General features: G+C 41.8%; 1 protein-coding gene across 1 annotated transcript; it reads left to right on the plus strand.

Annotated features, from left to right (window-relative positions):
- Window positions 1–2515: 2515 nt before the first annotated feature.
- mdfi (MyoD family inhibitor) lies at window positions 2516–116756 on the plus strand. The gene is made up of 4 exons (XM_073030527.1): window positions 2516–3230; window positions 55742–55861; window positions 104998–105324; window positions 109509–116756. Exons 1-4 carry the CDS (start codon window positions 3143–3145, stop codon window positions 109757–109759), a joined length of 786 nt encoding a protein of 261 aa, XP_072886628.1. The 5' UTR covers window positions 2516–3142; the 3' UTR covers window positions 109760–116756.
- The last annotated feature ends 27423 nt before the right edge of the window (window positions 116757–144179 follow it).

The following is a 144179-nucleotide window of genomic DNA, read 5'->3' on the forward strand; positions in this document are numbered from 1 at the left end:
CAGAAGCGGGGCAAGTTGCCGCAGAAGTGTGTGAAGCAGAGAGAACAAAAAATGCTCCTGAGATTATGTGGCGGGCAAATCAGACTGAATGACCTGAGTGTTGATGGGGCTGGCTGGCAAAGGCAAATTACAGGCTTCCAGGCTCCACAGAGAGGTCAGCAAATTTTCACAGCTCTCCAATCCTCCATCTCAGATTGCCAGCATTTAGTTTGTTCCCTCCTTTCTCTTCCGGCAATTTCTGATTTCTACTCTTCTTCAATTCACTCACTCTGAATTTATTATCTCAATGCATTAACAAATTATCACTGTGCTGCTAATTAAAATTTGCTTATTAGTCCATACACTATGCTGCCTTGCAAAGAATTTCATTGGTTTCAGATTGAGGAGAGGAAAGAAACTCTATAAATAGAAAGTTTCCTCTTTTCCTGTTGTAGTGATAGAACATAGAACAGAGGAGAGTACAGCATAGGAAAAGGCCATTCAGCCCACTATGTCTCTGCTGATAATAATGCCAATCTAAACTCATCTGGTCATCCTACACATGGTCAATATCCTTCCATTCCCTGCCAGCTAATTTTTCTCTCGAAATGCCTTAGAAATGCTGCTTATTGTATCTGTCTCCACCAGCAACTTGGGCACCTAGAACTCTCTGAGTCCAAATAATTGCCTCATAAACCTTCATTAAACTTTTGTCTACTCACCCTTAAAACGATGCCCTCTAATTATTCAATATTTTCAGCTCGGGTAAAAGACTCCGAATCTGCCAGAGTCTGTGACTCTGTCGGCCTAATCTTTGCTCTCGTAATGCTGCCGACTGGCACGTTCCAGGCTGCAGGAGTACGTGTTAAGAGACGCACTGAATCTTCATTCAGCCACTGCAAGGGCTCAGTGGGGCAGGACTGCAGTAGAGGATTCTTCAGCTACTGGACAGGGAGCGGCTGGGTTGGATCAGGAAGCCCTTTAATTACAGTATTGCACATTGGTTGTTTGTCAATCTTCGTGAGCAGTTTAGCATTGATTCCATTGTATTTATTTGTTCCACTGCACATGCCTGCAAGAAAATGAATCTCAGGGTAGTGTATGGTGATATATATATATTTTGATAATAAATTCACTTTGAATTTTGAACTTTGTATCACCCCCCAGTGGGTGAGTGGCAACAATCTTACTGGTTTTAAAGAATGTAATGGAACACAACTATGAATTTAATATGAAAAGACATTGCATGGTTCATTCTTGTAAATAATTTTGAATTATGAATAAAATTTGTTCCAATATAAAAAAGTTGTTCCCATTATTTTATATATTTTACTCAGCCCTCAGCCTCTGATTCTGCAGAGAAAATAATCCATAGTTGACCAAACTCTCTTTGTCGTGAGCACTCTATCATCCAGACGGTATCTACTTCTGCACCCTCTCTAAAATCACCAATCCTTCCTGATCCTTCCTGTAAGGCACCCAATACTTCAACTGGCCCGGCCAAAGTTTGACCTGACTTCCCAAAATTTCTTACTCAACACCTGGACACTTTATAAATCTTGCAGCGTCATAAACTCTAGTTAGGCTGCACCTGGAGTATCACCTACAGGTCTGCTTGCCCTATTATAGGAAGGATGAGGAGAGGGTGCAGAATAGATTTACCAAGATGCTGCCTGGATTAGTGGGCTTGTGCTATAATGAGAGGTTTGACAAACTTGGGTTGTGTTCCCTGGAGCAGCAGAAGCTGAGGGACAACCTGATAGAGGTTGATAAGATTGCAAGAGGCATAGATAGTGTAGACAGAGAGTACCTTTCTGTCTGGGTTGAAATGTCTATAAGGTAAATATATGTCTATAAATATAAGGTGAGATGGAATAATTTCAAAGAAGAAGTGAGGGGAAAACTTTTTACATGAGTGCTGGGTGCCTGGAATGCACTGCTTGGGATGGTGCTAGAAGCAAACACATTTAAGGACTTTTAAGAGGCATTTGGATAGGCAAATGTATGTAAGGAAAATGGAAGCATATGGGCTTTGTGTAGGCAGAAGAGTTTAGTTGGTTTAGTTGGCCATTTTATTACAAATTTCATTGGTTCAGCCCAACATTGTGGGCTGAAGGGCCTTTTTCTGAACTGGTCAATGGACCTAGAAAGGGATTAATATATTACAGAGGGGAGAGCCGCCGCTGAGACCAGTTCCTGACCAGAGACTTACAGACTGAAGGAGTCCATTTGAGTGCCAGGGTAGGTGTGATCTGCTTGCAATGTGCCTTCGGGAAACCCATAGTACCTTTGGAACATAAATGTGATTCAGTTTCAAATGAGATATTAGAAGACATTTTCTCCTACATTTCCCCTTCCCTTTCTCCATAAATCATGCAGAGGTAACTGCGAGTCTTAGGATGTTCATTGTTACCCCCCCCCCCCCCAAACTAAAAGGAAACAACAAATAAATAATGTTAGCTTTCTCCCAATGTCAGATGATTCATCCTGACAACACCCGGGTTTCCAGCCACGCCGCAGATTGGCTCGTAGGTTTACTCGCGATCCTGTTCTCTCCCAGAGGCTGGGTAAACTTCGATCGAGTTGCAGCTCTCTTCTGGAAGCAGGAGGAAACTGAGAAATCCCGAAATCCAGGCGATTTCCGCCTCTCGCTTCAGGAGGAGAGAGAAAGGGGGAGCGAGGCGGAATGTGGATGGTTTTAGTGGAGTCACTGGGGAAGCGAATCTGAGTCACAAGAAGCCACAAGCTGGGCGACCCAGAGGAGTTCAGAGGGAACCAAAAAGAAACTTCCCGAGACAGTGAAGTTTGAAAAGAAAATAGTTACAGATTTTTAAAACAAGTTTGAAAGTTGAAAATTCCGAGCTTCTGAATTAAAACTTTTTTTTTGGCCTCAGTGAAATCGATAAGGTTTGCAAAGTTTGCTTTAAAAAAAAACCCAGAAAGAACTCTGCATGATTCATTCGGAAGAAGACAGAACTTGGACCGTGAAAGTTTGTACAGTGAACCACCTCTGAACCCCATACCAGGCGATGTTTCGCGCTTGGGCAAGTTGTTCATCTTTCAGTAAAGTGGCTCTAGAACATATTTAAAGGGACGGTTTAACGAGTGGCTGTCGCTTTTATTCGTTCACCGAGCTCCGTTTTCAGCCGCAACCGATGTCTCAATGTCTCAAGGTAACAAGGGCTGCAATCGCGCACAGCAGGGAGCAGCAGCGGCGACAGCGCAAGGAACCCGACCATCCCGGGACAGAGGTAAGGAGGCCCAGTCAATGGGAGGGTGAGAGAGAGAAATATTCCGAGTAGACAGATACGAACAGAGAGAGGCGCACGCACGAACTCACACTCACACTCACACTCACACTCTCACACTCACACACACACACACACACACACACACACACACACACACACACACACACACACACACACACACACACACACACACACACACACACACACACACACACACACACACACACACACACACACACACTCACACCAGTGAAAGAGATGGAACCATTCAACGGAGATGAATGCAAGATTGCAGTTAGGGAAACAAAAAGTAAACGGTATATAAGCAGACACAAGCAGAAAACCTAATCTGATAAAATATATAAATGCATACACACACGTATACTTAAAACAGACGCAAATGTTTTTAGAATTCCAAAAAAGACTTGGGATAAGTCACACTCACAGATAGAAGCATTGACCCAGTGAGGAACATGAATGTTACATCAGATACTGTTAACATGCACACAAAAAAATATGGCACCTTACATGTAACATGCAAGCCTACCGAAATCTTATGTGGTAAATCAATACACAGACTGAGCCACACAGGGAAGGATAACATACAATGAGAGTATACTCATTAACATGACTGTTGAGTACTGTATTGCAAATACTTTTAGTATCAAAGAATTTCAATCACATTTACTGATAGAACTATCGGTTGCACACTATTGGGCGCCTCAGCAAACAGAAAAGTACAAATAAACAGGGAATCAAGACAGTGAGGGATGGGTACATAGATTAGGATATATTAACAAATACAAAGGCCCAGGGGAAAGCTTCACACAGAAACCCAAACGTAAGGCACACCCAGATACACACACATCTCAAGCCATGATCTGATATAAACACAGCGCACACAGACATAGTCAAGGCTGAACCTGATAAACGCTGAGAAACAGACATCCACCCAGATACTCATGCCCAGATACGTTGAGGCTCACATCCAGATGCACACATAGGACTCCATCCTGTTTCGTCTGTAGTCTAGTGGAGTTTTTTTTCTGTGTTGTTTTCACCTAGTTCACTGTAGTTATTGTACTGTTTCATGTAGCACCATGGTCCTGAAAAACACTGTCGCATTTTTACTGTGTACTGTACCAGCAGTTATGGTCGAAATGACAATAAAAGGTGACTTGACTTAATACCGATGTTGGGTTGTTGAAAGCAAACACTGTTCAACATTTCCTTTACATTGAAAGGAACATTGGACATTTTGTTCACGAACCTCAAAGTCGAATATGGTGCGCGAATTGTGACGATTCATATGGCTCCGAATATTTATAATTTAATTGGTGCGGGTGTAGACTGTGTTAGAAGATTGTGGGTTTGAGACCCTGTAGATTAATTATGTAATCTAGGCTGCCACTTTGGTGGGTACTGAATGGATGCAGCACCGTCTTTCATATTCAGTGTTAAGCCAAGGTCCCATTTATTCTCATGTGTTATTTTAATGGAGGTCACTACAATCTCAGTGTTCTTTGCAGGAACTTGGATTTAAGAGTATCTGTTGCACTGCTTCAGATATTCAGCTGCAATCTATGCACCATTCTGCTGTTTCCTTTGCTTTTTGTATTTATTGTTTATTATCATCATGTATGCTGCTTACTTTGTGAGCTTCAAAGAATTTTATTGCTCTCTGGTGTATATGACAACAGATTAATTTAATCTAATTGAGTCTGATTTCCTGCCTGACAAGTATTCAGAAGTGCTTCATTGAATTTTTGAAGTTGTGGAAGAAACTGCAGACTTTTCTTTATTAAAGTTCTAAAACTGAGTGGTATGCAGTCCAATCTTATTGCTAAGTATATAAATATATACGAGCAAGAATGATGTGAACACGTTCTCCACTGACTTTTGATAGAAATTATTTTATCACCAGTTGACGGATAACTGCTTTCATTTCTGTTTAAGAAATGTCAATTTGCCTCAGGCTGGGCAGATTTGTTCTGCTTTTCCAGCATTCGATTACTATATTTTAACAACATGTAAAATGACTTCTTGTATCTTAGTACTGAGGTGAGTTAGCAGCAAATCAGATGCATCCAAAAGATTGCTGAACTCACCAAGAATCTCCATCCTGCCCTATGTATCTATAAGTCACAGGGTTATTTAACTCATTGATCCAGGCTTCTGTTCTCTCCAACCAGGTCATGTAACTAGCACCCAGATCATAAGATATCGAAGCAGAATTTTGTCCGTCGAGTCTGCTCCACCATTTCATCATGGTCGATCCATCTTCCTTCTCAGCCCCAGTCTCCTGCCTTCTCCCCACATCCCTTCATGCCCTGATCAATCAAGAATTTATCAACGTTTGCCTTAAATACACATAAAGACTCCACAGTCACATGTGGCAACGAATTCCACAGATTCACCACTCTGTAGCTTAAGAGATTCCTCCACATCTCCATTCTAAAAGGACACCCATCTATTCTGAGGCTGGGTCCTCTGGTCCTAGACTGTCCCACCATAGGAAGTATCCTCTTTGTATCCACTCTATCAAGGCCTTTCAACATTCAATAAGTTTCATTTAGGTCGCCCCTCCTTCTGAATTCTAGCAATTAGAGGCTCAAAATGTTCATGCACTTAGCCCCTTTGCAAATCTGCCCTCTTTCATATCTCCCAAAACCTCTCTGTTTTCTAGAAAAACTCTTAGAAAGATCCTCTTTGGCTAAGTTTTGTTCAGTAATATCTTCTAATACGGAAGGTTGTTGTAGGTTACAACAGGACACTGATAGGGTCCAAAGCTGGACAACCCAACTCCATCCAGACAAGGGTGAACTGTTAAAACACTTTGGAAATTTGAACTTGAAAGTAGAGTACAGGTTTAATGGTAGGATTCTTAGCAGTGTGGAGGGACAGAAGGACCCTATAGTCAACATCCATAGATCACTTAAAGTTGCTGCACAAGTTCATTGAGTGGTTAAGAAGGTGTATGGTGTGTTATTATTGATTTTTATGCATTTTCTGCATCACTAAAGATAAAAAAAACCCAAACCAAAATGAAGAAAATTAATACAGTGCAAAAATAAACATACAGTAATAATATAATACAAAAAAGATAATTGAAAAAGCACCTAAATTGAAGTCATGTAAAGGGTGTGTTAGTCTTCATTAGTTGGGGATTGAGTTCAAGAGCCCTAATGTTGCAGTTCTATTAAACTTTGGTTATACTACACTTGAAATATTGTGTTTAGTTCTGATTGTCTAGTTCTTAGAAGGATGTGCAAGTTTTAGAGAGGGTGCAGAGGAGATTTACCAGGATGTTGCCTGAATTAGAGAACGTCTCTCATCAGGGAAGATTGAGTGAACTAAGGCTTTTCTCATTGGAGTGAAGGAGAATGAGAGGTGATTTGATAGAGGTGTACAAAATGATAAGAGGCAAGGAGTAGTGGACTGCCAGCATCTTTTTCTCAGGGTAGAGGAGGCTAATACAGGAGGGCATAGTTTTACGGTAATTGGGGGAAAGTCTAGGGGGGATGCCAGGTAGTATTGAATGCAGAGAGAATGGTGGGGGTGTGGACTGCGCTGCCAGGGTAGAGGCAGATACATTTGAGAAACTTAAGAGACTCTACAAATAGCCACAAGAGAAATGGAGGGCTATGCAGGAGGGAGGCATTAGATTGATCGTGGAGTGGGTTAAAATAATGGCATAACATTGTGGGCTGAAGAGCTGTACTGTTGTTCTAATGTGGCTCAGTGTTAAATTTTGTTTCATGAAGGTTTTATAAGATACCTTGGAAAATATTGCTGCGCCATGTAGGTACAAATTATTATTGTGGAAGGTGAATTAAAATATAAATATTACAATAAAATGTGCCATTTGTGAGAGATTTACAATGGGACATTATGATCATATTGCCACAGCGAGATTTAAGATCCATTCAGTAAGCAATTCTCGCTGTGGTTTAGAAGAATGAGAGGGGATCTCCTTGAAACCTTTAGACTGTTGGAAGGCTAGATAGGATGCATATGGAGAAGATGTTTCCTCTAGGCATGGAGTTTAAGACCAGAGGGCACAGCCTCAGAATAGAAGTACATCCCTGTAGAACAGAGTTGAGGAGGAAGTTCTTTAGCTAGATGGTGAGGAATCTGTGGAATTCACAGACAGCAGTGGAGGCCAAATTATTGAGTATATTTAAAGCAGAAGATAATAGGGTCTTCATTAGTAAAGGCATCAAAGATTACGGGGAGTGGACAGGAGAATGGGGCTGAGCGGGATAATAAATCGGCCATTATGGAATGGCAGAGCAGACTCGATGGGCCAAATAGCCTAATTCTGCTCCTATGTCTTATGGTCTGATGGTGATAAATGAAATTTGAAGGAGACTAGCACCAAGCATGGTGGTCATGTATATACAAATTTCAAATATTCATAGACTTGCATGCTCGACTTCAGCTGATGCATTTCCTCTAATTCTGGACGGACAGCACAGAACCAATTATTAACCCATTGTGGATTCAATTATGTGGAGAGAACATAATTGCTTTCCATAGAGAAAGGAGATTTAATAATGATGTTAAGGGATTTAATATTGCGATTCTGATTGAGTGTTCTTGTCACTGCCCTATAGGAATGATGTTTTCCAGTGGAGATAGGGCAGAGAGAATGCACCAGGATGTTGCTTGGGATGGAATGTTCCAATTTTGAGGAAAGAATTGATAAACTGGTCTTACTTTCCTTAGAGAAGGAGGAGTCTGAAAGGGTAACCTGACAGATATTCAAAATTAGGAGAGACAAAAATGCAACATCCAGGAAGAAACTTTTCCCAGGGCAGAAGTGTCTATGAGCAGAGTGTGCATGAGTATGAGGTGAAGAGGTTTAGAATGAATTTTCTTGCTTGCTTATTTATCTATCAGTTGTTTTGTATTTGTGGTTTGTCCTCTTTTGCAGGTCGGCTGCTTGTCAATCTTTGTGTATAACTTTTCATTGATTCTACTGTATTTCTCTGTTCTACTGTGAATGCCCACAAGAAAATGAATCTCAGGGTAGTATATGATGACGTAGACGTACTTTGAATATAAATTTGCTTTGAACTTAGGGAAATAATATTTTTACCTAGACGATTGTAGTCTGTCATGATTAAGAGTCAAAGGCGATGAAACAGGCAGTGTCTCAATCCATTTAAGAAACATTTGGATAACTATTAGAAGTTCCAAGGCATTGTTGGCAACAACCAAATGCTACTAAATAAGATTACTACAAATGGGTTGGCATAGATATGATGGGCAGAAGGGCCTATTTCTGTGCATTTGACTCTTAATTAGAGAGAAACTGTTTCATGCAACAGGGACATTAATAATTGAAAGCACAGATTTAAGTAAATTGACAAAAATACCAAGGGAGAAATTGGGAAATGTGCTTTTTATTCAGGACGTTGTTCAGATCTAAAATTTATTGTTTGAGGGAGTGGAAGTGGATTTAATATCGATTTTCAAAAGCAAATTAGATAAATATTTGAAAGGGAGTTTTTTTACAACACTGTACTGAAAAGGCATAAGAGTGAGATTAATCGAATCATTCGTTCAAAGAGCCAAGAAAAGCACGATTGTCCAAATAACTTCTTCAGAAGCAAGTTAGAACATGTCATCTCTGATGAATAACAAGGAAGGACCAAGGAGAATGTATCTTTTCATTCCAGGAAAAGAGCTAAGTAGTGGAGGCTTTAAAGTGCATACAGGATATTAAATGGAATATCTAAAGTTACATTGAACGTTGGTTTAAAATTTGACTGAATATTTAAACAACGGGGTGCAGTTTAGAGTTGGGAAAGGGGAAATAGTCAGCAGAGATTTCTAGCACCTATAAAGAAAAGAGCCATCCCATGAAATTCCATGGAGCATTGATAGTGAGCCACATAATAATATATTAAGACAGTGTACCAAAAGCTTGAATTGAGAGCTGGGTTATAGACACACAGATAACAGTTTTTAGATTGAAATATTCCCAGTTGGAAGCATTTCAATAAGCAGCTAATGTAGGCCAAGGGTGAAGGATGAATAGGGCTGGGAGTGAGTGAGAATACTGGCTGCAGAGTTTAAAATGAACTCTCGTTTATAGTGCGTTGGAGGTTGGCCAAGATAGCAGTGGAATCATAAATAAGCATGAAATGCAGAAAAGGGCACTTACACACTGAGAGCTACCATTTAACCACCTACCCAGACACATCAATTCATCAAAGATCACTCTGAAAGGTCTCTCACCAAAATTAAATCAGATTATGATTCAACCCTCACCTTCTTTTGTATTTATAAACTTATCTTGCTTGATGGGCCATTACGACGCACTTCATAGTCCACCAGTGACTTTTCAAAGCTTCTTTTTAAAGCAGTTGACCAACAAAAGAAGGGTCCTGAAGAAGGGTCTCGGACTGAAACGCTGACTGTTCATGCATTTCCATAGATGCTGCCTGGCCTGCTGAGTTCCTCCAGCGTTTTGTGTCTGTTGCTTTAGATTTCCATGATCTGCAGACTTTATGTTTGTGATCAACAAAATGCTGGGTCAAAGGTGAGCGTCACGGTAGCGTAGTGGTTAGCATAATGCTATTACGAAGCCAACGGCCCAGGTTCAATTCCACTGCTGTCTGTAAGGAGTTTGTGCTCCGGTTTCCTCCCACAATCCGAAGACATATGGGTTAATTGGGCGGTATGGACTCGTAGGGCCGGAAGGGCCTGTAATGTCCTGTTTCTCTAAATAAATAAAAGTAAAATGTTGATTTTTTTTCCTGGCCATATCTTCCACTTACTAATCATCAATGTGAATGGTTTGACCCAGCAATGAGCGTGTTTACATGTTACAAGAAAGCAGCACCCATCATCAAGGACTTCCACCATTCAAGCATTACTACCGTTGGACTGGATGTTCAGGAGTGTCGGATCCCATATCACCAGGTTCAGGAACAACCATCAGGTTCCAGAGCCAGTGGACAGCTTTACTCACCCCAACTCTGAACTGAATCCTCAACCTACAGACTCACTTTCAAGGACCCTACAACTCATGTTCTCAGTATTATTTATTTGCACAATTTGTCTTCTTTTGCACATTTGTTTATCAATATTTACTTATGTTCAGTTTTTCATAAAAGCTATGGTATTTCTTTATTTTCCTGTAAGTGCCTGCAAAAATGACTCAAGGTAACATATAGTGACATATACTTACTTTGATAATAAATTGACTTTGATGTGAGGGAGATAAGTGTGTGTGTGGGCATGGGGAAGGAATAGGATTGATGGGCTTGCTCTGAGGACCATGAGGACCATCATGGTCTAGATGAGCTGTGTGGTTTCCTTGGAACCTTTCCATTCTTTGGTTCTGTTGTTACTTTTCCAAATTAGTTGCCATTTCCTGCCCAATCCAATTCCTTCAGTATTTCAAATACTTACAAACATCCGAAAATTCTTTGATAATTTAAGAAACAAATTATTCAGTTGGTTTCTTCACATGATTCCCATGAGGCAACGCGGCACGGCAGCAGCTGCCTTTCAGACCTGGTGTTACTTTCATTTTCTATTTTAAGTTTGACACACAATTTTCGATTAGGGCACATGGGTAACAGAGCGGCTATCTACCATCGCCAGATAGTACTACAATACAGAGATCGCCCAAAAACAACTCTTCACAAAGGTCTGCTGGCTGAATTATGCGACGTTGGCTTGCTCAGGGGAATGGGCCTACATTCCTCGGACTTGCCTGATGCTGGTAGACGGAGATGGAGACGTCGAAAGTGATGTGCGAGGAAGCAGAAGCAAGGCAAATGGGCAGGGGTCCATGCCAGGCTAAAAGCAAACCCTAGCCGGCCGGCTCTCCCGTCCATCCTGCTGTCCAATGTCCGCTCCCTGGACAATAAAATGGACTACATCCGACTCCAATGTAATACTCGGCGGGAGTACAGAGTTTGCTCCGTGTATGTCTTCACAGAAACATGGCTCACTGATGGGATTTCGGACACTGCCATCCAGCTAGACGGGCTAGCTTTGTTTCGTTCGGACAGGGATGCAGCTGTTTCCGGTAAGGCTCACGGTGGTGGCTTGTGTGTTTACATCAACACGGAATGGTGTAAGAACTCTGTGCTGGTTTCCAGACACTGCTCATCGCTAGTGGAGTTTGTGGCAGTTGAATGCAGACCATTTTATTTGCCACGGGAATTCACCTCTGTTCTTATACTCGGTGTGTACATTCCCCCCAGCGCTAATGCTAAGGAGGTGCTCTGTGAACTGTACGGGGCTATTAGCAAACTGATTTTAACCACGCGAACCTTAAGTCAGTGCTCCCCAAATTCCATCAGTATGTGGACTTTGCAACGAGGGGGGAGAACGTGTTGGATCTGGTTTACACAAACATCCCCGACACGTACCGGGCAGAGCCCCACCCCCACCTCGGATACTCAGACCACATCTCTGTTATGCTAATCCCAGCATACAGACCGCTCGCCAGACGCTCCAGACCAGTTCAGAAGCAGGTGAAAACCTGGCCAGCAGGAACCATCTCTGCTCTTCAAGACTGCTTTGAGCACACTGACTGGCACATGTTCAGGGAGGCTGCAACCGATGGCGACTCTACCAACTTAGAGGAGTACACAGCATCAGTGACCAGCTACATCAGCAAGTGCATTGATGATGTTACTCTGTCCAAGACCATCACTACACGTGCCAACCAGAAGCCATGGATGACCACAGAGGTGCCTGCGCTGCTGAGGTCCCGCGACTCCGCCTTCAGAGCAGGCGACAAGGCAGCTTTAACAACAGCAAGGGCCAAACTGTCCCGAGCCATCAGAGGGGCAAAGTGTGCACATGCCCAGCTAATCCACAGCCACTTCCAGGACAGCGGCGACACGAGGCGCATGTGGAAGGGCATCCAGGACATCACCAATTACAAGACAACATCACCTGACTGTGCAGGTGATGCCTCCCTCCCAAATGCGCTGAATAACTTCCACACCCAGTTTGAGGCAGAAAATGACGTGGTGGCGAGGAAGTCCACCCCTCCTGCGAATGACCAGGTGCTGTGTCTCTCCGTGGCTGACGTGAGAAGAACCCTGTGCAGGGTCAACCCACTGAAGGCTGCTGGACCAGACAACATCCCTGGTAGTGTGCTCAGAGGATATGCAGACCAGCTAGCAGATGTTCTCACTGACATCTTCAACATCTCCCTGAGCAGCGCCACCATTCCAACCTGCTTCAAGGCTGCCACCATCATCCCCATGCCAAAGAAGTCTTCAGTGTCCTGCCTAAATGACTACCGTCCCATTGCACTCACATCCATCATCGTGAAGTGTTTCGAGAGGCTCGTCATGAGGCATATCAAGACCCTGCTGCCCCCCTCACTGGACCCCCTGCAGTTTGCGTACCGTCCCAACCGCTCAACAGATGATGCCATTGCCACCACCCTCCACCTGGACAAAAAAGACATATACGTTCAGATGCTGTTCATAGACTTTAGTTCAGCATTCAACACAATCATCCCTCAGAAACTGATTGGAAAGCTGAGCCTATTGGGCCTGAACACCTCCCTCTGCAACTGGATCCTAGACTTCCTGACTGGGAGACCTCAGTCAGTCCCGATCGGGAGCAACATCTCCAACACCATCGCAGTGAGCACGGGGGCTCCCCAGGGTTGTGTGCTCAGCCCACTGCTGTTCACTCTGCTGACCCACGACTGTGCTGCAACACACAGCTCGAACCATATCATCAAGTTCGCCAATGACACGACCGTGGTGGGTCTCATCAGCAAGAATGACAAGTCAGCTTACAGAGAGAAGGTGCAGCGGCTTACGGACTGGTGCAGAGCCAACAACCTGTCTCTGAATGTGAACAAAACAAAAGAGATGGTTGTTGACTTCAGGAGGGCACGGAGCGACCACTCCCCACTGAACATCGACGGCTCCTCGGTAGAGATCGTAAAGAGCACCAAATTTCTTGGTGTTCACCTGAAGGAGAATCTCACCTGGTCCCTCAACACCAGCTCCATAGCAAAGAAAGTGCAGCAGCGTCTCTACATTTTGCGAAGGCTGAGGAAAGTCCATCTCCCACCCCCCATCCTCATCACATTCTCCGGGGGTTGTATTGAGAGCATCCTGAGCAGCTGCATCACCGCCTGGTTCGGAAATTGCACCATCTCAGATCGCAAGACCCTGCAGTGGAGAGTGAGGTCAGATGAGAAGATCATCGGGGTCTGTCTTCCTGCTGTAACGGACATTTACACTACACGCTGCATCCGCAAAGGAAACAGCATTATGAAGGACCCCATGCACCCCTCATACAATCTCTTCTCCCTCCTGCCATCTGGGAAAAGACACCGAAGCATTCGGGCTCTCACGACCAGACTATGTAACAGTTTCTTCCCTCAAGCTATCAGACTCCTCAATACCCGAAGCCTGGACTGACACCTTGCCCTACTGTCCTGTTTATTATTTATTGTAATTCCTGCACTGTTTTTGTGCACTTTATGCAGTCCAGTGTAGGTCTGTAGTCTAGTATAGCTTTCTCTATGTTTTTTTAAATTACGTAGTTCAGTCTAGTTTTTTGTACTGTGTCATGTAACACCATGGTCCTGAAAAACATTGTCTCATTTTTACTATGCACTGTACCAGCAGTTATGATCGAAATGACAATAAAAGTTGACTTGACTTGACTTGATGATTCTGTTAATGAAAACGATGCAGAGATCCAGGTCCTTTAGAATTTGTACCTAACCCATTGTTCTGACTGTGTGGTGTTGCTTGTTTTTCCTGTCACCTTGTGGCTTTCCTCCCAGTACTCCCGTTTCCTCCTATATCGCAAAGATATGTTGATAATTGACCAGTCTAAATTAGCTCTGGTCCTATAGTGTTAAACAGCATGGAAGTAGGCCTTTTGGTCTAAATTATCCATGCTGACCTAAGTACCTGCCAGAAGACAGTCCCACGAGTGCACAGTTGGCCTGTATCCCTCTAAACCAGGGTTCTACGGTTAATGATAGGGGTCCATGGCATAAAGGAGGTTTGAAATCCTTGCTCTAAATGTTTCCTGGGCATATACTTACCCAAATGTATTTTTAAAAGTAGTTATCGCATCCACCTCAACTACTTTCCCTGACAGTTCATTCTCTTACATTAAACCTACATCCTCTAGTTTTTGTTTCCCCTTTTCCTTGAAAATAAAATGTGTTCACTCACCCTACCCCTGCCCAATGTGGTTGTTTACCCCTCTATAACGTCATCTCCCTGTATCTTATGCTCCAGGAAATTAAATCCCAGCCTGCTCAAACTCTCCCTGTAACTCAGGTTCTTGAGGCCTGGCAACATTCTCGTCAATCTTTGCACTCTCTCCAGCTTAATGACATCTTTTATATAACAGGGTGGCCAAACCTGTACATGATTCTCCAACTGTGACCTCACCAGGCTCTTGTTTAGCACAACATAACATCCGAACTCTCATACTCAATACCCTGACTGGTGAAGGCCAGTTAAATGTAGCTGGTACGCAGCAGGAGAATTAGGACTGACTAAGAGAATAGGTTCTGTGGAAGGAAGCAGAAAATGGGATTTCTGAGATCCCTCTGAGAACTGGCATAGTCTACTATGACATAACCAAAGTCGAGAATCAGAATCAGATATATTATCACTGGCATATGTCGTCAAATTTGTTTTGTGACAGATAGGATATAGGAGTAGAATTAAGCCTTTGGCCCATCAACTCTTCTTCCCCATTCAATCATGGGTGATTTATTTTCCCGCTCAATCCCTTTCTCTTATCTTTTCCTGGAACATTTAACACTCTTATCAACCTCTGTTTTAAATATACTGGCCTCCACAGTCACCTGTGGCAATGAATTCCACAGATTCACCACCCTTTAGTCAGAGTGACCTTACTCCCCGTTTCTGAAACATACCAGAATTGATTGTGGTTCGATGCCAAGCATAAAACAGAGAACAATAGCAAAACAGACAACACAATAGCAACCAACAGTTTAGAATACAATAGTGTGAAGAGCCATGAGCAATCAACAATTAGCAGAACAGTCACATGTGCAAACATCAATAACCAAACTTAAATAAATGTGCACATGTGAACAGACTAAATATTTATCAACAGAACTAGAAGGGCAGGAAAGACCATTTAATGAATGTTGTGCAGGGGCAGTTAGGGTATTACACCTGAGTGAGTTTTGCTCAGAAGCTAGGCAGAGACAGGGAAGAAGCTTCAGAGATGATGTGCAGTCCTGGTGGTGATGGACTTGTAGCAGCTCCCTGATGGCAATTTGGTGAATAGGTGACTGCTAGGGTGGGTGGTGTCAGCAGTCATGGTTTCAGCTCTTTTCTTTGCTCCAGCAATGAACGGGACTTTAAATGGCAGCCAGCGATCTTCTCTGCTGAGTGAACCACTCACAGCAACCTGGACTTGGAGAGGGAGGAGGAAGTGGTAAACCAAACGGTGACAGAGGCGATGGGGGTCAGCCGTGGATGTTGTTCCCATCTGTCTACATGATACACAACCTGCGGCAGTACAACATGGAGAGCAACCTGCTGCCCATGAAGCAGGCTCGGCCCTCTCCACGCAGCTGATGAATGCAAGTGAACGGCGGAGACCGATACAGTTTGGCATCAGCACTGTTGCAGGAGATGTCAGTCAGCATTGAACTCAATGTAGGACGCCTTAGGGACCCCAGCTTCAGTCTTCCTTGGAGTTTACTCCCGAAGAACTTCCCCATGAGTGGGTATAGCTGCAAGGCCAAGGAGGTTTGGGATCAGAGTTTTCCTTCACCTAGATGAGCTGCCAACCACGGCCGATGAGCTCCAACTGCTCATAATCAATTCCTTGATCTTGCTGATGTTGAGTGCAAGTTTGTTGTTGTGACACCACTCAATCAGCCAATCTACCTCACTTCTGAACAACTCCCCGCTGCCATCAACAGTGCCAGCTACAGTGGTGTCATCGGTAAATGTATGGATGGCAATTGAGCTTTGCCTAGCCACGCAGTGATGAGTGTAGAGAGGATAGAGCTGTGAACTAAACATGAACCGTGGAGGTGCACTTGCGTTGCTTGTCAGCGAGGAGGAGAAGTTAGCGTCAATCCACACTGACTGTGCTATCCTGATAGGAGATTGAGGATCCAGTTGCAGCGGGGCGGGGCTGGATGGGTAGAGAGGCCCAGGTCTTGAAGCTTGTGGATAAGGACTGTTGGGATGATGGTGTTGAACACTGTGCTGTTATCGATAAATGGCAGCCTGATATATGGTTTGCTGTTGTTTAGGTAACTCAAAGCCGAGTCGAGAGCTATTGATATGTACTGTATGTGGAAAGATGTGAATGGCGGGGAATGAAAAAATACAGCTAAAGTAGGTGTGGTGAACTACATATACCTGTCTGGACTGCTCCTGTGGCTCCTCCCACAGACCCCTGCTGACTGCCCCTGTGGCTCCTCCCACAGACCCCTGTATAAAGGCGACTGAGGCCTGTTGCCCAGCCTCATTCCCCAGGATGTAGTGTTGTTCATTCTTCCAGTCAATAAAAGCCGATACCTCGCTTCCGACGTCTCAGCGTGAGTTATTGATGGTGCATCAATAGGTCAGTTGTGGACCTTTGAATTACGCATTACACGTTAACTGGAGTCCTAGTCCCTTCCACCAACATTCGTACCTTCAAGAACTTGGTACAAGTCAGTGTTCTTAGTATTATTTTTATTTGCAGTTTCTCTTCTTTTGTACCTTGGTGTTTGTCAGTCATTATCTCTATTTGTATATAGATTTTCACAAAATTCTGTTGTATTACTTATTTCCTGTAACTGACTATGAGAAAATGGTGCCCCTCCTCCTTCCCTTTCTCCCATTGTCCATTCTCATCTCCTATCAGATTCCTTCTTCTTCAGCCCTTGATTTGTTCCAATTATCACCTCTCAGCTTCTCATTCCCCCCCTCGCAATACCTTTCTCCCTTCCCCTCCCCCACCTTCTTATTCTGGTTTCCTCCCCCTTCCATTCCAGTCCTGATGAAGTTTTTCAGCCTAAAACATTAATTCCTTACCCCTTTCCATAGATGCTGTCTGACCTGCTGAGTTCCTCCAGCATTTTGTGTGTGTTACTCTGGATTTACAGCATCTACAGAATCTCCTTTGTGTTTACAAGAAAACAAATCTAAAGTTGGTATATGGTAACATATGCATACTTTGATAATAAATTTACTTTGAATGTTGATCCCCCCACTTTAGGAGGGGAATGTTGGGGCCTTGTGAGGATGCAGAGGGGATCAAGGATGATGGACCTGCTTTCTTGAAGAAGAAAAGAATTGGGCAGGGGTTTCAAAAGAGTGAACAGTTTTGACAGAATAGTTGGAGAAAAACCTTTTCACTCTAACAGGGTCGTCGAAAAATGGGAGGGCATAGATTTCTGACAAGAGCGGTAGAAAGTAACTTCAAAAAAAGACAAACATGAATATATGTTAAACTTTTGTGTGTATAATTTCAGAAAAGAAACTGTTTTACACAGTGAACTGCTGACGATCTGAAAGGCACTGTCATAAGATAGTGGAAGTAGATCCAAAACTAGTTTAAACAAATAATTGAATAAATGCCTGAGGGAAAGACATTTGCAGGACTTTGTAGAAAGAAAAGGGAGTCGGCTAATTGTATCACATATACAAGAAAATCTGCAGGTGGTGGAAATCAGCATGTCTTGATTAAGGGTCTCGGCCGGAAACCTTGACTTTTACTCTTGGCCTGCTGAGTTCTTCCAGCATTTTGTGTGTGTTGCTTCAGCTAACTGGATTGTTGTCACAATGGAGCAGGCCAGGCATGATGGGCAGAATAGCCTCCCTCTGTGATATAGGTTACAAAGATTCGAGATCTCTATAACCTAAGCTTAAAGTTACTAATTGTTCTTACTAATCTTTCTGTGACACCTCAAGGCTGGAGATTGGCCTGTGCCAGATACCTTGATGGAATGTGATGGCATAGAAGGACAATTATATTATACATTATCCTCATCTGATGTGCATCTTACAGTTTCAAAAGTAATCGTAGTTTTTCCAACCAATCAAATAAAACAGTCTTCAGACACTTTATATGAGAGAATGCAGGCCTGCTTTAGACCCGCTTCTCAAACTGAGGCAATGGCTGGACTACCTTCCCTCCCACTCTTCATCAACAACCCTACACTTAGCACCATTTCAACATTCCGGTTCCTGGGCATTATTATTTCACAGGACCTCGTGGGAGAATTGTATCTCCTTCATTACAAAAGGTTCTTTAGAAGATGTATTTCTAGCAGCAGTTGGTGAAATTCAATTTCCCTGGAACATCCTCACACCAGCCATTTCTGTCTGGTTTGGTGCAGCATCCTCTCACAATGTACTATAGTGACCCATCAGGTCAGCAGAAAAGGCCAGGCTGCCGTCTACCATCACTGCAGGACTCGTATGTGTCCAGGGCAAAGAAGCAGGCAAGAAAAATCATTGCAGACATTAGCCACCCAGCAAATTGCCTTTCCCAAAAGCCAGCTTCAATAAAGCGCTATTGGTCTAATTAAACAAAAGCTTCGCACCATCTTGAAAATTTCTTCCTTCAGACAATTAATCTGATCAACCATTCTAGTTAGATCCCCCCCCCCATCTATTACCCCATCAATGCACTGCAGTGTAAATACTTGAAACCGATTTTTAAAATGTTCCTTACATTGGAAATACATGATTGTATTATGTAATTATGCATATTTTATTCCATAGCATTACTTTAACCTCCAACTTTTTTTGTATCTTTTATAATTGTTGAATGTTGTTGTTTCCTTATTGCATGTCAATCCGTGACCAACACACCACAGCAAATTTCTAATACGTGTAAATGAATGAAGTTGATCCTTGAACCCTGATCTTTCACCCTGGATGGTCAAAGATTCTTTATAACTACAGGGCAGTAGTCTCTATTTATTGCTTTGAAATAGCAAAGAACATGAACTCTGTCCAATATCAGACCCGTAACTTGAATATATAGAGAACATTTAGATATTTCATAAGAGTAACATGTGACAACATCGCACATAGAAATACTAAAGTGAATAAGACAGAAAAAACTGCTTGTTTAAGGAGGAGAATGCGTTATAATGGTGGAGAGGGGAATTTGCAGAATTTAATTTGCTCATGTCTGAAGATTTGATCACCAGTCATGCACTGACTAGCACCTCATTGTGGCCCACCCCTCCCATATCAATGTCTTTGCTCTCTCAGTTCTGAGGACTTTACATTAGGTACCGCTGCTAAGGATGATTATGGAAATGGTAGGCCGAATAAAGAGAAATTAATTTGTTTGCCGAGGAGTGTCCAGTACAAGGAGGAATAATGTAAATTGAAGATAGTGTATTCTAGCATGGTGTCAATAAATCTTTTAACAGTGGTAGAAACCTGGAACTGTGCTTCACAAAAAGCTGTTGAGGTAGGAAGTTAGTTAGACATCTTAAAACTGAATCTGATAGATTTTGTTATTATTATTATTAAGATAAGTTGATGGAGTTTTAAAACAGATCACAGCAAACCAATTAAGTGGAATCTAAAGAGGCAGAGCAGGTATGTTCCTTTGAAAATTGTATGTTTAAAAATAATGGACAGTATTTCAAATATGAGTTTCAAAATATTGAAATCACTAATTTTGACACTTGACCAGCATCATTCTAGTTAGCTTTGCTTAAGTTTGCCTCTTTTAACTTTGTCTAATAGGAATCCAAGATCAGAGACAAACCTCATGTTCTTTAGGCATCCCACATTGTAACATCATAGTGTAATTTAGGGAAGAAATAGCCTCAAAACAGTATTAATGCAACCTATTATGAGTTGGATGAAGGATGATTTTAGCTAGTGTACCAGGAATAATTCACTTGCTTAATGTTTGAGAGAGTGCTCTTGTTTATTTCTCACATCCTCTGATGGGTCAGATAGAGTCTTGGTGTGATATTTCACTCAAAATGCAGTACCTTCATAGGAAATGTTGCGTTTGATTTTGTGGCCAAGCATCTGGAGTAGGGTTGAGCCAAATCTTCTTAACTTGAGACAAAAGTGCTTCCAACCAACCCTCTAAGGAAAGTAATGAAAGGACTTTATTCCAGATGTTTGTGAGGGCTTGAGTGCAAGTACAATATAGGTGACAGAGAGAGTTGAATATCCAGTCTTCAGAAAGGATAACCTGTGGGCACAGTTGCAGGAGCAGGGATAATGCTAGTAAAGAGGGAGGGAGAGAGTAGAAGAGAAAATATGGAACCTCTTGTAATTATTTGTACAGATATCCACTTATAGATTGGGTCAGATTGAGCTTATTAAATGTGGGTTCTAAGGTATTTGACATGCTGTAGAGGGTATTTTTCACAACATACTTACATTGAGGAAATATGATGGCGTTTGTCTTGTTCTGAAACTATCCCGGTTAAATGACTTGGCAGACTCAGAAGCAGTGGGAACACTGGAGATCTAACATCAGCGCTTTGCCTTTGCCTTTCTCGTTTGCAACATTAGCGTATGTATGTGCCAGAAAAAAAACGCATTGCAGTTTAAATGCTTTGAGTGGTAATTCTGGAACAACAGATGGTGTCCCGAAAGACAAATAGAATCCTCTTCAGCACATACCATCTTCACTGCTTCAATTCCTCTGTAGGATAGAAAGACTTGATCTCATTCGATAGTGTTCAAAGTCTTGGAAGGCAGCATTCTTATAGAAATGGTGAGAACTAAGAGCCATGTTGATGTAATGTAATTACTCCTGATATAACAGTTCAAGAGTTTGTAGTTACTTTACTAAATTGGATGCAGATTCTCTGCCACCTGCACTTGAATAGATAACCTTGTGTGAAAAAAAAGCAGGCTATTAAGATTTCTCTGAATATTTTTAAAAGGTAAAGAAAAATCAATAAGATTTCTTGAAGTTTGACACAGAAGAAGTTAAGTAGCGGAAATAAGTGAATCACAGAGAAATTAGATAAAAATGTGTATGTCTACCTTCAAGGAGAAAGAAACAAGTAGGGAGCAGCAGGTCAAGAGAGAATAATGAGCTGAAAGAAACTGCTGTTAAGTGGAATCTATAGTTTTGAAGTAAGTAATGAGATTGGACACCAATGATTCCTCAATATCAGTTGACCCTGCTTCCCAAAGTTTTGAAAGAGTTGACTTTGAAGATACTGCTGGAGTCACTTTCCAAAATTCCATAGATCCCAGAAAGATTTGAAGATATGAAAAGTGATCTTATTTAAAACTGGAGAGAGAGAGAAAATAGGAAACTACAGATCTGTATTACAGAAGATACAAGAGTACATGCTAATAGAGAATAATAGAACGTAATAATAGGATTTGCAGGGTCAGCATGGATTTATAAAGGGAAATAATTTTCAAAATCTGTTAGTTTGTTGAGGTTATCTCCAAAGAATATAATTCAGAAAAGATTTTTTAAAACTGGATTGGGAGTCAGAGTGATGTGACTTGAGGTTTGGTTAATAGATAGAAAACAAAAAAGAAGGATCTTCTTCAGATCAGGAGGTAGTATAGAGGGTGAAGCAAAACCAGTGTTCAAGCTCCAGCCATCAATATTTACATTAGTGATCTGATGAAACAACTGAATGGACGTTGTCAGGTTTGTTAATGATACACAACTGGGTGGCAGTGTGAGGAGGGTGTAGAGAGGATTCAAAGGAATGTAGACGGGCTCAGTGAGATTACCTGAAGACACGTCAATTGGAATATAATGTCAAAAAATGTGAAATCATCTACGTTTGAGAAAGTTAGAAAAGAGACATGTTTAAATGATGAGAGAAGAAGAAGTATTCATGCTCAGATGGACCTGAGAGTCATCTGTCTGACACAGTGGTGTCAAGAAAACAACCTCTCCCTCGATGTCGCAAAAACAAAGGAGCTGGTTGTGGATTACAGGCGGAATGGAGACGGGCTAACCCCTATTGACATCAATGGATCTGTGGTTGAGAGGGTAAACAGTTTCAAGTTCCTCGGCATCCACATCACCGAGGACCTCACGTGGTCTGTACGCACCAGCTGTGTGGTGAAAAAGGCACAACAGTGCCTCTTTCACCTTAGACGGTTGAGGAAGTTTGGTATGGGCCCCCAAATCCTAAGAACTTTCTACAGGGGCACAATTGAGAGCATCCTGACTGGCTGCATCACTGCCTGATATGGGAACTGTACCTCCCTCAATCATAGGACTCTGCAGAGTATGGTGTGGACAGCCCAGCTCATCTGTAGTTGTGAACTTCCCATGATTCAGGACATTTACAAGGACAGGTGTAGAAAAAAGGCCCGTAGGATCATTGGGGATCTGAGTCACACCAACCACAATCTATTCCAGCTGCTACCATCCAAGAAACAGTACTGCAGCATAAAAGCCAGGACCAACAGGCTCCGGGACAGCTTCTTCCACCAGGCCATCAGACTGATGAACTCACGCTGATTTGAGTGTACTCTATGTTACACTGACTGTTCTATTTATTATAAATTACTATGATTGCATATTGCACATTTGGACGGAGACGTAACATAAAGATTTTTACTCCTGTTGAATGTGAAGGATGTAAAGAACAAAGTCAGTTCAATTCAATTATATAAAAATGACCAAAAATTAACATCCAGCAATACAACAAGAAGGTAACAATGTATTGGTCTTTATTGCAAGAGGATTAAAGATGAAGAATTAAGACATTTTATTGCAGCTTAATGGAGCTATGTGGTGAGACTACTCCTAAAAAAACAGTGCAGCTGCAATCTCAGCTCAGATTTTATCTCCCTACCAAAGGGAGGATATTTTTCTCAAAAAGGGAGAACCATGAAGGTTCAGCAAAGTGATTGTTACGACAGAAGAATTGCCCTTTGAGTATGGATGAAGCACACTGGACCAATGCTATCGAGAGGTTATGAAAAAAAGAAGAAACCTTTTGCCTCCACAGAAGCTGCTTGACCCACTGAGCTCTCCCAGAATTAGTTTGATTGTGTATGAAATGGAGGAGTAGATGCAGAGATGTTGTTTTGTCTGGCTGAGGGCTAAAACCAGGCATCACTGTTTCAAAATAAGGGATTAGTTGTTGGGGGCTGAGATGAGAAGAAATTTATTCACCCAGAAGTAATGTCTGTCTTAGTCACTGATCACATTCAAGGCAAAGACTGATAAAATTAAGGGAAGCTAGGAATTTAGGATTAATACATGAAAGTGTTGCTAATGTACAGTAAAAGATCAGATGCAACCATATTGAATGCTGGAACAGTCACGAAGGGGCAAATGGATGACACCTTTTTTCCTTATTTTTCTAAACCACTGCAGCTGGCTTGTATGCACATAAATAGATATTTCTAATTTTTTGTACTAATTATTTAATTTAACCATTTAGTATATATTTCATACTGTAAATCGCAATTTTTTTTGTACTGCCGCCACAAGGTCAATAAATTTCACGACGTATGCTGGGGATTCTGGTTCTGATTCTGGTTCACTTTTCCGTTTCAGAGCTAATGTAAAATTTTAAAATGTTTTAACCAATCTAAGTGGACCAAATAATTTATGCACGGCAAGCCCCGATATCAGAAACATATTAATTGCCCAATGACCTGTCTCTCTATTGTTTGCAGGGAATATAAATGTTAGCTGTGGTAATGAGGAGAATGCCTTTGCTTTTTGTAAGCTGCAATAAGTTTTTTGTCTATATCTTCCTCAGAGGAAAGGTGGAGCCCTAAATGTATTTTTTTAAAATCTGGCAACATCAAAGGGTTTGAGTCCCCAAGAGCAGATTTTGAAAGCTGGAGTACGACAAGTGTTGAAGTCAGGGGAGTTTCAGACTTCTATATCTATTGGGGAATGACTCTGGAATATAGATAGGGTTACTGGTTTGTCCAAGATACTAACTTAAAAACCAGTATGGAATTCCTCTGTAACTTATTTCTTGATGGATGTTTGTGCAGTATGTTAGATCGAAAGATATTCTGTATTCCTTCCACTGGCAGAAGCTTCAATTTAAGAGTGCTGATATTGCACAACCAGGTTGGTTTAATTTTGAGCATTCATTCTCAACTGGAGATTGCAGCACTCAGACATGTAATGGAGATGTTCCTGGTTGTAATTGTAGAAGAACTGTATTATTGGAAGTATCAACTTTTAGATTGGTTGATAACTGCTAAAGATGACAAGAGACTTTTATTTAAAGCAGTGAGTGAAGCCTTCTTGGCCAACATTTGTACCTCAAGGCAACATTATTGGTGAATAGATCAATGGTTTGATTACCTCAGTCCTGTTTCTAGGTATTATTCCATCTAACTTGGCTTCTGTATCTGCCTATTTAATTTCATTAACTATACTAAAAATAATCCATTGTTTACATGGTGTTATAGAACTATAAAACCATAGAACATTACAGCACAGTACAGGCCCTTCGGCCCTCCATGTTATGCCGACCCATATAATCCTTAAAAAAATGTACTAAACCCACACTACCCCATAACAACACACACAAAATGCTGGTGGAACACAGCAGGCCAGGCAGCATCTATAAGGAGAAGCACTTTTGATGTTTCGGGCCAAGACCCTTCGTCAGGACTAGTTAGTCTCGGCCCGAAACGTCGACAGTGCTTCTCCTTATAGATGCTGCCTGGCCTGCTGTGTTCCACCAGCATTTTGTGTGTGTTGCTTGAATTTCCAGCATCAGCAGATTTCCTTGTGTTTGCTACCCCATAACCCTCTATTTTTCTTTCATCCATGTGCCTGTCCAAGAGGCTCTTAAATACCCCTAATGTCTTGTGTGGTTTATTTTAGGCAGTGTGTTGAATAGCCTTGCAGTGCCTAGCTAAAAGAGAAAAGTGGAGGTGGGGGTGATTTTGGTAAGTTTATGTGTGACTCCAATGCTGGAAGATGTTTCAGTGTAATCAGGGGCCACTTTCCTGTGTTTCTTACCTGCTAGTTATTGGGGAAGACTTGGAACAGAAAGGCTATCCTTCATCCTCAGAGTAAAATGAGCCAGTTGTAGTTGTATTTCTTTGTTTTGTATGGGAAGCAGTGTCCCTTCCCACTGCTCAGCTCAATCTGATGTGTTCAAAGTAAATTTAATATCAAAGTATGTTTATGTCAGCATATACTAGCCTGAGATTCATTTTCCTGTAGGCATTGGCAGTAGACCAAAGAAATATGATAAAATCAATTAAAAACTACACATAAAAACGGACAGGCAACCAATGTGCAAAAGTAGACCAGCTGTGCAAATACAAAAATAAATCAATAAATAAATAATACGGAGAAAGTGAGTTGTGGAGTCCTTGAAAGTGGGTCCTTAAGCTTTATTCAGTATTGAGGTGAGTGAAGTTACCTGCACTGGTTCAGGAGCCTTATGGTTGAAGGATGATAAATGGCTCGTGTCCCTCCTTCCCAATGGTAGCAGCAAGAAGAGCATGTGGTCTAGATGGTGAGGTCCTTGAAGATGGATGCTAATTTCTCATGGCAGCACTCCTTGTAGATGATCAAAGGTGGGGAGGGATTTTCCTGTGTTGGACTGAGCTGTATCCACTACTTCTTGTAGGCTTTTCCATTCTTGGGCATTGGTGTTTCAATACTAGACCATGATACCAAGGTGTGAGGAATGTCAGCTGTTGTAGTCAGGAAGTGTTTCACCATCAGCTAACTTGGTTATATTGTACATAACTCCTAGTGTGACTAAAAACTTAAATAGGCAATCCTCCAGATTCAGAACTAAGCTGATTTGTCATTTTAATTTTTTGTTCACAAGATGGTGGCAGTAGATAGATAGATACTTTATTCATCCCCATGGGGAAATTCAACTTTTTTTCCAATGTCCCATACACTTGTTGTAGCAAAACTAATTACATACAATACTTAACTCAGTAAAAAATATGATATGCATCTAAATCACTATCTCAAAAAGCATTAATAATAGCTTTTAAAAAGTTCTTAAGTCCTGGCGGTTGAATTGTAAAGCCTAATGGCATTGGGGAGTATTGACCTCTTCATCCTGTCTGAGGAGCATTGCATCGATAGTAACCTGTCGCTGAAACTGCTTCTCTGTCTCTGGATGGTGCTATGTAGAGGATGTTCAGAGTTTTCCATAATTGACCGTAGCCTACTCAGCGCCCTTCGCTCAGCTACCGATGTTAAACTCTCCAGTACTTTGCCCACGACAGAGCCCGCCTTCCTTACCAGCTTATTAAGACGTGAGGCGTCCCTCTTCTTAATGCTTCCTCCCCAACACGCCACCACGAAGAAGAGGGCGCTCTCCACAACTGACCTATAGAACATCTTCAGCATCTCACTACAGACATTGAATGACGCCAACCTTCTAAGGAAGTACAGTCGACTCTGTGCCTTCCTGCACAAGGCATCTGTGTTGGCAGTCCAGTCTAGCTTCTCGTCTAACTGTACTCCCAGATACTTGTAGGTCTTAACCTGCTCCACACATTCTCCATTAATGATCACTGGCTCCATATGAGGCCTAGATCTCCTAAAGTCCACCACCATCTCCTTGGTCTTGGTGATATTGAGACGCAGGTAGTTTGAGTTGCACCATATCACAAAGTCCTGTATCAGTTTCCTATACTCCTCCTCCTGTCCATTCCTGACACACCCCACTATGGCCGTGTCATCAGCGAACTTCTGCATATGGCAGGACTCCGAGTTATATTGGAAGTCCGATGTGTACAGGGTGAACAGGACCGGAGAGAGCACGGTCCCCTGCGGTGCCCCTGTGCTGCTGACCACCGTGTCAGACCTACAGTCTCCCAACCGCACATACTGAGGTCTATCTGTCAAGTAGTCCACTATCCAATCCACCATGTGAGAGTCTACTCCCATCTCCGTTAGTTTGTGCCTTAAGATCTTGGGCTGGATGGTGTTAAAGGCACTAGAGAAGTCCAGGTATTGGCAATGCAAGTGTTTATTGCCCACTCACTAAAATACCCAAAGTTGAGGAGCTGGTTAAGTTTCAACTGGTGGATCCTGAAGTCACATAAGTCGTCAGGTACAGTAAGGAAAGCACACTTCCATCCCAGAAGAACATTCATGGACTAAATAGGTTTAGTGATAATACATTTGTCTCATGGTCTCTACTTCTATTCAGTGAGTCCTGAAGAAAGGTCTCGGCCTAAAACATCGACTATTTATTCCTCCTGCAGTGTGTGTGTGTTGCTTCAGATTTCCAGCATCTGCAGATTTCGTTGTGTTTGTGATTACTATTTTTTTAAATCCAAATGAGGTGTACTATATAGCTTATGCTCCTAGAAAAATTAGCAAGGGATTCTGCTATTGTTTGCTAGCTTGTGACTTCATGCTGAAAGTATGGATGGCAGATGAAGGGAGAATTAACTGGGTGCTTTCCACTGTAGAAAGGTTTGTAGCCAGTAATTGTTTAGAAGCTTCCATGTTGACAGTAGTGGAAATATACCAAAGGATGTCTTTGAGAAGGAGAATTCTTCTCCTAAGTGATCCCACGTCATTTTAATTCTCCCTTTTTTATCCTTTTGGCGTTAGTTCCAAAAAATCATTAGAGGAATAAATGGCAGATATTTCTAAACAGATCAAAATCTGTGTTTCCATGTGCGTTCAGTATTTGGCTTTGGGTGTTACAGGCAAATAAATATTTTTCCAAAATGCTTTTACACCCAGTCAGCATTGCCTCCAGTGAGCTGCTGTGTTTGGGTGTTTAAAGAAATCAGGTGACTCCATGCTTGTTGACACTCTTGCTGCCAAGAAAACCTCTGACTCAGATATTTCCTGTTTCTTTGGCATAAGTGGGACTGGACTGCAGAACCTAGTTTTCTTCTGGTGGGATTCATAGTCATCTGGATGAAAGATGGGAGTGCAGGAACAGGGAGAATTCTACTTTTAACATCGGCTTTGGACTGTGCACAGCTTTGGTTAGATACAGAAACCACTAACCCCCACCAGGGCAGTTTGGAAACTGTGAAGCACCATCAATAGCCTGTCCAGCAAGGACTCTCTGAGGCAGTAATGTCCTGGAGATTCATGAGAAACTGGACGGACATTGTCTACAAAACACATAATAGGCAGCACATGGCCAGTTTTACTCCCAGCAGTCTGGGCTAAGTTCCAACAGGATTTAACGATACTGAATTTCTAATAAGTTTTGGCACTGCACGCATTGAGGTGTAGCTGACCACAATAATCTTGCACGTACTCAGAATAAAAGCAGGCATGATTTTTTGTGTCATTCAGAAACATGAGAAGTGACTTTGACATTGTGTGGCAGCTAATTGTCAGCTGATGGCTTTATTAAAGAATTTAATAGAAAGGCGTAATCTGCTGCCAAATTGTGTTTTACAAGTGTAGAGGATCAAAGTGAAAAAGGACAGTTTTTCCATAAAAGACCTCACTTTTGATCCCACCAAATCCTCATGGTCAGGACAGGCTTGTCTGTTAACTGTATTGCGCAGTCTTTATGGGGATAAGAGAGGCAGAGGGGAGAAAGTTAGATAATCAAACACTTTCAAAATGCTGGTGGAATGCAGCAGGCCAGGCAGCTGATGCACCATCAATAACTCTCTCTGAGATGTGAAGGCGAGATATCGGCTTTTATTGACTGGAAGAAAGAACAAGCAGTAGTTGACCACCATGCTACATCCTGGAGACTGAGGGTCGGGCTCAGGCCTCAATCGCCTTTATACCGGGGTCTGTGGGAGGATCCACGGTCAGTGGGAGGAGCCACAGGAGCAGTCAGCAGGGGGGGGCGTGTCCAGACAGGTATGTAATTCACCACAGCAGCATCTATAGAAAGAAATACAGTTGACGTTTCGGGCCAAGACCCTTCATCAGGGCTAACTAAAGAAGAGATAGTAAGAGATTTGAAAGTGGGAGGGGGAGATCCAAAATGATAGGAGAAGACCGGAGGGGCTGTGGTGAAGCTAAGAGCTCGAAAATTGATTGGCAAAAGGAATACAGAGCTGGAGAAGGGAAAGGATCATGGGACAGGAGGCCTAGGGAGAAAAAAAGGGGGAGGGGAGCACCAGAGGGAGATGGAGAGCAGGCAAGGAGTGATTGTGAGATGGACAGAGAGAAAAGAAAAAAAAGGTGGGGGAAATAATAAATAAATAAGGGATGGGGTTAGAAGGGGAGGAGGGGCATTAAAAGAAGTTAGAGAAAACAAAGTTGAATCAATTATGAAGCCACACTCAGGTTGGAGTAACAACACCTTATATTCCGTCTGGGTAGCCTCCAACCTGATGGCATGAACATTGATCAACTTTTGAGCTCTTAGCTTCACCCCTCCCCCTCCTGTCTTCTCCTATCATTTCAGATCTCCCCCTCCCCCTCCCACTTTCAAATCTCTTACTATCTTTCCTTTCAGTTAGTTCTGACGAAGGGTCTCGGCCCGAACCGTCGACTGTGCTTCTTCCTATAGATGCTGCCTGGCCTGGTGCGTTCCACCAGCATTTTGTGTGTGTTGCTTGAATTTCCAGCATCTGCAGATTTCCTCGTGTTTGTGTAGTCAAACACTTTACTAGGAATATTCTTGGGGGAACTCTCTTTCAATCTGGAATAATTGTAGACTATCGCTCTCATTTCAGATGACCAGTCACAAAAAGGTAGTGACCATTGGTGCTGGGGTGGAATCTTTATTTATCTTATCTTTAATATCTTCTTGGAGTTCAACCCTTCCTTGGATTTTCTGGGACACCAGATTGATTCCTGGGATGGCAGGACTTTCATATGAATAAAGACTGGATCGACTAGGTTTATAGTCACTGGAATTTAGAAGATTGAGGGGGGATCTTATTGAAACATATAAAATTCTAAAGGGATTGGACAGGCTAGATGCAGGAAGATTGTTTCCAATGTTGGGGAAGTCCAGAACGAGGGGTCACGGTTTAAGGATAAAGGGGAAGCCTTTTAGGACCGAGATGAGGAAAAACTTCTTCACACAGAGAGTGGTGAATCTGTGGAATTCTCTGCCACAGGAAACAGTTGAGGCTGGTTCATTGGCTATATTTAAGAGGAAGTTAGATATGGCCCTTGTGGCTAAAGGGATCATGGGGTATGGAGAGAAAGCAGGTACAGGGTTCTGAGTTGGATGATCAGCCATGATCATACTGAATGGCGTTGCAGGTTCGAAGGGCCGAATGGCCTACTCCTGCACCCATTTTCTATGTTTCTATGTATCTAACAGGTTCTCACATTCTTCAGATTGATAGGTGGACAGAGCCAGACGCTTAGACTTTCAATTGGTCAATACTGTCCTGCCTTCAACAGAAACTTGCATGACTTTTACATGAGAAATACAGCAAGTAATATTAGTCCCTGACAAATGTGTCTTTTGGATGTTTGTCAGGGAGATTAGAACACTTTGTTCTGAGGAACAACCATCATTGCTCCCTCCTGGAACAGCTAAATTTTGTTAGCAATGTAGAGTACTGAGATGCCAGTGAGGGAACTCCATTCACTTAGTTTCTATCTAAACCTTCCTGTCTTTGTATAACCCTCACACATCGATTTCATTCCCTAATCAAAAACACTTTGAATGCACCTGGTTCCAACATTGAAATGGCTCCAGCTCCAATGCTGTTTATCTTTGCTAGCCCAAATCCTTCAATTTGCACAATCACCCCTAGCGCTGTATTCTCCAGTGATGACCCCAATCTCCACTTCCCACCCTCCGTGAACCACAAGGTGTCAATACCAAAGCAAACATCCCAAGCCGGCTGCCTCCAATGGTCAATCTAAAATCTTTATCCGAATTCCCCCAGCCCCTGTTGGCCTTTTTCTCACTCTGGACCAAAGTTGGTCTATGATGGCAGAAAGGAAGAGGTATAATGTTAATTTTTAAGCCCATTGGCATGAACCGATTGGGGCTAAAGAAACAAAATGCTGGAGGAACTCAGCAGATCAGGCAGCATTTATAGAGGGAAACAGACATTTGGCCATCTTGTGTCTCCAGGAACCAATTGGACAATTTGCAGCCTCTTAAGATGTAATCTATTATGTATCTACATATTTTGACCATCAATGCATCTTAATACTTTTTATCTTCCATTGCAGTCTTTCTGGTCTTTAACTATGAGAATCAGCCTTCTCTGCAGCTTTCTTTCTTGTGCCTGCTTAGCTCCAAATGTGCATTCCTACAATATCGCATCACAACTTGCTTCTTAACTAAGTCGTTCTCAGGACTAAAGCTCATTTATAGCATCAGTACAGCTTTTGAAACAGTACGATCCCTGTCACCTAACTGCTTTTTCCCAATTGGTTTTGTTCCTTTCAACTAAAACTCTGAGGCCTTGATGTCATCTGAGGGTTTGCAATTAAAAAAAATAATGAAAGCTTAATTTTTTTCCCCAACTGACACTAAGACTGGCAGGCAATGGAACCTACAAACAAAATCACTGAAATTAAGAATTTCAAAAAAAATGTGCATTGCTACTTTTAGATATTCAGATTGCAAAATTACTCATAATTATCCTTGATTCACACTCAAGAAAATACATAGTGAGATGTGTGGTCCCTTATAAAATTGCAGTCTGATATTACCGTTAAGCACAGCTGCAATTGAAATGACAAACATATTTAGACATAAAAATCCATTTGAGCAGAAAGTGTTTTTTGTTTTCAGCTTGGTAGTGTTTGTCTCACAGAACTAAAAGTGGAGTTGTAATAAACATGTTCGATAAATGTTGAAATTGCTGCTTTATTAAGGAATGAAAATGGAAACTTCCAAAATACTGCAAAAATAGTACCACAAGACCTTATCTTTTTGTAACTCAGGATTGCAAATGACTTGCTTCCATTCCAGTTTTGTGGATTCTGAGGTGATTCATGAGGCCAGTGTTGGAAACACGGGTTCTTCCCTCCATAGGACTGGTGGAGCCGCTGGGATTTGGAGTAAAGAGTGGGTAGTTTGTGAGGTACTTTACTCCCTCCGTCAGTTACACGCAGCTTTTGAATGCTCTCAGGGCATGGACTTCAGTGCCGACCTGAATGCTCGTTCTGCACTTTGAACCTCTAGGACGTGTCCTCTTCTCACTTGTCCCATCAAGGAGGAGTTTCAGGAGCCAGATGGCACAGTGTCAGTGATTCAGAAACAGCTTCTTCCCCTCCACCATGAGATTTCAGAATGGTCCGTAAATCCATGAGCACTCATTATTCCTGCTTTGCGCTATTTATTTGTTTAGTAATTTTATGTCTTTGTACTGTACAGAGACAACACATTTCACATCATAAAAAGACTGATAATGAACCTGATTCTGATTCCCAGCAATCAATGGAGATGTTGCAATACTTCAAGGAAGTTTGGAGTGAATCCTTGAACCTCTTCTAGTGACTGAGCACAAGATAGAAGTTTGCTTCAGGAGCCTGATATTGGACATTCAAATAGCACGTTTTGCCCAATGGAGCTTAGCAAATGCAAGTAGCATCTCACTGCAGGGACTGGTGACATTTTAATCATTTTTAGAGTTGTCTATGTATATAGTCTAAGTTGCAGAATCGTGTTGGAGGAAAGCTTCATTACTGCCGGTAAAATCATGAGTTTTGTATCTGGCCTGAGGTTCTCAATCAACGAAAGACAGTGTTGTCGAATAGCAGGGCAATGACTGATTTTATCCAGTGGATTTTATTAAATTCAAGGCTGTTTATTTCTCTCCTATCAAATTTTGTTCTATAATGAATGATAACCATCCATCAAATGTCCTTCCACACACCATTGTGAACAGTTTTGGGCCCCTTATCTAAGAAAGGATGTGCTGACATTGCAGAGAGCTCAAAGGAGGTTCCTGAAAATGATTCCAGGATTGAAAGGCTTGTCGTATGAGGAGCGTTTGATGGCTCTGAGCCTCAGTTCACTGGAATTCAGAAGAATGAGGTGTGACCTCATTAAAACCTATCAAATGTTGAAAGACCTCAATAGAGTGGATGTGAAAAGGATGTTTCCTATGGTGCGGGGTCTATTACCAGAGGACACAGCCTCAGAATGGAGGGAAGTCTTGTTAGACTAGAGATGAGGAGGAATTTCTTTATTCAGAGAGTGGTGCATCTGTGGAACTCGTTGCAACAGCTGGCTGTGGAGGCCAAATCATTGGGTATATTTAAAGCAGAAGTTGATAGATTCTTGATTAGTCAGAGCATGAAAGAATACTGGGAGAAGTCAGGAGATTGGGCTGAGAGGAAAAATGGATCAGCTATAATGAAATGGAGCAGCAGATTCAATGGGCCAAATGGCCTAATTCTGCTCCTCTGTCTTATGGTCTTTATCAAATCTATCCAATCATTTTCCCTACTTCCATGTGTAGGATTTGTCCATTTGTGAGTTCTTCCCACTGCTGATATTAATCGTAATTTTATCCACTAATGCTGTGGAAGATTTTCGGGAAACTCATGTTAAATCGGCAATGCGTGGCATAGCAGGAATGGTTTCATGAGGACTTGTTGTACAATGCTGCCCTGCAGAATACCCATGATCTTATTTGTTATAGAATCGGTCTTGCTTGCTTACTCTGGGAGCCTTTCCTATAGGCATCCCAGCATTGCAGTTTTGGTGGGCATGCAGGGTAGGCAGATGAGGGAATTTCTTTGTGGCGAGGGCTGAAACATCAAATAGTCGAGTTAAGTAGGGCTCCAAAAGGTCAGATCACGATATTGTGTGGGTTGCTGGTGACTGGCTGTCGAGATGGTAATGGGCGACGTGATTGAACTAGGCAGGGCAAAGATAAGACCATAAGACATAGGAGCAGAATTGGGCCATTTGGCCCATCGAGTCTGCTCCGCCATTCAATCACGGCTCATCCTTTTCTTCCCCTTCTCAACCCCATTCCCCAGTCTTCTCCCCATAACCTTTGATGCTGTGTCCAATCAAAAACCTATCAAACTCTGCCTTAAATACACCTAACGACCTGGCCTCCGTAGCTGCCTGTGGTAAAAAAAAAATTCCACGAATTCACCAACCTCTGGCAAAAGAAATTTGTACACTTCTCTATTTTAAAATCCCTCTATCCTGATGCTGTGCCCTCTTGTTCTAGACTCCACCACCATGGGAAACATACTTTCCACATCTACTCTGTCTAGGTGTTTCAACATTTGAAAGGTTTCATTGAGATAGCCCCCCTCATCCTTCTAAATTCCAGCTAGTACAGACCCAGAGCCATCAAACATTCCTTGTATGATGATCATTTCATTCCCAGAATCATCCTTGTGAACTGCCTCTGGACCTTTGCCAATGCCAGCACATCTTTTCTTAGATGAGGAGCCCGAAACTGTTCACAATACTTAAGGTGAGGCCTCACCAGTGCCTTATAAATCATCAGCATACCCTGCTCTTCTATCGAAGACCTCTCGAAATGAATGCTAAAATTGCATTTGCCTTCTTCACCACCAACTCAATCTGCAAGTTAATCTTTAGGATGTTCTGTACGAGGACTCCCAAGTCCCTTTGCATCTAAAATTTTTGGATTTTCTCCGCATTTAGAAAATAGTCTGTTCATTTATGTCTACTACGAAAATGCATGACCATGCATTTTCCAACATTGTATTTCATTTGCCACTTTCTTGTCCATTCTCCTAATCTGTCTAAATCCTTCTGCAGTCTTCCTGCTTCCTCAACACTACCTGCCCTTCCACCAATCTGCATATCATCTGTAAACTTGGCAACAAAACCATCCATTCCAGCATCTAAATCATTGATATACAGCATAAAAAGTGGTCCCAAAACCCACCCCTACGGAACACCACTAGTCACTGTCAGCCAACCAGACAAGGAGCATTTTATTTCCACTTGTTGCCTCCTACCAATTATTCAATGCTCTGACCATGTTAGTAACTTTCCTGTAATACCATGGACTCTTAACTTGGTAAGCAGACTCATGTGTGGCACCTTGTCAAAGGCCTTCTGAAAGTCCAAATATACAGCACCAATGCATCCCCTTTATCTATCCTACTTGTAATCTTCGCAAAGAATTCCAACAGGGTCGTCAGACAAGATTTTCCCTTAAGGAAACCATGCTGACTTTGTCCTATCTCATCCTGTGTCACCAAGCACACTATAACCTTACCCTTAACAATCAGCTCAAACATCTTCCCAACCAGAGGTCAGGCTAACTGGTCTATAATTTCCTTTCTGCAGCCTTCTTCCTTTCTTAAAGAGGGAAGTGACATTTGCAATTTTCCAGTCCTCTGGCACCATGCCAGAATCCAATGATTTTTGAAAGATCATTGCTAATGCTTCCACAATCTCTAACATTACTTCTTTCAGAACCCTAGGGTGCAGTTCATCTGGTCCGGGTGACTTATGTACCCTCAGGCCTTTCAGCTTTTTGAGCACCTTCTCCCTTGTAATAGTAACTGCACCCACTTCTCCTCCCTCACACACTACAACATCTGGCACACTGCTAGTTGTCTTCCACAGTGAAGACTGATGCAAAATATTCATTAAGTTCATCTGCCATCCCCTTATCTCCCATTGTTATTTCTCCTGCCTCATTTTCTAGCAGTCCTAAATTCACTTTTATCTCTTTATTTTTTTACATACTTGATAAAGGTTTTACTCTCTACTTTGATATTGTTTGCTAGCTTGCTTTCATATTTCACCCTTCCCCTTCTAATGATTCTTTTAGTTGCTCTCTGTAGGTTTTTAAAAGTTTCCAAATCCTCTATCTTCCCACTAATTCTTGCTTTGTTGTATGTCCTCTCTTTTGTCTTTACGTTAGCTTTGACTTCCCTTGGCAGCCACGGTTGTACTATTTTGCTATTTGAGTGTTAGAGGTGATTGTTTTGCGGGGTAGAGATTGCGGGGAGCAGAATTAGGCCACTTGGCCCATTGAGTATGCTCCGCATTTCATCATGGCTGATCTATTTTCCCTCTCAGTCCCAGTCTCCAGCCTTTTCCCCGTATCCCTTCATGCCCTGACCAATCAAGAATCTAGCAACCTCCACCTTAAGTATTCCCAATGACGTGGCCTAAACACTCGCCTGTGACAACAAGTTCCACAGATTCACCAGTTTCTGGCTAAAGGTATTCCTCCTCAACTCCATTCTAAAAGGACACCCCTCTATTCTGAGGCTGTGTCCTCTGTTCCTCGTCTCTCCCACCATTGGAAACCTCCTCTTCACATCCACTCGATTGAAGTCTTTCAACATTTGATAGGTTTCAATGAGGTCACACCTCATTCTTCTGAATTCTGGTGAATACAGGCCCAGAGCCATTAAATGCTCTTCATATGACAAGCTGTTCAATCCTAGAGTCAGTTCAGTGAACCTCATTTGAACCCTCTGCAATATCAGCGCATGCTTTCTTAGGTAAGGGGCCCAAAACTGCTCACAATATTTAAAGTGAGGCCTCATCAGTGCTTTGTAAAATCTCAATGCTACATCCTTGCTTTTGTATTTCTAACATCGCTTTTGCCTTCCTCACCACCGACTCAATCCTTTAGGGACCTTTAGGGAAACCTGCACAAGGACTCCCAAGATCCTTTGCACCTCAAATTCGTTAATTTTCTCTCCATTTAGAAAATAAACAACCCTTTTATTTCTACTAAAGTGCATTACCATACACTTCCCGACATTTTATCCCATCTGCCACTTCTTAGCCCATTCTCCTCTAAGTCCTTTCTAATTGCTGAAAACTACCTGCCCCTCCACCTAACTTAAGTATCGTCAGCAAATTTTGGAACAATGCCATCAATTCTGTCATCCAAGTCATTGACATATAACATAAAAATAAGCAGTCCCAACACAGACCCCTGTGGAACACCAATAATCACTGGCAGCCAACCAAAAAGAGCTCCCTTTATTTCCCATCTTTGCCTCCTGCCAACCAGCCACTGCTTTATCCATGCTCATATCTTTCCTGTAATACCATGATAATTGAAGACATTGGAAGGTCTGAGAAGAATTGGTAGGAAGGGTTAAAATTTCTAATTACAATAATATATTTATTCACAGTCTGTGTGGTAAATAAAAAAAAAATTAAAGCACCTTTACATTTATTATACTAACATTCTGAGAGGAGGAGGTTTACGCAGTCTTGAGAAAAATTAGGGTGAGATAATCCTCCGGGCCTGACAAGGTGGCCCCTCAGACCCTGTGGGAGGCAAGTGCAGAAATAAAAACATTTGTAGTTAAAATATCTTTAGCCTCAGGTGAGGTGCCAGAGGATTGGAGGATTGGTAATGTTGTTCCATTGTTTCAGAAAGGCCCTAAAAATAAGCCAGGAAATTATAGGCTGGTTAGCCTGTCATCAGTTGTGGGAAAGTTATTGAAGGTATTCTAAGGGACTGGATATATAATTATTTGGATAGACAGGGACTGATTAGGAATAGTCAACATGGCTTTGTGCATTGGAGATCATATCTAACCAATCTTATCAAGTTTTTTGAGGAAGTTACCAGGAAAGTTGATGAAGGCGGTGCATGTTGTCTACATGGACTTCTACAAAGCCTTTGACAAGATCCCACATGGAAGGTTGATCAAGAAGATGCACTCTCTTGGCATTCAAGATGAGGTAGTAAATTGAATTAGACATTGGCTTCACTGTAGAAGCCAGAGAGTATTTATAGATGGTTGACTGTCTGACTGGAGGCCTGTGAATAATGGTGTGCCACAGGGACTGGTGTTGGGTTTTTTCTTGTTTATTGTTTATAATGATCTGGATGATAATGTGGTAAACTGGATCAGCAAATTTGTTGATGACATGAAAATTGGAGTTGTAGTGGACAAAGAGGAAGATTATCAAAGCTTACAGTGGGATCTGGACCAGCTGGTGAAACCAGATGAATAAGGGCAGATTGAATTTAATACGACAAGTGTAAGATGTTGCACTTTGGGAGGAACCACCAAGGTAGGTCTTACACAGTGAATGGTAGGGCACCAAGGGGTGTGGTAGAACAGAGCAATCTGGGAATACAGACCCATCATTCTTTAAAAGTGGCACCTCAGGTATATAGGGTTGTAAGGAAATCTTTTCACACATTGGCTTTCATAAATCAATGTTTTGGGTGCAGAAGTCAGGATATTATGTTGTAATGTATAATATGATGGTGAGGTCCAATTTTGGTCACCTACCTACAGGAAAGATGTGAGTTAGATCGAAAGAGTACAGAGAAAATTTACAAGGATCTTGCTGGGACTTGAAGATCTGAGTTAGAGGGAAAGGTTGCATGGGTTAGGACTTTATACCCTAGAATGTAGAAGATTGAGGGGAGGTTTGATAGTGGTATACAGAATTTTGAAGGGTATAGATAGGGTAAATGCAAGCAGGCTTTTTCCACTGAGGTTGGTGGGACTAACAACTAGAGGTCATGGGTTGAGGGTGAACAGTGAAATGTATAAGGAGAACATGAAGGGGAACTTCTTCACTCAGAGGTTTGTAAGAGAGTGGAATGAGCTGCCAACAGAAGTGGTGGATGTGGGGTCAATTTCAGCAAAATTTGGAAAGGTACATGGATGGGAGGGGTATGGAGGGCAAAGTTCCGGATACAGTTGATGGACTAGATGGGCTGAAGGGCCTTTTTCTGTGGTGTTGTGTTCTATGACTCTGTGAACCTATGACTATTCTCATACAAAGCATCAATGCCGCTCATAGTTCCTCAACAAATGCACCAATGAAACATTTGAACGAGTGTTACACAGCACCTATGGGTTAAGTTTTCACCTCGGGATCACCTTGCTGAGGCAGTTTCTGAGCTTGTCTGTCAGATACTGCTCATACAGTTCATCTCCATGTAATAATGAAATAGGCCTTGTGCTCCTGCATGAGTGGCCCACATAAAGACTAACGAGGCGAAAGCAAATGTAGAGAAGTGGTGCCCAGGCATATCCTTACTTGTTATTGCAATGTTCATGTTCATGTGCCTCTCTGTTTTGCTACAGGATCCAGAAGGGATGAAGCAGGCTTCTCTCTCCAGACCATTATTCTTTAGTTTGGGTTTAGAAAGGTGCCTTCTTCCTCTTAAGCTTGTGGAACAAACTTTTATTTTAGAAAACATGAAATGAAACTTAGTAGTTCGAATGTCTGATTTTAGGAAATGTGTGTGTAATTGCTGAGTTCAATTACTGAACTGGAAGAATTGGAGATTAGAAGCAATGTGGGTCAGTGGTGTGTGAAACTTCCACCCACCCATTTCCACTAACAATGCAGTTTAGTGTAACTGGATATCTTGGTAACTAAGGGAAAAGCTGCAGACGATCTTGGTGATTTGGTGGAGGATATCCAGAGGAATATTCCCCTGCCCCTCTCTCTCCTATGGCTGCTGGCACTGCTCTGTTTGTCTTTTATTCCAGTACTCCACAGTCTCAAGAGGGATCTCCAGCATGGTCTCCTCCTTCAAGCATTATCTTTCTTTTGACCTCTCCTATGAAGCTTGAGTAGCACAATGCTCACACTTTTTTGAGTGAAACCCTCAAAATCCAAACCGAAGATTTAGAGTGTTGGTGAAATCTTGGCCAAGAGGCCCAGTTTATCTCAAAGTGCTCTTCAAGCATTGTGCAACTGCAGCAACAGGTGAGCATTGAAAGCCGGGTTCACCTTGAGGAGCCTTAGAACATATGACTCACTTTCAAGGGCTCTACAAACCATGTTCTCATTATTATTTGTTTTTGTTCATATTTGCTTTATTTTTCATATTGTCCATTGTATTTCTTTGTTCTACTGTGAATTCCTGCTAGAAAATGAATCTCATGGCATTGTATGGTGACATATACAGTACATACTTTGATAATAGATTTAAATTGACATTTAAAATCATTACCAATGTTTTCCCTTACCCTCTTGTTCAGCTGGTTGTGGTTGGGGAAGGACATTAAGTGAACAACCAACATAGCAAACAGCTTCATTAATAACCAACAGCAGACTTCTAAATTGTCAATCAGAGGCTCAGAAGAATCCCCCTGATGAAGGGTTTTGGCCCAAAGCATTAAATGTTTATTCCCATCCATAGTTGCTACCTGAGGTGCTGAGTCCTCCATAATTGTGCCTAAGACCCTCAGTAGCCATCTCCGCAGCTGCTTTATCTCAAGATTCAAGATTGTTTGTTGTCCTCCTTCAGTCCACAAGTGTAAAGGGGAATGAAATAAGACCATAAGACAAAGGAGCAGAAGTCAGCCATTCGGCCCATCGAGTCTGCTCTGCCATTTTATCATGAGCTGATCCATTCTCCCATTTAGTCCCACTCCCCCACCTTCTCACCATAACCTTTGATGCCCTGGCTACTCAGATACCTATCAATCTCTGCCTTAAATACATCCAATGACTTGGCCTCCACTGCCATCCGTGGCAACAAATTCCACAGATTCACCACCCTCTGGCTAAAAGAATTTCTTCATAGCTCTGTTCTGAATGGGTGCCCTTCAATCCTTAAGTCATGCCCTCTCGTGCTAGACTCCCCCACCATGGGAAACAACTTTGCCACATCCACTCTGTCCATGCCTTTCAACATTAAATTAAATTAAATCAGTAACAAATAATTGTTACTCCAGATCTGATGCAGCTTAAAAATCATACAATAAACAGAAAGAACACAATTAATATAAATACATAAGGATAGTTTATTTACATAGACTTATTGTAGTATATAGAGTGATGCTAGGTACAGGAGTATCTGTACATAAGGTGACTGACAGGAAACGATCAAGTAGTGATGGTGCTTAGTGGGCTGGGATGGGTTAATAAGTGGAAGTGTTGATCAGCCTGACAGCGTGGAGGATGTAACTGCTCTTGAACCTGGTGCTCCCAGTGTGGATGCTGCATAGCCTCTTCCCTGACCAAGTGGGGCAAACAGTCTGCTCCTTTACTAAAGTGGGGTCTTGCCCTCAAGACCTGAACTTGCCCACCTCAGAGTCGTAGTTTTGCCCAAAGTGCAATGTGAAAATTACAGTGAGAATCATACAACATGCTTATTATGCCTGCTATGGCTATTTGAAAGACCAATCAAATGAGTAATATTTCCTTGTTTTTGTTTCCTTCTCCATAATCCAGCAATCCCTACTTCTTTCAAGTTTTACATCTAATCTTCTCTTTGAGTGTTACAATTAGACCTTCTTCCATTTCTCTTTCAGTTGTGTATTCTAATTCATGACTTTTGCATAAAAAATCCTAATATCTCCTGTTTTGTCAATCCATAACCACAAGTTTTCTTCTCCCTTTTGAATAACTCCGTTAACTCTCTCATTAACTTCATCTGCCCTAACGAGAACAATCTTGTTTTTATAATCTCAAGCAGTTTCTTTCAGTACACGCTATTAAAGTATATTTGTTTTGAATATAGTGTTTAAAATTGTACTTCCAAAATTATTCACTTATAGACAGGCTAATATTAGTGATATTCATAAGCAAGAAGTTGCAGTGCTTGGTTGCGTACTCTGGAGGACGGGAGGACGAGATACTTTGTGCAATTTATGAAATATGGATTAATGCACATTATTTTGTCAGACATTGAGAAAGATGTATCCAATGACCTTACATTTGCAATGTGCATGTTCACAGTAAAATTGCTAATATTGCAAAAATGTTGCCAAAATTTAAATCAACTCAGTAATTTTGGGCGGATGAACTAGATAAATGATAAACTTGGGATATGCCAGGGTCAGACGAACACACTTGTGATGTTTCTGACCCAGACAAGGCTCAAGGCCAGTTCAGACAGCAGAAGTAGATAAATAACTCAACTTGGTGAGCAGAAAGATATAGGAGTCATAATATTGATGTCAATGAGAGAATCAGGCACAAAAGCAATTTTATCTGGGCCATGGACTGAAATAATAAAGTGCTGCTCTGCTCTGTTTTACTGTGTATTGATTTCAACACCTAACGTTAGAATTACACTCAACAAGTTTAAAGATTTGGAAAAGCATTCACCAAATGAGATCATGAGCTTTATAAATGCAGGTTAATAGTGCAAAAGCAAGGAGCAGATTGGTTTGAATTTTGAGGCCTAGTTGTTACACAGTATGAGATTTTTCTTGGGGGAGTGGACATTGAGAAGTCATAATCTTGCAACTAGTGGCAATCTCTCCATGAATTGAAGAATCGTGCTTTGGAGATTTTGCTGTAAAACATCAACATAAGTGCAAGCTGGCTTTTTCCACTGATGTAGGATGAGACTAGAACTAGAGGTCATGGCTTAAGGGTGAAAGGTGAAATGTTGAAGGGGAACATGAGGGGGACCTTCTTCACTCAGAGGGTGAAGAGAGTATGCAATGAGCTGCCAGCATAAGTGATGGGTGTGAGTTCAATTCAACATTTAAGAGAAAGGTACATGGAAGGGAGGGGTATGGAGGTCTCTGATCCTGGTGCGGTTGATGAGGCTGGCCAGATTTTTAGTTTACTACAGACTAGATGGGCCAAAGTGCCTGTTTCTATGGTGTAGTGTTCTATGACTCTTTGACGTTCCTGGCAAGTTGCCTTTCTTTTGACTAACTGCTCTGGTCCCCAAGAACTGTAAATTCAGTAGATTTCATACCACATCAATCCAACCAACCATTCCGACTCCTCTACATCCCCTAACCATACCACAACAATCCAACGAACCATGACTACACCCCTCTCTATCTCTCTTAAATTTCTTAAACACTAATTTCAATATAGCAAAGGATAGATGGGTGAGAGGGATTGTGACTTTTAGGCAAAGCGAGAAAGCTAAGAATACTGACCACTGTATCAGAAATACAGGGAGATAATAAAAGGGACGAAAGGGAGCGAGAAGGAGCGAGGGAGACAGTTTCAGATAAGACTGGGATTGCCTGAATTGTAGATATTTCCGTAACTCATCACTAATCACCAGGAGAAGCAGTGGAATGGGACTCATAAATCAAGGGGAGAGGTGCCTCCGGTCACAAGGCGTTGACTGAATCTCTTAATTATAAAGAATTTCTTGCTATTGAAGCACTCTATAAAGTGTGCAGCTTTTATTAATTGTCTGTGTCCATGCGGAACGTTGATGAGGGTCAAATGAACGTCTACGATTTGAAAACGTAAGGATGAGCAAGCTCCTTTTTTTAAAACTAATTTTATTTAAAACAATAATGTAAAGCAGTTCACCATTCATTTGAAAATAAGATCCAAGTTCATTAGTGATTTATCTTTTCAAGCCACAGTCACATGAAACATCAAGTTAATGTTGCATGTTGGCTTGCCATTTATTAATAACTGCTACACCTTGGTGGAAGGAGACCCTGACTGGAAACAAACTCCAAGTTACAATGAGCAGGAGTGCCATTTTGAGCTGAGTCTTTTTCCTTCACTCAGAGAGAATTACAGGATTTGGATCTTCAGTGTTGATCATTTTGGGAAGAAATCCTGAAATAATCTTAAAAGGAGGATGGAAATTCACCAAACATGAGAGAGATGAGAGAGGGCCATAACTCTCAGAATAAGCAAGGTACACTCAGTGACCATTTTATTAGGTTCAGGAGTGAAACCCAGTGAGGTCTTTTGCTGCTGTAGCCCATCCATTTTAAGGGTAAACATGTGTATTCAGAAATGTTCTCTGCACTCCGGAAGGGCATTTCTGAGTCCATCTGTTGTAATGTGTGGTTAGTTGAGTTACTGTTTCCTTCCTGTCAGCTTGAACCAGTCTGGCCATTCTCCTCTGACCTCTCTCATCAACACAGCCTCTTCACCCACAGAACTGGCACTCACTGGATGTGTTTTGAAACATTTCCTGTAAGCTGCAGAGGCTTGTGTGTGAACATACCAGGAGACCAACAGTTTCTGAGATACCCAAGCCACCCCATCTGGCACCAACAACAACTCCATTGTCAGAGTCACTTAGATCACATTTTTTCCCAATATGATGTTTGATCTGAGCAACAATTGAAGCTCTTGACTATGCCTGCATGCTTTTATGCATTGAGTTACTGCCACAGCATTGGCTGATTAGATATTTGCATTAACGAGTATATATGAAACACAAAATGTCAAGGCAGTTCAAAAGAGATTTGCCAAACAAGATTTTATAGTAACTAGTGCAAGGGCAAATCAGAGCGGAGCAGATGGCCAGGAGCTTAATTAAAGAGCTATAGTTTAAGAGATAAATTAAGATAAGAAAGAAAGGCAGTGAATCCCAGAGTTTAGCATCCAGTTTGTTGAAGAATGGTGCGTATGGTGGAACAATTGATAGTGGGCATAATTAAGAGGACGAATTACAAAGTGTGCAGCAGGTCCAAGAGAATTAGAGAGCTGAAAGTGATTACACAAGTAGAGAAGGTTGAGGCCATAAAGGAATTTGAAAACAAGTGTGAGGATTTAAAACTTATCATTGTTTAACAGAGGTCTGACAACCAAAAAGCATAACGTGATGTGTAAACAGGCGTGGGTGGAGAAGAGGAGACAGGCACTGGAGGTTTGACAAATCTAAGCTTTTGGAGGCTGGAATGAAAGAGGAATTTGCTGGACCAGGAAAGTCAAAAAGATAGCGAAGACTTTTCAGCAGCAGGTTGAATGAGGCAGGGGCAGAATCAGCAGATATTACATTGGATAGTGTTATTGGAGCCATCAATGTGTAGTCTGATGCTCACTTCAAGGCCATTTAACACACACCCAGATCCAAGATTAAAAATTCAGGATTGTTTGTTGTCATTCTTTAGTAGATGAGTGTAAAGGAGTAATAATTTTTGTTACATTGGTAACACTGAGAGTCATAGGAAGTCATTCCTGCCTGTGGCCATCGAACTTTACAACTCCTCCCTCGAAGTGGCAGACACCCTGAGCCAATAGGCTGGTCCTGGGACTTATTTCCACTTGGAATAATTTACTTATTATTATTTAACTATTTGTGGTTTTATATTGCTATATTTCTACACTATTCTTGGTTGGTGCGACTGTAACGAAACCCAATTTCCCTCGGGATCAATAAAGTATGTCTGTCTGTCTGTCTGTACTCTGGATTAGATGCAGCATTAAGAAAACAGAATGCACACAAGAAACACAATAAAAGAACAGAAAAACCAACAATAAATGTGAATATAAAAGCAACCATATAAAACACAAGGTACTGGTTAATGTTATATACATAGACTGCTTGTATGTACATAACGTGATGTGTATGTAGGTGTGGTGGGGTGGGTTAACGGGTGGAGGTGTTGATCAGCCAGACACTTGGGAGAAGTACCTGTTTTGGAGTCCACTATTCCTGGCATGAATGCGGCGTAGCCTCTTCCCTGATGGGAGTGGGGCAAACAACCCATTTAGAGACTATGGATGGTGAAAGCTTGGGAATAAATAAACTGCTGGAGGAATTCATAAATGCAAAAATCTGCAGGTGCTGAAGATCTTGAGCAACTCGTACAGATTGCTGGAGGGATTCCGCAACTCGGGCATCACATACGGAGGGAAATAAACTGTCGACGTTTTGGGTCTAGACCCTTCAGCAGCACACCATCAGGCATGTAATAACGGCAGTAACATTGACTTTTCTATTTCCCGCTTAAATTTATATCCAACATCCTGGCTACTGTTCGTGGCCTGTTCATAACTCCCAGCACGGTCTTCTTACCCTTTCAGTTTCTTAACTCTACCCACAAGAATTCTACATCTTCCCATACGACATCATCTCTTTCTAAGGATTTGATGTCATTACTTAGCAACAGAGCCACCCCTACTGCCTACCTGTCTGTCCTTCGAAACCCTTCAACAGATTGAGATAATGGGCAAAGAAGTGGCAGGTGGAGTATAGTGTAGGGAAGTGTGCGATTGTGCACTTTGGTAGAAGGAATAAAGGCATAGACTATTCTCTAAATGGGGAGAAAGTTCACAAATCTGAGGTGCAAGGGACTTGGGAGTCCTTGTGCAGGATTCACTATAAAAGTTAACTTGTAGGTTGAGTCAGTGGTAAGGAAGGAAAATATAAAGTTAGCATTCATTTCAAGAGGACCAGAATATACGAGCAAGGCTGTGATGCTAAGGTTTTATAAGGAAATGGTCTGACTGCACTTGGAGTATTGTGAGCTATTCTGGGACCCTTATCTAAGAGAAGATGTGTTGGCATGGGAGAAGGTCCAGAGGCAGGTTCACAAGAATTATTCTGGGAATGAAAGGGTTAACAGATGAGGACCGTTTAATAGCTCCAGCCTGTACTCGAATGAGCTTCGAAGAATGAGAGGGAAATCTCATTAAAACCTGTGGAATTTTGGAAGGCTGAGATAGAGTGGATCTTGGGTACATGTGTCCTATAGTGGGTGAGTGAAGGACTAGAGAGCACAGCCTCAGAAGAGAGGGATGTCCATTTAGAAGAGGGAAGAGAAGGAATTTCTTCAGAATCAGAATCAGTTTTAATATCACTGGCATAGGTCATGAAATTTGTTGCTCAGTGACAGCAGTACATTGCAATAGAATGTATGAAAACCATAAATTACAAGAAGTGTATATAAAAATAAATTAAATAAGTAGTGCAGAAAGAGAGGGAAAATACTGAGGTAGTGATCATGCGTTCTTTGTCCATTCAGAAATCTGATAGTGGAGGGAAAGATGCTGTTCCTGAAACGTTGAGTGTGTGTCTTCAGGCTCCTATACCTCCTCCTCGATGGTCGCAATGAGAAGAGGGCATGTCTTGGGTGATGGGGATTCTTGATGATGGATGCATCACTTTTTGAAGGTGTCATGAATGCTGTGGAGTCTAGTACCGATGATGGAGCTGGCTGAGTTTACAAGTTTCTGCAGCTTTTTCCAATCCTGTGCCGTGGCCCCTCCAGTTAGAATGCTCTCCATGGTAATCTGCAGAAGTTAGCAAGTGTCTTGGGTGACTTACCAAATCTCCTCAAACTCCTAATAAAATACATCTGCAGCCATGCCTTGTTTGTAATTGTATCAATATGTTGGGACCAGGATAGTTCCTCAGAGATGTTGATGCCCAGGAAGTTGAAACTGTTGACCTTTTCCACTTCTGATCCCTCAATGAGGACTGCTGTGTGTTCCCTCAACTTCCCCTTCCTGAAGTCCACAATCAATTCCTTGGTCTTACTGATGTTGAGTACAGGTTATTATTACAACACCACTCAACCAGCTGAGCTACCTCATTCCTGTACACCCCTTCATGACCATCTGAAATCCTGTCAACTATAGTTGTCAGCAAATTTAAAGATGACATTTGAGCTGTGCTTTGCCACACATTCATGAGTGGAAAGAGAGAAGAACAGTGAGCTAAGCAAGCATCCTTGAGGTGCACCAGTGTTAATGATCAGCGAAGAGCAGATGTTCCTTCCAATCCACATTGATTATGGTCTCCCAGTAAGGAAGTCAAGGATCCAATTGCAGAGGGAGGTACAGAGGCCCATGTTTTGGAGTATTTTGATTAGAACCAAGGGTATGATTGTGCTGAATGCTGCGCTGTAGTCAATAAAAAGCAGCCTGATGAAAGTGTTACTATTGTCCAGGTTTTCCAAGGCTGAGTGGAGAGCCAGTGATCTTATATCTGCTGTAGACCTATTGGGGCATTAGGCAAATTGCAGCGAGTCCAGGTCGTTGCTTAGCTAAGAATGAATTCTAGCCATGACCATCCTCTCAAAGCACTTCATCACAGTAGATGTGGGTCCCACTGAGCGATAATCATTGAGACAGCTCGCCTTGCTCTTCTTGGGCACTGATTTTCACCCTTTTGAAGCAGAAAGGCATCTCTGACTGCAAAAGAGAGATTTGAAGGTGTCCTTGAACCCTCCCAGTAGATGTTCGGCACAAGTTTTCAGAGCCCTACCAGGTACGCCATCAGGGCCTGAAGCAAGCGAGGATTCGCCTTCTTCAAAGATGGTCCAACATTGGCCTTCGAGGCAAGATCACAGTGCAGTCTTCAGCCAGAGGGTAGTGAATCTGTGGAATTTATTCCAATGGCCAAGCCATTGAGTATTTTAAAAACAGAGGTTGATATGTTCTTGGTTAGTCGAGGCATCAAAGGTTACAGGAAGAGGGCAGGAGAATGGGGTTAAGAGGGATAATAAATTAGCCATGGTGGAATGGTGGAGCAGATTGGCTGAGTGGCCCAATTCGACTCTTACATCTTATGGGAACCTTACTGTTGTACAGTGAGAGCTGTTGCTTCCAAAAGTACTAGCCATTCACACACTTGGTGCTCACACTATCTGCATGGATAGGTATTTGCAGATGGACTAACTTCAGACTAACTTTAAAGCAAAAACTCCGTTCCTTTCCTTGTTCTTCTACTATCAGCAAATAGGGATTGCTTAGCCTTTGAGTTGTAGAGGACAGTGGCTATCCAGACACTGGGTGCATAATATATATGTTACTTGTTTACTTCATAGCAGCCTGGTCCAATCTGCCAAAGTACACATTTTCTTACTGCAGCAGCTGCACAATGAGAAGGTGCAATAACTGGCTGATCCTGTTCTATCCAGATACACTTGTAAAATCAGGGTTGCAGTTTTAGAATCACTCAGCCTTAAAGAAGAATATTTAACCCAGTATGCCAGTGTTACTACTTCAAAAGAACAATCTGTTAGTTCCCCTATCTTTAAAACAAGAGATTCTGCAGATGCTGGAAATCCAGAGTAACACACTTAAAAGGCTAGAGGAACCCAGCAAGTTGGCAACACCTATGGAGGGGAATAAAGAGTCAATGTTTTGTGCCGCGACCCTTCATCAGGACTCGACGGGAAAAGGGAAAAGAAGCCTAATAGAATAAGTTCCCCTATCTTGTTCTTTGCTCATAGCTGTGCAATATCTTTTGTCTGACAAATACTTTTCTAGTTATCTTTTTCTGGAATACTGAATCTAAGATTGGACATTGAGTATGCCCTTTGTATTTTGATGACATTGAATAAGCAGTGTTGTTCTTGCTCTTTGTCAATGGACAGAGAGTAAGAGGCTTTATGTACATTCTTCTGAAAGACTTGTACATTTGCCCTGAAAATGAACAGGATTAATCTTGAGGACCAGTGATGTGGAATGAATTTTACGGAGAAGAAATGCCCTTGAAGCCTAGTTTCTTCTCTCTTATTTTGAGCAGGTGAGGAGGTGAATGGTTGGGGGAGGGAAGAGAGAGAAGAGTGGGCGGAGAGCAGGAAAGAGAAGAGTGAGACGAGAAGGGAAAGATATGCCACACAAAGGAAGGTGTGTAGTGTGAGTTTCATGCTCCTATTTTCACCCTACTCCCTCTGTTCAAATTTGAAAGCCTCAAGGGAGAAGAAAGCAGTAAAAATGAGTGATTTGGGGATATTAAGAAGGAGGCAGTTTGCAAGATAGAGATGACAGCATGAAACCCATAATACAAACCTTTCCTTGTGTTCTGTCTGGGAGCATGAGTGAGAGCAGAGTGCCAAGGGATCAAATGCTATGTTCTTCATGTTTTTGTGCATTTCTTGATTTAATTTTATCAATTCATTTAAGATTATTCAAAAATATGTTGATTGGAATGCTGCCCTTCCCATCTATATTAGCTCCATATGCCTGCTGCAACGCTTTAAATAACTCCTCTGTAACTTTGTTTGTTAAGTTGGAGCTCTAGACCTTCATTCCCATTCCCTTAGGAGCTCTAGTTCAATGGCACTTTGTAGATGTTAAGAGCACTGTGTACTAACACAGTTGTTCTCATGTGAACCTACACTGAGACCCATTGCATTGTTAAAAAGTCTCCAAGTCAAACTCGCTCACAGTGAGATTTTGCTTGTCTTCTAGGGAGTGCTCATTTTATTGACTGAATCAAGCCCAGTCTATCTCAGTTTAGAAGTTTCAGTTATATTTTTGGAAGAAGAGGGTTAAGAAGCCCCCTTGTATACCAGGGAATAATGGAGACACAATTCAGCAGAAGCAACAATTGATCAGCTGGAGGAATTCAGGTGAGGCAAGCAGCATCCATGGCAGGAAAGGAATTGTCAATGCTTCAGGTTGAAACCTGATGCAGAGTTCCAATTTGAAGTTTTGCAATTCCTTTCCTCACACAGATACTGCTCGAGTACCTCCAGCAGATTGTTATACCAGAGAATAATGTGAGTTTAACTAGATAAAACTACCAGGTTATTAGCAAAACTTTTTTTTAAGCTTCTTGCTGTTTGTCTGACTGCTGCTACCCTTCTGCTTAAAGCATTATGTTAAAAGATCAGTTGAGCGCAATTTGTAGGTCCTGTATCGATGCAACAATTTCTTCAGCGGAAAACTTGGTTGCCAATTTATAACAAGCATAGTATTTGGTCACCAACTCTACTTAGATTTAAACACAACTGCTGGATTATTTCCTTAGGAAGGATGAAATAGTCGATAATTCAACATTGACAACTATAGATTTTTTTAAAGGTGCAATAATTTTTCAACGCCTGGCAATGACTTTGTTACCCATCCCTAATTACCCTTGAGAAGAGGGTAGTGAGCAAGTTTCTTGAATTACAGCAAGCCACGTTATTCTGAATTGGAAATATATCACCAGCGTCTCAACGTTAGAACTTCCTATTCAACAGCACTAAGGAGTACCTTTACCAGTAGGACGGTAGCTAGGTTGAAGAAGGCTGTTCACTGGATGGGCAATAATTCCTGGCCTTGACAGTGATACCCAAATCATGTAAAGTAATTAAAGTGTGATCCATCATCAGTGAATGGAGGAGCTTTCTTGTTCCATGTTTGATCTATTGCTTTGATGCTTCAGGATATGCAATATCAGCAACAATATCTCCTGAGACCACTTCCAATTGTTAACTACCATGCTACCCTCTCTGGTGGGACTGGGCTTTGTCAATTCCAACTGCTTACCACCATGCTGCCCCCTCTGGTGGGTCTGTGTTATGTCACTCCCATCTGCTTACCACCGTGCTGCCCCCTCTGGTGGGTCTGTCTTGTTTCTGAGTATGACAGGCTGTGATGACTCGTGTACGGCAGCTTGCCCAGATTAGGCACCAATCCTCAGATGTTTGCAAGATGACTTTGCAAGGTTTACTGTGCCGGAAGCAACACTGCCTCTCCTAAATTCAGGTTGGAGTTAATGAAAAATGATCGGATCAGATTTGTTCTAGAACACAAGAAATTCAGCGGGTGCTGGAAATCCAGAGCAACGCAGAAAAAGTGCTGGAGGAACTCAGCAGGTCAGGCAACCTCCATGGAGAGTAATAAAGAGCCAACATTTCTGTCCGAATGGTTGGGGGAGGGAAGAGAGAGAAGAGCGGGCGGAGAGCAGGAAAGAGAAGAGTGAGACGAGAAGGGAGTTTTAATTTAGCAGTAACAGTACAGCTCAGTAGATTGCAAATTAATTTCACAGGGCAATTAGGAGTCAACTTCATTGGTTGGTTTAGGATCATCAAGAACGAATGACAGGTTATTTCCCCTTCGGCCTACCCACATGCGTTATTAAAACAACTAGGTAGTTGTGCAATGGTGTTTTAAAAAAAAATTCCACATTACTAAGTGAATGTAAATTTCACAGCTGGAGTGTTAGGTGGGTCTTTGAACTGTTGATCCATACCACTGGATCAGTAACTGGTCTGGTTGTAAAACTGCTATACCATGACCGTACCCGATGGACAGTGCTGAGACAAGCAGCAGACCGTCAAAGGTTCATTTACTATCAAAATATGCATCCATATACATCTCTGAGATTCATCTTCTCCAGATAGCCATGAAACAAAGAAAGAACATGAAAGTAATTCAGAGAGAAACATCAAACCCACTCCCAACTGCAAAAAAAACAACAGCATCCCGACCATCAACCCCCAAAACCCCTCCCTTCACACAAAACAGAGCAAGAACATTGGCTCCCAAGCAATCCCTCCCCCACACAAGAAAACTAACAGAAGTCAACAGAACATCAACTCCCAAACCCTTCATGTCACACAACGAAACAGAAAAGGAAAAGACAATTAAAAATCACAGGATATAAAAGCCGTGTCTAACAAAGTCCAGATTCCGTAAATGCAGTCGCCCAATCCATAAGTGCAGAGCCACGATATCGTCGTCCGATATCACCGACACTCGTCGAAAGAGAGGGACACCACACGAGGCAGAGGCCTACCCGTCTGCCACTGAGAGCCACACAGTGATCGGCTGCTCACAGGCTCCTTCTCAGCAGTGATCAAAAGGCACGCAGTCAGCGCTGAACTCTCACTCACCTTCCGTATCTGCCTCGATGTCTCAATTTTCCTTAATGCTTTAATCGGTGATTAACGGATGCTTTATTCAATGAAATGGAGTCGAATGTCGGCTCAAAGTTTCTTCACACACCTATATTAGCGTTGTCATGTAGTTTAGAAATTGCACACTAGGCTAGAAGCCTAGGGATTACAAACGAGTGCAATTGTTGTCTGAATAATTTCAATTCACTGTTAATTTGTGGGTCAATGCAAGAAACAGTGTATAAATCCAGCATTCATGAGTGATAAATTGGTCATTGCCTATCCCACCTACTCCCGAAAGCCCCTGATCCCACATAAATCTTACCATAAACCTTGACCTTAGCCAGACATCGCAGTCTCACAACTCTACCGTTACCACAGCGCCCACTTCCCCTCTTCTCACCATGTTCCTCAGTTCTCATTTCCACCACATCAACCCACCTACCTTCCTCCTCTACACGTCTATCAATCCCACCTACCTACCTCAACCCCACCTTCTCTATTTTTCCCCTTCTCCTTTTTCAAACAAACACAAGCCTTTTAATACAATCGACATCAGTACTCTTTCCTAATTCGTAAGTCATTCTCTCAGAAAGTGTCCCTTGCTAATAGAGTTCCCATCCTTCCATACGTATTCTATTTTATTTCACCTTTTACTATTTTGTAGACTTTTCTGCCCTTGGAAGTTTTCCCAACAGCCAAGCACTTCCCTTAGGAGTGAAAGTAAATTAGAGAAAGTCAGTGAAGCATAAATTGTACTCGTCTCATCAGTGAAGATAGCTGAATGGGTCAGAATGCCCTTTTCAATTCCCTTGCCAGAGTTTTTGTTGTATTGCTATCCTTCTGGTAAAATAGTTCAGTTTAAACCCTGAATCTGTTTGCTGTGCTATTAATGTCATCCTCCAGCATCTGGGTTAATAGCAAACAGCAATGTGCATATTTATACTTGGAGATTGGATTCAGACAGCTTCATGGTGAGGCTCCTGTTTGAGGTTACGTGACTCATTACTCACACACAACACTCATATTTGCACAGGTTTATTTACGCTTTTGTCACATTTCCACAAATGAACACTGGAACAGAAAACAGATAAATAGCAGGAGCACAAATATCAGACTGTGTTGCTTCAGCCTACAGACCGTTTTTACTGCTGATGGAGGTTTGGTCTGCAGAAAGCTGTGGAGAGATAAATGGTTGCATAGAATTACACAGAATCCACAGCACAGACACATCCCACTGAACTGAAACAGTATACACCACATAAACCTCTCTCCACTCCAATCAAGTCTTTTACTGAAGTGATGAGAAAGCTGTGTGCATTGGGCTTCTTTAAGGATTAGTTCCAGGCCTGTAGCTTTGTGTGAGGTATCAGTGCTTTAGATACTTGTGGAGATCATCATTAAATCATTTGCAGATAATACCAAAAATGGCCTTGTAGATAATAGACCCCAAGAAAGCTTTAAGCTCTGAGGAGATGTTTAACTGGAAACAGAAAAAAAGAATCCAAACAGAAAATTACTCAAATTAGAAAATCTATTTGGGGATGGCAGAGGAAAGTAGGTGGTGGGGGGACCAATTAAAAGGTAGGAAACTGAATAGGTCAGAGAAATTGAAAAATCTGTAGGCATTTTCCACAGATCCCTGAAAGTTGCATGAGACAGATAAGCTGTACACAAAGCATATGTAATGCTTACTCTTAGCAGCTGAAGCATATGAGAACAGGAAATTCATATCAGCTTCATATGAATAGTAGCTGGATGACAAGACTATCACATATGGTTCTGGTCACCAAACCATGGGAATGAGGCATGAGAGAGAAAATGTTGCCATTTCCAGAGAAGTTGAACCTTGTGGTGATATTGACTCTGGTAGGATTGTTCTCTTTGGAATACTGGAAGCTGAGGAGCGTTCAATTGAGATGTGTTATTGAATGAGGGGCCCAGACAGAATAATCAGAAAGCAACTTCCATTGGCTGTAAGGTCATAATAAAGACACACAAGTTCAAGTAACTGGTAGAAAGAGAGAAGCTGAGGGAAGAGTTTTTATCCAAAGACATATTTGGAGTCTGAAATTTACTGCCTGAAAAGTGAATTTCAAATTGCCTGGATAAACTTGTAGTATATCATAATCAGCAACCCCAGCTTGGAGACTGGGATGTGGGAACTGCTTGTGTGTCTCTTTCTTTCCTGACATCAACACAGAGAGCCAAATGGTCTCCTTTAGTCTTTGTGTGCTCTTCTTTCCAACTTCCCCTGTTTCACTGTTTCTTTCTCCTTCGGAGTTACGTCATGACATGATTTAATGCTATCTGTGGTCTCTGTTTCAACTAGTGTATGTAGCTCTAGGTTTCATGTACTTACCTCTCTCTGTGTGAAGAAGTTGCTCCCAAATTCGAATTATCTGTCAATGTGTAGAAACCTCAAACTGTCAACCAAGCACAGCTTCTTCAGAATTTGTTCAGCCTTCTCCTCCTTCTGTGCTTGAAAACCTAGGGTTCAGTGGGCACTAATGGACCAATGGTACAAATATTAGGAAGGATCAGCAGTGCCAGAATTTCTAGCCTATTGTCTCACATAACAGATCTACTAGTTGTGGTAGAGCCTGACGTGGACATATTGTGATCCAGTAACTGTGAAGGAAATTATTCATTTGACAAGCCATCCAACAATGCTGGGTACAGGGAATTCTCTTGTGTCCCCAGCAACCATTTGTGGCAAAGAGCCGTTAGGAATGATTTGGAAAGATTGCTCTTACTGTGTAAGCAATTATAGTCTGCAAAATTCTGACATGCTCCTAATTTAGGTTGAGTGCAAGCTTAAGATAAAATAGTTTTAAAATAAACAAGAGTCTTTGAGAGCCACAGGAATGTTTATTTACTGTTGCCCTCAAATAACCTACAACAAGTAAATAAACCATTTTTAGATTTTTTTTGTTATTTATTTGGAATGAACTTAATGGTGGTTCTTGGCATTGTCTAGTGTGGGTTTCTTCATCCTTCTCCTTCGGAACAAGGATGATTTTCAACCTAAATATGTTCATTGGTTAATGAAGTTGTATCTGTGTTTTTGCAAAATTGCCAGGGGTTGAAAAATAAATAAGATTAATGATGTGTTTAAATTAATCTAAAAACTCACATTAAAATTTCTCATGTTTTGATTTTGTGGATCATGAGGACAGAATAATCTTTGCTCACAATTCTGCCTCCCTTAAAGTCCAGTTCATACTGTGTGTGGGCTGTGATATCATAAATATTTACCCAGATAGGGGTCATTTCATCTCTCGTTTCACTCACAGGGTGACCTGAACATAATTCAAAGAAGGAATGTGAACTATGTGACACCATTCATAACCTCAGGATGTCCTAATATACTTTGCAGCTAATTACTTACTTTTGAAGTGTTGTTGCTTTTGTAGAGGAAAGCTATAGTCAATAGTACAAAAGCACCATTGTGAAAGTGACTCAATCTCTTTTTAAAATAATACACTCAAATCTTGTTGCAGGGAATGAAAATGAAGATGGAGAAGACCACGCGTTGTTGAGAGAGGATACTGCACCCTTCAATGAGCGGGAAGAAGAGAACGAGACCGGAGGTCACAGTTCATCAGTAGATACTATAACGTGTAAGTCGAACTGCTTATTAAATTCAGGAAGGCTAGAATGATTTCTCCTCTTCTGTTTGCCTCTCCAGATGTAGCTATTCAGAAACTCACATCAGTATCCTGATTTACACTGATAATCCTCAGCTAAAATGCACCGCCATGTCCCTTGAACCTGCCACTCTCTGTAAATTGTAAACACGAGGAAATCTGCAGATGCTGGAGTTTCAAGCAACACACACAAAATGCTGGTGGAACACAGCAGGCCAGGCAGCATCTATAGGGCGAAGCACTGTCGATGATTCGGGCCGAGACCCTTCGTCAGGACTAACTGAAGGGAAAGATAGTAAGAGATTTGAAAGTAGGAGAGGGAGGGGGAAATACGAAATGATAGGTGTGGGGTGAAGCTGAGAGCTGTATCCCTTTTGCCAATCACCTTTCCAGCTCTCAACTTCACCTCACCCCCTCCGGTCTTCTCCTATCATTTTGCATTCCTCCCCCCTTTCAAATCTCTTACTATCTTTCCTTTCAGTTAGTCCTGATGAAGGGACTCGGCCCGAAACGTCGACAGTGCTTCTCCCTATAGATGCTGCCTGGCCTGCTGTGTTCCACCAGCATTTTGTGTGTGTTACTCTCTGTAAATTGGTAGGTTTCTTGCTGAACGCTCACGCTGCTTTTGTAAAAATTTCCTCCCATAATCTCTTTAGAAGTGGCAGGACATGTAAAGAGAGTAGTTACATACCTGAAGATCCATGATTACTTGCTTACAGTACAATAGCTTTGATGTTCTTGTACGTTTATAAAAAAGACTGCTTGGACTATATTTCATCAAATTCTTTCCTAATTTCTGGAAGGAAGTCATGCCTTTGAAAGAAGTTAGAGAAAAGATTTATATTCTAAGAAAGGAAAATTTCATCTACCACATTAGACAGAGTTTTTTCTCAGAGCAAAGACTCTTAACAGATTTGATGGGGCCTGTAACACTTGGTGGTTACTCAAATGAGTGAGGTTAGACCATGATGGTTAAAAAGGAAAACAGTGACTTCAGAATAAGTTGGAATCAACCCTTACCTATTTTCCACAGATGACCCTCCCTAAGGCCAAAAATTCACGGAGACCAATTTTGATAACTCGCCTCTACTGAACTAAATCAATACAGGCCACCGAGCAATTCTGATTTGAGTGTCTCAGTACCTCACTGGACAACCTGGAACTGCTGTTGTTTCTCTTTCTGCTTTTTGTCAATACTGGGCAATTAAAAAAGCAGCACCATTTCAGTATATGGCACAAATCCTCAACTTGTACAGTCGGCCCTCCTTATCCACAAGGGATTGGTTCCGGGACCCCTCGCGGATACCAAAATTCACAGATGCTCAAGTCCCTTATTCAACCTGTCTCAATGCGGTGGACCTTAGGACACAGCGGAACCCAGACCTTATTTAACCTGTCTCAGTGCGGTGGACATTAGGACCCGGCGGCAGAGCTCTGAATCCGCACTGTTACTGTTCATGAAAATAATCACGATCATGATTGAAAATAAAGTGGAAATAATAAAGCGATCAGAAAGAGGTGAAACACCATCAGTCATTGTAAAAGCATTAGGCTACGTTGGTCAATGATCGGAACAATGGTAAAGGATAAGGTGAGAAAGGCTCTGCCCCGATGAAAGCTACACTTATTACTAAGCAACGCAGTTGTTTAATAATTGGGTTTTGGGGTTTTGGGTTTTTGATCCTCCACATCAACCCGGCATGGTGGAGAGCGCACTTGGGAGTGGTCTGTCACTGGATCGAACCCGGGAACGGAAGTTCCCGAGCCCAGTGCTGAAATATACGTCCTTAAGTGTTTTATATGCATAGAAATGTAAAATATATACTATATACTAAGCCAAACTTTTGACTAACTGATGCTAAATAAAACCGGATGTACCTGTTCTGAGTTACTTAGTAAGAGAACTTATGATTTTTTTCGATCCCAATCCACGCTAATCCACGCACATCCTCCCGTATACTTTAAATCATCTCTAGATTACTTATAATACCTAATACAATGTAAATGCTATGTAAAATAGTTGTTGTACTGCACTGTTTAGGGAATAATGACAAGAAAAAGACTCTGTACATGCTCGAACAACAAGTGCTGGAAGAACACTTCCGGGTTTTCGCGATTCGCGGTTGGTTGAATTCGCGCATAAGGAGGGCCAGCTGTATTATGTTGCTGTGCAAGATGTAAGGAGAAATTTTGAAAGGAAATGGAAAAATAAGGAAAGGAGAAAAGGAGTGAATGTGTAAGGGATAGGTTGGATGTGAGTAGGAGAGAGAGAGAGAAATAAGTATTGTGGGTAGCTTTACTTATGCCCTCACGCAAGCTTTCAGTCTGTCTTTCATGGGGACTTAAGAGCAACATGGAGCCTTGTGTCTTAGTTGAGTAAATTGTTTGATAGTTGAGTTTGGAATCAGGACTGAAAAGGGAAGAAAGATCAAAGCAACTACTTCATTCTCAAAACAATTTTGGGCTCCTTGCTGCCAAAGCCTGACTCCTTTTGCTAAATATAAATACCGTGAATTGTGAGAGTGTTAACTGAAAGCTGCAGAGACTGTCATCAATCAAGCATGTTATGAAAACACAAGATCTTTGCAAGGAAGAAGGAATCTTTCAGGAGAATTATTGCAAATGACAACAGAATTAAAAATATTATGCCTTGAGCTTCACATTGAGATTGTGAATGTCCTTCAGTGTGTAGTAGAAGGGGCAATTCATGATGTGAATGGGAACCAGAGTGCCAGAACAGATAGTGGAGAGGTTGTGCAGACAGATGTTGTTAAGACCTCAGACAAATTCAGGAATCAACAGGTTGAGCATGGTGCGACTAACGTCCTGAGCTGTATGTATTTCAATGCAAGAAGTATTGCAGGAAAGGCAGATGAACTCGGGGCATGGTTCAAGACATGGAATTATGATATTGGAGCCATTAGTGAAATTTGCTTGAAGGAGGGGCAGGCCTAGCAGCTCAATATTCCAGGGTCCCTTTGTTTTAGACATGATAAACTAGAGGGATTATAGAGGGGAAGAGTGGTGATACTAGTCAGGGAAAATGTCACAGCAGTGCCCAGTCAAGCCAGACTAGAGAACTTATCTAGTGAGGCTTTATAGGTGGAACTGTGGAATAAGAAAGATATGACCACATTAATGGGGCTATGTTATAGACCATCCAACAGTCTGCAGGATTTAGAGGAACAAATTTTTGGAGAGATCCATAGACTGTTGGAAGAAACATAAGTCTGTGATAGTAGGAGATTTTAACTTTCCACACATTGACTGGAACTCCCATACTATAAAAGGACTAGATGGGATAGAGTTTGTCAGATATGTTCAGGAAAGTTTCCTTAATCAATACATAGAAGTCTTAATGAGAGAGTGTGGAATACTTGATTTCCTATTAGAGAATGAGAGGGCAGGTGACAGCAGTTTGTGTATGGCAACACTTTGCATCTAGTTATCACAATGTCATTAGTTTCAAGGTAATTATGGAAAAGGGTAGGTCTGGTCCTCAGGCTGAGATTCTAAGTTGGAGAAAGGCCAATTTTGGTGTTATCTGAAAGGATCTGGCAAGTGTGGATTGGGACAAGCTGTTTTCTGGCAAAGGAGTACTTGAGAAGTGGGAGGCCTTTGGAAGTGAAATTTTGAGGCTACAAAGCTTGCATGTATGTGCCAGAATAAAAAGTAAGGATAAATCGTTAGGAAACCTTGGTTTTCAAGAGATATTAGGCCCTGGTTTTTTTAAAAAGGGATGTGCATAGCAGGTAAAGACAGGTAGGAACAAATGAGGTGCTTGTGGAGTATAAGAAATGCAAGAGAACACTTGAGAAAGAAATCAGGAGGGCGAAAAGAAGGCACGAGGTTGATCTAGCAGACATGGTGAAAGTGATTCCAAAGGGCTTCTACAGATATGTTAAGAGCAAAAGGATTGCAGCGGACAAAACTGGTCCTCTGGAAGATCAGAATGGTAATCTATACATGGAGCTAAAAGAGATGGGAGTGATCTTAAATGGATTATTTGCATCTGTACTTATTTGGGAAATAGTCTATAGAAGTGAAGCAAAGCAGCAGCAAGGTCAGGAACCGTCTAAACTAGAGATCACCGAAGAGAAGGTGTTTGCTATCCTGAGGACATATCCCCAGAACCTGACAGGATGTTCCCTCGGATGCTATACAAGGCAAGAGCAGAAATTGCAGGGGCCCTAGCAGAGATATTTAAATCATCCTTTGTGACAGCTGAGGTACCGGAGGATTGGAAGATAGCTAATGTTGTTACGCTGTTTAAGAAAGACTCTAAGAATAAACCAGGAAGTTAAAGGCTGGTGAGCCTGACATCAGTAGTGGGAAATTATTGGAGGGTATTCTAAGGGACCAGATATATGAGCATTTGATAGATAGGAACGGATTAGGGATAGTCAGCGTGAACTTGTGCATAGTAGGTTGTCTCTAACCAACCTTATAGAGATTTTCAAAGAAGATACCAGGAAAGTCGATGAAGGCAAGTCTGTGGATGTTGTCTACGTGGACTTCAGCAAGGCATTTGACAAAGGGAGGTTGGTCAAGAAGGTTCAGTTGATTGGCATTCAAGATAAGGTAGTAAATTGGAATAGACATTGGCTTTAGTGGGAGAAGCCAGAGAGTTGTAGTAGATGGCAGCCCCTCTGACTGGAGGCCTGTGACTAATGGAGTGCTGCAGGGATCAGCGGTGATGTAGCGGACAGTGAGGAAGACTAAAAGCTTGCAGTGGAATCTGGATCAGCTGTAAAAACAGGCTGAAAAATGACAGATGGAATTTTGTGCAGGCGTTTGAGATGTTGCACTTTGAGGGGACCATCCAGGGTGGGTCTTGCACAGTGAGCGGTAGGGCACTGAGGAGTGCGGGGGAAGAAAGCGATTTGGGAATTCAGGTCCGTTATTCATTGAAAGTGGCATACACTGGTAGATAGGGTCGGAAAGAAAGATTTTGGCGCATTGGCCTTCATAGATCAAAGTACTGAGTACAGAAGTTAGGATGTTATGTTGAAGTTGTGTAAGACCTTCGTGAGCCCTAATTTGAAGCATTGTGTGCAGTTTTGGTCACCTACCTACAGGAAGGATAAAAATGGGATCAAAAGACCACAGAGAAAATTTACAAGGATGTTGCCAGGACTGGAGGACCTGAGTGATAAGAAAAGATTGAATGAGTTAGAACTTTATTCCCTTGAACGTAGAAGATTGAGGGGAGATTTTATAGAGTTATACAAAGTGATCAGGGGTATAGACAGGGTAAATGCAAGCAGACTTTTTCCACTGAGTTTGGGTGAGACTATGACTAGAGGTCATAGGTTAAGAGTGAAAGATGAAATGTTTAGAGGGGAAACTTCTTCACTCAGAGGGTGCTGAGAATGTGGAACAAGATGCCAGCGCAGGTGGTGGATGCAGTTTTACTTTCCATGTTGAAGAGAAGTTTCAATAGGTACATGGATGGAAGGGGTATGGCAGGCTATGGTTGGGACTAGGCAGTATGATAGCTCGGCATGGACTAGATGGGCCGAGAGGCCTTTTCAGTTCTGTAGTTTTTGATGACTCAATGGCTCTTAAACAATAGAAACAATTCGACATACTCATTTTCCATCCCTCAGAAGTCTGAAAGCGATCAAGTCAATGTGACCTTGGATACAATGCATGGAAATTTTGTGGAGGGAAATTTAATACTAACTTTCAAAATGGAATTCGTAAGCCCTTGAAGTAGAAAATGTTCATGGTAACAGATAAAAGCAGAGGAAATCGACAGAATACCAATGCTGTGCTCCAGCTGGTCACTACTCGCAGGAGTTAATACTGGACCTGCTGACAATCATTGAACTAGCCAAAGTGATGCCCCAGCTGACTAATCATAACCTAATGTGGTGAGAAAATTGGAGTCCTTTCTGCATGCTTGAAAATTGGTTTGGACAGCCCAGCAATAAAAAGTTATACTGTCCATTTCAAACTTGCAGTGTTGGCAATTTTACCTCTTTGTCACTGTTTGTCAAACAGTGACACATGTTGATGCTTAGAAAATCCTACTGTAGAGCATGGCTCTGATTAATAGTCCTTTGAATTGCATTCATTCTTTCATACCAATCTCCATGAAAGTAGCCATTTGCCAAAATATCCTTTTCAATGTGGCTGCATTTGGCAGGAAACTTGAATTGCTCCAGGTTCTTGAATATTATTATACCTCCCGGCAAGTGGCAAAAAATGGCTTGCCTGTCTGCAGGCAAACGCAGTGTGCACCACAGAGGGAATGTCTTGACGCTCTCCTGGGTAGCTAGCAGGACGCAATGCAAAGAACAAGACTTAAAAAATAGACTTAGTTTTAAAGCATGGCAAGTGATGCAATCAACTTTGATTAGCTGTTACCTTTGACAGCTGGAAGGATTATGTATGTATGCGATAAAATTCACTTTGAAAATCTTTAAAATGTGATAGATATTATAGCAGTAATCTGCCCAGAGTAAATGCCTGCAGGTCCAAAGGATTTTTCTAACTGATGTACACTGATAACTTATTCTGGATATTTTTGTAGTTAAACAGGATGTCTGATATAAATCTATTCGTTAGTATGCTGCTTGGGTTTCTGGCTGAAAATCTGGGTGGCATGGCAGTTAGGATAATGCTGTACAGCACCAGCGATCGAGGTTCAGTTCACACCACTGTCTGTGAGGAGTTTATACATGCTCCCCGTGACTGTGAGGCTTTCCTCTGGGTGCTCCGGTTCCGAAGATATATGGGTTAGGGTTAGTACATTATGGGCATGCTACGTTGACGCCGTGTGTACAGTATGCTCAGTCACAAACAAGAGAAACTCTGCAGATGCTGGAAATCCAAGCAACACACAGAAGGTGCTGGAGGAACTCAGCAGGCCAGGCAGCATCTATGGGAAAGAGTGCAGTCGAGATTGCGGGCCAAGACCCTTCATCAGGACTGTGTTGGTCATTGACGCAACAATGCATTTCACTGTATGTTTCGCTGTATACACAACATGTAACGCTAATTTTTAATTGAAAGTCTGTTCTCCATGTCATGACCATACCTGAGTAAATGTCAGTTTGGAGGAAGGGGTGCTGTGTGGGAATAATGGCGGGTCACTGTTAGGGATAGAGATAAAGGGAAAGATTGTTGATGGACGGAATGTGCCTGCTAGGGCCACTTTAACTGAAAGTTTCCCGTTAGTGTTAAACTAAAGTCATATAAAGACTGTGGAGTGTGGTGAGAATATGTTCCCTCCTCCAAAGGACATTAAGAAACCACGTGTATTTTTATGATAATCTAATTGCTTCATGATCATTTTTCTTTAAATTAAATTCAAGCTGTCAAACTGTCATGGTATGATTGAAGATCTCATTGTCTAGTTTATTAATCCAAAGCCCCTGGAATACTGGTCCCATGGTAGAAGCTGTAAAGCATCAGACAGCATCCTGTTAGCGCACACGCTGAGAAAGCTGGATAGCCTGGTGACTCGGCACACTCTACCCGTTGTCGGCAGAAACTTCTGGAATCTAACATGGTGATGGGTCTTCTGTTCATCACAGTGAGGCTCACCTGTAGGAATAAAGAGGAACTTCTGTTAGAACTAGGGACATGGCTGCCCCAGCATCCAAAGTCAGCTCCGGCGGACTAGGCGGATGAGATCTACAATGAGATCCAACAGCCAGGAAGGTGGTACTGCAGGGCACCATGGAGAGCGAAGGGCGGGGCAAGGTACAGAAGATGTCATCCACTGCAATCAAATAAGACCAGTTTGTGTTGCGTGGTCATACCACTGGACATGGGCTTCTGAGGTCAAGGGAGAGGAACTGCCCAGTGAAACGGCTTTACCACTTTAAAATCTCTCCTGCACAGGTTCTGCCATCATTGGACATGATGGACAACTTCAGAACTACTAAAAGATAATTTGTCCGAGTTACTCAACCCCAAGGTAGATAGGTAGACTTCCTCAGGTACAGAAGAGAGTAATAAAACATGTTTCATGTTTTACTATCTCCTGTGAAAAGGAAACTGCAGGAGGAACCCAGCATGTTGAGCACAATCTGTGGAAGAAAATGGACACTCGACATTTCTCCTTGAGCCTCTTCCTTTGAACACCTCCTCGTACCTTGTCCACGACCCCACCAAAGACGATCAGGCCACAGGTTTTTCATACCATAACTGATTTCATCACTTACAAGATTTCATCCACTGCACAGCTTCCAATCTTATAGTTCCCCAATACCTATCTCCACCCAGACACTCTACCATCCTTTATCACAATTTGTCATTGATTCTTGGATAATAAAATTGTCCTGAACTGAAAACTACCACTGAAATGCTTCATGGTGTGAGAATGATTTAGGCAAGTACCTTAGGCAAGATAGCTTAGTACCATTTTAGACAAAAGCAAAATCTATCATTTGAAGTAAGTACAAGCACTTAAGAGTTAATGATTAAATCAAGTCAGGCAGCATGAATTTACTAAAGGAGACACAAGAGTTTCACCTCCCCATTTTCAGGATTTCAACTCAAAATATCAACAATTTCAGTCAAGATGGTGCTAGTGAACAACGATTTCTTAGTTGACAATTTCCACATAGCCAATCGCTTCAATTATTTCACTTTCTCTACATCTTCTGCTTATTCTCTTTGTCTTGATTGTGTGACACCAACTGGTGGAGCCTGTGAGGTGCAGTTTGGAATTTGATTGAATGATCTGGCGCTCTGCTGTGTCCGGAGAGATGCCTCCTGGAGAAGAGCGGAGATGGTGACCAAAGAGGACCAAGAACATGAGCTGACTTGTGGAAAAGACCAGAGACGTGCCACAGGGTCATGAGTGACTCCATTTTGAAGCGTCGAGGGAGATTGAAGATTCAAGGTGAATGCAGAGGAGGTCAGCAATTGCTCTCAATGGAGGCCACGGGGTTGGTAGCCAAGTCGGCAGCATTCACATTCAGACCTGACATGGCGGTCACTCTTCATGACCAAGTTCATACAACCTCGAAAGCTGACAGAAAAATGGTTTCATATTCTGAGATTTATGTGATTATTGGACTGTACGTTCTAATGGTCTCATTCAGATTTTGGTGTTTTCTTTCTTGTTGCCGACTGGCGGTTGGCGACACGTTACTTTTTATGTGAAAAGTTGGGGATTTGGGGTCTGATGTTGGTGTTTGTTGGCGCTTTTCTGCGTGGGCAAATCTGATAGGTTTTGTGTGTGAAAGAAGGGTTTGGCATTTGATGTTATTGTTGCTGGTTTTTTTCTGTGAGGGAGGCGTTTGGGATTTGATGTTATCATCACTGTTTTACTGTGGGGGATGGGACTGGAGATTTGATGTTATCGCTGTTTTTTTTCTGTGAGGGAGGCGGCTGGGGATTTGATGTCATCGTTATTTTCTCTGTGAGGGAGGGGACTGGGGATTTGATGTCATCGTTGTTATTTTCTCTGTGAGGGAGGGGACTGGGGATTTGATGTCATCGTCGCTTTTTTTCTGTGAGGGAGGGGGCTGGGGATTTGATGTTACCGTCGCTTTTTTTTCAGGTTTGGGGGTTTGAGGTTTGTGGACAATTTGTTAGTTTTTTCATGTTGGGGGACAATTTGTTAGTTTTTTCATGTTGCGGGGGCGTGTTCAGGGTTTGTGAGTTCCGTTTCTTTTTCTTTATTGTGTCCGTGAGGGGGGAAGTGATGGCTTTTAAACAACTCCCCTGGTTTTTCTATATTTCTTGGCTATCTGGAGAAGACAAAGATCAGAAAACAAAATGAACCTTTGAATTCTTCCCTCAAAACTGATCCTGCTCAACTTGATGAGTTCCTCGAACAGACTGTTTGTGGCTCATAAATTTATTGAAGCCAAGCTTTGTTTGCTAGAGTAGTGAAATTTATGAAGGAGTGACTAATTGTTTGGATAAAAGTGAATTAATCCATGTGAAAGGCCAAATTAATTTTGAATGGAAAAATAATACAGAAGTAAATCAGTTGTGATAAATTTTTACATGACATTTTCTCAGCCACAGTTAAAGTATTGTGTGCAGGGGGTGTTTTTTTGCCCCATTTAGAAAGGCTGTAAAAGACTTTGGATGCACCAGAGAGATGCCGGGGGGAAAAAAAATACTGTAATCACGAGAAACTTGTGATGCTTAAACTGTACCCATTTGAGTAGGTGAGGTGAAAAAACACATAGATTCATAGATTTAAAGAGAATTTGGAGAGAGTTTAGGAGATTTTTTTCTTTTCTTACATACTGGCTTTTTTAGACCAGAATGTTTTGTAAGAGCACAAGAAATAAAATCAGGAACCATCTAAAACCTCCTCTGGCCTGCTCTGTCAGGCAATAAGATCATGTCTGATCCTGTACCTCGTCTGTTTGATTCTGTCCAAAAATGAGATCACCTTCCTTTCTCCAGTGAGACCTGCTGAACCTCTCCTAGTCATTCTATGTCAAATTGTTTCTGAGAGGAGTTCTTTATGTAAGGAAGCTAAAACTGCTTAGATGGATATCATTGCATCTTTAAAAGGAAAATTACTAATTGTTTTAAAACCAAGGAAAGTGCAGGCATTCAAGAAGCTTGGATTAATACAGGACTGGAACGGAACAGGACACAATCTGATAGGTTCCTGTTGATATGTGGAAATGGAAGATGGAACAGTAGGATCAATCAGAATTTTCGCAGAACATTTTGAGGGAAGTTGTAATGTGATATTTTGGATTGGTTAAAAATAGAACCTGAATGGTTTCCTTCTACAGTTGAAGGTTTAATGGTTTGATGAAGTGAAATTGTCTGTATTGGCACAGTTCTAGGGCACATCAGCACATGAAATTACTTATAATTAGACACAAATCATCACAGGTTGATTGCTTCACGCATTGACATCACAGGAGTAAGGGTGTCAAAGGTTACGGAGAGAATGGGGTTGAGAGGGATAATGAATCAGCCATGATGGAATGGTAGAACAGGCTCAATTAGCCAAAGAGGCTAATTCCTCTCCTATGTCTTATGGTATCATGGAGGGCTGGCGAGAAATGGAAATGTCACCGTGTTAGGATTGGAGTTACTGTTTGAGGGTGTAAGATCGGGGAAGCATTACCATGCTTTGAAAATACGCCGCATTTATGTAGAGACATAACTTTTGAAGTAAGGTGTCCTTGATCTGACATCAAACTTCCCTAATGATGATGAAATAAGGTAAGTTCTATGTTCATAGTGAGGATCAGACACCGGTTATGGAAATGTAACAGTTTTGCACCCTCACCTGACCTATCATTCTCTTCTGGCATGTAAATAGCAAGACTCCCGTTCAAAATTCAGACGTCAAAGTATTCCACGTAGCATCTTCTCAAAAGTGCATTGCACTGCAATTTCACCTTCCCTAACCACCATTTGAAAGTTACTTTGGCGTCAAGTAAGTGAAATCCTGATTTAATACGCCATCTTAAAAGTGAGCACTCCTCCATCCAGTCCTGTTGCCAGAGGCCAGTGATGACATATCCAAAAGTATCACAATCTTAATCAGTGGCTTCATCCTGGAAGTGAAAATCCCAGGGGAAGAGAACAGGGGCAGGAGAGACAGTGAACTTAAAAACCTGCTTATGTTGAAGGCATGGGCACATTGCCAGAGTTCAGGCTGTGTTGAGATTGACTTGCTTGAAGCATGAGACACAGTAACAAAGAGCAGTTTCATGGTTTGTGCTTATTAAACAACAGGAAATATCTCAATTACAGTATCTACAATCACTGATTCCTGCTGTGGCCCCCAAGGTACTTGCTTTGACAAGTCTGGTTTGGGGAAACAACTGTTCTCTCTGTTCTTTTTGGGCTGAGATTTGCTAAGATGATTTTGCCATAATGAGTTTGTCATGATTTCCTTTGTTTTTTTTGTGGTGTCTTAGCAGGAGAAAAGCAGTTAGATCCTAATTTAATAAATGGAGAAGCAGCACAGTCGATATAGGCAAATTTGGTACAGTTTCAAAAGGGGACAGATACAGAGACAAATGTCAAGTTGTGTTTATAATCATGTGCACAAGTATGGTGAGGTGGTTGTACAATTAGAAGTCTGTTTGCAGCAGCCTCACTGGAACATAGGTCCAGACAGCACTCACTAGAAGTTATACGTAAATTACATAAAACAGTAAAGAAATAAAAGTTCAAAACAAGACCTTAATGCAAAAAAGAACACAGACAGAGACAAATCTGAGGTAGTGCAAGAGACTGTTGCATTACTGAGGTAGAATTGAAGTAGTGTAGTTCGATTCAAGAACCTAGTCATTGTAGGAAAGTAGATGTTCCTGAACCTGGTGTTGTGGAACCTCATCCTGTTGTATCTCCTACCTGAAGGCAGCAGCAGAAAGGTATGACCTGGATAGTGGGAATGGAAGGTTTTGCATACAAATACCTCTAATTGTGGCAGGTCAGTTCAGAAGGTTATTAAATAAAACTGCAGGAGTCTGGGGTTAAATAACTAGTTGCACTCCGTACAAAAGCAAGGAAATATTTAGAAATAAAGAGTGACATCTTGGATGGAGTATATTGTCCAATTCTTGATGTCTTTCAAGGCCTTGATGAGTATGTTAGGGGATTACTAGATATATATTTGGATTGTGGATATGCAGTAAGACTGAAGAAATTGTGATTGATTTCCTTAAAGTTGAAAAGGGTTAAGGGAGGATTATTCAACATGTTCACAATTAAGCAAGTTTTGATAGAGAGAATGAGCAATTTCACTTACTAAAAGATTAGTTATCTGTGGACAGTTCAGAAAATTGACAAATGAAACTGAGCTGAGTTTAGAGAAAGTTTTTTTTTTGAGAAAACACTGTGTTATTGGCATCTGAAAAGTCCTTGCTGGAAACGATGATGAAAGAAAATTCAACAGTACAGAACTGACTCATACAGCCTCAAGTCCTGCAGCTGATGCCCATTTTGTGCTCCTTTACAAATGACTTATAACTGTTAGGGTGGATGAAAGACTCAAGTAGCTCCCAAAACAGGAGAGAGAAACGGAGGGAAAGCTTAGATCGATCTTAGGATAGGTTAAGAAGTTGGCACAAGATTGTCAGCTGAAGGGTCTGTACTGTGCTGTACTCTTCTACATTCTAAAACATTTGAGTTTATTGAAACAAGGACCATTTTCCCCTGTCATTGTTCTCATCAGTAATTCAGCAGTTTATAGAAAAAGGCAGTAATCTCTAACCAATATCCAAACTGTAAAAGTAAAAGCAAAATACTGCAGATGCTGGGCATTTGAAATAACGCAAACAAAAAACACTTGGAGAGATAGAGCAGTGAAACTGTTGAAGTTTAAACTCAATGTCCCATCGTCAAAACTGGATAAAGTTCGGGGTTTTGAAATTCAGAGAAGAAAAGAACAAAATCACAATCGTGCTCAAAAGCAGGGGAGGCTAAATGTCAAAGGGACGATTATACGAGACAAAAAAAGTTAGTACTGTCATTACAAAAGTTGTTAAAAAATCTTTGTGGAGTGGGTATTAAAGGGTTAATTTACAAGAATATATTTTAAAATGCTGGTGGTATTCTCGTGAGGGTAGTGGTTGAATAGCAATCTTGATCCAGGTGTTCAAGACATTAAAGGGTGTTGGTTGAGTAAATGCAGAGGAATGGTTTTCTCTGCTGCGAGGGAATCCCAAACAAAGGCAGCACTATCCGAAAAGTAGAATCGAGCCACTTAGATGAAATGAGGAAGCACTTTTCCATAGCAGGATTAATGGAGATCTGGAGCTATATCTCCCAAAGGCTCGATGATATGTAGGAGCAATTCAAATCAAACCAGACATCAAAACATTAAGTTGGGTGAATGGATTAAAGGATATGGAGGAAAGGCAGTTAAGTACAGTGCGGTGCAGGTTTAATTAAGTGAAGCAGACTCAATGGGATGAATGGCCACCTTGTGTTCTTATGTTTTTATAGTCCTTAAATCCATTTTACAAGAAACGTTTCTTCACTTTTAAAACATTCCATGCTCTTTACCACAAACAGATCTGTTTGGCGTTCTCGTCTCCAGATCACAAGGCTGCCGGTTAAAGCTGGTGTTGGGGCTGGCATGTTTCATCCAGGCTGACCCTGCAGGGGTCCCCCATTATCAGAGCTATCAGAGTTCGGACTTTGCATTAGGGTGAGGTTTGGTTGGGATGGATTTTTAAAACCCCATGACGATGCTGAAGAAAATCAGAGAGCTCCTCAATGCCTCAGCCAATCTTTCTCACCCACCAGGAAAAGGTGTGCCAACCAATCACATTATTGAAGTGTATATTTCATCTAGACAAAAGCATGAATATGCATTTAGTTTTCTATTCAACTGGATAACTGATAATATTTTCCTATGATATAGGAGGCTGTTGGACCCATTGAGTCTATGTTAGCCCACAGAATACACCCATCAGTTTCATTCCTCAATCAATAATACATAGTAAGAAGAATAAGTTTGCTTTGAACTTTGATCTCTCTCCCACCCCGATTCTCATACCGCACACCTGCGGCGAGGGTCCACTGGCCCACCTACATGTCTGTGGATTATAGGAGGAAACTGCAGCACTGATAAACTTGTGCGTGCCATGAAAACTACAGAGATTAGTTTCAAAAGTGGGTTCTGTAACTGGATGGGGGTGAGAGCAGTACTAACTGCTGTAAAGCTGCGCCACTCGTGATCTATGGCACTGCTGAGAAGTGGGCTGTTTGTAACGAATGTAGATTATACTTTGGATTTAAAGCCCTCCAAATCCATTCCTTCAGAATATCCAGCAATACCAAGCAACCAACTCCTGAATCTTTGAAGTGGCCCTTTGCAACCACCTAGAGATAGATGAAAATCCTAAAATCTACAGGTGAAGATCTGAAGAATTGAAACAGAAAATGCTGAAAGCACTCCACAGATCAAACAGTATATGTGGAAAGAAAAACAGAATTGATGTTTCAAATCTGATGAAGGATCTTTGACCTGAAAGTTATTTCTAGTTCTCTTTTCATAACTGCTGTCTGACCTGCTGAGGGTTTACAACATTTTCTGCTTCAATCACCTAAAGATAGATATTTCACTCTCTTTAGGAGGAACTACAAGCTTTGCAAAAGTTTAGACTCATTAAAACTAGTTAGAGGAAACATGTCAATTGCTATCTTGACAGCACATTTTAATGAAGTAGATATTTCTGCCATGATTGTTTTTGGAGATTTTTGAAATTCAGTCTCACAAACTCTGATTGCTGAACTACAGTCTCCAGGTGACCTATTGGTTTTGTTTTTACAGAGGCCCTTAAGTTTTTTTTTTACGTAGGTCAGAAAATATCCAAAAATTATTCAATAGGGTCAAAATACCTCCACAGTACTGCAGTGAATGACACCAGTCTGATAAAAAGGAACATTTACTAAAAGTGAGAAAGGAAACTCATTCTGCCATCGTTGGTTAGTCCGTATATTTGGAGGATTGTGTGTAGTCTGATCACTCTTTTGCAGGAAGGATGTGGATATTTTGGAGGAGGTTCACCAGGAAGTTGCCTAGATTATAGAGTATCAGCTCCAAGAACAGGTCAGCCAAACGTGGATTGTTTTCTCTGGTGGATCAGAGGCTGAGAATTGGCCTGACAGAGGCTTAAAAGTTACGAAAGGTATAGACAGGGTAGGTAGTCTGAATCTTTTTAACTGGCTAGAAAATGTAAATACTTGAGGACATAACTTTCCTCTTCTCATAGCAAAGCTTACAGGAGATGTGAGAGGACGAGTTTATTTTACCCAGAGAGTGTAGATGCTTGGCATGCACTGTCAGGAGTGATGATGGACATGAACACAATAGTGGTGTTTAAGAGGCACTCAAAGGCACATGAGCAGGCAGGGAATGGAGAGAGCCATGGACCTATCAACTACCTCGCTTACCAACCAACCACCATCTCGCACTATTTCTTTATTTATAGTGATTTTACTTTTTTGCACTATACTGCTACTGCAAAACAACAAATTTGCTGTGACATAGGAAAGTGATAATAACCTGATTCTGATGGGGATCACGTGCAGGCAGGTAGGCTCAGATTAATCCAACATCATAGTCAGCACAAGTATTGTGAGCCGAGTGCTGTGTTTCCATGTTCTATGTTGTAAATGGATGTATGCATGTCTGTCAGAGCTTTGAATTTAATATGATTATAGGAGCTTGTATGAGATGTTCATAAACCAGGCACTTGTAACTTAGGACAGTCTGATTGTTTGGCGAGTATCAGATGAACCAGGAACACTGTGGATTCCATTTCAAAAATTGAGCAATGCATTTATTTCTCCTGAGCAGGGCAAACAAGATGCTGGAGGAACTCAGCAGGCCAGGCAGCATCTGTGGAAATTATTAAACAGTTGACATTTCAGGCCAAGACCCTTCATCAGGACTGGAAAGGAAGGGGGAAGATGCCCGGAGTAAAAAGCTGGGGGGAGGAGTAGGAGGCTAGCTGGAAGCCCGGTGGGGTAGGAAAGGTCAAGGGCTGGAGAAAAAGGATCCTTTCCTGCATCCTTCTCTGCAAATTGCCCTCTAATATGTGTGTGTTAGGTTCTGCAGCTATTAATATTATACACTTTGAACAGGATTTGTGCACGAAGAATTAGACTGTATGTACTTCCTGGGAGTAATAATTTAGAAGGGCTGAATATCTTTCCTTATTTCTTCTCTCTTAAATCACAGATATGTTGTACCACAGGTGAAGGCTGTTCAGCCCATCTTGCACATGTTAGCACCAAATAGAATGATTTAGTTTACTCCCATTTCAGATTATATCTCTCCAAGTGCTCTGTCAGGTACATTTTAAATGTGATAAGGTTTGCTGCCTCCATCTCTCTTTCAGGCAGTGAGTTTAAAACTCAATTTTCCCAATCTGCTACTCCTCTCTGTCCTTGTAGAAAAGGACATGCGTCACTGATGACACTTTACCAAGCTTCAGTAACTCAGTAGGAATCAAAACTTGGCAGTCTATCTCAGTTGTTGCTGTGGCACACTAAGCGGCATGAGACTGAAAAGATTGGCACAGACCGACAATTATGAAAGTCTCACCCTGCTGCCAGCTTTGAGAGCTGTATTTCAAATGACTTCAGGCAATCTCAGCCTGGTTCCTCGCAGATCTACTGTGCAGAGGGCTCTGAAATAGACTGGAGACACCAGGGCTGGCTTTTATAAACCCCAACAAGAATCCACAGCCATTTTCGGATTAGTACTCTGGGAACTTATACGTACACTTTGGCCATTTGAACAAATGAACGGCGTTGTCAAATGCGGTCATCTGAAGAATGGCTGGGGAACCACGATACTCTAGCGGTTAGCACGGCACAGTTATAGCTCAAGGCGTCGGAGTTCAGAGTTCAATCCTAGCGTCCTCTGCAAGGAGTCTCTGTACATTCTCCACATGGAATGCGTGGGTTTTCTCCAGGAGCTCTGGTTTCCTCCCATGGGCCATAGAAGTACCAGGTAGGTTAACCGGTCATTGTAAATCATGATTAGGTTAGGGTTAAATCAGGGTTATCAGGGATTGCTCGGAGGTGTGACTCTAAGGGCTGGAAGGGCCTGCCTATTCTGTGCTGTATCTCTAAATAAATAACTTTAACCATTCTTTTCTGCACTAAATTTGATGAGTCAGGTGTGTAATGAAGCAACAGAGGGAGTTTTGGATCTTCAGGCTAAAATAAGAGTGTCAAAAAATGATAAACAATAAAGACAGTGGATGAAAACAGTATCATGAATCTGGAGACACAGGACATAGACCAGTAAGGCAGAATGCAAGCCCTTTGGCTCACAATGTTGTGCTGATCTTTCAGCCTACTCCACAAGATCAATCTAACCCATCGCTCCCACACAGCTCTCCATGTATAGTGGTACAGTAGTGTAGCGGGTAACATAACGCTTTAGGGTTGGACTGTAGCGCAGCAGTTAGTATGATGCTATTTTAGCGCTAGCAACCCAGTTTCAATGTCCACCTCTGTCCGGGAGGAGTTTGTACGTTCTCCCTGCGACCACTTGTTTTTTCCCCAGGTGATCCAGTTTCCTCCCACAGTCCAAAGACCGACAGATGGGTTAATAGGTTAATTGGTCACATGGGCTTGATGGGTCTGTTACCTATGTAAATCTTTAAATAAATTTCTCTCTCAATGATGTGTATATCTAAGAGCGGTACAGCATGAAATATGCCCTTCAGCCCACCGAGCCCATGCTGAACCAATCACACATCCATTGACATCAACCCCATTTTCAGTCTCCCCACATTTCAATCAGTCCCCCACTTACCTACACAAAGGGTAATTTATAGTGGCCAATTTAACCTACCAGCCTTGTGGTTTTCGTTTTTAGCAACTGAATTGCCAGTATGTTGCTTTGCACTGGATGGAGTGGCACTGTAATCTCATTGTCCTCAGTAAAGAAAGTAAACCTCTAACTAACTAGGTTTCTCCCGATCATCTTCTTGTTCCTCTCCGTGCCTTGTGGCAACCGTAGTGTTTCTTTTTAGCACTTGTCAGTTTTTTTTACGAGGCTGAGTTTCTAGCTCGACGCCCAACCCAGTGCGGCTGGAAAGTGTGAAAGGAGCCGGCCGGATTCGAACCCGGGACCGCTCCCTTGAAGTCCAGTGCGGATGCCAATACACCACCAGCTGCCCACTCTCCCCGTCATAACCTCAGGATAACCTAACGCGATTTCACATCTCGTGTTTGAATGCAGCCTCTGTTGCAACGTTGGGAATATGATCACTTTGCGTACAGCCAGTTCCCACAAACAGCAATATCCGAAAGTGAAAAGACAAAATATTTTGTATTAGACTTGAAACTTTAACCTACTGTTCTAATTCAGCTACCAAAAGTTCAGCTGTACTGATTTGAGTTCTGACATCAGCCGAGATTATTTTAGGTATGGCCTCCTGTAATGTGTGCTGACTCAGCCCTCTGAAGCACAATGGAGTTTATTCAAAGCCGAGTGCAGGCTGTGCCTCTAGACTTGATATGGCCCGGGAGAAGTAAGAACATGTTGTTTGTTTAATTTGTATTGAGTTGCATATGAATATAATGGCAAAAAATTGCTAGCACATTTTCCACAGACCTTCAATACCAAACAGATTCATTTGGCTGCATTATAAATAACAGATTGAGCTCCAGATGAAGGAGAGCTAGAGTTTGCCAGCAACAAGGAGATAATCCTTTGGGTGATGGCAAATATTTTCCAAACAGTAGAGTTTCAGAGATTTTAAGAACAGAAAGGTCACTAACTCAACACTGACTGGGCTTTTCAGTAAATTAATCCCAGCTTCTCGTTCTGGTGTTCAATCTCTTCGCCAACCAGCAAATGGATCTATTTAAACTGCCTGCATTAATATTCTTCTTTAATTCTCTAGAATGTCTCTCTTATTCTCCCTTTGTGAACCTTCTCTCCGACATCCCTGCTACCTCTGAGCATTCCATATTTTTAACTTTTGTCAATGACTTGTCAAACATTTAAGGTAGGAAAATATCCTAAGGTGCTTTATGGGAGGATATCTTGGTATAATTTGACGCTATGTCGCACAAGGAAAAATTAAAACCAGTTTCATTAAAATTAGTAAGCAAAAACTCAGTCGAAGATATATGTTTAGATCACAGGGATAGGCAGTGGGAAGAAGACTCAGGTATTTAAATATAAAGAAATCCTATATTTGAGTAAAGAACCCTCTGTAATGAAATCATGGGATCCCAGGATGGCATCCTTACTCTTCATTAAAAGGTAGATGGGTTTACTGTATATGTCCATTGTTACAAACTGCAACAATCTCTGGAATCTCTGGGTGACATTTCCAATTAGCTCAAAGTTGAATGCAGATTTGTTTTAGACAATAACTGTGCTAAATTCTTTTTACAAAAGAGCTGAATGGCTGTTAGACGGATCTATGATTATCCTGGGCTGTGGTTTAAGTGCAACCCTATAGATCTCCGGATAGTCTGAAATTGGGGGTATGTGTTGACCCTGCCGGCCCCTGCACGCAATCTCACATTTTACTATAGCAACAGTTTGTTTGCAGACAGCTACTTTCATGATAGTTTGAAATTCTAAACAGCATTTTCTCCCATCTCTGATGCCTGCAATGTGGAGTGACGTAAATGGAAATAAAACTCAGGAGGTGGATGTAAGATGACCAATTATTCTCACCTGTATCATCAGCTCAGGTCAGGTCAGCATTACCTCCAATGTCTATAAATGTGCTTTCCTTCCAGTTTTGTACAGGGCTGCACAATATTATAAACCCCAGATTAAAAGCCTTCACAAAGTACTGGCACTTATTACACACCATACAGTTAAATAAGGAGAACATCAGGAGGCAGACTGTTAATTAAAGGACACATAATTCCATTTCTGTTCATGCCTTGCTTGCCTGGTTCCATGGGCTGTGTATTTAGCATGTGGAGCTCTCTATTGAGAATGGGATCTGTCAGAATTCTCCCTCTTATTTACACTCGTCTCTTGAGCTGTAATTCTTGGTTCCTTATTGTTTCAAGTCATCAAGCTGCAGCAGTTTTAAGTGTAACATATTACAGATGTCCCACCCTGCAAAAGCTCATTTCAGGGAGGTAGCACCACCACCTCCGCCCCCCACAACCCCATAACCCCAGGTTGTCCTCCAAGTGTGTGTGTATACAGGACATTTGATTATGAAAGAACACAATTTATTTGAGCACATATTGAAACTATTTTTATATACACACACACACACACACATGTTCTTTGTTGAGTATTTTGTTGGCAGGCTCAATGCTAATAGCTAAATGCTAATGCAAGTAGCTTTTCTATTTCTTTTTCAAACTTTCCTTGTACTGTGATGTGGCTTGCTTGGCAGATTTGAGCATTTTGCATAGCAGTCTGTGTCAATGAATTTGTTAATTTTGCAAGGCATCAGATTGACAAGTGTTTTGTGAGACAGCTGACTTCTGAATTCTCTCTTAATGTGACGCACCAGGCTGAATGCCCTTTCTACACCACAATTAGAACTTGGCAGCACCAAAAGCAGCTTCATCAACTGGCAGAGCTCTTTGAATCTCAACTGCCCTGTGCTCACTGATTTTACTGTCACTGTCATTATTTCTGACCCCTATTAGGCAGGGGTACACTTTAGTGTAGTCTGGGTTGAAGTAGGTTTTATATTTTTCTTTGGAACACTCTGCCATGGTGCTGCAGGACACTAAACTGAACTGATGGACAATGACACAGAGAGAGAGAGAGAGAGAGAGAGGTCGACTGTAAAGCCCGCCCACAGAGAAAACTGATAGGTCTACTTAGCACAAAGAGAGACCAATCAGGATGCTCCCTCTCCCTCCCTCTCTCTCTCTCTCTCTCTCTCTCTCTCTCTCTCTCTCTCTCTCTCTCTCTCTCTCTCTCTCTCTCTCTCTCACTCACTCTCGCTACATCTGTCGCTCGCTCTGTCTCTCTCTCTCACTCTCAAAAAAATCGCTTTCTGGGATATTGTATATAATTTGCGGGCGTCAGGGAGCCGCTATCAATATGTGGGAAACTCCCGGAACTTCTGGGAGAGGTGGGATGTCTGATATTATTTTTACTAGTCCATGCCCTCAGTGCAAAGACCATAACCCTGATTCATAGCAGAAGCTTGAACATCGACTACTCTCAATTTACTTTCTTCAAGGACATCTTCAATCCCTCACTGCTGCAACTGGAGGTGTTCACCTGCTTTAAAAGGGTGACAATCATACCAGTGCCCAAGAAGAGCAGACTGAGCTGTCTCAATGCCTATTGCCCAGTTGCGCTCACATCTATGGTGATGAAGTGCTTTGAGTGGTTGGTCACAGCCAGAAGAAACAGCTGCATAAGCAACGGCCTGGACCCAATGCACTTTGCCTATCACCACAATAGGTCTACGGCGGATGCAATCTGCACTCGGCCTTGGATCACCTGGGCAATAGAAATACTTACATAAGGCTGACGTTGATTGATTACAGCTCAGCGTTCAACACAATCACACCCTCTGTTCTAACTAAACTCCAAAAACTGGGCCTCTATACCTCTCTCTGCAGCTGGATCCTTGACTTTCTCATCGGGAGACCATGGTCAGTGAGGATCAGAAATAACATCACCTCCTCACTGACAGTCAATATTGGCGTACCTCAGGAATGCGTGCTTAGCCCACTGCTCTGCTCGCTCTACACCCACGACTGTGTGGCCAGGCACAGCTCAAATACCTTCTGTAAAGTTGCTCACGACACAGCTATTGTTGGCAAAATTTCAGATGGGGACAGGAAGTGAGGCAGATTAGCTCGTTGAGTGGTATCGCAACAACGTTGCACTCAGCACGTTGCACTTTGGTCTTACTTTGGTCAGTAAGACCAAAGAATCGCCGGTGGACTTCAGGAAGGGGAAGTCGAGACACACACCAGTCCTCATCGAGGGATCAGTAGAGGCAAGAGTAAGCAGTTTCAAGTTCCTGGATGTCAACATGTCTGCCAATCTCCCAGGCCTAACATACTGATGCAATTACAAAGAAGGCTCAAGAGCGGCTATATTTCATTGAGAGTTTGAGGAGATTTGGTATGTCTCCAAGATCTCTAACAAGATTCTACAGATATACTTTGGAAGCATTCTAACTGGTTGCATCATCATCTTATATGGAGGGGCCACTGCACAGGATCAAAAAAAAAGATGCAGAAAGTGACAAACTTAGGCTGCACCATGAAGGGCACTAGACTCCCCATTATCGAGGACATCTTCAAAAGATAGATAGATAGATACTTTATTCATCCCCATGGGGAAATTCAACTTTTTTTCCAGTGTCCCATACACTTATTGTAGCAAAACTAATTACTACAATACTTAACTCAGTATAAATATGATATGCCTCTAAAATCACCCTCTCAAAAAACATTAATAAATAGCTTTTAAAAAGTTCTTAAATAGTTTACTAAAATACATTGAATGGTAACTTAAGCTCAGTCCAAACCCCGGCACTTTAACATATCTTGCCCCTGGCGGTTGAATTGTAAAGCCGAATGGCATTGGGGAGTATTGATCTCTTCATCCTGTCTGAGGAGCATTGCATCGATAGCAACCTGCCGCTGAAGCTGCTTCTCTGTCTCTGGATGGTGCTACGCAGAGGATGTTCAGGGTTTTCCATGATTGACCGTAGCCTACTCAGCGCCCTTCACTCTGCTACCGATGTCATACTCTCCAGTTCTGTGCCCACAACAGAGCCCGCCTTCCTTACCAGCTTATTAAGACGTGAGGCGTCCCTCTTCTTAATGCTACCTCCCCAACACGCCACCACAAAGAAGAGTGCGCTCTCCACAACGAGGCGATGCCTCAAAAAGGTGACATCCACTATTAGGGACCCCCGTCACCCAGGACATGCTCCCTTCTCATTCCTATCATCAAGGAGGAGATACAGGAGCCTGAAGACACAACGTTTTAACAGCAACTTCTTCCCCTCCACCATCAGTGAATGGACAATGAACCCATGTGTACTAGCTCACTTTATTTTTGCTCTGTTCTTACACTAATTATCTATTATATATATCTTATTGTAATTTATCATTTTTATTATGTATTGCTACTGCTACTGCAGAACAACAAATTTCATGACATATGCCAGCGATATTCAACCTGATTCTGATTCTAGTTCTTATCAAATGCTAGTGAACCTAGGGAGATTATACACTATAATTTCCAAAGTTCCACTGATAGGTTAACCTCTCTAAAAAACTGGAAGATAATACTATAAAACTCATGGTGGCTCACCTCTCTTTACTGCTATCATATCCTCTTCACAGCTTTGATTTTAGTAGAGATTACTCAGTATGGTGACCAATCTTGTTGTTCCTAATTGTATCAGTTTTAAAATATAAAATTACTACCATTTTTTTCATAATTAGTTTCTGTAGTTAACCCAGCAAGAATTATTCTCTCCTTCCACTTGCCTTCCCTTGCCCACCCTAACACCACACCTTCCCACAATTCCAAGCAGATGCCAGGGCAATGATTGATTAGGTCGTCGGCATGTTTTTCTCATTAATAATTTATCAGAAACAGCTCTATCTTTGGCTGAGAGAGGATTCCTGACTCAGGATATTACTGAACCCATTTAGTCTTTAAATCAGGGGTTTGTTCCAATCCTGTTTCATAACCCAGTGCAGAATGCAATAGACAAATGCTTTCAATGGGGGTAAGTTCCCTGATGTCTTCTTTCAGGAAACGTAGCTTCCCCCATTCTGTTATTAATGGAGCCCTCGTCCACACTTGCCCATACTTCAGCTCTCACCCCACCACAGCACAGACAGAACCCAGATAGACTTCTCTTGGTCCGTTCACCTCACCGGCCTCCACATTCATTGCACCATTCTCCAGCATTTCTGCCCACTTTTCACCTTCCTTACTTATCCGCATACATCAGCTGCAGCCCCTTGTTGGCTCCACCTATCACTGCCCAGCCTCTGTTGCTAGTTCTGCCCTTCCCTCCCAATACCCAACTCTTCTGCCTATTGGTTGCCAAATTGTGCCCCTCACTTCTCCACTCTTCATATAGGGCTACCTTCCCTCTAATCTTAATAGTCCAGCGGAAGGGTCTCAACTGTCCATTTTTCTGACCTGCATGACTAGAAGGTCGTTTTTACTCCTGATTCCAGCATTTGCTGTCTCTTGTGTCTCTAGGCCCAGGCACTGATGTAAGAAAGAGAAGACTAGAATATGAGAGCAAGAATGGGATGCTGAGGCTTTATAAGGCGTTAATCTGTCCGTACTTGGAGTCTTGTGAGCAGTTTTAGGCTCCTTATCTGAGAAGAGATGTGCTGGCATTGGTCTACTGCTGCAAAACAACAAATTTCATGACATACTGTATGCCAGTGATAATTAAACCTGATTCTGAGAGTCCATGGGGAGGCTCAGCAAAATGTTTCCAGGAATGAAAGGGTTAATATCTGAGGAGCATTTGATTGTTCTGGGCCTGTACTCCCTGGGGTTCAGAAGAATGTGGATCTCATTGAACCCTATCAAATATTGAAAGGCCTAGATAGAGTGGATGTGGAGAGGATGTTTACTGTAGTGGAGAAGTCTAGGATCAGAGGGCACAGCCTTAGTATAGACAGACGTCCATTTAGATCAGAGATGAAAAGGAGTTTTCTAAGCCAGAGGGTAGTGAACCTATGGAATTCATTGCCACAGACGCCTTAGGTGATTTATATTTAAAGCTGAGGTTGATAGGTTCTTGGCTAGGCAGGGTGTCAAAGGTTACGATTAGAAGTCAGGAGAATGGAGTTGAGAGGGATAATAAATCAGCCATGGTAGAACATCAGAGCAGACCTGATGGGCCAAGTGACCTAAGTCTGCTTCAACGTCCTATGGTCTTATGGTCTAAAACAATCCACTTTTCTAAAGTACATGTTTCTCATCCTCATAAATACAAATCCTTCACTTAGAGCCAAATACGTTTGGGACAAGTGTAGACAATTCAAACTGGCTTCGCAACTTGATGAGATCTTGCTTGCTCTGACTGTGACCGTAGCTTCACATTTCTGTCTCCTGTTAATAACTTTTTAAACCCTTGCTTATCACCTGGCAGTGCAGGGTTATATTAAGCACGGTGCTACAATTCCACCCTTTTCCTCTCTGAGCTAAGGAGACATGTGGTGCTTAAATTCTTCATTCATGAGGATCCATAATCTCTGTGGTCAGCTGGAGCTCTAATGCATACATTTGTGAATAAATTTGTGTACTTTGCTTCTGTCTGTTCTTCATAACATGGAGATATTTACTTCTTCACTGGAAATGTAGAATAAATGATTATGATAAATATCACTGCACACCCAGCAGAATTCTTGATTGGTTTGTCCTCTCTGAAGCAGCCTGTTTCCACTATTTATATTGTGTTATGTGCATATACATATCTGAAGTCTACATGCACAACTTCATGTTTAGGAGGATCAGCCAACTTCTCTTCTGAAACTCTTCATCCTCTATCTCACCCTTTGTGTCTACTTCAGTATTTTTCCAGCTGACTCTCTTGTTAACATTGTTGGGCATCACTCTTCATACTTCATACTACCTCATCCATTATGAAGCCTTTCTATCTTCCCTTTCCCTGTCTCAGTCATTTCTCCCATGTCATATCTCAGTGATTTTCCACAGTATTTTAAGAATCAATTTCTCTGATGTACAACGTATTTATAATGAAAAGGCAGTGAGTGGAATATCTGCAGTCATTGTGAAATTGGTCTAAACCTCGACTCCATCCAAATGTACGGGAAGGGAAGAGCATGAATTTCACACCCTCAATGGACATGGAAGAATTTCAGAATCTGAGGCCATCCTCAGGGTGCAGGAGGAACACCTTATACTCCATCTGGGTGGCCTCCAAACTGATGGTATGAATATTGATTTCTCCTTCCAGTTTAAAAAAATCTCTCCCCCTCCCCTCTTCCTCAATTCCCCAGTCTGTCTGTTACTTCTTCCCACCTATCTATCACTTCCCCTGGGTCCCCTCCTCCTTCCCTTTCTCCCATGGTCCACTCCTCCCCTATCAGATACCTTCTTATCGAGTCCTTTACTTTTCAAACCCACCTGGCTGCCCCATCACCTTCTAGCTCTCCTCCTTCCCCTCCCCCCCACCTTTTAATTCCTGCTTCTTCCCCCTTCCTTTTCAGTCCTGATGCAGGGTCTCTGCTCAAAATGTCAGCTCTTTATTCATTTCCATAGATGCTGGCTGACCTGCTGAGTTCCTCCAGCAATTTGTCTGTGTTGCTTCAGATCTGTTTTATTACTGGCTTGTATGTCTTGAAAGTTGTTGTTTTGCAGCAGCAGTACGATGCAAAAAAAAAAAAAAAATTACTATGAATTACAAAAGTAAATAGTGTAACAAAAGGATGAAGGGCCTCAGCCTGAAATGTCAACTGTTACTCATTTTCACAGACACTGCCTGACCTGCTGAGTTCCTCCAGTAATTGTGTGTGCTACTCTGGATTTCCACCATCAGCAAAATCTCTTGTGTTTATAACAAGGGAGTGTTCATGGACTATTTAGAAGCCTGATTGCAGAGGGGAAGAACCAATGAAATAAGTTTGAAGTGTAACTGTTGTTGAAATCTAAGAAAAGATGACAGCCAATTTGAGCATTCCACAAAATGCAATAAGGTAATTGGTAAATAATTGGTTCAAGGCCAAATATTAGCCTGTTTACTATAGAGAACTCCCCTGCTTTTTCTGATTAGTATGTGCAGCTATTTATGCTCAGTTGTGAGGGAAGACATTGCATAAACCCTAAATCTAATGGATAATCCTGTTAAATGTTGTATTAATTTTAATTAAGATTTCCGTTCAAAGTCTGAGATCAAGGACCTTTTACTCTGTTGCAATTCCTCCGGCACGTGCACAAGAATTAAAAGTTGACCACCATATGCACACATTTTAAATAAACATACATACAGTATACAAAGTACAAAGTAAATTTATTATCGAAGTATTTATATGTCACAAAATAATACCCTGAGATTCATTTCCATGCAGGCATTCACAGTAGAATAAAGAAGGGCAATAGAGTCAATGAAAAACTGCACACAATGATTGACAAATTGTGCAAACGCAAAAAGAAACAAATAATAATAATAATAATAACAATAAATAATACTTAGCACATGAGTTGTAGAGTCCTTGAATCTGAGTCCATGGGTTCTGTTCAGTGATCAGTTCAGTGTAGTGCTGAGTGAAAATGTCCATGCCTGATGTACACACGTGTACTATATATCCTTAATATTTAGCGATTAATGGGATTGGCCTGTGTCCAGCCCCACTGCTTATTAGGTCTGTTGTTCCTGATCATCACACAGTTGTGATAATCCCCCAGATGTATTTGTTAATCGAAGGGAAGGAGAACCATAGAAATCCATTAAGATCAACCTGTCCATGCTTGCATTTCCTTCTACACCAGGAAAATAATATCAGATTACTTCTGCATTCTCTCATCTTCTCCCTAAAAGGTCTTAGGATATATCCTAGGATAAAGTTACTTGGCATATCAGTTGTAAATTCGGTCAATAGCCACGGGCACTTTCCAGACTGTCAGATGAGGGTTACAAGAAATGTACAATTAAATAGCCAGAAGAGGTTGTGTGCATTTTATTGACAGAGGTAGCTAAATGGGGTTCTCTTCCACATGAAGCAAGGAGACATGCAAAACAGGAGCCATTGCTTGCAGTAATGTGGATGTAAAACTGGACGTCAGTGAAGAGCTGAGCCTCCGAGGTGATCTGTTGGCCATAACCCTGACTGGAATATTCAACACCTACTCTGAATGTATTACCAAATCTCAGGATATACTTTCTCAGTGCAAGAAATCAAAGCATCACCCAAGAATAAAGTAAAGGATTTGGTTTGGAGATTTGTTTGGAATGGGTTAAAGAGCCTGTAATGCAGGCTCACTGTTAGTCTGGCCTCCAGATGCTATCTCAAGTTATGATTATAAATTCCTGCTGGCTCTCTATTGATTGCATAAACATAACCACAATCTGCCTCAGAGATCTAAGTGGATTTCTGCAGCAAATCATTCTCCCTTTTGGACACCAAATTATAATTTTGCACGAGTTGACGCACATTACCAACAGGTGCCATAAAGCCTTGCCTCAGATCTCTCCTGGCTTGTCACCTGTGTTAGTCCTTCAACTTGAGATGATTCCCAACTGCAGATTTTTGCCCTAACAATTGTATCAAGGGTGTGTGTGTGTGTGTGTGTGTGTGTGTGTGTGTGTGTGTGTGTGTGTGTGTGTGTGTGTGTGTGTGTGTGTGTGTGTGTGTGTGTGTGTGTGTGTGTGTGTGTGTGTGTGTGTGTGTGTGTGTGTGTGTGTGCGCGCGCATAGCGTAAAAAAAATTAATCTAAACCTATAATGGCAGCCCATCACTTTAGCAAAACCTTGACAGAAAATGAAAGACTTCAACATTCTGATCTTTCTCTATGGATTTTTGCTGTCAACTTAACCTCACCACATTCATAAGGTCATCCAGCACATTGACAACAAAGTTAACTGACTTGTTTACGGTACATCCCTACCATCAATACTTCAACAACCACAACTTGTTAATAACCACTCCTACACCCCACAATGAGTACAAAAGGGACTCACCAGATAGAAGATGAAGTGAAATGCTTTCATTCGTAATCCCACAAAGGCTTACAGAACAGATCTTAATCATAAACATGAGGCACTCTGAAGATGCCGGAAATCCAAAGCAACACATGCAAGATGCTGGAGGAACTCAGCAAAACAGGCAGCATCTATGGAAAAGAATAGATCGTGGATGTTTCAGGCCAAGATACATACAGGAGACACGAGAGACTGCAGATACTGGAATCTGAAGCGAAAGGCTACTGGAAGGAACTGTGGAAGTAAATGGGTGGTCCCATTTCAGGTAACGACCCTGAATCTTGGGAAGAGGGAAGATAGCCAGTATCTCAAAGTGAGATGGAGGGGTGAGATCAAGTCAAGTCACTTTTATTATCATTTCGACCATAACTGCTGGTACAGTACATAATAAAAATGAGACAACGTTTTTCAGGACCATGGTGTTACATGACACAGTACAAAAACTAGACTGAACTACGTAAAAGAAAAAACAGCAAAAGCTACACTAGACTACAGGACTTCATAAAGTGCACAAAAACAGTGCAGGCATTACAATAAATAATAAACAGGACAATAGGGCAAGGTGTCAGTCCAGGCTTTGGGTATTGAGGAGTCTGATGGCTTGGGGGAAGAAATTGTTACATAGTCTGGTCGTGAGAGCCTGAATGCTTCAGAGCCTTTTCCCAGACGGCAGGAGGGAGAAAAGATTGTATGAGGTGGTGTAGTGTAGTGTAGTGTAGTGTAGAAGCTGGTAGGCAATAGGTGGAGCCAGATGAGGAGATGATAAGTAGATAGAGCCAGGTGGGGAGTCGCAGCAGAGATAGCTGGTGATATGTGGAAACAGATAAGTGAGCGGGGAACAAAATTAGGCAAATGGAACTGATTAGGGTGGAGTGGAGATCAAGGCTGGTAGCTGAGTGGTTGTTGAGTAGATCAAGGTAAGGGAGAGGATAGGAAAGCTGAACCAATGATGAAGAACCTCAGGTGGATCAGTACGTGGATGATGGGCAGATGAAACCAGATGGGAGGGTAACAAGAGAAGGGTGGGGTGGAATGGAGTGATGGATAAGATGAAAAAAGGGAAAGAAAACCTGGAATGGCTGGTGGAACTGGGTGAGGAACACAGGTTGTGGATTATCTGGACATGGAAAATCCAACATTTGTGCCATTGGATTGTAGGCCACCCAAGCAGAATATGAGTGTTTTCTGTTGGTTGTGTTTGGCCTCCTGTCCTGGCAGCGGCCAAGCACCAGAGGGCAGCACCTAGCAAACACTGCAGGGAAGCACTGATGGCAGCGGCCAGCCCCCAACCCAGTTCAGATTGCAGTGGGCCCATAGAGGCCTCTGCTCTCTCCCACACTGCCTCCGGCATCTTCTCCCATGGGCGGCTGCAACAGGAAACACCAAGTGGCATGAAGTCCTGGTCCGCACAACAACCACACAGCTCCCTTGCCATCGGTCTCACCAATGTGTTTATACATTTGTGTGATGCAGGGCTGGTTGACTGACAGAAAAGAGAAAGTAGACACAAGCAGGTCTTTTTCAGATTGGTAAGTTGTGAGTAGTGAGTACTGCTGGAGACCCTGCTGCTCACAATATACAATGATTTGGCAATCTATAAGAAGATTTAAGAGAAAAGTAAAGATGATTTTCTGAGATTATACAAGATCCCGGTGAAATGCACCTGGAACATTGTGCATAGGTCTGGTCTCCCTGTACAAGGAAGGATGGACTCAACAAAGAAAACGGTTACAAGAAGGGTTCACCAGTTTGCTTCCTGGGACCTATCAGGAAAGATTAAGCAGGCAGGTCCTGTAATCTCTAGAATTTAGAAGAATGAGAGATGCTCTCACTAAAATATTAAAGATCTTTATGAGATTTATCAGACATTTGCAAGCTGAGACATCAAGAATTAGAGATCACAGTCTCATAATAAAAGAATGGCCACTCAGTACAGAAATCAGGAGCAACTCTCCTTTCATCGTAGTTAGGAGGAACTCTCCACTTATAGTGCTTTGGAGAATCATTCATTTCATATATTTTGAAGAGAATTATTAGGTTTTTTGATACTAAGTGGCTCAAGGGGCATGGGATTAGCATGCAAAGGTGGCGCTGAGGTGAAATTCTTGACATGATCTTGATGCAGAGCCAGTGTGAGGGACCAGATATCTAAAAGTGCTTCTATTTTGTATTTCTGAATGTATTTCCATGCTCTTCTGAGGAATTTACCTGATGAAAACTGCTGGGTGATCCTTATTGATAGTTTCTTCAGTAGTGGTCCGGGTAAGGATGAGATCTTTTCCCAAAAGGAACAGGCCTCAATGTTCTAGTTGAGACCAGCTCCAGCATTCAGGTGCTGAGCTATTCAGTAGTTTTTTTTGTTCATTAAAGAACAGTGCAAATGATGCCATTGACCTTGGAGCAACTTCCCCAATGGCCTTTTGTATGCGTGTGTCCTACTCCTGAGGGTTTAGGGTAGAATACTGAAGTACATCATGCGTGCAGAAAGCTGGATTTAGCTCACAAAAGGGCTTGAGTTCAGCATTGAGAATGCAAATACATTTTCAATAAGTAGGACGTAAAAACATTTCACAGAACATTGGAATTTCTGGATCTTATTGCAGAGAGTGGATATGATCTGGAACTTACTTAAGAGTGATAGAAACAGAACCAAGCAGAACTTTGAGAAAAGAGTTGGATTAGGACATAAAGGAAAGTAATTTGCAAGAATGTGGGGGGAAAATCTAGTCTGGAACAGAACAGGTTACTCGACAGTGTCAGGTAGCATCAATGGAAAGGAATAAACAGTCAGTGTTTCATCCAGAGACCTTTCATCAGGACTGATTTTGGGTCTTGGCCCAAAACGGCAACTGTGTATTCCTTTCCATATATACTGCCTGACCTGCTGAGTTCCTCCAGCATTGTGTGTGTGTGTGTGTGTTACTTTGGATTTCCAGAATCTGCAGAGTCTCTTGTGTCTACAAGGAGCCAGCAAGGACTCAATTAACCATATATTCTCCTCCTGTTCCAGAATGATTCTGTGTTTCATTTATCACCTGAGTGAAAAACATTCTTCTAATTTTCTCTTCATTCTGCCATTAATTATTCATCAGCCAGTGGAAACAAACTTTCATGACTCAAAATCCACAATAATCTGTCAAACACTGATTCTCTTGTCATTCCAAGAAAGCTGAAGTGTTTTTACAAATTCTGCTCATGACTCCAATCTTCCTTTGTATCATTCCAGTAAATCTTTATGGCATTCTTTCGTGCTTTTGAGATATGAGAGACTTCATATAATTATATTGAAAATGAATATATCTTTTTCTAATGCTTGATTGTGTTGTAAACAATTCAGGAACATTTCTGTCAGCTTTCCTAATATGAGCTGCAAATCTGAAGGAACAGATTATTGAAAGAGAAGTGTATGTAATCAACCGGTATTTAAAGAACTACAGCTCATGTCCCTTGATAAACAGACATGTCTAACCCATTTTCTAATAATCCCAACTGAGAATCAGAAAAGATGGGATAGTAAGATGGAGAGTTAGTGCTGCCATTTCCATGCTCCAGGCACCTATGTTTGAGACTGAACCCAGAAGGTATTTCGACATACTATCTGTGACCATGTGGAATTCCTTCTTATGTTCCAGACTGCTCCCAGGTCCCAAAGGCACGCTAGTAGGCTAATTGTAAATTATCTCTTAATACAGGAAAGTGGCAGAAAGAGTCAAGGAGGAGTTAATTCTTCATGTGAGAGACTAAGTTGCAGGAGAATAAGGAGAAGGGCTGTAGGAAGAGGTAAATTGCTCCCCTGGGAGCCGACGCAGGTATGAAGGGCCAAATGCTCTCCCTCTGTTCCATTATAAGTAAAATGTAGACAGGCCAGCTCACATCTGATGAAACATAACATGGATTCTGATTGTGTTTACTGTACAGAGCGAGAATTACTCACACTGATTATTCATTTGCCTTCTACATCTCAACCACTAATTGTATATTTTCCCAAACATATTCTTAGCAAATGTAATGCATGGGTGTGGTTAGCACAGACATAATAATAACTTCTGTATGTCAGAGCTGTGAGATTTATTTCGCATCTTGCTTTTTCTGTAATTAATGCACAACCTGTTATCTCTGCTTGTTAATTCAGGTGAAGCATATGCAGACAGCAAGAACACAATGACCCTTGAACATTTTTTAAAGCACTGTGCACCACAGCATTTAACACCTGCAGTCACTGACCCGAGAGATCTTTACCCTACATCTAACCTGCGTTTTGATTGTATTGGGAACTTTTGATGGGACAATGTCGAACAAGGGTAGTGATCCTTATATTTGAGTGCGTCTGCCCAGATTGGCGATAATGGGGGAAAAAATGCTCTGGCCTGTTATGGTAATTTTGAGCCGAGATAATCATTAATTAATGAATTAGTAATGATAAATATGGACTTTATATGGAAAAAAGATTGAGCCCTGTTGCTCATTTGTATGCATTCATTGCTTTACTATTTAATAAAAGTATAAGATTTACAGAGTGAAATAAATGAAGCATTTTACGAAATCTGTTCTAAAATTATTTATATTCATCTTATAAAAAGAAATTGAAAAAATATAATTTTTAAATAGTATTGTTATTGTATCTCATATATAAGGAATATGAATGTGAAATTAAATATTCATGGAAGAACCAAACTACGTACAGTATTTTCTGTTATTATCACTGAATATTCAATGTTCACTCACAAACACCAGAAGAAAATATCAAAAGCAGAGTTAGGCCAATGCCAACTGGTCCAATCATTTACTATCCAAATACTGATGTATCCATCACATCTGCAAGGACCTCAAAGCTCATCATCCAGAGTCACATGTTCTTTCAAGCTAGCTGATGCCAAGCCAGTGAGTGACATTTCCTGTGTAAACCTCTCACTGCTCTTAGGCTGTAAAGAATCATTTGGCAGTAAAAATAATCATGAAATATCCTTTCTTTATGGGTGGGGTGGCACTGCATGGCGTGTGCTAACAAATTTTTTGCATGTGCCATCTTGGGCACATGTGCCGCACTGGCAGAGGAAACAGTACTCAGTGCAGCACTCACAAAATGCTGGAGAAGCTCAGCAGGTCAGGCAACATCTATGGTAGTGAATAAACAGTCGACATTTCAGGCAGAGTCTTCCTTCTTCCTTTTTCAGTCTTGAAGAAGGGTCTCGGCACGAAACATCAACAGTTTATTCATTTCCATGGATGCTGCCTGACCTGCTGAATTCCTCCAGCACTTTGTGTGTGTTGCTTTGGATTTCCAGTGTCTGCAGTCTTTCTTGTGTTCATGATTAACTGAACTCGGTGTCCACCTGGACTGTGTATACTCTGTAAGCATGGAGAGTGTTTACAATCTAACCTGTATTGTATCTTCTCCAGAGTGCTTGAATAAAAAGGAGATTTCCCTTTGCCTAACGCGTGCTATACCTACCTAAGAGATGTTGATATTGCCGTTGGATGATGTCTAGAAACTAGAATGGAAGGTATACACAGTTCCTTCTCATTACCATACCTCATTTTAGTAGGCATAAGATGAAAGTTAGAAAAAATCAAATTGTAAGTAAAATACATCGTTGGCGCTAAAGACATTTGAGGAAGCAAAGGATTATTGAAGATTCCATAGTACTTTTTGACTTACATTGGCAACTTTCCAAGTAACAAATGAATTGCCTGTTGCATTTACTCCAGAATACCATGTATAATGTAAGTCATTCTGGCTTTAAGTCACTGCTTTGAATTGTTGAGTTAGTTAGTCATGGGTGGTAGTGTTTCAGTGATTACAAGGTCAAACTCCACCCAAGAATTTCAACCACTTTATTTAGTTTTGAAAGATCTGCTCATCAAACAGACTTGATAAAAAACGCAAACTGTTTGACACTATCGCGAGATTGTGAAGATGAAGGGATTAGTTCTTCGTCCTTTTGTGGACAATGATACAGATGAAGTAACTAGTAGATGTACTGTGTATGGAGACTGCAGCAGACATACCGTAAAAGCACCACTTCAGGTGTGAAGTGGCCGTGTTATAAACTCTGTGTTATAAGTTTTTAATACTTATTTTATTTAGGGATACAACAAGGAACGGGCCCTTCCAGCTCATTGAGCCCTGCTGCTCAGAAATTCACCAATTTAACCCCAGCCTAATCACAGGACAATTTACAATGACCAATTATCCCACTAACCAGTACATCTTTGGAATGGAGGAGGAAATGTGCATATTCGTAGGGAGGAACATACAGACTCCTGACCAATTATGTCAGAATTGAACTTTGAACTCTGATGCCCCAGCTGTAATAGCATCGCGCTGACCAGTACTTTGCCATGGTGTAGTCAATCATGTGGGAATCGTGCATGCATAGTATTCCAGAAGAAATTATATAAGATTAGAGCAATGAAATAAAGAAATATTTCACTTCTCCTTGCTAGCCTGCTTCAAGGGAGGTAGCAGAAACAATACTATGCAGGTAAGGAGGCACGGTAGAAACAGGCTATAAAGAATCACTCAGTTATAGCAGTGAAGCATTGACCTACAGCGTCGATTAATGACATAGTCGTCAACAATCAACAACTGAAATGGTATTTTAGTCCTATTCACCTCTATTTAAAGCAAGCGGAAAGGAAAGGCTCTTGAAATGGAATAAACATTAAAACAAAAGTCACAAGGAGAAGAGTTCAGTCTGCACGTAAAGGAATTGTGTGCTGGGGCCTTCTAGTGAGTTGGAGTCAGGTGGCATTGGAGAAATATCATGTGCTGTGTCATATGGCGTGGAAATCATGATCTTTCCGTGACCATGATTGTCCTTGGCAAATTGCTAAGCAGGTGCTACACCTTGCCCAAGGGTGTCCTGTTGGCTAGCGGAGGGAAGGAGCACCTTACACCTCCTTCTTCACCCTGCCTCCCAAGTGTAGGTATATGCCTCTTGAAATTATCTTGTGAAAAGGAGAACATTGCTCCTCGCACATGGTGCTTAGGCAAATATCATAATCGGGTTCCTGAAATGATACCCACCATTGTTTAAAAACAAACGTTTAATATTTCAAGATAAGGGAATATTCCTGAGTTGAGAGCTGAATGGTACTTCAACACTTTCTGAGTTTAAAACTGAACCATTAGCACGAATGTGGAGTTCATAGAGAATGCGAAATACTGTGACCAAGTTAAATTTGTAATATCTCTCAAAGTACTTTTCGGTGTGTCATGTATATAACAGTGGTTGAGAACAATAATTGTTAATGTAATGCTGTCATTTCTTTAAGGATTGTGCATATGACTTACTGCTCTGTGGGCAGCATCAATGTGTATTGGAAGTTTCCTTGACTAAGTTACACACAATTTGTTTGAGGTCCTCAGGCCTCACATATACTTACTTCTCCGAGGATCGTCACGTTGGATAGGCTTGTGAGTTCCCGAGACCCCGAGAGCAATGCAGTCTGGAGCTTCGCTCCTGGTAGAGTCACCCATGGCGGAAGCTCTAGACAAAGTGTGATCAGCAGCAGAGCTGGAGGAACATCACACGAGCAGTGAAGGGTCCCCAGTCGTCTTGGATGCCAAGCCACTGGATTCTAACCCCGATCCATCAAGGTGGTTGTCCCTACACCAGCCTCCCCAGGTTAAACAAAGTCACACACGGGCAGTTTCCATTAAGGAACTAACCTCATGGTGGAGCATCAGACTCGGCTCAACTGATTGCACGATGACCACTACTTGCTTGTACTCTTTTCAATAGATTTTATTAGGGATCAAGAATCCATGCTGAAGCATCTCCGGCAGCTAGGAGTTAAAATGCTAGAAACTATTGCCAGCTTAGCAGTAGCACTTTTATTTGTGTGTTTTTATTCTGGCTCGTAGTGCACAAATTCAGACCTTGTGTTTATTGACAGCTTTATATTTTGCCTGCTGTTAAGGTGCAGATGAGTGTTTATGCTTTTTGACATGCGATGAGGGCATGAAGGATGTGAGTGTACGCACGCTCGCACGTGTCGATCTTTCTGCCTCTCTCTATCTGTATCAACCACTGTCAGGGAGGTTTTTTTTGTTACTTCACCCTGGTATTGGGCAACTCTCATTCTTACTTATTTCTTCATCCAGGCATGAATAAGTGGTCTTAAGGAGTTTTCAAAAGGTGCAACCATATTGGTATGGGACTGGAGTTGCAAATAGACCAGCCTGGTTATAAAGGGAAGCAGAACTCCAGAATGAGTCCCCATGACAGTTTGACTGCTTCAGGGGGACTTAGCTGCTGAGAAGCACAAAAATTACCGGGAGAGGAGTGGGGCAGAAGTGGGTAGGTGGAATAAGCAGAGGTAGGTGCGGGGGGTGGGGGGGGGGGTGCGGTTGTGGTTGTGTTGGTGCAGGGAAGGTTGTTGTCGCAGGGGAGCATTGCGTGTTGGAGGAATTGAGTTTTATTGTATCACAACCTTCAACCACCACACTGAAACTGAGCCGTACTCTCTACAACAAATTGAATCCACCTCTTCACTCCTTGGGGACCAGCGTGTGCTCATTTCAGCTGCTCAATTAGAGGATTGGCTGGAGTTTGCCCAGTGCTTTCCAAAGCCCTTTTCCATGGCCTAAATCACCCAGAACCTTATCAGCTGAGAGTGAAAACTTAACCCCATCCCTCTCGACTTCTCTCCACCACAAACTTAACTACCTAAGTCCCTCTTCCTGCTTTCATTGACCTTCCATTAACAAATGCTCAGAGCTCATATAAAGTAGTTGTTCCTAAAGTAGAGATTATCCTTTCATTCACCTCTAATACTCCCACTGATGCAGGGTTACGACCTGAAAAATCAATAGTTCCTTTCCTTCCAATCACTCAAGTCTGCCTAATTCCTTTAGCAGATTGTTTGTTTCTCTGGTATTCTCCTCTGTCTTAACCCTCCATCTATCTTTTCTGTCTGTTAGTTTCTTATCCCTTCTGAGCTCCCTTGTTACCAGACTTGCCCTGTGCTCCCAAGTCTATTTTCACTGTACCGCTGATCACCTTTCCTAACTCTTATGCTTCCTGGCTTTGTTTAGCATCCCTCTTCCTCAGGCGCTGGCTCCCTCTCCCTCTTGCATCAAGTCCCACCCACCATATGCACCATGAGCTCGTCTTCCTTCTCAGCTACTGACAGTTCAGCTTCTCTCTTTCCCGTCCCGAGTCCTTCCACAGTGTTAATAATTCAACAGGACAAGAAGAAGACAGCTGCCAGGTTACTGCTGAAGAAAGTGAGAATCAATTCCAAGGAAAAAGTGAATTTAGGAACAATTTGAAGGGTCCCACCACGCCCACCATTGTCTGCATGTTAATGTGTGTTTCTGTATATTTGATTTGAATTTTTTATGCTTTTGTGAGGCTGTGTGAGTGTAAATGTGTGTAGATTAAATGTATGTAGATGTTTGTGTTTGTGAGTTTGTTGAATGTTTGTAAAAGAGAGTTGTGTGTATATTTTGTATGCAGATGTGTGAGGTTCTGAATGTCATTGTATGTATGTGTGCTTGTGTGATGAAGGAGCCTCCAAAGCAGATTTTGGATTGACATCATTTTTATTTAAAGATACAGGGCAGAGCAGGCCCTACCAGCCCAGTGAGCCACGCTACCCAGCAACCCACCTATTTTACACTAGTCTGACCCCAGCACAATTTGTACAATGACCAACTCCGATGCCTCGAGCTGTAATAGCGTCACACTAATCACTACACTACCGTGGAACACCACAAGTTCTATTGACAGAGAGAGAGAGAGAACTTTAAAAATTGGATTTATTTTTACATTTTTCAGTATTACAACAAAACCTCTACTTGATAGCTAAGCTTTGTTTCTGTTTGAGAAGAATGATCACTGAGCCAATATTTTTGCAGACAACAAACATATGCATTTGATATCATGTCAAAACCACCAAACCTGCCCCAAGCTGTTGTATAAAGGAGGTTGGCTTTGTATACTCCAAAACACTAAGTGGATTTGCTTCTGTTACCATGATCTGAACTCCTTCAAATCATATTTTAATATAGTCCGTATTCAGGATTTGCAAAAAAAAAATTAGCAGTCAGTGTTCTCATTTCTCTCTGCCTCAAACTTGTCCAAAACTGATTGGTTCAGTCTTCTCTCTTTTTAGCAGGTATATGACTGCGATATGACCAATGAAATTGGAATCTCAAGTCCTGTGCATAAGATGCCTGTAATTACTTTGTGGCCCATGACAATCTTATATAGGGTTGTAATGGTCTGCACATTTGCTGTTTGGTGGTGATTAATGCAGAAGTGTAAGGAGATAGACTGAGATTTAAAAGCTTGCAGGCAGAACTGGATCAAAACAAACAGATTCACCATTGGAATGCTACTTGTTGGCTTTGTGAGAGGATTGTTAAAATCAACATGAGTAGTCCAGTCTTCCATTTTCCGGCCACAACTTTGCATCAAAGATCAAAGTAAATTTCTTTTCAAAGTACACATATGTCACTATATACAATCCTGAGATTTATTTTCCTGTGGGCATGTTCAGTAAATCTATAGAATAGTAGCTATAACAGGGTCAATGAAAGATCAACCAGAGTGCAGAAGACAACCAACTGTGCAAATGCAAATAAATAGCAATAAATAACTGGAAAATGAGATAAAGAGATCGTTTTAACATTGATCATTGGTACCTTGGCATCTTTCATTCTGTACCCACCGTTGTGTTCGTTATACGTACCGTGGGTTACTCATAAAGCAACATATTCTGGAAGAACATAACTAGAACTTTCACAGCAAACAGCAACCATGTTTTACACTGCCATACTTCTCGATCATTCTTTCATGTTTGCGTATGCTCAGAACTCTGTCCGATCACGTTCTGACACGTGACACGTGACACGTGATATCACCACACCCACTCTTTGCTGATCTTTATTTTCAGACCTTCACTTTGTGTTTCTTTTCTCTGTTCCGTATTAAAATAACATTATTAGCCAACTAGCGACAACTAGCCAAGTTAAAATATTGGTAACACACTCAAAATGCTGGAGGAACTCAGCAGGCCAAGCAGTAGCTTTGAAAAAGAGTAGTCGGCGGTTTGGGCCGAGACCTTCCAGCAGGACTGCTGAGTTCCTCCAGTATTTTGTGTGTGCAACTTCGATCTCCAGCATCTGCAGGTTTTTTCTTGTTTGAAGTTAAAATATTGTCCCTGGTGTTCAGAAAGCATTCCCTCTGCCTAGAGGGCCTCCGGTGAGCAAGCAGAGGCAGTATACTCCCTCTTCAGAAGACAGGAGACAATCAACAAAACATGTCCACCTCTCCCTCCCATAGCCAACCATATACCCAAAATCAGGAGTGTGCGTCTGAACTGTAAAAAGACTTCTGTCAGCCTGAGGAGCGCTTGGCAAAGAGTAGTTGATTTTCTATCTAACCCATGAAATGGTGGAATTTATGTATGAGAGACAAGGCTGTGTGGTAAACACAAAATAATCCTTGTACCAAGTCAAATATAAATGACTCCATTTAACTATTGGAGAAGGATGTCTTCCAGTGTCCTGGGGCCAACGTCTGTAAGACCTTTCTGTATGCACTTTTCCTGCTCTATAACAGGGACTATGGTTTCTAAAAGTTTTTTTATTGACAGTGAAATGTTGAAGTTAAGCCCCAAGGGTGTATTTCCATCAAACATGCATGAAAAGTAGATTGTGCATACACAGGACATGAATACTTCCTTATCAAGCTATTGAGCAAAAGAAATGGTAATGTCCAGTCATATTGCAGGATTTATTTTACAGTCAAGAAGTTATAATTCTGACACAGAAGAATGTGGATGCTATTATTTAACTATTCAAGTATGAGACTGACTTTAAGTTTTTGGGCACCCATACTGTTTAATTCAGGGGTTCCCAAACTTTTTTATGCCATGGCCAGCTACTATTAACCAAGGGTGTCAGTGGACCCCAATTTGGGGACCCTCGTAAGTGATTTGGGGGACTGAGAATGTCACTAGGCTTTAGCTGACAGATCAGTCTTGGCAATCTGTGTGACATGAGGAAGTCTGCAGCTGCTGGAAATCTAAAGCAACAAACACAAAATGCTGCAGGAACTCAGCAGGCCAGGCAGCGTCCATGGAAGTGAATGTCAGAAATTGTATGCTTCATCCTGTTCCTATTCTGTGTGCTGTCTTGTTGTGTAAACCCATTGGGTTATAGTTTTGCTTTGAGTGTGAAACTTGTTCCAGAGACCTCATTCAGTCTATCCTGAGGTTATTTGAGATCATGGAGCTGCAAGATATAATAATAGGCCTTTTGACCCATCATGACCATGTTTTCTGCCCATCTACATTAACCACACTTGTCCAAGATAAGACCATGTCCTTCGAAGCCATACCTACTGAAATACCTCTTAAGCATTGTTAATTATATCTAATTCCATCATCTCCACTGGCGGCACATTTCAGACAGACACTAACCATATTTTGTGTAAAGCAGGTAGTATATTCAGAATTGCAGAGGAATATGGGGATATTGGACTGTTTGGAGATTTCATGATAGTTGTTAACAGATTATTAACAAAGCTTATTAGCTGAGGTTTAGAATAAAAGAGGAGAGGGGTCAAGTTAGTACTGTGTAAAACATGAGCTGGGTCACACTTAGTTCACTCCATCAGCTTAGTGACTATATTGTGAAAGCTCTGGACAAGGTATAGAGGAGATTTATAAGGATGTTGCCAGGAATGGAAAGTTTTAGTTACAGGGGAAGATTGGCCAGGTTTAGGTTATTTACTTTGGATCGGAGGAGATTGAAATGCAATGTAGCTGATGTTTATAAAATTACAGAAGGATTAGATGAACAGGATAGAAAGGCCCTATTTCTCCTTAGCAAAAAAAATACACAACAAAGAGATTAAGATAACATAGGCAAGAGCGAGAGAGCTGAGAAAAAAATATTTCGCCCACTATGAGCAAGGTTGTGTACTCACAACCTGAAATAGTGATAGAAGCAAAAACATAATGTACTTAAAAATGTATTTAAATATGCACATTATATGCTGTAGCCTACTAGACTCTAAATCCAGGCCTAGGAAGTGAGATTTGAAAGGATCAGCTATCAGCTGGTGTGGACGTGGTGGCCTCCTTCTGTGTCATAAATGTCTATAATTCTATTTTGTTTAAGGAAAAATATAAGTTAAAACACATCAGCTAAACATCATAGCAACAGAACCTAAACCATGCATGAACAACACCACGGGAAGCTCAGTGAGCTGTCACTTAAGGGTTTTCTGTATTGCACAGAAAATCGTACACCATCAGCACAGGTTGCTCGCGGTTCATCCCCTAAAACGGTATGTACTAATCTTCTACTGCTGGGATCTGTGTCATTAGTACGCTATCCCAGTCTTACACCATAACGACACTGTACCGAACATTACTGTATCCCAGGGTCTAACAGAGGTGGACCTGTGCCCATCATACCCTAATGCTGTTTAGCTAACCCACAATTTAAAAAGACGGGCTGTAAAGCTCACACAGTTACATTGAGGACACCAGGCAAATTTGACGGATCTTGCTGAAATCTAAATGGGATGTTTATCATTATAAACCTTGAATGATTCACCGTGATTTCTTTTCTCACTTTAATACAGTGACTGAACCCTATGAGTAGTGACAACAAATAAAATCAGAACAGCCCACAAATGAGTTACTGTCTCCACTCTGGTCTGCTTGCTCATGCCATCAACCAATTTGGCTTGCTCTTACTTTCTCAGCAAGGTCCTCTCTCCTGCCCGTTACGCTGCTGGCGTTTAGGGCAGCAATGAAGGTCTTCCATCTCTGCTGGGTGTTCATCGCGTCCGTAACTGCTGTCAGTCTTTCATGTTCCGGGTGGAGACCGTTGCACTCAGATGTAGAAAGATTCTTCATTGCTGTTTCCGTGGCTATTTTGTTTTACCCGTCAGGGTGGTGAGCCATGAGCTGAACCCCCAAACCTGGAGGACTGGCGGACTAGTATTAGTCTGGCCTCTGCCCTTTGACCTGTTTGGCATGGATGACTCTACCAAGAGCCAAAGCATAAAGCTCTGACTCCAACCAACATAGCTCTCCAGATCATTGAGGCAAGCAAGCCGACAGCAAGGTTGTGGTCATCTTGAAGGTCAGCAAGGTCCAGGCCAGGAGTTATCTTTCCTATTCTCCTTTCTCTTATTAATGCTCCTGATCGCCCACTTATAATTAAAACAAAAACTGACCATTCCCAGGCACCGCTGACTGAGAACCCCCAGTGGTGCAATATCGGAAAAGACAGTGGGGACAGGAGAGGGCAGAGGAAGTTAAACTGTTGAATAAAGTATCCAAACCAGACTGAAATGAGGAGCAGAACTGCAGTGCTCAGTAATGCAAAGCAAATTGATTCAGATTGGAACCAACCACAGAATGTTTCTTAAATTAAAAAGTTAAAATTAAATTGCTCGAGTGACTTGATGTGAAGTGAGATGATTGATTTCAGTTTCCCAGGGTCTTTATATTCTCTCCAATGCACAGCTTTTAATTAGCACAGGCAGATAATGTAGTGTATTTGTATAAAATGGGGCCATATTAATTCAATCAGGATTCAGGAACCATTATCTCACCTTGGACATGCAGGGCTTTTTAATTGAAATCTCATTAGCTGTACCTGTTTGCACATCTCTGTGGGTGATACCTTGTCTTCTGCATTTAAAAAATTGTAGGGTCAATCCAGAACCAAAGATTTGAGTGCACAAAAATTCCTGTGCAATAGCGAGTGTCTGCTGCTCTGATGGATAGTCCGTATGGTATTAATGTGTTGTACTGTCTGAGAAGCAATACTCAGGGACTGCTGCATTGACAGAGGGTCAGTGTTGAGGGGGTGCCGCACTGCCTGAAGGCCATTGTTGAGTGAGTGCCCCTCTGTCTGAAGGCCATTGCTGAGGGGGTGCCGCACTGCCTGAAGGCCATTGTTGAGTGAGTGCCCCTCTGTCTGAAAGCCATTGTTGAGTGAGTGCCCCTCTGTCTGAAGGCCATTGCTGAGGGGTTGCCCCTCTGTCTGAAGGCCATTGCTGAGGGGGTGCCCCTCTGTCTGAAGGCCATTGTTGAGTGAGTGCCCCTCTGTCTGAAGGCCATTGTTGAGTGAGTGCCCCTCTGTCTGAAGGCCATTGCTAAGGGGGTGCCCCTCTGTCTGAAGGCCATTGTTGAGTGAGTGCCCCTCTGTCTGAAAGCCATTGTTGAGTGAGTGCCCCTCTGTCTGAAGGCCATTGCTGAGGGGGTGCCCCTCTGTCTGAAGGCCATTGCTGAGGGGGTGCCCCTCTGTCTGAAAGCCGTTGTTGAGTGAGTGCCCTTCTGTCTGAAAGCCATTGCTGAGGGGGTGCCCCTCTGTCTGAAAGCCGTTGTTGAGTGAGTGCCCTTCTGTCTGAAAGCCGTTGTTGAGTGAGTGCCCTTCTGTCTGAAAGCCATTGCTGAGTGAGTGCCCCTCTGTCTGAAAGCCATTGCTGAGGGGTTGCCCCTCTGTCTGAAAGCCATTGCTGAGGGGTTGCCCCTCTGTCTGAAAGCCATTGCTGAGTGAGTGCTGCACATTCTGTAGATCAGTGCCTAGAGAGTAGTGTCGTGTCAGAGCACCAGCTCTGAAAGAGTGCAGCAATGTCTGAGGGTCACTGCAGAGTGAGTGCTACATTATCAGAGGTTCAGTACTGAGGGCGTGCTGCACTATCTGCGGATCAGTACTGAGGGTATTACGGTGTCTAGATGTAGGTAGGTGTCCTTGACTAATTTTTTTCTTCCCCAGCTTTTTTTGCTATCTGATATGGCCTTTCCTGCCTGCTGACAGTTGAACTCTTCTCAGTGTCCAGGCCAAGACTTACCCTCCTCATTTCATTTCTGAGGGATGCTACTCTGTGGGCCAGCACTGAGGGTTTCTGACATGGAGACACAAAATGAGCGTTGCGAGAATGCTAAAGTACCTGCAGGTTAATACTGAGGTAGTGTTGCAGTGCTCTATTAGTGGGCCAGCACTGAGAGTTTCTGAGGGAGTTTCACAATGCTTTAACCTCAGTACTGAGAGAGTGCAGTATTGTTGCATATGGGTGACCTTGACTACTTTCTTTACAGTTTTGTGGTACATGATGTGGCCTTTCCTCCTTGCTGATAATTGAACTCACGTCAGTGCCTCAGGGTGTACCATAAGAACATAAGAAATAGGAGCAGGAGTCGGCCATCAGGCCCGTCGAGCCTGCTCTGCCATTCAATAAGATCATGGCTGATCTGGCCATGGACTCGTCTCCACCTCTCTGCCTTTCCCCCATAATCCTTAATCCCCCTACTATGCAAAAATCTATCCAACTTTGTCTTTAATATATTTACTGAGGTAGCCTCCACTGCTTCATTGGGCAGAGAATTCCACAGATTCACCACTCTCTGGGAAAAGCAGTTCCTCCTCATCTACATCCCAAATCTACTCCCCCGAATCTTGAGGCTATGTCTCCTATTTCTAGTCTCACCCACCAGTGGAAACAGCTTTTCTGCCTCTATCTTATATATCCCTTTCATAATTTTAAATGAAATTATAACCATGAGGTAGGAAATGTGGACTGGGCTCCTGGTATCATTATGTATGGATATTATTGTGAAGCCTTGCATAGGTTGCCAAAAAAAAGGTCATGAAATAGTTTCTGATGCCTAACCAATGCCCAGTCAGACATGTCAAGAAGATAGAGATATCATGGGGCAATGGGACTTTGGGCAGGAGGTCAGCTGCAGTTTTAATTCTGAATAGTTTTACTATCATTAATATGTTTAATATATTTAATATGACATTCCCACTGCAATAATGATCCAAGGAAGAATGTTTATCATTTAAAAAATCATCTACTAAACAATCCAGGGAGCTTTTTGCCCTTTTTCCTTTGACCTTTGTCCTTTTCAGTCCCTTTTACTGAAATTAGACATTAAATTGTTCAAGATGGTAATCAGTATCTGCTTTGTGTGGTTCCAAAAAAAAAATCCACATGTAGATTGTCCTGAATAGTGGCCTTCTCCTCTGCTTTAACCATATAACAATTACAGCATGGAAACAGGCCATCTCGGCCCTTCTAGTCCGTGCCGAACACTTACTCTCACCTAGTCCCACCTACCTGCACTCAGCCCATAACCCTCCATTCCTTTCCTGTCCATATACCTATCCAATTTTTTTTTTAAATGACAAAATTGAACCTGCCTCTATCACTTCTACTGGAAGCTCATTCCACACAGCTGCCACTCTCTGAGTAAAGAAGTGCCCCCTCGTGTTACCCCTAAACTTTTGCCCCTTAACTCTCAACTCATGTCCTCTTGTTTGAATCTCCCCTACTCTCAATGGAAAAAGCCTATCCATGTCAACTCTATCTATCCCTCTCATAATTTTAAATACCTCTATCAAGTCCCCCCTCAACCTTCTACGCTCCAAAGAATAAAGACCTAACTTGTTCAACCTTTCTCTGTAACTTAGATGCTGAAACCCAGGTAACATTCTAGTAAATCTCCTCTATACTCTCTCTAATTCGTTGACACCTTTCCTATAATGCTTTCCTATAATTTAACTTTCCACTTTTGGCATAACTGGCAAACTTGGCACTTACTGCCAGTATCAGGTTGACCCATTTAACCGTGATAGTGAAGTATTTGTTGAAGTTTCAGTTCAGGTGATAAAGATACTCTAACAAAATACTGGTAGTTTGGGTCGGAAAATTCAGGATGTTTTTTCCCAGTAATGATGAGGAAATTATGCTTCCAGCTGCTTAGCGTGCTCGGCATGGTAGTGTATTGGTCAAAACAAAGATCAAGAAACACTGCTGTCTATAAGGAATTTCTATATTCTTCCTGTCACCACATACCAAAAGGTATACAGTGTATGGTTAGGGTTAGTGAACTGTGGACATGCTGTGCTGGCGCTAGAAGTGTGGTGACACTTGTGCGCTGCCCAACACAATCCTAGCTGAATTGATTTCACACAAACAATGGATTTCACTCTATGCTTCCATGTACATGTGACAGAAGCAGTTTGTGGCATCAAAGTTCAAAGTAAATTTATTATCTAAGTACCTATATGTCACCATATACAAACCTGAGATTCATTTTCTTGTGGACATGCTCAATAAATATAATAATCGTTATAGAATTAACGGAAGATCATACCAATAGGGTGGACAACCAGTGTGCAAAAGACAACAAACTGGAAATGTAAAAAGAAAGAAAAAAGTAGTAATAGTAATAATGATGAATAAATAAGCAATAAATATCCTTGTTCTTGATGCTTTTTAAACAAGAAAAAGCTTGCTCACACATGAAAGAAGTTGAAAACTGCAGCATGCCCATTGCTTTCCTATGAATGGCAGGATACTCTTCTTTCACAAAAACCCAGAACTTGTCTAGGGACAGGTCAGTAAATCTCATCTTGAGTGCCTGATCAGAGTGTAGCTCACAAAGTCCTTCTTCTTTTCTCAAAATCAAGTTCTCAGGCTGAGCAGAAGATTCAGAGAAAGGGTCCCTTTCACAGTCATACACTTGTGTTGAAAGGGAGGAAAAATACCGTTCAGTTTTGTTCTGCAGTTTTTCCAGGTGCTTTTCAATAAGAGTCGAAGCTTTCTGATATCCTTCTTCACTCTCAAGCCCAAGCAGCAGTGGAAACATTTCAAGATTTCCTTTTGCCAAAGATCCAGTTTCCTTTTAAATCCAAGAATCTTGTCACTTGAAGTCAAAACATTTTCTCCATTTCAGCTGGTTCATATGATGAAAAATGTCTGCTAAGTAGGCTAGTTTCTGCAGCCATTCTTCATCCTCAAAGCACTCAGCAAAATCTGGCCTTCTGTTTTCTTGAAAGTACTCCTGCAATTCACCTTTCAGCTCGAACACCCTGTTGAGGACTCATTCTCTGCTCAGCCACCGGTTTCTGTGCGTGGCAAGGGATTTGTGTGCTCTTTGCCCAGGTTTTCACACAGGTTTTTTTAAAAATATTGCCAAGTGAATTGTCTTAAAGCTACTAAATAACTTGCTTCCTGTTTCTTTTTTCTGACTGTGACTTTATTTTCAAAAGCTTTAATCTGTTTGTTTTAAGATTCCATGAGTTGTTTAAAACAGACAGCAATTTTCTTGTCATATGGCTGTGATTTGTAGTTCTGTGTCTTTTCAATTGTGCTGGAGCCATTGCTACATGTGTAAATTGTTTGCCACAGACCAGGCACAATGGAATAGGACAACTTGGATCTCCAGTCCATGTAAAATCCATTGATACATAGCTTTCATTGAAAAGACGGACTTTTTTGTGTCCGTTGTTGCACTGGTGCAGCAAAATGACCAGAAGATTGTAATTCTTCATCATTAACCTTATCAGAATTGTCAGTGGACCTAGGCCTAGAGTCCTCCTCTTCCATCTCACAGCTCCTCTTTAAAAATCACCACATTGGACCATCTTTTGAATGAAAGTTTCCCTCCAGTTTTCTACTACACTGGAAGTTTGTTCGCTCCCATTAGTTAGTTGGCGGTGCATAAGGGGAATTGGGGGAGGTAATTTGAGAGGGAGAGGCTGATGTCACAGCCTGATTTGGGCAAGCCCATTCAATGCTCGGAAAATGCACTTCACGTTCCTCAACAGCCTACCCTCTGTGCAATACTGAACTCACCAATATCAACGGCCTCCCCTATCTCGTGACAAAAACTGAAATTGGACTAAACCAAATAAACACGGTCCAACTGCGCACTGTCGTACTGGCCTGAGAATGCTTATGGGGCAGTTCAGTTGCTGCCCACCACCGTGAGCTCTAGCATTGCAGAAAGTTTTAAAAAAACACATTTCTTTTAATCATGATCTCTCATGGAACAGCTGGCGACCTCTCACAGGATGCTAGGGTTCCACGGAACCCCAGTTAAGTAACTCTGGTCTCTGGGTTAGGTGAGTGGTGTAATGGGGAGATTGGTGAGAATCTTATTTGCTTACTGCCTTTGTCCGTCCAGCTGGAGTTAATACTGGAAATTAAAGCTTTTATTTTCTCTTGTCTAAAGGTCAACCGCAGGCTACCCCTTCAACAAGTTACTTCACACCAGGAAAGGTTGCAGTAGGCCCCGTGTCATCACAAAATGCTATTAGACAGGACCCCCAGCCAAACAGCACCATTACTGAAGCTGCTTACAAGCCACAGAGTCCAGTTACCCTCTCTCCGATTGGACCCAGAGTGCACGGCAGTGGTGTGGCACACTCGGCACCATCAACCTCACACTACAAGCATGGCAAACTGCAGTCCTACCCGTCCATCAACAGCCACAGCAGTAAGAAGAGCAAATCCAGTTCCAGGTCAACAGCATCTCAGATCCCTTCTGACGCAGAGGAAGGTGAGTATCTCTGGCATGGGTGTTTAATTTTAGTAACGTACGTATTTTATCATAGAGCAATGACCAATAAACAGAGTGGCCGAGGTCGTGCTGCCGCTGCTAAGTCATGCTCACCTCTTGCAACTCCATGGTGAGAAGTTGCTGCAGACTGGTAGTTCAAGCTCAGAATGAGGCCAGGCATTTCTTCCAAGTCCTGCCATGTGGGTAAAGGCAGAACAAGCCACATCTGTGAACATTTGGCCAAGACATTTCACAGGTAACTAGCCCGATCCCTTAGTTCGTTTGACTGTCAAGCTGTCAAGACACTAAAAGTATTTTTGTATGTCCCTGATTGTATTGGAATACATTCAGGAATGTTAAAACAGGGATCACTTTAAAGTTCTAAATATAAAAAGTGCTAAACACAAAACCGCAATTTAAAAGCATCTTTATAATTTCAAAGAATTAGATAAGAACAGGAAAATAGTAGCACTTAATCCCTCACTACTGTTTCTCTCCAGGTCAATCAATGGAGGAGACTCCCTTATAATGGGTTAGACCTGCACCAGTCCTTTGTTCTAGTTCTGCTTTGTGGGTCTCGGGAATTGCTCTCCTTTGCTAGACTTCATAATAAGTGCACTATCAGAGTACAATTGGGAAATCACTGGCAAATAGCAGCCAGCAAGTTACAGAATCCATGTTCTTTTGCACATGCATTGAAGCCTTGAATTGCAGGCAATAATATAGATAACCCTCAGCTTTGTCCAGGGGAAAGAAATGCTCACTGAATACAATGGGGCCAACTCATTATGGTGTGGCTTCTTATAATGTGTTAGATTAAGTAACTATCTATGATGTTCGGAATCTTATTCCTCATGAAACTGATCTTAAGAAAGTCACTAAATTGACTTGAATAAACAAGTGAAAGACAAAAGGAATAAAGAAATAAGGGAATTCAGTGGAATAAAGGAAAGTACAATGGCATGAGAGGAGAACTGGCCAAGGTTGACTGGAAAGAGACACTAGCAGGAAGAACAGCAGAGCAGCAGTGGCTGGAGTTTCTTTGAAAAATGAGTGAAGTGCAAGACAGATATATTCCAAATAAGAAGAAATTTTCGAATTGAAGAAGGACACTACCATGGCTGACAGGTGAAGTCAGAGCCAAAGTAAAATCAAAAGGGAGGGCATACAAGAAAGCCAAAGCTAAAGGAAAGATAGAGGATTGGCAAGCTTTTAAAAGCTTGCGGAAGGAAACTAAGAAGGTCATTAGGAAGGAAAAGATGAATTACGAAAGGAAGCTGGCGACTAATATCAAAGAAGATTCTAAAACCTTTTTTAAATATATAAAGGGTAAAAGAGAGTTGAGGGTAGATATAGGACCAATACAAAATGATGCTGGAGATTTTGTAATGAGAGACGCAGAGGTGGCAGAGGAACTGAATGCGTATTTTGCATCAGTCTTCACAGTTGGAGACATCTGCAGTATACCGGACATTCAAGAGTGTCGGGGAAAAGTATGTGCAGTGAAAATTACGACTGAGAAGGTGCTCAGGAAGCTTTCCTGAACCTGATGGAATGAACCCTTGGGTTCTGAAGGAAGTAGCTAGAGAGATTGCACAGGCATTAACAATGATCTTTCAAGAATTGATAGATTCTGGCATTGTACCGGATGACTGGAAAATTGCAAATGTTACTTCACTATTTAAGAAGGGTGGGAGGCAGCAGAAAGGAAACTATAGACCTGTTAGCCTGACATCGGTGGTTGGGATGTTGTTAGAATCAATTGTTAGGGAAGAGATTACAGAGTACCTGGAGGCACATGACAAGATTGGCCAAAACCAGCATGGTTTTCTGAAAGGAAAATCCTGCCTGATTAACCTACTGCAATTTTTTGAGGAAAGTACAAGCAGGATAGACAAAGGGGATGCAGTAGATGTGGTGTACTTGGACTTCCACAAGGCCTTTGACAAGGTGCCGCACATGAGGCTGCTTAGCAAGATAAGATCCCATGGAATTACAGGGGAGTTACTAGCATGTGTGGACCATTGGCTGGTCGGCAGAAAACAGAGAGTGGGAGTAAAGGGATCCTATTCTGGCTGGTTGCCGGTTACCAATGAAGTTCCACAGGGGTCGTTGTTGGGACTGCTGCTTTTTATGCTGAATGTCAGTGATTTGGACTATGGGATTAATGGATTTGTGGCTAGATTTGCCAGTGATACAAAGATAGGTGGAGGAGTGGGTAGTGTTGAGGAACTGGAGAGCCTGCAGAGAGACTTGGATGGTTTAGAGGAATGGGCAAAGAGGTGGCAAATGAAATACAATGTTGGAAAGTGTATCGTCATGCACTTTGGTGGAAGAAATAAACGGGCAGACTATTATTTAGATGGGGAGAGAATTCAAAATGCAGAGATGCAAAGGGACTTGGGAGTCCTTGTGCAGGATACCCTAAAGGTTAACCTCCAGGTTGAGTCGGTGGTGAAGAAAGCGAATGCAATGTTGGCATTCATTTCTAGAGGTATGGAATTTAAGAGCAGGGACGTGATGTTGAGGCTCTATAAGGCACTTGTGAGACCACACTTAGAGTATTGTGTGCAGTTTTGGGCTCTTTATTTTAGAAAGGATAGATTGACAGTGGAGAGGGTTCAGAGAAGATTGACAACAATGATTCCAGGAATGAAAGGGTTATTGTATGAGAAACGTCTGGCAGCTCTTAGGCTATATTTCAGGAGTTCAGGAGAATGAGGGCGGATCTCATTGAAACATTCCAAATGTTAAAAGGCCTGAGCAGATATGGCAAAGTTATTTCCCATGGTTTGGGAGTCCGGGACAAAAGGACACAACTTCAAGATTGAAGGATGTCCATTTAAAACAGGGATGCAGAGAAATTACTTTAGTTAGAGGGTAGTAAATCTGTGGAATTTGTTGCCACATGTGGCTGTGGAGGCCAAGTCATTGGGTGTATTTAAGGCAGAGTTAGATAGGTTCTTGATTAGCCAGGGCATCAAAGGGTATGGGGAGAAGGCAGGGGAGTGGGGATGACTGGAAGAATTGGATCAGTCCATGATTGAACGGCAGAGCAGAATCAGTGGGCCGAATGGCCTACTTCTGCTCCTATATGATATGGTCTTATGGAATAGGTTAACAGCATAGCTGCCCGTGGCATCTCGAAGTCCACCCTATGTCTCCATCGTGAGCAGTGGAAACGGATAAGTCCAGTTCCGTACATTGGATAAAATGGATTGCAGAAACATTGATGAGCTCCAACCATACCATTGACTTTGGACAATGGAGATGGGAGGTCCTCAATGGCCCATGCTCCATGGGAGCTAAGGGACCAAGAAGAAGAAGAATAGCTGCCCGTGAGCATCACTGAGAAACTATCTGGCTCTTTAGAAAATGGATGAGACCGGATAGTCAGTGAGGGCTGAATCAGGATGGCACCCGGGGTTAATCAGTCTGTTACTGCCAGGAAGACTCATGAGTACTAGGGTGCAGTGAGGTTTAACACTGCCACAGAAACTATTGGGGTAGAAACTGGAAGCACTGATTAAGTGTGAGAAAGTATTTTCAAGTAGAAACTGGTTTTCTCATGAATGGGAGCAGTTCACCTCAGAAAACACAATTTATGAATAAAATAAAGCTCTGAGATCTCCACAGGCTCAGTCACAATCCGAACTTCCTGCTCAGTTAAAGTAACACTAAGGACATAGACTATTAGATAGAGCACAGAAATAGGCCTATTCCCAACTCCAAATTACCACCCATTGACCCCTCGTGTAGAGGGAGGGAAAATTTGTCAAGCTTCCTGTACATGATTGGCTATCAAATGCCTCCTAGTTTAGAAAGAAAATAAATCCATACGATTCCAGCACCCTACTGTTGTCTGCTGAACACTGGGTTAGAGTGAGGGTTATTAGCCAAGGTGCCTACTCCCAATTCCTTACCAATGACCCCCATGTTCGAGAGTGTGAAAATAAGTCAAGTTTCTGAATCCTGATTTACCATAAATAAGTCCTAAATTAGAGAGAAGAAATCAGTCACAGTTTCTGCTCATGATCTCTGCCCTGTGATCTCGCTATGCACTGGTTGGGAATAGAACTGGACTTGGCTCTAATATTGTCTGCAGATGAAACACACACACAGATGATATTTATTAGTCAGAATCAAAGTGATAAACAACTCTAATCGCTCTCTCTCTTCCTTAGACTGCTGCGTGCACTGTATTCTAGCCTGCCTTTTCTGCCAGTTCCTCACCCTGTGCAATATCGTACTAGACTGCGCGACCTGCGGCTCCTGCACCTCCGACACCTCCTGCTGCTTCTGCTGCGGCTCCGAGGAATGCGCGGCCTGTGACTTGCCGTGCGATCCAGACTGCGGGATCGTGGACGCGTGCTGCGAGTCGGCAGACTGCCTGGAGATCTGCATGGAGTGCTGTGGCCTCTGCTTCTCCTCTTAAATGTGAATTCTGGAAATCTCGTCCGGGACTTAATGAGTGTCTGACTGGATGGTTGGTCGGGATGTACCTTCAAGGTTCGACGACGAGCAAGGAACAGTTTGCAAATCTCTTTCATCCAAGAAACTGCTGGCTGTCAAGACATAAAGATGAGACGTATGTCACTGTGGTGCTAGTGACATCTATTTCAATTTTTTTATTAGTCAGCTAGAAGGTTTGCCGATTGTTGCTCAAACTTCTCAACTTCCAAAGCTTTCTGTGAACAGGTTTTTGTTGTTCCCCTTTACCCGTTAGAATATTCTTCTGATAATTTCATTATGAATCAGAGCTTCAGCCTTCAAGGACACGATCCTGACTTTGCTTCCCGTAGGAGGTGGGGCAGGAAGAGCTGTTGTAGGTGGAAAGTTGTTGAGGTGAATCTGGTCAGATTGTGAGTGAACACCGGTAAGGAGGGATTAGTTCTATGTTCCCGATCCTCACACTGCTAGGTCAACATCTACCTCTTATGCCTCATAGTGAACGATTTACTAAGAGGCTCTGACAAAGTGCAGGCAAAAAATATTTTCATTACTTATGCTTGACAGTGGTACACGGTCACATTGGTTTCCAGTGGGAGAGGATGGTCAGCCCATCTAACTCACTTATCCATAGATTTCCTTTGAAAACCTGAATCCCATCTGTAGGGTAAAAGATGGCTGTTTCTTCGTGTTTGAAGCCTATTAACACTATACTCGGGACAGGAATGGTACTTACAGTAACTGTTTTCCATGAGGAAAATAGTGAGAGGGAGTTTAGCAAACTGCATCCTGCGGCAACCTGAAAAATATCCTTCCTTACCAGGGTGGCACAACAGCAAAATGTTATTTCAGCACCAGCGACCCAGGTTCAGTTCCTGCCGCTGTCTGTAAGGAGTTTGTATGTTCTCCCTGTGACCATGTGGGTTTCCTCCCACATTCCAAAGACAGTAGGTTAATTGGTCACATGGGTAGAATTGGATAGCACAGGCTCATTGGGCTGGAAGGTCCTATTACTGTGCTGTATCTCTAAAAAAAATTAACATAAAATTTTTTATATTAAAAAATGCTGGACCACCTAAATGGGCCCATTGTATATCACAGGCTGCCCCTTCACCAAGCTACTTCACGCCAGCAAATGCTGCACTAAGCATTAAGTGTCAGGCAGGACAACCGGCCAAATAGCTGCTTACAATCGATCAACCAGGCACTATTGGGCCCAGAAGAACCAGAACTTGTAAATTAACTTTAACAGGTTTTGGGACTTACTGGGATTTTTTCCCCCACATGTGAAGTTTATTAATGAAGAATGAAAAAATATAGAAAACAAGGTCCAATTTTCTTATGACTTCATAATACTTCCACTGGTCACCTCATGTTATAATGGCCCCTTCAACTAAACTGGCCCTTTTCTCCCTTCACTGCTCCTGGTCTCCAAATTTGAATAAAGTTACATTGCCTATCTTTGTCTTGTCAAAAGACAATTAAACTGCAGATATAGGAAGGTGCTTGATCACAGCCAAGTCTTTTCTTTTCTCCATAATCTTCTCCAGTTCTCCACTCCCCCCTTCCAGACAAATTACCAGGTGAGGGTGCAAAAAGGAAGAAATAATAATCCTGCAGATGCCAGAAATCTGAAATTAAAAGAAAGAATGCTGGGGATACTTAGCAACTCGGGCCACATTTCAAGGAAATGAGGCAGAATTAGCTTACTAGGTTGATGACTAATGAAATGAGCTAATGAAAGATAATTTATCTGAATCATTACTTCTGTTTCCCCTTCCACAGATACTCCCTGATCTGCCGAACATCCCCAGCATTCATTATTTTTGTGCCTACTAAGGTTTGCTAAATAAGAGCAATGGCCAATCTCTCTCTGTCTGACCAAGGCCACCTGCTTCACCCCAAAGAAACTTATCTAAGACGTTGACTTAGCTGGAATCAAAACTGTTTTGTGTAGTCAGCCCAGTAGCTATTGAAGAAAATAAACTGCTCAGTGGATGAACCCACTCAGATTATTGACCTTAATTACATCTGACCATGTGCTTTGAGTGGCAGGTGTGAATTAGGTGATGGAACCTCTGCTTGATCTGTGATAAAATTTTCTTTGGAAATATTATCAACACAAATTTAGAGAAACTAATTTGCATTGGATGAGAAAATAATATAAGTTTGACAATGCGGTATCAGTACTTCTTGCTGCCAAATCTTAAAACAAAGAAGGGTAGCGGAGTATTTGATTATCATGGTAACTGGCTATGTTGTGGAAAGTCTGTCCTGAAGAATGCTGAAAGCAGACACAGCAATAATTTTATTAAAAGATTTAGGTAAATATTTAAATGGATGTATTTGCATGGTAGCAGAAAAGAACAGGGGAATAGGACCAATCGGGTGTCTCCTTCAAACATCTACCACAGCTCTAATAAATTAAATGATTTCTGTAGTCTATGAACTCTACCTTGAGTTAACATAGTAACTGGAACTAGTTGTTTATTCCAATACTAGAACGCTGATACAGAATGCAGTTAAATTAGTAAGTGTTGTTTTAATTTTTGTGTATTCTGGTTTGATACAATATATTTTTAGTTGCTGCATGATGCTCTCTCTAGATTCAATAGTCACCAAGGCAGAATAGCTCACTTGTGAACGGGGCTATATCAAGTTGTCTGCAAATTTAATATTTTGTCAAGAGTTATTTTTTTTTAGTTTTTGGGTAGCTAACTTTACCTTTCTTGTATTCCTGAATGAAACATTAATAGTTAAGGTTGTTCGGATGTTTGGGGCTGCTCGGTTTACAATGCTGCTACACCCCATGCACTCCACTTCCTCCCTACGTCCTCACACTAAAATCAAGATTCGCTGCACCAGATCTTTCTTGAAGTGCTCCTTCCTTAGGGTGTCAAACTGTGAAACTCCCAAATCCCTCACGTATAACATTAAATAAAGGGCCAACAGTTAAGGAATTAATATGTAGGTTCTGAGAAACATTATTCATTCAAGCATTAAAAAAATGGTACAGATTGTCAAGAGAAATTAAAGATAATATTAAATCAAAACAAAAGGCTAAAAATATTCCAAAAGACAGTAATATGCCTGAGGATTGGGAATATTTCAGAATCCAGCAGGAAGAGAACCACAGCATTGATAAGAAGAGAAACACAGGAGACTGCAGATGCTGGAATCTGGAGCAACACACAAAACGTTGGAGACACTCAGCAGATCAGCCAGTATCAATCGAGGGAAATGTACAGTCGATAGTTCAGGCCAAAGCCTCTCATCTGGATGGAAGTAATATAGTGAGGAAAAAAGAGATTGTAAGAGCTGTTATAGATGTGTAAAAAATAGTGTGGGTCTGTGAAGGACAAAAGAGGAGAAATTATATTGGGAGAGGAAAATGTTTTTCAGGCATAAAACGTCCAGGAAATATTGGATAGATAAGGATTTGGGGGAAAAGAGGAGGTAAAATATTAACATTCATAAAAAAGGAACGGAACTGAAAAGTGATAAATTCGCATGGCCTAATGGTCTGTATCTTATGGTTTTGAAAGCGTGCCGACAGAAAAGTTGTTTTTCCACTGATCATCATCTTCTAAAGTTCCATCAATCTAAAATGTTTTCCACATGTTGAAAAGATAGCAAATATAACCCCATCTTTCTTGAAAGGAGGGAAAGAGAAAACGGGGAAATTCAGATCTGCCCCTTGTATTGAAAATGCTGGAATCTATTGATAAAGAAATGGTAACAGGGTCCTTGGAAAATAAGAACGAGGTTGGCAGAGTCAGCATGGAGTCGTGAAAAGGAAATCATGTTTGATAAATGGATTAGAAATTTTTGAGCTTGGAGCTCTCAGATTAGATAAGGATGAACTAATAAGTGTGACTTTTGGACCTTTTGAAGTCTTTTCAGATGGCCACACACACAAAATTATTAAAAATAAAATGAAGCACAGTGCATTGGGGCAAAGCAACACACGCACAATGCTGGAGGAACTCAGCAGGTCAGGCAGCACCTATGGAAATGAATAAACAGTCGACATTTTGGGCCGAGACCCTTCTTCAAGACTGAGAAGGAAGGGGGAAGATGCCTGAGTGAAAGGCAGGGGGTGAGGAAGGACTGGCAAAGCACTGCTTTGGATTATATATTGGTTAATAGACCAAAAGAAACTGAACTGGTTGGCGGGACTCAAAGAAGTACCCTTCAGTCCTGCCGAAGGTCTCGGCCTGAAATGCCGACTGGACATTTTTCCACGGACGCTGCCTGGCCTGCTGAGTTCCTCCAGCATCTTGAGTGTGTTGCTCCGATTTCTAGCATCTGCAGATTCTCTCTCGTTTTTAAAACAGTCATTCTCTGTCAGAAGATGGTGAGAAGTGGTGCACTACGAGAGTCAGTTTTGATCACATTTTACACCATTGCTTTGGATGAGGGGAGTGTGGCTTCTCTAAATAAGAGTTGGGCTGAGCAGAATTGAACCTGGAAACGAGAAGATTAGATTCTGTCCCTAAATGTCTATTTCTAGGTGTACAGTGTATTTCAGGAAGATGCAGATAAGCAAACAGCCATAAATGAAGACAGAATAGTTGAAGCGTTTAGCGACACAGTGCTCAGGATGTAGTCATCCTAACCTGCATTTGTTTGCTGTAAAAAAAGAAAGGCAGACGCAAATTCCTGCAATACCTTTGGCAATCTGAGGATGTCCCAATGCGCTTGATAGAAAATGAAGCACTTACTGAAGTGTTAATTAGGTTAGCACAGTGGTGCAGCTGGTAAAACTGTTGTGTCATCATTCCCAGCGACTGGGGCTCAGTCCTGCAGCCTGGCGTTGAGTGTGTGACGTTTGCTCGTTCTCCCGGTAACAGCGTCAGTTTCCCTAGGTGCTGTGGTTTCTTTCCACATCCCAAAAGGGGCTGGTCGTTATGTTACAAACAAGAGAAAATCTGCAGATGCTAGAAATGCGAGCAACACACACAAAATGCTGGAGGAACTCAGCAGGCCAGGCAGCATCTACTGGAAAAAGTACAGTCGACATTTCGGGCCAAAACCCTTCGGCAGGACTCAGTTGACTGGACTTTTTTTCCATAGATGCTGCCTGGCCAGCTGAGTTCCTCCAGTATTTGTGGTTGTTACGTTAATTGGCCACTGAAAATTGTCCCTGACGTATAGGTAAATGATAGAATTTTGCAGAAAGTGGATGGGAATGTGGGAAGAATATAATGGGATGCATGTAGGATTAGTGTAAATTAGTGGCTGTTGGTCAGAATAGACACAATGGACTGAGGGACCTATTTCCATGTTGTGTGACTCCTCTAAGTCGGTTAGAGCATCACAATACAGGAAATGAAGCGATCTATTTACACATAGCAAGCTTCCAAAAAAATCCTTTGTGATAAAATGTTTTAATGTTGTTGGTTGAGGAATGAGGATTGGCAGGACACACAGCTAATTCCTTGCTCTTTTACGTCCACCTGACTACTTAAAAGATCAGGTAGCAGCTGTGAAGAGGGGGTGTTGGTGTGTCAGGTCAAATGACCGTTCATCAGGACTCGGAAGACCAGAATGAGCAGATTTGGATTGATTGCCTTGCCCTAAACACAGGGCTTCAAATGCTACAGGATTTTCTCAGTACTGCTTTGCTGTTTAAAAGCTTAAAGACAAGAATGTTTTTAAGAGTGAAGCATGTATAATTAGTGATACAGGTAAACATTCGAAAAAAACTGCCGGTGGTGTGACACCTTTCCTGCCAATCATTCCAACTTGATCACAAAAGCATAGCTGTATACGTGGCATTAAAGGTATCTACAAAAAGGATATATTCAGCATAATGGGTATAGATTCCAAAGTATAATTGGAAAATAGAAGGATGGGGGCATCTTGCTGTTGGAACAGAGATGGCAACGAGGAAATGAGAGAATTTACAATTATGAGAGGAATGCTTCTTTCCATTGGATAATGGAGCAAAGGCTCGAGGGTATAGTTCCAAGGCAATTGGCAAATCAACCGGAGATGATATTGGTGAATTATAAAATGAGTGCTTAGGACATTGCAATGCTCTGTGATAAGTTTCTGCTTCAATAGCAACCCTCAGAAAGGAATTGGTTAAGAATATTGATGAGGGGAAAAATGCCGGATTTTAGGGGGAAAAGAGGTTTGGGAAACTGGGAATAACTGGAATCCACTTCTAAAGATACAGCACAGACTCAATAGCCTGAATCACCTCCTTCTGTGTTGACTTATAGGACTATCTTTAATTCACCATGACTACACACGCCTCTTTCCCCCATTAGTTCCTACTCGTCATAAACCTGTCAAACTCCAGATTGATAATTTATTGCTAGTATGTAATATTAAAATCAAATTGAATGAATCATGATGTTCTTGTTTGAAAATGTAGTCCATTATATTTGTGTTCCTGGGCAATATTCCTGGATCGTGCTATCAGTGTAATATTGCTTTTATATGGGAGGTGGAACCGTATCATCATAGGCTTGTCCATGCTACCACCAACATAGTTAGTTAAAGAGTGTGAAGACTTGTAAAGATACCATTCACTAAGTCACTGCTGGCAAAATGCTGTGGAGTGAAGGTGCAGCAATATGGATAGAGAAGGACAAAATATTGTCAATGCTGGAAGCCTGAAATGCTGTAAATACTTTGCAGGTCAGTCAACATCTGTAGTGAGAGCAGCAGAGTTAACATTTCCAGGTCATTGAGCTGTTAAAAAAGAATGCAAAAGCATTGATCACTACCGAAGCTCAGCCACTGGTGGTTGTGCCTTCAGTTGCTTGGCCTTGTGATCTAAAATTCCCCACCAGAACATTCTTTGCCTTGGTTTCCTACTTTAAGGTGCTTTTTAAAACCTACCTCTTTATTCAAGCTTTTGGCCACTTGTTTTAATATTGCCTTGTGGCTCAGTGTCAATTTTTGTTTATTAGTGCTCATGTGAAATGCCTTGGGATATTGTACAACATTAAAGTTGCAATATAAATGCATATTGCTGTTGTTGTCTCTTGATCTTTCCATTGGCCTTCTATACATTTTCCTGTGATGGAATTACACATGAGGTTCTGCTTCCGTAGGCAGTACAGTAGACCTTTTTTTGGATTCAGGTAAAATCATGTGCCAGTGCCTAACATCTGGATTCATCAATGATGAATGGTTTTGGTTTGGGTGATGGAGATTGAAGGAAAACCAGGGAAATTCAATGCAATCACAGCCTTCTAGAGACTCAGGAATGGCGTTAAGCTCCCAATTTATCCGAAAGCTTTTGAGTCCAATTTCCACCTGTTTAATCTATTTTAAATTCATCAGAGCCCACAATGAGATGACATTGTTCTTGGTATTGAATAAATATGCTAATTGCTTCCAGTAAAAGCTTTTTTTTTACCCTTCCTATATCTTTGAATCTTCTCCATTCTTTTCCTACTGTTTGGTGAGAAGTAATTTCTGGAGAATAACTACTTTTCTTGCCTCCAACCAGTGGTTAGTCTCAGATTGTCCATGAAGTGTTGGCTGTTTGTTTTCATGTACAATGTCTGGAGAGAGGCTGTTTGGCCCATCCAGGCCACAGTGATACTCTTCCTCTACCAGAGCAACATCTGAATCCATATGCACTAATCGGCCCTCACTTCTTCCTTTTCATAATATATCTAACCAACTCTTAAAATTTAACATGATTTTTGCTTCAGCTACATTAGTAGTCTATTGGTCAACCTCCAAATCCAGGGTTTGTTTAGAGATACAGCATGGCATCAGGTCCTTCTGGGCCAATGAGCCTGCTCTGCCCAATTACACCTATATGACCAATTAACCAACTAAGCCGTACACCTTTGGAATGTGGGAGCAATCTGGAGCATCCAGAGGAGACCAATGTGGTCACAAGGAGAACGTACAAGCTCCTTACAGAGAGCAGCGGGATTGAACGCGAGTCGCAGGTGCTGTGATAGCATTACGTTGACCACTACGCTGCCATGCCGTCCACAAACGTATTTGGGTCACAAGATTGTTTAGTGTTTAATGTCATTCCAGTAAACAATTGTAAAGGAGAAGGAAATTAGTGGTTGTGGGGGCTGTACATTGGTGGGTTAGTGGTTGGAGGTGTTGATCAGTCTTACTGCTTGGGGATAGGAACTGTTCTCAAATCTGGAGGTCCTGGCACGGATGCTATGTTGCCTCCTCCTTGATGGGAGTGGGACAAACAGTCCAGGGTGGGTGGGTTCCTTTATGACATTGCTGGCGCTTTTCCAGCACATTTCTGTATACAGGGGTGGACTTGTGGCCCAGCATAATCTTATTCTTGCTTGAGTTTCAAATATTTATGTTTCTCCTTGAGAATCCTGATTTCTGGTTCCTCTGTTCTCCTGGTGCCAGGCCAGATTGAGCCTTGGACTATGCTGGGATGCATGGCTCAATTCCACATCAAGCCTCATAAGTAAATCAGGGGAAGAGTGAAGCCACCATGTTCTGGGTCACTCTTGGCCCAGCATTGCGAGTTAGGTGAGGTTCCTCTCAGACCTCAACCTGAAGTGTATCATACAACAAAGATACAGTTCAAAAAGTGATAGATGTCCCGGAAGGGTCAGAGGAAGGAAATTAGAGAAGGGCATTTTTTTCTCTGGGTGGCACTACTTTGTAGCAGAATAGAACACAGATGTTGGCACCATAATTAAAGGCATCCATTCCCAATGGACAGAAGTGTCTGTGTCAGAAAGATTGGGGTTAAAGGGACAAAGGATCTTCCGGGGGATTTGTGGCAGACTGTAAATTGACAGTCACATTTTGTAAAAAAAAAATGGATAATGAATGCAAATTAAATGTTAATTTATTTATAACTGTCGCAAAAATCAGACAAGATCCGTGTTGTTTGAAAAGCCCACTTGTATTAACTGTGCCTGCCCCCCGATGTGATTCAAATGAGTGATTTATTGTGTTGCAATTTCCTCGTACTTTATCTGTTTTTGTCTCTAATCCTTAAACTTTTGCTTTGCTCAGTTAGAGCGCGGACTTATGCTAATGCTCTTGCCAATTTATTACGTCTGCTGAAGCTAATAATAGGAACTCTAGCACAGAGGTCAGCTTGACCTAACAGCACGAATGACACAGTAAACCTACAGTGCCGGACATAAATCCGTTCATTTAATTAATATTTCCACATGAGCATCTTTATACAATCTCAGCCTGGTAGCGATTCACTTGGAAATGGTGGGGAAAATGCAACATCGTTTAATGAGTGTATTGAATATGTTTCTAAGCTCATTAAAGCTTTTGGGAATCAGAAAGTTTTCTGTCTGGATTTTTGTTCAGATTTATTGAGAGCACTTGAGATCTGTATAGTAGTTGTAAAGCCTCTTTTGTCCCTGGCATCAGAGTTTGAATTTAGAACAGAATGAGGAAGCAAATTTTCCCTTTGTTGTGTTCTAAACGTGCAGGTATAATTCATGGGTTTGTCTTGGATCATTAATTGCTCACTTTGCATTGATCTTATTTGATGGCTTAATTTCTGAGTGCCTAAAAAGCATAACCATCCTTTCTCAGAACACAGCAGTGACCATGAATTATGTAGAGTGGTTTCATTTTCACGGTCTTCACCTTCCTGTTTTACCTGAGTCTTTCTGAAAAAAAAATTAAAAGTACGTTGCATGTTTATTTAATAAAAGGTGTACCCTATGTACTCCTTCTGAAATATTTGGAATATCTACTGGCAAATCGCGCTTGCTCACCAATCTCATTATTTTTTCATCCAGCCACAGCCTGAAAGGAGTTTGTACATTCTTTCCATGACCGCATGGGTTTCCTCCGAGTGCTCCAGTTTTCTCCCAAAAGTTCAAAGATGTACTAAGTTGGTAGGTTAATTGGTCATTGTAAAATTGTCCGACGATTAGGTTAGAATTATATCGGAGGATTGCTGGGCAGCGTGGTTTGAAGGGCCAGAAGGGCCTATTCTGTGCTGTATCTCAATAAGTAAGTAAATAGAAAACCTTGCACTGGTTTGTACTTCTCACAGTGTTAGTATGTTCCCAAATTACAGCATGTGTAACAAAGCAACACTGCACCGAAGTTAAAGGAACACAAAACGTTTGAAATGAAACTACTTTTGTTGTACGGGAAATACGACAGTCAGTCTCTGTAACACACACAAGATGCTGGAGGAACTCAGCAGGGCAGGCAGCATCGATGTATACAAAAAAAAACACAGCATTAATAACCAGATCATCTGATTTCATTAGGTTGAGGATTCATGTTAGCCGGTAAAACAGGGAGAATTCTCTACCTTTGTATCATTGGACATTTGGAGAATGATTCGATATTTGGAAAATGATTCGTTTAATCAGCTTTTTAAAGAGAACACACCCATGTTTGCACTGGGAGTGTTATAATCAGAATCCAGTTTATTGTCATTGATATGCAGTATGTCATGAAATTTGTTGTTTTTGTGCAACAGTAAAGTGCAAGACATAAAACAAATACTATAAGATACAACAAATAAATAAATAATCATCATCATCATGTGCCGTGTTGTATGACAAAGGCGATCATGGTCTTTGACCATGACTGTTCTTGGCAAATTTTTCTACAGTAGTGGTTTGCCATTGCTGGCTACTAAGCAGTGTCTTTACAAGATGGGTAACCCCAACCATTATCAATACTCTTCAGAGATTGTCTGTACCATGTCAGCAATTCAGGAACAGCTTCTTCCCCTCTGCCATCCGATTCCTAAATAGACATTGAATCCGTGAACACTACCTCACTTTTTCAATGTATATTATTTCTGTTTTCACACAATTTTTAATCTCTAACATACATATACTGTAATTGATTAATTAATTTTTCTTCTATATAGTGTATTGCATTGAACTGCTGCTGCTAAGTTAACAAATTTCACGACACATGCCGGTGATAATAGACCTGATTCTGATTCGCTGGGACTTGTGATGTGCACCAGCTGCTCATATGACCATCCACCACCTGCTCCCATAGCTTCAAGTGACCCTGATTGGGGGATAAGCAGGTGCTGTATCTTGCCCAAGGATGATCTGTAGGCCAGCAGAGGGAAGGAGCACCTTGCACCTCCTTTGGGAGAGATATATCTCCACCCTGCCACCCAAAAGTAGATAAATAGTGCAAAAGAGGAATAGTGATGGACATTTCATGGGTTCTGATGATGGAGGGGAAGAAGCTTCTCCTAGATTGTTGATTGTGGGGCTTCATGTAACTGTACTTCCTCCTTGATGGTAGTAATGCAAAAAGAGCATGTTCTGGATGATGAAGATCCTTAATGATGTACGCTGCCTTTTGAAGAAGTCCAGGATGATGGGGAGGCTTGTGCTTCTGATGGAACTGGCTGAGTCTATGTTTCTTATTGAAATTTAAACCCGCTGGGACTAAAGCCAAAGCCCTCATTTCCAGGACATTTCTAGGACCATTTTATCTCCCTCCTTGAACGCTGTAAGAACGCTGCCCCAGTGATAGATCTGGAATTGTAAGGGTTCCAGCAGTTCACTAATTCAGTAGATCTTTCGGAACTAGCCAATATATCAAACTCAACAATAGTCCGATACAAGCTGACAGTAGATTAATAGATCACGTTCGGTCTGGCCTACATTCTGCCAAACCATGTGATTTGGATGAGATTGTTCCAATTCAGTTTAGTACCTTATCTAGCTTAATTCAACTCATTGTCAACAGTTAAAATATGTATGTGGTTCTTGGCAAGTGTGTGAGTGGGGAATGGGTTCCTGGTCATTAGTTTCAGGTTTTCTCAATTGAGGGAGGACAAGGAATTTGCTATTGCCTAACCTGCTGAATTCTTCAGCATTTCCTGTCTTTCATTTCAGAGTTCCAGTGTTGGCAGTTGTCTGACTTTAATCTGGTGTGCCCATATCTAGGTTAAATGCCCAGTCTGACTTGATTGACAAATGCTTCCAGGTCAGTTCAAGCAGCACATTAATATACACCTTACCCTGAATAAAAATGTTATTAGAAAAAAACTTATATGGTAATTTATATATAAGCTGTGGAGATCTTTTATCAATCTCCTTATACCCTGCTTGCATTTTCTACAACATACCCTGACGAAGGGTCACGGCCTGAAATGTCGGCACTTTATTCCTCTCCATAGATGCTGCCTGACCTGCTGAGTTCCTCCGGCATCTTGTGCGTGTTACTCTGGATTTCCAGCATCTGAAGAATCTCTTGTGCTGGTACATTAATACACATTGTCGGGCTCAGATTAGGTTTAGTTTTGTTGTGGTCAGATTGGATTTGAGCTAATTGTTTATTTTATACTTTGTATCGCTCTCATCTTAGTGATGGTCTAGTCAGGCTAGACCCTATTCTTCCCTTAGTGGATGGATCACTGGACAGTGACAAGAGTGAGAAATCTGACTGATCTCCCTTTGCAAGTACTGAGGCACATGATCCAACTACATTATGTGTAGTTCAGTAAAACGTCATTCACTGAGCCTTCAATGGACAGCCCTAGACACTGTCCTGTTGTAGAAAATTACAAGCAGGGTATAAGGAGATTGATAAAAGAGCTTCGCAGCTTATATACAAATTACCATTTCATTTTTTTTCCTTTAATAACATTTTTATTCAGAGTAGGATTATCCTTCCAGCAGGATTTCTGTGCCTTGCATATTAAGAAACAGTTTCTCCATTTATTACTGGCAAAGAGGTATAACAAACATGCTCTGAAAAGAGTCCCCTCATAAACTAATTACTTGCGTAAACACCCTCTGTTATAAATAGAAGTTGCTTTTTTTAATAGCTTCTCTGGGGAAGAGTTACAGAATCAGCAAGCATGCCATGATCCACTGAATGACTCACTTTGCAACTGTCTAATTAACAATAGTTTATTTTTTCGAAACTTCACCAGCAGAGAAACTGAGCTCTGCTGCAAAGTTATCCTTTCCCCGTGCTACAGGTGTTGAACCGCATTACATTCACAAATCGGGATCCAGCCGGTGGAAGTTCAAAGCAAATTTGTTGTCAAAGTATGTATGCATCACCATATTTGCAGCCTATGGACAGTGTGGCCCTCAATCCATCTCTCTCTCTCTCTCACACACACACACACACACACACGTATTTGGCAGCTTGGGGTGACAGCAACATTAGTAGAGCACCACTGATCCTTTCCTGCCAAGTCAAATTACTCACACACCATGTTAACTGTGGTACACATGGGAAACCTAGCACTGGCAACAGAAAGAATCTACTGTCCTCCCCCTCAACGTCGATGACATTCCAACAGATTCACAATTACTTGCAGATTTGTTGAACTTTAGGACTGCTGGAAAAATTGTGCTGCAATTTGCGGTCATGTACACTTGCAGTCAAAATTGAATGCTTTGGTTATAATCTCAGAGGACCCTTGCATGACAAGTGGATCTAAAGGCATGGACACTTTGAGGGAAGAAGCACTAAAATAATGGACTGTGCTCAAGAGATCTTTCCTCCAAGTGTTTATATTTTAATGAATTTATCACCAACCATCTGAACATTTCAGGTAAGGCCAGCGTTTATTGCTGTTCCTAATTGCCCTTGGGAAAATGACAGTGAGGTTTGTTTTTGAACAACCGAATTTGTTATTTTATTTAGATATGCTGCATAGTAACTCACTCTTCCAGCGTATGTACCCACACCACCCAATTTCCCCCATGCATAATAAAGCTACCAATTAACCTACTAATCCATAATTCTCTGGAATGTGGGCAGAAACTGAAGCACCGTAGGAAGCCCTTGCAGTCATGGGGAGAACGCAAGACAGTGGCGGAATTGAAACGAGTCACTGCCGTTGTAATAGCACTACGCTATCCTGATGAAGTTAGTCCCAGAGCATTGTTGGGAAAAGAGTTTCAGGATTTGGACCAAGTGCTGTTAAAAGAATGGTGTTCAATTTCCAACTCAGAATGGTGTGCAGTTTAGAAGGGAACATGTATGGAATGGGATTCCAGTGCCTGGGAAGTCCTTGTCATTTTTAATGATTGTAGATGTGGAAGGTGCTGTTGAAGTAAGATGGATGGGTATATGGAGTCATTTTATAGAAGGTAGACAGTCAACCACTCCACCTGGGTGCTGGAGGGGACAGATGTTTACCATGGTGGATGTGGGAGCTACACTCACCCATGCAGCTGGAATCACCCTTCAGTCTAATGACTCGTAGTTTGAAGGGAAGTATTTGGAGTGTCAGGAGCTGAATTACATTGTAGCCTGTAAGCCTGTGACTTGTTCTTTTAACTATGGTATTTATTTACTGATCAGTGGTGAACCCCAAAATGTTGATGTGACAGATGTGGCAATGGTAAGGTCACCTTCTGCATATTTCCCTGCTGCTGGTCTAATGATCAAACATTGGGCATTCATGAACCTGCTGGAGATCACTGGGCCTCGGACCGCCCTGTAAGAGTAATGTTCTGGGGTCAGGATGACTGACGTCAACAATCCTTATTGGAGTGTTTCTTCTTTGGTTCCCATTGGCTTAATTTCTATCAGGGTCTGCTTAAGTCACATTGGATCAAATGTTATCTTTATGTCAGGGCAGTCACTCTCAACTCGCCTCCCAAATTCAACTCACACCGACACTGAAATGAGGTCTGAAGCAACACTAGCAATGGGGCGGCTCAATGGCATAGTGGTTAGCATGATACTGTTACAGTCCCAGTGATCCAAGCTGAATTCTGCCACTGACTCTAAGGAGTCTGTACGTTCTCCCTGTGACCACATGGGTTTCCTCATGGTGCTCAGGTTTCCTCCCATGTGCAAAGAAATAATGACAATGGAGCAGTAGGATTAAAGCTTTTTACTGAGCCACGTTAGCCACTGTACACACTGAGCAACTTACAGTGCAGGAGCTATGAACCTGACCTGCTGAGATGAAAAAACATGCACACTTGAAGGCCCACATGAGAAGAGAGGGCCGCCCTCTGCACGTAGGAGGCCCAGTCGATTCACCACATGATCAATCGACCGTATGCGCACGTTCTGCATTCTCGTAGTTGGGTGGCATGGGCTTGTTGGGAAGGAGGGGCCTGGTACTGTGCTATAACTCTAAATGCACAGCTAGTCTTGCAAAAATTCCAAATCGAATTTGGTTATTTCAATGATGAGTTATTCACTCATAACATAGAAAGAGGCTATTCAGCCTAATATGTTAATGCTGAAACTCAGACCAATCCCACTCCTCTGCTCATTCTCCAGTAATTTGTTCTAACCCTAACTCCAGCCTATTCTCCTTCACATGCCTGTCAAACTTTGTCCCCCTGCCTCCATCTCCATTTCTCTTAAATGTACCTACTTTGGGATAATTTATAATGATCAGTCTTCCTTCTTAGGGATGTGGAAAGAATCTGCCGCACCAGGGGAAAAGTTAGTGAGTAAGTCCGTCACTTTGTTAATGATGATTGATTGGGCAGTAATTAGATGTATTAGATTTATGCTGCTTTTTATGCACAGTAAATCTATGCATGGGATTTTTTCTATATTATTGGGTCAATGAAAGTGGTACAACTGTACTGGAAAAGCTTGTCTTGAGGCATAGACAATTCTGGAGCAAGGGTTTTGGATGCTGAATGACACTATAAACTTCGCAGTTTCCTGTGTTCTCAGTTGCTTCTTGCTATCACATGACTCAAGCCCATCAATCACATAAGCCAAAAATTGGCCTTTGTGATGGTGGGAATCCTAAGAAGCAGCCATGATGTGTCTGCATACATGGCTGAAGATGGGTGGAATGCCTTGGCCTTGACTCTCAAACTCACAAGCTGGACGCTGCCCTTGTTGAGAATGAGAACGTTTCTAGAGTTTCATTTAGCTGTTTAATTGAATTCTTCCATTTAGAAACAGGTGTGGCTGGAGTGCAGAGCATCAATCTAATTCATTGGTAGTGAGATTGTTTAGTTATGTTTACCACGTGTTGTCCTGTGTTGCAGCTTCATCAGATTTGACACCTCATTTTGATGCTCCTCCCAGCAAAGTCTCCTGCACTCATCAGTGAACCCTGGCTTGAAAGTAATCTTTGAATGAAGGAAACGCTTTGCTTTGAGGTTTCAGATTACAATTGTGCATATTTCGTCTGGTTTATAATTCTGATGGTGGATCTTGGAGTCCACGCATTAATTGATAGAGTGATTAAGAAGGCATATGGTATGTTGGCCTTTGTTAGTCAGGGATTGAATTCTAGAGCCACAAGGTAATGTTGCAGCTCTATAAAGCTCTAGTCAGACCACAATAGGACATCTTATTATAGGAAAGATGTGTGAGCTTTAGAGAGGATGGAGAGCAGGTTTAGTAAGATGCCGCCTGGTTTAGAGATCATGTCTTACGAAGAAAGATTGAATAAGCTAGGACTTTTTCCTTTGGAATGAAGGAAGATGAGAGGTGACTTTATATAGGTGTATAAGAGATAAGGGAGATAGATATAGTGGACAACCAGTGCCTTTTCTCAGGTCAGCAATGGCTAATATGTGATGACATACTTTTAACCGACTGGAGAAAAGTCTAAGGGATCTGTCAGAGTTAGGGCTTTTATTTTACACAGAAAGTAGTAGGTGCGTGGAAAGCACTGCCGGTGTGATGGTAGATACACTAGTAACATTTAAGAAGCTCCTTTGTAGGCAGATGAAATAGAGGGCTATGTAATAGTGAAGGATTAGATTGATCTTGGTGTAAGGTCAGTAATGCAGTACTGTGCTGTAATGTTCAATGTACAGTGTCTCTTGGGTACCATATTTCAGGACACTTCATCTAGTCTGAGTCCCACGGAAAAACATATAAAATAACAGATGATCTGGAATTAACATTCTCCATACTGATGACCACTAAGGTGTGCCATTAACTAGAAACAAGACTTCAGCCATTGAGTTGCACCAAGAGAGGAAGTCCAGCAACTCTCACATTCTGGCCCTCAAGTTCAGCCGCAGTAGAGAGCACCACCAGGGATCTCTATTGGAGAAGGGAGCCATCTATTCCTCCTTAGTAGGTGAGATATAGGTGATGAGTGGGCTTCCCGATCATGAGTGAATAAAATCATGTCCCATTAAGAGTGCACACACAAATCCAATTTGATGCAATTAGTTTGCATTCATAATGGTGAAAACTTTGAATGCAGGGCAAACAGCTGATTTTGTTTTTTTTTCGTGGACTGCGTATTACTGCAAGCCTGCTGCCAACATTAAATGTGGTTCATGTAGAACAACTCAGTCCCCATCTTTGTCTTGTTAGTTGTAGCCAGGGTGAATGCAACATCACATTAGTAGAAATGCTTGAAATTGAGGTATAATCTGTGAGGTATTATCCAACCTGACCACATTCCTCTACCGTTACAAGCAGTCTTACAGGGCTTTATTATCTATGCTGAGCTAGGATCACATGGTTACTGAATATGAAATTCACTGTCACTGCCAAAAGTGATGGACAGAATGAATGGTAAACATCATGGGACAAATCAGAGCTGTCCATAAAATGGTTCACCTTATAGCTTATCGGACATCTAGTTAGCTCTGCACGTGATGGATGTAAGTACATTTTTCTGGGATGGACCAAAGAAATGTGTAATCATGAATGTTCTCATCTGTTCAGTTTCAGCGATACTCACCAGCCTTCCGCATGCAGATATGTACGAAATGATAAACCTTTGTTGCATACTACAGACCTAAGCCTCAACTGATCCTTTAATTGTTCATTTTCCTTATCAGTCTCCAGAAAAGCCTCCAGCAACCACAGTCAAGCACTTCTACCATTGTTGGTAGAATCTCAGGTGGTGACAAGAGGGCGTACAGGAGTGAGATATGCCAACTAGTGGAATGGTGACGCAGCAACAACCTATCACTCAACGTCGAGTAAGACGAAAGGGCTGATTGTGGACTTCAGGAAGGAACACATACCAATCCTCATAGAGGGATCAGAAGAGGAGAGATTGAGCAGCTTCAAGTTCCTGGGTGTCAAGATCTCTGAGCATCTAACCTGGTCCCAACACACTGATGTAGTCATAAAGAAGGCAAGACAGCGGCTATACTTTATCAGGAGTTTGAAGCGATTTGGCACGTCAACAAATACGCTCAAAAACTTCCATATTTGCACTGTGGAGAGCATTCTGACAGGCTGCATCACTGTCTGGCATGGAGGGGCTACTGCACAGGACCGAAAGAAGCTGCAGAAGGTTGTAAATCTAGTCAGCTCCATCTTAGGTACTAGCCTACAAAGTACCCAGGACATCTTTAGGAAGTGGTGTCTCAGAAAGGCAGCATCCATTATTAAAGACCTCCAGCACCCAGGGCATGCACTTTTCTCATTGTTACCATCAGGTAGAAGATATAGAGGCCTGAAGACACACACTCGGTGATTCAGGAACAGCTTCTTCCCCTCTGCCATCCGATTCCTAAATGGACTTTGAAGCTTTGGACACTACCTCACTTTTACAGTATTTTTGTTTATGCACTTTTTAAAAAATAATCTATTCAATATACATAATTGATTTACTTATTTATTTATGTTCTATTTTATTTTTTATTATTTTTTTTTCTCTCCTTCTCAGCTAGATTATGTATGGCATTGAACTGCTGCTGCTAAGTTAACAAATTTCACATCACATGCCAGTGACAAAAAACCTGATTCTGATTCTGTTTCAGAATCAGGTGACAGAGTCACCTTATCATTTAATGGCCTCCTAAACCTAGAGTATGTTTACTAGCATATGCAGTAATTAACCTTTTTCCAATACTGGCCTTTTATTCCTAACGTTGACCTCATTCACTGTCTGCCAGCAATGCTCCTTATTGGATCATGGCATCATAGAGAGATACAGCATGGCACCAGTGCCTTCAGCCTACTCAGCCCACACCTCCTATCAACCATCCAATTACAGAAATTTTAACTTAATCCCATTTTTTATTCTCTATACATTCTCATCAACTTCCTCCACATTCTATCACACATGCACGTAGTGAACCAGTTTAGAATTGCCAAATTTACCTACCAATCTGCACTATTCTGGGATTTTGGAGAGAACCAGAGCAGAGAGGAATCCCACACTGTCACAGGGAGACTGTAAACTCCACACATACAGCACCCGAGGTCAGTATTGAGCCCAGGTCTCTGATGCGGTGAGGAAACAACTCTACCAGCTGTACCACTGGGCATGGTGTGAGGGTTCTAGTTGGCTACCTCTATAGGGAGACACTTGTCTTTCTTTCCACCTTTTCCACTAAAGCTTCTGGCAATCTGGTTGACTGCTCTCATCACATTTTCTTCCACGTGTTCAAGTCTTGGTGCCAGATAATCGCAGAATTTCTATACTTGTATTTGTGTCCATCCAATAACTGGTGCTGACTAAACCCTCCGATTACAATTAGACTTGGATATGAATTTCAGGTACAACTCGTGTTTGATTAAACTGGCTCACCTTTTTTCCATATCAAGATCCTATCCCAGTGCATATTTTCTAGCAAGATTTAATTTCTATTTTTCCCAACATGGATTATCTCCACAAGAGATGTGGCAATATGGTTACCTCACAAACAATATATGAATAAATCCCATTCAGATAAATCTGTAGGGTAGAACTGATATCAGAAAATCCATTTTAAAACACAGTGCTTTATGAGTAAAAATGAGTACCATCCTGAATAACAAGAGTAAGTCATTCAGGCCTCAGTACTATCATTCAAATAGACCTTTCATTGTCCGGTTTTGCCTCATGTCCCAGATAACCATACCACCAAAAATCTACTGACGTCACTCCTAAAGGTTTCAATCCCACTTCAGGATCTACAGACTTGCAGCACTTTTACATTTTCTTCTAGTGCCTGAACAAATAATTCCTTCATAATTGTACTCTTCCTTTGCATTCCCCTTTCCAACAAATATTCTTTTTCTCCATTGACCCCATTGAATCCACTTAACATATGAAATGTGATTAAATCACCCCTCAATTCATTGGAACATCTGCTAAATCGGAGATAATTTACTCCTTTGCTTTTCTGGTGCAAATATCTGAGGTTAGGAACCCAAAGCTTTTTGTTACTCAGACTAATGAAAAACAATGAATACTTGAACCAGCTGCCAGAGGACTGCAAGCATTTACGGATCTAGATGTTCAGCAAGATTGCCACCTTCAGGAGAGGAGGAGTTGACTGTATGCAATAAACATGCAACACACGCACATTGAGTTCTGCTTCTGAAATTCTGTTCCATTCACTGAAGTTTAAAAATGCAGTTGTATACTATTTTAAATTAAGTGCCATGATCTGATTGTCAATGCAAGGGCAGCATTGAAAGGCAATACATAATTGTCCTTCAGATGACATCTTCTTTAATCACTGCAGTCCTTTTATTGAAAGTATTCCCAAAATGCTATTTAATTTAGGGAAAAATCAGTACCCAGCATTTACATCATTTGCAGCAGATGGTGAATTTCCACCCTAACATTTCCAAATTCTTGCCTTATGCATTAATTACTTCAGCCACTTCTCAGCCGTTCCCTTGCCTCCACTTTTCAGCTGAACATGTCATCCCATAGCTGAGGATAATTTCCACAGGATTATAATGCTAACTCACCACTTAGAGAGGAAGATCCAGTCTGTAACACATTACCCATCTTGTTCATCAGTCTGCTCTCCGGATAACCTCAATGAACAATTAGCAGCTATATTATACTGAGGTTAAGGAGTTAATAGGAAAGCACAAAGTGTGTGAAAATTGTTTTCAGTTTCTCAGGGAGCAAAGAGGACATGAGCATAAAAATGTCGGCTATTGATGAACAAGTTTTTGCAACTCTTACTGCAATAATGCAGGTAACATAAAGGCAAGTTTGCATTGGAGATTAGAACCATATCAGCCAAATCCAGCTGAATGGAGGAGAATGTTTGAAAGGCTGATGGAGATTCGTTGATTCACTTATTACTAGAGGTAAGACAAACGTACAATAGTTATTTGGTCCACGTAAAATTTGCAAGGTTGCTCTCTGTCACGCGCCCGCAATCTGATTCTTGTATGGGTCAGAATGATGGCGCAACACAGAGAGCGACCTTGCCAAGCTGTTGACACTCCACACCGTGAGCCCCTGAAAGATGCCCTGCATTGTCTGGCCAAGAAGGATCTGTAACTATGTAACAGTGTCATTAGGAGGACATGGTCACCATCATCATGAGGAAACACTGCAGGTGGATTGGGCACATGATGAGGAGAGAGGTGAGCTCCATTGTCAAGACAACACTTCACTGGAACCTTGAAGAGCAGAGGAAACACGGGAGACCAAAGACAATTTGGCGTCATACCATAGCGGCAGAAATGAGGACCCTGAACCACATCTGGGGCACAATAAAGAAGATGGCCAAGGACAGACAGAGATGGAGGACCTTCATTGCAGCCCTAAATGTTAGTGGCGTAACAGGTAGAAAGTGAGTAAATAAAAATCACAATGAAGGCTAGAGTTCAACAGACCTCTCTTTCACCAGCTACTGTTTTATTAGGAATCCAAATCAAATAGTAATTTAGATAGTGAAATAAACTTAAAGCACTCAGATTCTTGGTTTATTATGCATTCTTCCTGAGGTAGTTTTTCCAATTTCGAAATGGAATTACGAAAGCGCACAGTGGATTGGTTTGCTATTATAGACTGCCATTGAATCTTCAGAAAGATTGTATCTTGTGCATGAAAAAAAGCAAACTACGCCTGCTTATAAAAAGAAATGAAAAAAAAGTGAGATCCAAGTCTTTGTAAAATTGCCAGAATTCGTGGTAATTCATTTTACGATCTAATCTGAAACAGGCGCTTTGGCAGATTGACCAAGCCATGTGGGACACATATTCCAGCACAGTGTGTCTTATTGCACACAAACGCCTAACTCTATTTCTTAAAACAAATACAGGCCAGAAGACGCACCCCATCAAGTTTGCTTTAGTGATGAAGGGTATCCTTGGCCATTACACAATGTGAGGAATATTATTCAGAAGCCATAAACAAAGCACCAAAGAGTGGAATATACAGTACATTCAGTGATCACTGTATGAGTTACCTCCTGTACCTAATAAAGTAGCCACTGAGTTCCTGGTTTTCTGCTGCTGTAGCCCATCCACTTCAAGGTTCAACATGTGTGTTCAGAGATGCTCTTCTGCACACTACTTTTGTAACACATGGTTATTTGATTTGCTGTCAGCTTGAACCCGTCTGGCCATTCTCATCTGACCTCTCCCATTAACAAGACATTTTCGCCCACAGAGTTGCTGCTCACTGGATGTTTTTTTCTAAGTTTTTCTCACTGTTCTCAGTAAACTCTGGAAACTCGTGAGTGAAATTACCCGGCGATCAGCAGTTTCTGCAATACTCAAACCATCCATCTGGCACCAACAATCATACTATGGTTAAAATCACGTAGACCACATTTTCTCCACATTCTGATGTTTGGTCTGAAGAAGAACTGAACCTCTTGACCATGTCCGCATGTTTTTATGGATTGTTTGCTGCCACATGATTGGCTGATTAGATAGTTGCATTGGTGTACCTAATAAAGTAGCCACTCTGTATAAAAAAATTCTTGCATTCTGTTCATTGTAAACCAACAACCTTGAGCTTTGTGAAGATACATGTTGCAATGAAAGGGAAAGGCATCAAATAAAGAGACATGTGACAATAAGCTTCATCAAACATAGGCTGAAAAATCCTGTTACTTGAAGAAAATGCCAACAGCCATGGTCTACAATGTCACTTCCATCGAGCTTTAAAGGGTTATTTTTCAATGGTCACAGTTGTGTGACACCGTAAATTCCAACAACAAGCAGATGAGGGAAATGTCCAGGTAAACAAGTAATGGTCGTGGTAGTCAAGGAATAAACTTTGCCCCGGAGATCAGGTAATGCTTTACCATCATTTGGTCCTGTCATTTATCACTGAGAAGGGCCTTTGTTTTATATCAGAAAGGAGCACTATCAGCTCCAACAAATTGAAGCAACCAACAGTGCAGGGACATCAATGCCTGCATAATAAGTCAAACATCAAACTGCAACAGACCAAGACTGATGCATCTCAAGCACTACAGCAGTACCAGAATAGAGGTGCACCGTCACCATTATGGCAACACTTCAGGCAATGCATTGCCATCAACAATGCACCCCTGCACAAACACTGCGACGTCACAGAAGTGCAGCAGTATCAGCGATACAACATCGCCGGCGATGCAGCACCACAAATGGTGCAGCAAAACCAACAGCGCAGAATTGCAAACTCTGCAGCACTACCAAAATGACAGTACTACTGTACAAAAGATCAGCCGAGATAAGACTGCGGGGTTACAGAGAGTTAAGAGTTTAAGTAAAGAAAATCAGCTACTGGACACAAATACAGAGCTAAGGCAAATAAAGTTCAACATATTTGATCATCTATTGGAGAATTCATTTTTGAACAAGTTAGAATTTTAGACTGAATTCTCGTGCCAATGGAAAGCTGTAGTTAACCTACAAATCCAACTAGATTATTAATAAAGACTGGTGTAATAAGACTGCCAAATTCCTAATGGGGCAACAGTCCAAGTGAGATGAGAATTTATTGCCTGTGTAACTCCTGAATTTATTTTGGAGTTGTGATATTCAAGCAGGGTGAGAATTAAACATGGTTCTGTAAGATTAGGGTAAGGATTTAGTTACTGCTCTTGGTTTACAAGTTCTGCTCTTTACATACATTAGTCTATTGGGTATAAATTATTTTCAAATTAAATTTTTATTTATTTAGAGATATAGCACAGTAACAGGCCATTCCAGCCCAACAGCCCACGGCACCCAATTACACCCATGTGACCAATTAATCTCCTAACCGCACGTCTTTGGGATGTGGGAGGAAACTGGAGCTTCCGGAAGAGAATGGAGTCACTGGGAGAACATACAGGCAGCAGAGGGAATTGAACCCGGGCTGCTGGCACTGTAAAGTGTTACACTAACCACTGAGTTACCATGCCAGCCAGAATTTCGGGAATTTGTAAAAGCCTTAAAAATCTGAAAAGCATTCAATAACCTATGTACCAGCATCAACCTGAGGCATTCGGAGGGTAATGGGTGGAACCCTCTGATGTATTGTGCCTGTGATGCTACAGCACATAAGTTTTTCATTGCATACATGTTCCTATGCAATTGGCAATACACTTGACTTTGTCTTTGACATAATCGTAGCCAGAAGGAAAGTTATGTTCCCTGGTAAGAAGGCACCATTATACCCAATCTTCCTGAGCTCTAATATAAGGGTTAAATTTTAGGACTCTTGGAACATTGACAATTAATCAATATCCTTAAATGTTAACGGGATTTGATGATCTAAGGAGATAGGGCAGATAGTAAAAGATTCAATTTTGATGTGGTCCTTCATTTGCATTTCTCAAATCTGAGATTAATTTTGTTAATCACCATCTTAAACATTACATAACCAAGTTCAGCAAATAAAATTAAGGTGGAAAGTTCAAAGTAAATTTATTATCAAGTAAATGTATATGTAAAAGTAGATATCACTCTAAACTACCTTGAGAAATGTTTTCTTGTAGACATTCACAGTAAATATAAAGAAACACAATCGAATCTATGATAAGCCGTACACAACAAAGATGGCAGTTGAGGGTCAGATATTCGATGACAAAACAGGCTTGAGGGGCTCAAAACATTTCTGAGTTCCTGATTTGGCATATCCCAACATCCACTAATATACTTTGCCCATTTTTCATTCCAAGTTTCACATCTCGTCCCATGAAGCATCCTAGACATCATCATTCTTGAGTCCTTGACTCACCCACTTTGGGAGCATGTTTACACAATGAATGAGCCTGTTGCTTACACATTTTTGATGTCTTCAGAACGTGCAGAAGGAGAAAGCATGCTGTCACTTCTTTCCCTCGTCTTGAGGCCAGAGGTAAAATTACTGTACAGTTGTTAATTGCTTGGGAGGGAAAGAAGGCAGCAGAGCTGGCAGGCCTATCTCAATCATAGACTTACCAATAAAGAAGTCAACTTAATGGCAGCAGTAATGTCCCACGTGTCCATCGCCATATACCACACAGGAAGGCAAGTGAGCAAGGTGAAAATTTGCTTGTGGTCAAAATTCCATTGACCTGCAGACTGTAAAGTGATTTGCTCAAACCCAAAGGCAAAGAAGTCACAACATAAGTTCAAGCATGTCCTTGTTTTCTGGAATACACTGTACTGATAGACTGATAGTTTCTCCAATAACACTTGTTGGAAACTGCAGCCATAATTTCATAATATTCAGACCTTAACACCATAAGACATGAGAGTAGATTTAGACGAATAGGCCCATCAAGTCTTTTCTACCATTCCACCATGGCTGATTTTTTAACCCTCTCAACCCCTCTTTCCTACTTTTGACACCCTGACTAATCAAGATTCTATAAACCTTCGCTTTAAAAACGCTCAATGACTTGGCGTCCACAACCGTCCATGGCTATGAATTTCACTGATTCACCATCCTCTGGGTAAAGAAATTCCTCTTCATCTCTGTTCTAAATGGACATCCTTCCAATCCAGAAACTCACCCACTATTGGAAGTATCCTCTGCAAATCCACTCTATTTATGCCTTTCAATATTCAATAGGTTTCAATATGATTCCTCCCCACCCATTCTTCTGAGCTCCTGAAAGTAAAGGTTTAGAGCCATCAAATACTCATTGTACATTAACTCTTTCATTCCTGGAATCATTCCCATGCACATCCTCTGGACCCTCTCCAAAGCCACCACAGCCTTTCTTAGATAACAGCCCCAAAACTGTTCACAATAATCCGAGTGCAGTCTGGCCAATGCCTTATAAAGCCTCCATTTTATTCTCTTGCTTTCATATTCTTGTCCTCTCAAAATGAATGCTGACATTGCATTTCCCTTCCTTGCCGCCGACTCAGCCTGCAAGTTAACTTTTCGGGAATCCTGCACGTTCCTTTGTACCTCTGATTTTTGAAATTTCTCCTGTTTAGAAAATAGTATATGCCTTTATTCCTTCTACCAAAGTGCATGACCATACACTATATTTCATCTGCTTCTTCTTTGTCCATTCTCCCAATCTGTCTAAGTCCTTTTTTAGACTCCCTAAACACAACCTGCCCCTCCTCTTGTCTTCATGTCATCTGCAAACTTGGCCACAAAGTCATGAAATCATTGCATATAATGTGAAAAAAAAGAAGTCTTAATGCCAACCTCTGTGAAACACCACCAGTCACCAGCAGCCAACCAGAAAAGGCCCCATTTATTCCCACTCTTTTCTCCTGTCAGTCAGCTAATCTTCTATCCATACTAATATCTTTCCTGTAATATCACGGGCTCTTATCTTGTTAAACAGCCTTATGTGTGACACCTTGTCAAAGTCCTTCTGTAAATCCAAGTAAACAACATCCACTGCCTCTCCTTTTTCTCCTCAAAGAATTCCAACAGATTCGTCAGGCAAGATATCCCCTTAAGGAAAACTTACTGACCAGCCTATTTTACCATGTGTCTCCACATGCCCAAAACCACGTCCTTAATAATGGACTCCAACACCTTCTCAACCACTGAAGTCAGGCTAACTGGCCTATAATTTCCATTCTTCTGCCTCCCTTTTTAAAGAGTGGAGTGGCATTTGCAATTTCCCGTCCTCTGGAACAATTCCAGAATCCAGTGATTCTTGAAAGATCATTAGCAAAGCCTCCATAATCTCTCCAGCTACCCCTTTCAGAACCATGGGATGTAGTCCATCTGGTCGAGGTGACTTATTTACCTTCAGACTTTTCAGCTTCCCAAACACCTTCTCCTTAATGATTGCAACTACACTCACTTCTGCCCCCTGACACTCATGAATTTCCAGCATATGGCTAGTGCCTTCCACAGTGAAGGCTGACACAAAACACTTATTAAGTTTATCTGACATTTCTTTGTCCCCATTACCACCTCTCCAGCACAATTTTCCAGAGATCCGATATCCACTCCCACTTCTCTTTTACTCTTGATACAATGAATCTAAAAAAAAATTCTCATCATCTTTTATGTTATTGGCTCACTTACTTGCATATTTCATCTGTTCTCTTTTTAAGTTCAAAATTGTATTTTAAAGTAAAATTGGATAGGTATATGGACAGGAAAGGAATGGAGAGTTATGGGCTGAGTACAGGTTGGTGGGACTAGGTGAGAGTAAGCGTTCGGCATGGTCTAGAAGGGCTGAGATGGTCTGTTTCCGTGCTGTAATTGTTATATGATTAAATGGCTTTTTAGTTGTCTTCTGTTGTTTTTTTTAAAAGATCTCCAATCCCCTAACTTCCCACTATATTTTGCTACAATATATATTATGCCCTCTCCTTTGCTTTATGCTCTGCTTGACTGCCATCTCTTCCTTTTATAAACATAAGAAATTCTGCAGACAGTGGAAATTCAAAGAAACACATACAAAATGGTGGAGGAACTCAGCAGATCAGACAGCATCTATGGACATAAATAAACAGTCAACGTTTCGGGCCAAGACCTCTCTTTTTCTTTTATGCTGACTCTGACTTTATGCTGTTACGTACCCCGTAACTGGATCACTTACCAGCAAAGATAGAGAGGTCCATTGAAGTCTGATGGTACTATTTTTAACAGTATTTATTGGTAAAAATACACAAAAATAATATCAATGCAAACATACAGATAATATACATCGTCAATACTAAATCTAAAAGTGTGGGTATAATAATAATCAGTAAGAAATAAGCTCTATCGTTGTCTAGGGGATAATGTATTGTCCGATGGAAATATAAAAGTCACTTTAGTTCATTCAGGCTGCAGCTTTTTTTGGTTGGAGACAAGAGAGGGATTTTTGAAACTTGCCAGCTTTTCCTTTTTATGATGTCGATCCTTCGAAATTTCATTGATGTCCTTTTCTTTAGCTGAGCCGTTCTTCCATGGTAAGGCCCCAATCCTGGCAACGGGAAAGGACGCACGTGGGCCCTCCACCGGCTGTCGCTATTAAATGCTGTCACGGGAATTCTAGCGTTTCTCCTGGTGCTTCTGAAGGGGTTGTTCCCCAGACCCTCTTTTATCCTTACTCACGGGGTCTCAGATGTCAATCAGGTTGGGATGATGCAATCCCTCAACCAGCCCACTCTGGTCATTCCCTGAGGGCTTCAATGAATAGTACAGTACTCAATACATAATTCCGTCTCCAAGAGACAATGGCCATTATCCGTGGCTTTGTATAGCTGAGGGGCCAGGACATTCCAAAACCTTGAGGATTCTCTCTCATTTCCTGGGTCCCAGACCCGAATTAATAGCGATCTTGCGATTCTCAAAAAGGAGGGGGCTACTTTGTACCCTTTGGCCCCTCAGAGTTGTGGCACATTCGTTACAATGCTTCTGACACAAAGCATCACCAGCAAGAAACACACCTCATGAAATTGAACATGAACTTCCCACCTGAATGTTCAGAGAGAAAGTTATGGGGCAGTATATTCTGACATTACTGACAATTGTTTCAAAACCACTCTGATCTATTTTACCATGTAAGACCACAAATGATATTAGTGATGAGCATCATACACACAAACGGTGGAAAACCTCAACAGGACAGGCAGCCTCATGATAGATCTCCTCTGCAACCTCTTCAAACTTCCACAGCCTTCCTATATTGAGGTAATGGGAAATGGTCGAACTAGAGTTTTATAGAGATAAAACATTACCTCATGGCATTTGAACTCAATCCCTGACTAATGAAGGCCAACTCACCATATGCCTTCTTAACAACCCTATCAACTTATTTGGCAAATTTAAATGATCTATGGATATAGACCCCAAGATCGCTCTGTTCCTCCACACTGTGAAGAATCCTGGCAAAAACCTTGTGCTCTGTCTCCAAGTACAATCTTGCCAAGTGTATCACTTCACATTCATCTGGACTCAACTCCATCTGCCACTTCTCAGAGCTCTATATCCTAACAATGTCCTATTGTAACCTACCACAACCTGCAACACTATCCACAACGCTACCAACCTTTCTGTCATTTACAGACTTACTAACCCTCCTTCCAATTTCTCATCCAAGTACTTTATAAATATCACAAAGAACAGGCGTCCCAGAACAGATCTTGTAGAACACAGACAATCAGGCAGAATATACTCCATCTCCTACACCCTCTGCCTTCTGTGGGCAAGCCAATTTCAAATCCACACAGCCATGTTTCCTGGATCTCATGCTTTCTGACCTTCTGAGTGAGCCCACCATGGAGAAACTTGTTGAACACTTTGATAAAATCCATACACACCATATCCAACACTCTTCCTTCATCAATTTGTTTGCGACTTCCTCAAAGAAGTTGATCAGTCTTGTGAGGCGTGACCTGCCCTTCACAAAGCCGTGTTGACCTTCCCTAATCAGATTATGCTTCTCCAAATGCTCGTAAATCTTGTGACTAAGAATCATCTCCAGTAGTATGTCCACCACTGATGTAAGACTCATTGCTCTATAATTCCCAGAATTATCCCTATTTACTTTCTTGAACAAAGGAATAACATTTCCCATCCTTCAATTTTCTGGTACTACTCCTGTGGCTACAGAAGGCACAAAGATCATCACCAAACGCAGCAAACTCTTCCCTCGCTTCCGTGATTACTTGGGGTACATCCTGTCTGGCTCCAGGGTCTAGTGTTTTTCAAAAGTTCAGCACATCCTCTTTCTTAACTTGACATGTTCCAACATAGTAGCTTGTTCTTTGCTGATCTCACATTCCTCAAGGTCTCTGTCACTAGTGAATACTAAGCCAAAGTATTCATTAAAGACCTCACCTACCTCTTCTGACTTAAGAAACATGTTTTCTCTTTCATCCCTTATTGGACCAACGCTTTCTCTACTCATCCTCCTGCCCTTCTCATACTGTACATATACAACAACTTGGGGTTTTCCTTCATCCTACTTACCCAGGCCTTCTTGTGTCCCCCTCTAGCTCTCCTAAGTCTCTTCTTATGCCCTTTCCTTGCTACCTAATAACTCTCAATAGTCCTGTCTGATATTTGCTTCCTAAACCTTAAAGCATGCTTCCTTCTTCCTCCTGAATTAATGTTCCACTTCATTTCTCAACCATGGTTCCTTCACCCTAACATCCTTTCCCTGCCTCAAAGGTACAAAGGAAACCCCAGCAACCTTCAGATTTCCATTGCACAATTCCCTGAGAACATCTGTTCCCAATTTATGCTCCCATGTTCCCATCTAATAGCATCACAATTTGCCCTCTACAACTTAAATACTTTCCCATACTCTCTGCTCTTTTTCCTGTCCAAGACTATGCTAAAGGTCAGGGAGTGTGGTCACTGCCTCCAAAATTCTCATCCACTGAGAGATCTGCCATCTGAACATGTTTGTTGCCTAACATTAGATCCAGTATGGCCTCTCTAGTTGGCCTGTCTACACACACTGTCAGAAATCTGTCCTGGACACACTTAGCACATTCCACCCCCGTCCAAACCTTTTGCACTGAGGAGGTGCCAATTAGTATTATGGGAGCTGAAGTCACCCGCTCTTGTACCTACAGATATCTTTGAAACTGGTCCATTTGTGCTTCTGGTCCCTGCCAAATTTTATGCTCCACACAAGCATGTGCAAATCTGTTTAATTCTTCCAACCCTAATAACATATGATTCTGTTCCATTTCTTCTAAAATAGGTCTGTACTTGCAACGATAATGCATCCCTTAAACACTTCCCTGCTATCACCACTCCCCAACCCTAACATTCCAAAGAAACTAATCACGATGCAGATGAAAACATTTTCTCCTGCATGGTTTCTTGATTTATCAGTGGTTAGTTTAAGTTTATACTCCCTGTCCTGATCTCCACCATAAGTAGGAACAATTTCCCTACATTGACACAAAACAAAACACTTGACACTTTTAAGGACCTCTATCCAGGCATCCTCTCTCTTTCCCTGTTTTTTCTTAGTTCCTGTAAATCTTTTTTGCACTTTAGTGTATGATGAAGACCAGAGCGGTGTATAATGCTCTGTGTGCGGTCTAACCAGTTAGTTCAAACAATTCTCCACTTTCTGTTAGCACTTTATATGGATTCTGGGTGGCAGAGCAGGCCAAAGCCAAACTTAGAATTAATGATGTAGAAGTTTACAGCCTTTCTGCGCTGAAATAACCAACGGCTTTGTAATTTATGCTACAAACACTATAAAATCTGCAGATGCTGGACATCCAGTTCAGTTCAGTACAGTTTCAGTTTATTGTCATTTAGAAACCACAAATGCAATGCAGTTAAAAAATGAGACAACGTTCTCCAGAATGATATCACAAAAACACACGACAAAACAGACTACACCAGAAAATCCACGTAACGTTTGGTAATCCCCAAATCCAGAGTCCGAAGAGGCTGCTGTGTATTAATATCGCACTACCATCTTAGCGCGTTCCCCACTAAGCAACACACACAAAATGCTGCAGGACCTCAGCAGGCCAGGCAGCATCCATGGGAAAGAGTAAACAGTTGATGTTTCAGGCCAACACCCCTCATAAGGACTCTGGAGGATTATCAGTCCTGAAAAAAGTTTCTCGGCCCAAAACATCGATTGTTTACTCTTTTCCAAAGACACTGCCTGACCTGCTGAGTTCCTCCAGTATTTTGTGCATGTTGCCTTATAATTAATGCTGATCATATTGGTGACCAGACTGAAACAATTTATAGACAACAGATCAGAGAGAGACAAGGGTGAAAGTTTGGAGCACACCTAGGGGTGAAGGGACAGGACATCTGTGGAATTAATAGTGATCAATGTTAGCGGAAGTGAAGCACATGGATTGAAATTGTGGTTACTCATATAAATGTCAATGAGGAAGATTCAACCACAGTAAAATTCAAAAGATGCCAAATGCAGTCAGATAGTTTATCAGGTTTACTTCTCTTTGGGATTTATAAGGTCTGCATTTTAAGTTTGAAAGCTCACATCTTGATAGGATTCAGTTAAACAAAAACTGTGACTCAGGTTTAGGATACTATGAGGAAATTGAACAACACATTATGTCATTGAAAGTGAATGAGGTAAATCACAAGATGATACCAGGTGACGGGAATGTGTAATTAGAGAAAGGGAATTGCAATAATATAGATCAGTATAAGGAGATTTTGGGGTAGTCTAAAATCCACTGAGTGAACTGAGGAGTACAGAGGCATGGTAGCACAGCAGTTAGTGTAATGCTTTACAGTCTCAGCGATACGGGTTCAATTCCCACCACTGCCTGTAAGGAGCTTTTACGTTCTTCCTGAGACGGCTTGGGTTCGCCAAGTGCTCCAGTTTCCCCTCGTGTCTCAAAGATATAAAGGTCAGCAAGTGGTCACATGGCAGCATGAGCTCATTGATCCAGAAGGGCCTTTTACCGTGCTGCATCTCTAAAAAAAAATAAAACCCTCCAAATTCGAGTTGAGGGAAGATTTCTTTACACAGAGGATTGTTGGACCATGGAAAGAACTGCCACAGCAATTTAGGCAGAGAGCCTCACATAATTTTCAAGAAAAATATTGGGTAAATATCTGAGTGGAAATCTGAACCACAGAGTAATGAGGAAAGCATTGGGAAATTCTAATAAAGAACCAGCACAAGTGGGCCGAATGGCCAAAATGTACAAATCCAGTTTGTCCATTTGAAACCTTTCTATTGGGTTTGGCAATATCTTCTTGTTCAAAAGAATGCAGCCTCAGACCTCAGGCATGTTTTTTTTTAATAAACTGTGAACTCTATAAGGCGCCATCAATCTATCTCATTCCAAAGTTCAAAGTATATTTATTATCAAAGTACTTATATGTCACCATATACAACCCTGAGATTCATTTTCTTGCAGGCATACTCAAAAAATCTATAGAATAATAACCACAACAAAATCAATGGAAGTCCACAGCAACTTGCACGGTCTACCAATGTGTAAAAGGCAAAACACTGTGTAAATACAACAAGAAAGAAATAATAATAAGTAAATAAGCAATAAAGAACATGAGATGAAGAGTCTTTGAAAGGGAGTTAAATTGCTTGTGGAAACATTTCAATCATGGGGCAAGGGAATTTGAGTGAAGCTATCCCCTTTGGTTCAAGAGTCTGATGGTTGAGGGGTAATAACTGTTCCTGAAGCTGTAATTGTCAGTCTTGAGGCTATGGTACCTTCTTCCTGATGGCAGCAGTGAGAAGCGAGCACATCCTGGGTGGTGAAGGTCCCTGATAATGGATGCTGCTTTCCTATGACAGCATTGCATGTAGATGTGCTCAGTGGTGGAGAGGGCATCACCGGTAATGGACTGGGCCATATCCACTACTTTTTGTAGGATTTTCCACCCAAGAGCTTTGGTGTTTTCCGTACCCGGCTGTGACGTAGCCAATCAATATACACTCCATCATATATCTGTGGAAGTTTTAGTTGTCATGCTGAATCTTCGCAAGCTCCTAAGGAAGTAGAGGTGCATTTGTGCTTTCTTCGTAATTGCTCTTATGTGCTGGGCCCAGGACAGGTCCTCCGAATTAATAATATCGAGGAATTTAAAGTTGCTGACTCTCTCCACCTCTGATCCTCTCCGGTTTCCTCTTCTAGAAGTCAATAAACAGCTCCTTGGTCTCGCTGACATTGAGGAAAAGATTGTTGTTGTGGCACCGCTCAGCTAAATTTTCAATCTTCCTCCTACATGCTGATTCATCACCACCTGTGATTCGGCCCACCACAGGGTGTCTTCACCAAACTTGAATATGGCATTGGAGCTGTGCTCAGCCACACGTTCATAAGTGTAAAGCGAGTAGAGCAGGGAGCTAAGCACACGGCCTTGTGGTGTACCTGTGCTGATGGAGATTGTGGAGGAGATGCTGTTGTCAATCTGAACTGACTGGAGTCTGCAAATGAGGAGGTCAAGAATCCAAAAACAAGGAGGTGTTGAGGCCAAGGTCTAGCAGGTTACTGATCAGTTTTGAGAAGATTATGGCATTGAATGCTGAGCTGTAGCCGATAAAGAACAGGTACATGGATGAATTTAAGGTGGGGGTGTTATACGGGAGGCAGGGTTTGAAGGTCGGCACAACATTGTGGGTCGAGGGGCCTGTAATGTGCTGTACTATTCTATCTTTATATTTATTTCAGAATAACATCCTGATGTATGCACCTTTCCTGTCCAGATGTTCCAGGGTTGACTGAAGAGCCAATGAGATGGTATCTGCTGTGGACCTATTACACCAGCAGGCAAATTGGAGTGGATCTAAGTCGCATCTCAGGCAGGAGTTGATATGTTTCATCACCAACCTCCAAAACACTTCATCACTATGGATGTAAGCACTGCTGGACAATAGTCATTGAGGCATGGTCTTGGGCAGTGGTATAATTGAAGCCTCCTTGAAGCAGGTGGGTACCTCAGACTGACAAAGCAAGAGGTTAACAATTTCAGTGAACACTTCAGCCAGTTGATCAGCGCA

The sequence above is a fragment of the Hemitrygon akajei genome, chromosome 27 (assembly GCF_048418815.1).
Source record: "Hemitrygon akajei chromosome 27, sHemAka1.3, whole genome shotgun sequence".
NCBI classification, from domain to species: Eukaryota; Metazoa; Chordata; class Chondrichthyes; order Myliobatiformes; family Dasyatidae; genus Hemitrygon; species Hemitrygon akajei.

Bases quoted from the DNA above. Each gene is read 5' to 3' on its own strand.
- mdfi (XM_073030527.1), top strand. From the start codon at position 3,143: ATGTCTCAAGGTAACAAGGGCTGCAATCGCGCACAGCAGGGAGCAGCA. The intron at 3,231-55,741 runs GTAAGGAGGCCC...ATCTTGTTGCAG, and splicing joins CCGACCATCCCGGGACAGAG to GGAATGAAAATGAAGATGGA. The intron at 55,862-104,997 runs GTAAGTCGAACT...TCTTGTCTAAAG, and splicing joins ATCAGTAGATACTATAACGT to GTCAACCGCAGGCTACCCCT.